The sequence below is a fragment of the Rosa chinensis genome, chromosome 2 (genome assembly GCF_002994745.2).
Source record: "Rosa chinensis cultivar Old Blush chromosome 2, RchiOBHm-V2, whole genome shotgun sequence".
NCBI lineage: Eukaryota > Viridiplantae > Streptophyta > Magnoliopsida > Rosales > Rosaceae > Rosa > Rosa chinensis.
In genome coordinates, this window is record NC_037089.1 from 13,285,208 (window position 1) to 13,422,766 (window position 137,559).

A 137,559-nucleotide genomic window follows, 5' to 3' on the forward strand; every position below is an offset into this window, starting at 1 on the left:
AACTATAATTAGTTAAAAAATTAGATCCTTTCTTAAAGTGATACCAATGGTTAAGATGATGCCATATAACATGAAGATACAATAAGTGCAGTATAAACCTTTCACTAAAATATAGTTTGATTTTACTTGTAACCTTATTTTAAAGGTTCTCGATAGAGCCTCTCCCTTTTACATATAACCTTAGAAAAATGAATAATTTTGGTCATAGAATTACATCGTTGCATAATTGCATAGAGGACATAAGCTCTCTCATACACAAGCACCATGATACACACATCTACAATAATAAGTACTCATTATCATTTGTGATAAAGGAATGACTACATTCTTAATTTTTATAGTGAATCTGAAATTTATGGATGATACAGTAACTCCACTTCAACCAATCCATACTATACCCAACCTTGACACTGCAAATTTTATCAGACTCCCAAAAGAAACTCAAACTGAAAAGAAAAGCAAAGAAAGCTTTGCGCAAAGAGGAATCTAGAAATGTACTGCTGGTGAAGAAGCACCATGTTCATCATGCATGTGCCACACGGGTGGAGGCCTTGAGCAACATATAATCAAGGCAGTACCTGCAAAGCAAGCGAAGCAAAGAAAGTCAAAAAAGGAAGGAGTATATAAACTAGTGGGGTGGGTTTTTTTTTTTGTGGGGGGGGGGAAGGGCTGGGTTTGTGTTCATGGTAGCTCTAATCAAGGATTTAAAAAAACCTCTAAACCATGATTACAAGAAACCAAAAGCTTCCAGTAAAGTAGCATACAAGGCCAACATTCCAGCACAAAAGAAAAGGTCGATCGAGCCCGGCCTTTCGACTAGTTGTGACTAGTGAGGAAAGAAACCGATCAGGGGGTACCCCAAGCTTTTGCTTTCCGCTATGAAGCAACCAACACATGGCCCCTCAATAATTTGATGATCAGGGTTCGTGCACCAACTGAATGAGTGCATCTTTAGGGCCGAGCCAACATTAACCTCATACTTTATCATGCATAATCATTGTTTAATAGAAGAAGTGAAAGGTTTTAGGTTTCCTATGATGCATTTTGGCCAGTATTAGTTAAATTACAGAAGAAGTACGTGACACTACTTAGTGGAAGAGAATCATCAATTGGCCGAGAATTTCGGCCTTTTGAGGAAAAGTTTTTGCCTTGCCTTGTCAGTTGACAAGAGGGGGAGACTAATAATCTTATGACAACCAGACCTAAGAGTGTTTAATTAGGGTATTGGACTAAAGAGAGGATCCAGGTTTAGTTTAGTGTTATCTTGTTTCTGGATAAGTCATCTATCTTATTCGAAAACCTAATGTGGAGATAAAGCCAAAGCATCAGAATGTTGCATGTTTCCTCTGAAACATACAAAATCCACATCCTCTTTTGTCCTGCATCAGATGACAGAAGTTTTGGTTTAAGTTGAGCTAACCCTGCAAGTTGAACTCTTGAGTTCGACTTCATGACTCTCGATCAACCTTAAGGAACTACGAACAGCTGTAACAGAAGGATCATCGGAAATGGCTAACAGAAATTCTTACAGTGGTCATAATTTATAGGCTTTGTTATGTTTGAATATACAACTCATGAACTATCCTTATCAACATAGTGCTTAAATGATATACCTATAAGAACATCATCTATTGTATTCTGTAGTGCCAGAACAGGTGTTTCACATGAATCTCATGGTCCATAAAGTTTCCTTCCACCTTTTTCCCACCTAGAAATCTAGAATACACATATAATAGAAATGGAACAGGCAAACTACGAAAACCTTCTCTTTTCTTGATTAGTGGCCAACCTCATGATCGTCTTCGGCTTTGGGTTTTCGGGGTTTAGGATAATTGCAGACTCCAACTGGCACCAGCTAATCATTCTACAGTAACTTGTGTAGTACCTTTAATGGCAGAATCCAACTGGCACCAAAATAAGCAGGCTATATATATGTATAATCCTTTCAAGAATTTCAAAGGAAACAGATGAAAACCATGTTCTTAGAATGCTATAGTTGCATTACTGGTATATATGATATGAACCTTGAACTACAAAGAAACAAAAACAGTATTGGTTAGCAATAATGTAAACCATTGTTCATACTCATCTTCTTCTGATGCAAAGAATCCGCTGGATAACTTTGACGTGTTGGAGGGCCATGTTCTCCGAGCAATCATGTCACTTGTACGCCACACACAGCACTCGGTTTCTTTATTCTATTTTTTGCCTTTCGTCTTCCCTTGTTCATCATAACCAGACCTCGAGCCATGCTTGAAGGAAAAAGACTATGGTCCTATATAAGGGGGACCATGAAAAAAATGAGTGCATGAAAAATGATATAACAAGCAGACAATGAGACAATGCAGTCACTTTATAGTAACTAAAGCCTACTACAAAATTTTCCCATGTTTGAATCCCGCCCCGTTCTTTCTCTCCATGCACCATATTTGTATATGAAAAACACAGATGAAATCAATAGAGCATAAACTCATCAGAAGTTAATTTCACTGGCACAATGACAGAGAACAGATTTGAAATATGACATGATGTGCAGCAGTGCGCCAGTGAAGTCCTCTTTTCCTTTTCTGGTTACATCAAAACCGATATGCGTCCTGAGAAGGAAACACCAATTCAAAAGGATCAAACCGTCTGGGACTTTTAACATATCAGAAGAGAAATATTTCAGCATCCGATTTTATATAATCTTTGCCTCCACAATTCCAAAAACTAAAGAAATCCAAACCTACAGAATATTTGAACTACCCTTATTCCGTGAAACTGAATTTGTTCTTTTCCAGAGTAGCAGGTAATTTGAAGCGATCTGAGATATCAAATTGTCTAAATATCAGGTTGCTAGAAAAACCACTAATCACTTTGATTCAAACTTATACTATCCGCTAAAGAAAATTTTTTAGTCTGACTACAACAGAAGATCGAGTAAACAAAAAATTCAATGAGTTAGAAGCCAATGAGGGGGAATTCAACAGGTGTTTTAAGCACCGAGAAAAACAGTATCTTCCGTATCAGAAAGAAGAATGCAATAGCTTGTGAACCAAGATCCTGACTTCAGGCTTCAGTAACACCAACTAAAGTTGAAATGGATCAAACTTTAGCAACGAGCCTTTAAGAATGAAGTTATGTGGATGTAAATTCATGTTAAAATGGACAATGTCAACAATATTCGCCCCTCCCTCGCCATGGCATAGTTTGCCTAAATCTCGTTAGGCATAAGAAAATAGGAACAGAAATTTAATGTATATAACTAAATAACAGCTCGAAAAGGTACTCGATGAGAAAGCAAGAACATGCACTTGTCCTATAGTATGAAACAACAAGCACAACACAAACAAAGGCCCAAAAAATAGCCCGGTAACATATCACGTACTGATGAAGAGAGAAAATATTGGAAATCCACACAACAACAAAGGTAAGGTTCTCATAAATATAAAAGTTAATGAATTGTAATATCCTATCACTACATAAAACTATTTCACTGCTCAAAGTAGAGTTGTCCATCTCAGTCAAAATTGTAAACCTGGAAACTCGCACAGAATTATGTCTTTCCCTTTTGAAAAAGGAAAACTCTCCCAATTCCATAATTTCCATGACCCAGATACACCAAATAAAGACAATGTAGGGCATTTGAAATGATCATATATCTGGACCCTCTATGGGCAACCTCAAAAGGCGCTTGTCTTGAAATGACATTGTCAACTATAACCCTTTTCAAACAGCAACAAATAACAATCACTCTATAGCATATATTGGGCTGTCATGAATATAAGAGAGCCAGCGTACTGACAAACCCCAATAAAGTGTCCTCAGATTGAAATTCATCATTGATCATATTCTTTTTTTTATCATATTCATCATTGATCATATTCTTTGAACAACTTAAATTGATTGAGGTGACTAAATGCTCAAACTTAGTGCTAGAAAGTAGTTCCGGATCATAATAAACAGTCATGTAAGTTCTAGCCGTAAAAAAAAAGATGCATAATTTATCTTCCTCTAGAGTGAAGAACAGTAAAAGATAAGTTACCAGGACTCCAGGAGGGTTGGTCTGGAAATTGGTCAATCATAAGACCAACCAATAACCAAGCTCAGAGACTGAACTGGATATATATTATATATAATCGATTCTGAGAACAACTATCCGTTGTCGTCCAGCGGTTAGGATATCTGGCTTTCACCCAGGAGACCCGGGTTCGATTCCCGGCAACGGAACTTTTTTGAATTCCGTTTTCTTTTTATTTTTATTTTTGTCATCTACAACAAAATAATACCATCTAGCAACTCCTATGATAATGGGCTAAAGGCATAGTGTGTATTTTTCGTTGGGGATTTCCGGGAAAAAACCAATACAGCTTGAACATTTTGTCTTGTGGAAGCGGAAAGTGATCCTCTTTACTAGGTAAATATTCAGAGTTATGAGGTTAGGGAATAGGGGGTTGTGGTCATAATCAGATAAAAAAAAACACCATGCACTTTCCTTCATTGATATCCAAATATTTTAGCGTTTGGGACACCAGAAAAGAACTAATCATAACTTAGAAATGCCTATTGCATTAGTTCTTCAGCATCAAAATATTCATCAAGGTTGTCTTGGCCTATCGCAACTTCTGCTCGGTTTCTATCATATACAAAACAACCGAGCCCATTTGGAGCATCATTTCTCAGCTCCCCATAACTTGTCCTCGACCCAGTAAAATCAGTTATAGAATCCATCTATGATCCCAAATATTCTAATTGATAGCCAACAAAAACTAACAAGTCCAACCTTTTCAAATAACAGTTAAACTAACTATTAAGGGTGGAGAGCATGCCCCCACCAGCGGTAGGAACCACCACTTCCCAGCCAGGCCCCTTTAGGGGAAGTGCAGCAGCAGCATCAGTAGGAGTCCCCACGAGATCACTGCGATCCAAGACCTTCTCCAGTTCTTCGTCACTGATTTCTGTCTGTATCATCTTGTCCTCAGCAGATTCTTCTTCTCGGAGAACTGCTATGAGATCCTCTTCCTGAAGAGTATAGCATGCAAACCACACTAAGACAAAGGCACATGATGGAACTGCAGCCCACCAAAGAGACCAGGCAATCTAAGACAGAAAATGATTGGAAAAACAGAAGTGAAAGGAGTATATACCTCCAAGAATTCTGCCTCAGGCTTGGCTCTTTCCTGATGGAACTTCCCTTTTCCAATGACTACATGTTCAAGCTTCAACTTACTAAAAGCTCTTTTCAACATCCGACCCTGTTAACACATTTTCTCTCAAAAGTAAGCAACACACCAGAATTTTTAAATTGAACATTATTATACATGACATAGATATTCACAAGCTAAAAGCTCCACAAACTCACCTCTACAGATTGTGCTGTTGCCAACCGGTAAACATGAACCGGCTTGGTTTGCCCAATCCTGTGACATCTATCCATGGCTTGCAAATCCATTTGAGGGTTCTGGTATGCACACACAATATACCAAATCAGTTTAACCCTTCATGAAGCTGTATGCAGTAAAAGGATTTAACAACAGAAAAAAAATTTACCCAATCACTGTCATACAGTATACAAGTATCAGCTGCAGTAAGGTTGATACCCAGTCCACCAGCTCTTGTGCTCAGAAGGAATATTCTACAAGTGCTGTCTAAATCATTGAAAGAAGCAATCTGCTTGCAGAAATAACTTTTATCAATTAACTATAGCTGTTCATGAGTATGTAATGAATACAGAAAGAAAGTGTTCATGAGTATGTAATGAACACAAAGAAAGTACAAACTCAAATGAACTAGACACAAAAAGCAGTCACGCAAGGGGGTGTAATAAACTCTCAATCAACCCACTGTGTCACTCATCCTAGGCTGTGACCAGAAGTGGAGAACTTGAGTGATTATCGGCCAAAGGTGTTCCACATCAAATATTGCAACTATTGCTATAGTCATATGTACATGGTCAAGAAATAGGACAATATCATTTAAAAAAAAACAAGGATCGCTACTATCTGAACTTTCTTGCAACTATTGCTATAGTCATATTGCAACTATTTATTTCTGTAATTACAATTTGCCGAATGATGGGATTGCATTAAGTAAAAAAAAATAAAAACAAGGATCACTACTATCTGAACTTTCATCTTTTGATACATACTAATCTCGACTTTCATGTTGCAAAAAGCATGAGAATGACAAGTATCTGAACTAAGAAGATTTCCAATGAAAGATTTAAGAGTCAATTCAAACCAATCACAAACCTGTCTTCTCCGCTCATCTAGTTTCACATGGCCATCGATTCTACAAACTTCAAATCCTTTTTCGCTAAAATAGTAATCCATTATATCCAAAATCTTAGTCCACTGTGAGAATATCAGAACCTGATAACAAATGCAAAGGAAGCTAATTAGTCAACACTCAACAGTAATACAAACAAAAATACATCTGATATAAATGTGTTACTTTATTGGTCATGAAACTTATGATTATGAAGATCAAAATCAGACAACACATGAAACAGTCGCATACCTTGTGTTTGCAGGCAAGCAGCCGCTTCAACAGTCGTTCAAGCAAGCTAAATTTCCCACATTGCTCAACTATCTGGTCAACAGGGGGGTAGAAATCTGGCAGGAAAACACAAATGCATAAGAGCTGCATACGCATCCATTTCATCTTTGAAAAAGATCATACAAAATCCTGAATTAAGTTAGAATGACATACATGATCCATCAAATGCCGACTCTAAAAGGTCAGGATGATTGCAGTTCTTCCGAAGTTGGATCATCAAATTGTTAAGCTTCCCTTTCAGGCCATTTACTGCAAGTGTAAGTATTGTTAAATAACATGGAGAACTATACAATATGAACAGTCAAAAAACAACAAACCAATTTGATTATCATAGATAATAGCATGCCAGATTGAATTAATATATACTCACCCATTATATTACACTACCATCAAATTCAAAGATGAGATCTAATAGAAATCATAAACTAATCAAACCCCACCCACCCTATAGGAAAAGAAGTAATCCAAATGCAATCCAACTCATTGCAAAGATGACCATAGATATATGAGCTTTAAGATCATTTATTGAACTACACAAGACAATATATAAAGAAGCAACCAGAACCTCATAAAGACTTTGTGTTCTTCTGAATTTTCTAATGAGTGTCAGATAAAAAACATGGTCATCTGATCAGCTATGCTGTCTCAGATAGTATTTGGTAATGGTCTCACTTGAGACAATGATTCACAGAAAACGGAAAGTGTTGTAGCATACATCAAATGATTCCAGAAAAAACAGAATGCAATGAAGACCTTATCTTTCTTACTAAAACACACATTGCAGTACAACGTTTCAAGTAAAGCCATGTCTCATACCATGGCTTCCATTTTCAAGTATTAGATGTTTCTCCAGTGTCTTATTGATCAGATGTTCCTGAAACTTCTTTTGATGCTCTGTCATGGTTGCATATAATATGATTTCCTTTTTCCTAGGAAGCATCAGCTCAACATCTATCTTCATTCTTCGGAGAAGAAAGGGACGCAGTATGGCATGGAGTTTCGGTAGCACCTGCAGACAAATGAAACAACCAATGCATCACAGTTACGTTACAAATGCTCTATAAAAGTGAAGCCACAATGCTAGCAAAGGTGCATACTTGAGCCCTTCTCTTCTCTTCCAATTCTTCCTTCATTGCTTCACTATTGCACTTTCCTCCTAGGTCAAACCTGACAACACAATTGATATATATTATTTAATCTGGTCAACATAACCTGCTACAACTCCTCATCTAATACACCCAATCTATCCAACCATACAAAATCCATAAAATATTCCAAAATTTTTCTGAGTGAACATATTTGGACTAAGGTGGTAGCAAAACATGACATTTTTCTAGACCACTACTACTCATCACAAAGAAAATTGTTTCTGTGACTTCACACTAATGAGTGAAACTGCCCTACACTAATTTTACAACCTGATAGATGTAGGATTCCCATATTTTTTCAATCTAAGACTTTAATCTATTAGTAAGCTAATAGCCGAGTCTTATACAAGTTTGTATGTTATAAACATATTTTAGTATATATATATGTGTGTGTGTGTGTGTGCGCGTGTGTGTGAAAGTTGCATATTGCAGTTTCCAGGGATCAGGAACTTCTGAACCAGACTACCGTTGATACATAAGGTCACCTGTCGCTACCAAAAATGATGGCACTGTATAGATCAATAAGTCTGCAAATCAATCAGAGGGAAAATGAAAAACTTTAACTTCATACTTACCATGACTCAAATTCTTCATGGGATGAGAATATATCCGGCAAAATAAAGTTCAACAATGACCAAAGCTCAGCCAAATTATTCTGCAGAGGTGTTCCAGTCAACAGAATCTTATTCTCTACAGGTATGTACTTCAACTGCTGCACTAATTTGCACTTGGAGTTTTTCAATCTGTGTCCCTTCAATAAACAAATGCAAGATAGGTTAATACATGATATAGTTAATGTTTATAAAAGGAAAACAAAAACTACTCACTTCATCAACCACAAGATATTTCCAGTTGTAGTGCCTTAAACATTTTCTTGCATCAGCCAACGCAACTTCATATGAGGTAACAATTATTGGGAAGTTAGGGCCAACTGATTTGGGCATGTGCTTCCTTCTTATGTCATCCCTTTCTTTCTTGTTACCATGATAGATTATAGCCTTCATTGAAGGCGTAAACCTAATGGGAAAAGAAGGCGCAAAAAAGAAACAGAGTTGGCAGATCAGATTATTAAGCTAATCTAAGAGCAATTAAACAAAAGGGATCTGTTTAAAACATTTACCTTGAAATTTCATTAATCCAGTTGGAAAGAGTAGAAAGAGGTGCAATCACCAAGTAGGGCCCATCCAGTCCCATAGATTTCAGATGAGAAAGAAAACCTATGGTTTGGATAGTCTTTCCAAGTCCCATTTGGTCTGCAAGGATCCCATTCAGCCCATTTTGCCATAAAGAGATCAACCACTTTACACCTTTGAGTTGATAAGATTTCAATTTTCCACCAGTCAGTAGAGGTACAAGTTCCTTTTGCTGTTTCTCAACTCTTTCTTCCTCGGTTAGGTTCACATCTTCAATTTTCTCACCCTCTTTAGATCTTGTAAGCATAGCTGCAACTGCCCTCTTGGCCTTTGTCTGGGAAAATGCCAAGATACAAACAAAAAAAAAAAAAAGTTAAAAAGTTAAAAAAAGAAACTCAAAGAGCACTTAAGAATATCAAACAAAGATAATCACATTTATTTACTGCTTCTCATGTGATGGAAAGGTGAAACTTAAATGAAACTGATTATTCACTAGATGTTGCAGTAACACATATAAATTCATTATGTCAACGGAATATAAGAGCAATCAGGCCACCAACATTCTTAATAAATAGATGTCCATCAAATTTCCAATTTTCTAGAAGTAGCAGAGGCAGCTTGAGAACACAATGTACAACAATAATCATACCTGTACAAGAATATTCATAATTGTGATCTAACAATCCAGATTCCATAGAGCAAGATATCTCATCCAATCAAAGTAAATCAAGGAATTCTTACATTATTGTAAGCAGCCTTTCTTTTGAAACCACGGCCTCTCTTTTTCTCAACAGGTTCACACGGCTGCTCGGGAACATCCTAGCAATGCATTCCATTTCAAAACTAAATCAACAGAAAAGAAGAATAAGAAGGAATGACTCATTTAAGAAGAAAAGTGTAAGAAATTTACAAGTGTGATGTCATCCATTTTCTCGAGCAAAAAATCCGAGTAAAGCTGAGTCTTTGTTAGAAGCTCATCCAACTTGCTAAACTGAGTGTCATTCAAGTGGGGCGGCTCCTTTTCTGTTTCTGCCTCCTCTTCCTTAACCCGAGCTTCGAGGAGCTTCTCCTCCTCCTTCTCTAATTTGACATCAATCTCCTCTAATTTGACATCAATCTCCCCACATACATCCTTATTCATGATCAAAACGAAACAATTTTAATCTTGAAACACAGAAATATGGGCAAAGATTTTAAATTTATTCACCAAAACCCCTCATAAACCCCACACTGAACCTCTTTGCTTAGACCATACTTGACTCAAACATCAAATTTCTCACAGAAAAACGAGAACCCAACATCTGACATACATAATCACACCCACCGTTAACAAACAACAAGCAGAAACTTTGATTCTTCAAAAATTAAATTCCCCTTGGATTTAAAAAAGAAGGGTAATTTCAAACCATGTTCATCCTTTTCACTTGTTACCTCCCAAACATTTCCGTTCAAATTCCTTCATTTGTCCAAGAACCAAACAGAACCGAGATAAAACCATATAAAAAAACAAACGCCATTAAAGAGAAGGCTCACCTCTTCCTTGAGAACCGAAGTCGGAGACTCCGCCGACGGCTCGGCCTTCGTCGCCATTTCAAAAACCTAAAACCCAAAAACAAACAATAAGCACAGACAAAACCAAGACAAAAGAGCAAAGAAAAACACCAATCAAATGAATTCAAAAGCCCTAGAATCCGGATTTCAAACAAAGCCGTACCGAAATCCAATTTCACAATCCAGAAACTAAAAAAAATATAAAAAAAAAAGGAAAAAATCGAAAGAAGCCGAACCGTAATAGGAGTCGTAAGAAACTCTTGAGGTTTTTACTGAGAGGAAAATCAGAGAGAGACGAATGGTTTCGGAGAAGCGCTTGAGATTTGAAGAGAGAGTGAAGAAGGCAGGGGCTAGTGGCGGAACAGTGAGCAGTGAGAGAATTAAAGTAGCAGCCACAGAAATTAATTAATTAATTAAAAAAAATGAGGGAGTGGGGGGGTGGTCTGGTCTGGGCGGGAAAATGGGGCTTTTTGAAAGTGCCCTCGGGAAGTGTGAATAATTACTAGGGCACCATTATGTTTCTGGTTGAGGTTCTGGGCCTATGGGGTTTGGTTCTGTGAGTCTATAAATCATAAATGGAATTTGCATTTGGATTCCCAATTTTAAGGGGAACCAGGCACGTTTTGTCTGGCATTATGGATTTTTTCTTTTATTTAATTTAATCCCAGTTACCACTTACCACCGATCGAGGGTCCATAGTCCACACTCCACATGATCCGATCATCCAGAACACTTCTTTTTTTGTCTTTTTCAGTTTTTCTTGATCGACGGAGGTTAGCGTTAGTTGTTAGCAACACACACACACATCTATGAAGGGTATCCCAACAGAGCTGCAATTCTCTCCAATGCGGGACCCACCAACAGGCACAAAGGCCCCCGGCCACCACTAGCCACTAGGCGTAGGAGAGGGAGTTCGAACCCAAATGTGGGGGTTCCGTTTTCAGATGAAGATATATTTTCGAATTTTGATTTTATGAATTAGGGTTAGACTGGATTTTTGTTTTTTTTTTTTTGTGAGAACCTTAAACCGAACCAACTATGTTAGTATTTGATTTCTTGAGCCGAGATCGGAGTAATTATTCTATAGTTCTAGAATAAAATCGAAAAATCATTCAATTGGAGAAGTCGATACATGCAAGTGTAAAAGTCCCGAGACTACACCTAACTAGATTGAGTGTAAAAGTAAAGGCTTAACTTGGAGTGAAAGAGGTTTGAACTTGAATCTACAATTCTGCATCATGACATGACATCTAAATCTCCTCTCTTAATTTATTTCAATGATCCAGTCCCCCTTAAAAAACTATTTTTCTATTTTATCCATGATTCTTCCCAAGTAAATGATGAAATGTAACAGAAATTGATATGACAATGTTGGCACAATAGGTTAAAACCAAAAAAATCCAGTACGTAGATATAGCACTTAATCTTTGCCAGAAATTTACTGGAAAAAATATACACCATTTGTAATGTAGAATATGATCCAGTGTGGATACAGTTATTTTGGGTTGAGAAATCTTCCACAGCAATAAATAGAATATCTTACAATCAAATTTCTCACTAACACTTTTAAGACTGGTGACAGAAATTTTCAAACCCCATGTACTCTTGATTCTCCATCTTCTTAACCATGTTTGCTATCCCGACCCCCCCTAAGCTGATTGCACTGACGAAAATCGTCATAGCTAGTATGAAGATGACAATGGAGGCTCTTCCGAGCACTGCAATGATCTTTCTCACGACATGTTGACCAGTGAAGGCAGCAATTGTAGCAACCAAAACAAAATAAGCAGCTGCAGCAGCATCAGTACACACGAAGCAATTAGTACAATGTACATCTTAATTTGTCGAAACACATATTTACGAAGTCAAATTGTGGCTACTAATTATTTACCATATGGAACTGGGAAACGGTTGAGAAGGTAATATTGTACAACTGACATGGAGGATGAGAATAGCATAGCAAAGGTTGATGTAGCACTTGCTACCTGCAACAAAAGAGTGGAGTTAAATTTATTGGTCTGGTTCCATTTTCATGTTCATTTTCAGGAGCAGCTGTGGTTTTATCACTAATGCTTATAAAAGATTCAGTTATATATACCTGAGGAGGAATTCCAAGTTCAAGAAATAGGGGTCCCAAGATGAAACCGCCTCCGAGGCCAAGTAGTCCACCAACCATACCAGCTACAATCCCACAGCAGCAGTAAAGAAATAGCTGATGCAACTTCCAGTTTGTGATTTCCTTTCCTTTTGATGCAATTACCCTGGTGCCTTTCCACAAGCATATCGCTTCAAAAACTGTTACTGAGGCAGCAATTGGTACCTATGCAATCACAAAAGTACTATTATCAGCTTAACAAGACCATAGAGAATATCACTCATCATTTTTTTTTTCATGCTTGCACTTTTTTGTGTATTTCTAGCTATGTTGTTTGTGAAAGAAATCATTCTAATCGGGTTGATTTTACTTTACCTGCAAGGAATTCAGGACCCAGAACATGGTGGAGCAAGTCTCGGTATATGTCTGCATAAAAATTCAGATAGACTCATTAGTAAGCAAAAGTGGGTGATATTCTAGAAATCATATTTTCTTGTCCAGACTAAAATAAGTTACCTTGACAATCTGAACAATAAGGAAAGCCACCCACACAAACACAAGCAATAACAACTCTTTCCAGTAAACGTTGCGCGAGATAGGTACCTGGATAGAGTTGGTCTTAAATTCAGTACAAAATAACTGAAATTACTACAAAATTAACATGTCATTTTCAAGAATTTCTGGACTCACTTCGTCCTCTTGCAATGAAACTGGACCGCTAGGTAATGGTTTGTAGTCTTCTCCAGAACCATCTGCGAGCAACAAAAAGAGGTTAGGGTCGAATATAATGAAAATATGGTGTTAGTTTAATGCTTATGTGTGTGTTATTATTATTTCCCTGTAGACCTTTCTTTTAGTATATAAGCTTCACTGGTTTTATCGGATTTTTTGTTTAATTGGAATGGAACAATGAGCACTCACCACCGGGTTTGGACTCCGATTCCAACTGCTTTTCGGCTTCCTGAAAGTCATGTAAAATCCCAAGTTCCTCATTAGTAAGTTCTTGATACAAAAAGAACTCGGTGATTCCTCAGGAAATAGTAACTTGAAAAACTTTACCTTCTTCATCATTGTTTCTTTCTTCCATGTTTGTATGCCTTTCATTAAAGCTTTTGCTGCTGTCCCTGCAATGATAGAAATGATTTTAAGTGTAATGAATTAAAAGCTTTGGTGCGCTTTTCTTTTGTTCATAATATTATGAGTTCGTACCTAGGAAAAGAATGATGAGTAGAACTGTGACCATCCAATCGGCAAACATGACGTTGAAGGCAACTCCAATGCTGATTCCTAGCATAAGCATTGGCTGAAAGAGCAAAGCCAGATCATAATCTATAAGGGGCATGTCCAGTGTTGGGTGCCTAAGTCTCAAATTGAAGTACACTGTTGAGCCTGCAGCTCCCATTATCATACCTGCATGAACTTTGATGATTAATAACCTACTTAAAGAAAGGCCAGCATGTAAAGTGATTAATTGAGTATCTAACACTTGGAAATGGCGGTGGAAGACTTGGGATCGAAACCAACGATCAACGCGAGCATCGGAACAAAAATTCCTCCACCACCAACACCTCCAACACTACCCAATGCAGCACCAAAGAACCCAACTATTGTTCCCACTACAATTTTCCAACCAAACTTCATCTCCTGCTCACCCAAAACATACAAAATGTCAAAACTCAAAAACACATGTACATCAACATTAATAGTACGTGTGGTACCGAAAAAGAAGAAGATAAAACTCACAGGCCAAACAGGTTGATAAGAAGACCCTCCAGTCTGCCAGAGAAGCTTCATCATTCTCACAAAGACTCCTTGCTTTACATCTTCTTCAACAAAATTTCTTGGCTTCTGCTCATCTTTTAGGGGCCTTTCTGCATTCACAACTTCACTTATCATAAGGAGGCTAATGAACACTGTCCATCCTATAAGTGCTACTGCTGATACTGTTTTTCGAGTGATCATCATTCGAGCCATTCGACTATTGTGTGAATCTGATAACAAGGGAAGTGGAAGAAGAAAAAATTTGTATGTGTATTTCTCTGATTGAATGTGTTGTGAACTTTCTATCCTCCCTACTAGAAATCAGAGTGAGGAGGTTTTGCACTCTTTCAGTACCTGCCTATTGTCTACATTTATAATCCTTCCCTCCTTGTCACCCTCAAAATCTTAATACACCAAATGGTATCTGAAACCTCACATGTACGTATTGTTAAAAAAACTTCCCAAGTATCAGTAAAAAGTAAAAAATTTGGTTGCCTTGATTCACTTTTGTATTTGGGTTGGCATTCAATGAAGTTGTGTTTAGGCTCATAACCATCTTAGGGAAACAACTAAAAGACCAAATCTGTACTATCTCTCAAACAGGGCTTTTACTTTGGCATTATGAGAAAATCTGGTACCAGTCAATTCTAGCTTTCAGTAAAACTTTGTGTATATTTACTGATTGGAGTTGATTAGAATCTGGGTTTAAGTCGGAATCTATATGTACGGATTCTTGTCCACATTCAACAAATGATGGGTTTCCAGGAAAACCACCCAGTAAAAGATTCTTAATCTTAAATTTCTGAGTAGGAAATAGTTCAATGCAAACATAAAATCTTTGTCTGCAATTCTGTTATGAAGCTTCGTAGAAGCTCATGCACTTGAAATTGGTAATGACTAGTGGGTTTAACTGTGGTTAGATGTGCCTAGTGTTTAGGCAAATCACAATTTTATATGCTGTTGATTGTGATGGGGTTATTTGACCTAAACATGAATGCTTAGTTTACTAGGGTAAGTTTGATGGGTACTTTTTTACCATTATGGAATTGACAACATGTTCAAATTTAAAATATTATCGTTATCCTGTCAATGACTATCATGTTATCTTGTTATCTATTTAAACATAAAACTGATATTGCATCGGGCATATTGTGCATTTTACGGTTTCTATCCTAAATAGTGTGAAAACAACATTTCACCTCTAAGCCTAATTACCTACTCTTCCATTCCATCACGTTGCCACTACATTTAGAGTAAACAGGTGTCTTTCCAAGCACAGAGCAATATAAGTTTGTTTCTAAGTTGTCATTCTTACTTGTTTCTTGTTATCAGTTTGTTTCTAACCACAAAACAAACCCAGGGTTTTCCAGGAAGTTTCCAAGCAGCAGCAGCAGCAGCTTGAAATTCTCATGATTAGAGAAGTACAGGCATTTTGTGGCAACATCCTTGAAGCTAAAGGTGCGTGTAATCAAGAAGCTCCATCTCTGTACAGAAATGATACGAGTTCTAGGCAGGCGGTGTACTTATCTGTGAAGCTTCATAGCTGCTTCACGGTTTTTGGCCACTTCTTCGCCAGTTACATACATAATCACTGCCACAATGACACTGCCACTTCCAAAAACAACAGCCACAGTTTAAAAGGCCTTTGGCTTGCCTTGTTTGCCAGCAACGTCTACGACCGCCATGTTGGTTTTCCCGAGTGACGTATAAACTTGGTTTAGGCATTTCGTAAAAGGGATTGTTAGGTAAACGAAAATGATTGTGCCATGTTTACCTACTGGGAATAGAGAAGATATGGATAAAAACAAGGAGGAGAAAACTCACCTTTGAAGTCTACTCTATGCAAGCAACTGATGTTCATTTTATTACTGTGGAGGGTCTGCAAATCAAGAAATAGTATGTACATAGGTCAAAAACAACGGAGGCAATAAGAGATTTAACTGGAATGAAATTACGTGAGTACTTCTGTCATCTCTAAATCTTTCATTCATGCAACAGGATACTGAATCGTGAACATGAGAGAGTATCATATCCCTTCTGGGCGTGTGCATGTATTTTGCTGTGGTAGTAAATATGGAATTTCATCAAAATACCAAGCAGTACAAACGAGTTATTGCGAAATATCTTCAATTAAGTATTGAAGGAACCACCGACCAATAATAAGACATATTGAAAAGGTTCATTACCATTAACTCACGATCTTTCTACATAGAAATCAAACACAAACAAATAACCCAAACACAACAATATCCACAAGAAGCCCATTCGAAACAACATTAAATGCAAATTGAGTGAAAATAACAAAAACCAAAAGACCATGCAGAAAGCAGCGGCTGCAAATTGGTCAACCAAGCAGGTGAATACCCGGGAAGCAGACCCAAATCAATATTCATACTCCCGAGAAATTGATCTCGCAGAACGCTGATAATCACGCTCCACATCTCCACTTCTATCTCTCTCACGTGATTCAACTGGTGCTTGTTCATAATGGTAGTCATCATCCTCCATTCGATCATCATAGCGATCAGGATACTGTTTGTAGCGGTCATGGTCATGCTCAGCATCCATATGATCATCATACTGGCTTCGACGACGCTCATAGTGCTCAGGATCATGGTCAGGGTCTGAGTGCCTATGGCCATGTTCAGGTTGGTCAAACCAAGCCTGGTCATCTTCTGGGGCAGCAGGATCATAATCCCGCTCCCTTTCTCCTTGCCTGTCCCTCCCATGTTTTGATTCAACACGGTCAAAATCAGACTCTTTATCACGTGAACGGCCACGATCATGATCCGGTAACCCAACTTCATAATCCCTCTCCCTCTCTCGAGGGCGATCTCGCTCCCGGTCACGGTCTCTATCGCGATCACGCTCATAGTCGCGACCACGATCCCTTCCTCGGTCCCTTCCGCGATCACGATCACGACGACTATCCCTTTCCCTTTCCCTGTCCCTATCCCTGGTTCTATCACGGTCCCTGTGATGCCTATCCTCCCTATGATCACGTTCTCTAGGCTTGTCATGGGAGCGTTCTCGGGAGCGCTCACGGGACTTCTCCCGTTCTTTCTCCTTCTCTTTCCCCCTTTCACGAGATTTTTCTCTGTCCCTAAAATCATTTCCCTCGATATCAATCACTTGAAAAGTAATAATGAAATTGTAATAACTAATTCAGTTTTACAATTTCAAATCAGTTTATAATTGAGCAGTAGAAAAACATGACAGTTCAGGGAATGTAGCATGCCATTTGCTCTGACCTTTTCAATTGTTAGCATCAATACCAAAACCTTTCTTAAATAATATGGATAATAATTTAGCAAAACTTACAGGTCTACATGTCGCTCCTCGCGTACCCTTGGCTCCTCAGACCGGGATGGTCCTCCTGATTGTGCTTGCTCCCTATGCAAGTAAATAAGATACAGTTAGCGAAGCAATTTAGAAAGAGGAGGGGGGCAAAGCTGAACTTATGAGAAAACCAAAGTTGCATCTGAACACTTCCAGTAATAATATGACGACTTTCAATAATTCTTTTGGTCAGAAGCACTTGACAGAACTACTAAGAGCAGTTGTCAAAAGCCAAGGGCTTCTATGGCTTGTACAATAAAAAAAAATAATGAAAAAGCTAATTTATATATACACACATTAGAAAGGTGCAAAGAACTACTCCTAAATAAAAAATAAAAAATAAAAAAAACAGTCATAAACAACCAGTTAAACAACACTATCTTTGTTCGGTTGTGCCCAAAAATAAGGTAAGTTTGTTTTAGCCATTAGTATAACTTCTTACTGAATGCATAGCCCTGGCTACATCTGGGATTAGGACTAACAACAATGAACAATGTTAAGGGATTCAATTCTTCACTTCAATTAGGAAAACAAAGCATAGGCAGTTTTGACCATCTCCCTCAACCATAAGTTAAGTATGCACCAGATAATGAAGCACATTGATTTTTCCAATGACTATAAGCTTGCAAAAGTTGGAAATAAACCACTTACCTCCCCGAATGTCTCTGATTAACTTCTTCACCACCAACTCTGGTGGTTCCAAGACCACCACCCAGTCGCCGAGGTCGCCAGTTTGGTACCGTTCTACCACGTTCCACATCTACAAGCACCCTTCTACCTTCAATTTTCTTCCCATCAGCTTGCTTGTATGCAGCTGTAACATGAATATAGCTAGTGTTAAGCAAACATGAAACAAACATGGTCAACTCATGATAATCTAGTGCATAAAATATTAGAGCGAACCTTTCATGTCCCGGGTATGCATGTATTCTATGAATGCATAGCCTCTAGGTTTATTTGACTCTTTGTCGGTGACCAATCGAACCTGAAATTACACAAAAGAATATAATCAATAAAATAGACAGAGATGATTCAGCTCTTAAGCAAAGAATGCTTAAGAGTAAGAAAATATGCATAGATGGTTTAGCATCAACTAAGCAACCTACAACTATAACTATAATATTGAATCCTATATGGCACGGCAGACAGGCACTATGCCTCTTTAGCCGTGCTCACCTTTAAATAATAGAGCTTCCCATCGCAAGATGCATCACCACCGGCTAGAGTTGCAGAAATTTTGACATTTGTGGCCAATTTACCAGTTGAACAGACTATTATCCCCTTACCAGGGAGATTTGTTTTGAATAAAAGAAATTTTCAATACTATTAGAGATACCAGGAATCCTTACTGCTGATGACTTTTTTTTATTTTTTTGACAACCTTTATAGCCAAAGTAAAACTTTTAGCAGCAGAAAATGCACGTACTAAAAATTCAGAGGAAGAGATACTAATACTCCCGACATGTTTACCCAGTGCAGGAAACAGAACAGAAGTTGTGGTCTCCTTTTGTTGCTTGACATAAGCATAACTGGTCTGCTCAACTTATAGCATTCAACTTTGCTATGCAGATTAAGCACCATCTTTTGAATTGGGATAAATTATGGGATCAAAGATACCAACTGTGGAATATATTCACCATCTTACCAGGGATATTCTTGAATGTTAGAACTTCGAACTTAAAGCAAAATATATCCTAGAAACATCCACTTCCAAGGTCTCTTAAATAAAGCTACATCAAAGAGGGATCTTCGGAAGGAAAAGTGGAACAAACCCATACGAATTACCAGTACACTGGCAGTGTAATATTAAGGCTTATAAGTTCGGCTTTGCTGTGCAGGACGAGCACCATCTTTGGAATCAGGTGGTCAAATATAATTGATGAATACTCACCCCTTACCAGGGTTTCTTCTTGAAAGTTAAAACTTAATACTAATTGCTAATGATTACCTAGAAACACCCATTATTTTCCAACATCTCTAAACTGAACCATAACAAAGAGAAAGCTATTGAAGGATGAATGAAACAAACCAGCAAGACATTACCAGCATATTTCCAGAAACACCTGTATTAATACCAACTTGCAGACTCCACAGAAAAATAAAACTAAATCAGGGAGAACAAACTCAAAATGCATCACTGGTTATAGTTAACTGCTGAAAAGAATAGGCTGAAAAGCAAATTTTGAAAACAAGTCATCGCCCAAAAAAGGCAGATTCTTGTGGAACTGAACAACATGACATGAGAAAATATGTAATGATATCTTTTCAAGAAAATAGTAAATGGAAATCAATACTTAAATGCTGCGACAACAGCATAGTTTTTCAAATTTTGAATTAGGGAATCTGAGATTTGTGAAAAGGAAAAAGCTCCAACACAAATGAACCTCTTACCGAACCCCCTTGGGGTTGCTCAGAAAAACACCTACCCTTTTGATTGGACCATAAGCGTCAAACTCTCTTTTAAGTCTGCTCTCAGTTGTCTCGTAATTCTGCAAGCAAACAGTTACAATTAAAAGTCCCGAATCATACAGCAAACAATACATGTCAGTTGTAAAGTAATATTTGTAGCAGTAGAAAATAACCAAATCTGTATGCAAAAGTACTTACGAGTCTAGCGACAAACAAAGTCTTGTATGGATCTCCAGAAATATTTGGATCACTATTTGGATCATCTGCACAAAAATAGAAAAGAATAGGTTAGAACAATTACCAAACTTCAAATCCTACAATTAAAAGAATAATGGGGTTATTACATTTCTCTAGCTCCTCCGCGGCCTTTGCTGCACCCTTCTCAAGTCTTAACTGGTGTATTCGAGCCCTTCTTTGTGCCTAAATTTAACAAAACAAAACCAATACATGTTCAGACATATGATTAATGAATTCATAATCAAAATTTCTCATGCAAGAGTTTCAAGTTAAAAAAACTTACAGGAGTTTCTCCCTTTTCGACAGGTGCAGTATACTGGGGATCCCCCGGCTCAGCAAAATTACTCACATACTGTGCTATCCCTGCATTAGCCACACAATATCAATCAACAACTGTACCATATAAATTAGCCAAATCAGAAACACCACACCCCTATAAGATTCTTAAGAAAACAAACCTGTCAGCGGCGGGCACTTTCGTTTCTCAGGAGGAGGCTTAAAATCCAACGGCGGACGAGGCTCGAAGAGCTTCAAAAGATTGGTTGTTAAACCAGTGGGGTGGCTCTGCCCAATCTGCATCGCAAACACGAAATTTACAGATCAATATTTCCTTTCAAAACAAAATCAGATCCTCCCCAATTGTACAAATCAAGTAAGAAACCAATACATAATGCCTAGTCCTAAGCTTAACATGCTCAAAATCTTATCGGTTATCACTATCCAAATCTATAAAACGAAATTCAACAAATTAGAAGAAAAACAACAGAGATCAGCTCCATATTCAGCTAGGGTTTAAAAAAAAAAATCGGAAATTTTGGGGGGGGGGGGGGAACCTAGCTCTCAAAAAATTGAACTCAAAACCCTGAACCTTGAAGAAGAAAGAGAAATTAAAGCAGAGGACTCACCAGTTTGAGCTGGAGGACATTAGCGCGGTTCTGGGCCTTGGTCTTTGCCTGAACGGCGGCGTTGTTGCGCATGAAGGCATCGCTGTAGTCGCCCATGGCGAAGAGATCGAAGCAGCTGCAGAGTTAGGGTTTCCGCGGCGGTAGTCCGAGTACTGGTACTCAGACGACGAAGGTTGCATGTACGGGTGTACGAATCGGATCTCGGATCCGGTGCAGGCAGTCGGGTCGGACTGAGAAGAAGAGCCAGATAGCGGCAGGGAAAAAATCAGAGAAGGGTTTTCGCGGGGCTATTTATAGACCCGCCTACTGTTTTGTCCTATGCGTATGCGTAGTTGGACTTGGAAGAAGAAGTAGAAGGTCCTAGCGAACCGTGGTTAAAATTTTCTTTACCCGGTTCGGTTTTTTATCCTCTTTGTTTGGACTCAAGATAAGCCCAATGGGTCTATTTCCAAGCCCAGTATGACGCTTTTAAATCAAGAGGCGAAATGAGGAATGATCTAGTTAAGATTGGACCCGATTACGATTCACGGGACTTGAGAGTTGTTGTTCCTTCGCTGAGTGTACTTTGACAATATATAATATTTGGACCCTTAAAATCACATATCCGTAAACTTGTTGACTTGGACTTGTTAAGGAGAAGTTCTCGAGTCATCCAACCCACCGATCATGTCTCTCTTGAAGGTGGTACCAATTATCTTTGTTTTGAACTCCTTGGTTCATTAATTTCAAATTTAATTATAGAGAAAATTAGAAAAAAACCCAAAAAATGAAGCTCCTTTTAAGGGAAACCCAATCATATGATTTCTTTTAATCTACACCCATTCACATAATTAAACCTACCGTATAGGTTTTAAGTCTATAATTAAGTTTTTTTCTCTTTTTTTAGTTTGACTATTTTACCCTTCTCGTCGAAGAATGAAAAATTTCCTCAAATATAGGTGTTTTTTTTTTATTTAAATATGGCATCAGTTATAAACACAAATTAGAATTTAATATCATCAATTTATTTTTCCTGATTTAAAAACGATTACTTGCCTTAATTATTGCATATCTCTCCCTTTTTTATTTGACCTATATATTTGCCATTTTTTAGTAGATATGTTTGTGTAGATAATCCTATTATTAAATATGTCAACGTGATCAATTGCCTTAATTATTGTATGTAACTGATGCCATATTTTAAGAGATATGTTTGTGTAGATATTCCTTATTTAAAAAGATTAATGGTCTTAATTATTGTATATCTCTTCCTTTCAGATTTGATCTTTATATTTGCTATTTTTAAGTAGATGTGGTTGTGTAGATATTGCTATTAGATTTCGTAGATTTCTCAATCTGATTAAACATCCTTTTGTGGAGGTATTCCTATCATGTAGTGATTAAACATCCTCTCATCAAGGTATGTCATTTTGCTTTTTTTTTTCCTTCCCTTTTTTTGAATGAAATTTGATTCCCCATTCCAATAGGCGTAGGTATAGAATCAATATTCCATGTTCATTAATTTTTCATAATGGGGTCCATGTTATTGTAGATGATGGAGGGTGCAATCAGATCAAGCGCACTTCAGTATTTTCAGCCCTTAACTTGTCAGTCATAACACATCCAAACTTGAGAAGGTCGCACCTAAATTCCAGGTGGGTGTACTCTTTAGCCATCAAAATTAACTTGTAGTATCTATTGAGAAACAAGAAGATGAAACAAAACCCTGCAATCAAGAACTTGTATAGTCTATCATACCTACTCAATATCAAAAACCTAGAACCATCACAAAACAAATACCTCTTCGTCAGGAGCACACACACCTTTTGAATAGATAGCAATCACAATACTCATCAACCGTACCAATCGGATATGCTGTCGAACACAGGCAACCCACCAACCTCTGATTGTGCAATCCATTTATATCACAAGCTTGTAGAGATATTGACACCAGCTTTGAATGTGCAGATTACACTTTTCAATGTGAAGTTACGTAACCTCCAACCCAGAGGAGAATTATCAATTGCTGAAATCAAGGGTTGAGTAATTCTGGGCGACGTCTATGGGCAGCCGTTTCATGATCGACTTCCATCAGCAACATTACTGAAACTATTATCAATCCTATTTAATAGGTGAATGAGAATTTGAAAGTGGCAGATTCAGTAATTCTTAACAACATTGGGTTTTATTATTTAGTCTATTTAATAGGTTTTTTATTTTGCATAAATCTAATTAATTGGTTTGGGTGTATATTAAAACACTCTTATGGATGGGTTTATTCTAAAAGAGGTGTGTCAATTTGGGTGTAGAATCAAATTCCCCTTAATTATAATTTTACGACTAAAGAAATATTTGAATTTAGTTTGAATCAAGTCTTTACGTGGTTAAAAACACAATTAAACGGGTCTAAAATTTTCTATCGTATAATGTTAAATGTGTTATAACAATAACACATTTGTATCCCAATTCCCAAATATGGATTGGGATACATATAACTTATTATAGAAATAATTTTATTGAGTAAGATAATATAATATATAAGACGGTTTATGATACAGAGAAACTCTCTATATGTCTCCAAACCAAATTGTATTTATACGGATTTAATTACAAATCCATATTTGTATCAAAGAAAACAAGTTTAATCAAACTAACCATCAAGATTTGGTCATTTCAAGCCATTTAGCCCCCATATACATAAATATTTTCATAGCACAAATGGATGGCACCGCCCCAAATCCCACTCCCAAATCTTCAAATATCTCACCCTTCCCTTAATCCTAAACCCCAAATTTGAATTGCAAAGTAGAACACAGTGACCTATATCATGAATTGCTTTCTTCTGTGTCCTCGTCGATCTTAATTAAGCTTTCCTCCTGCTCTTTGGTAGTGACATGGCGGATCAGAACTTTGGTGGCGGCTTTGGGTTCGCAGGGATGGTCATTTCTGTGGAGTCGGAACTGTTAGTTCCGAACTCACTGCTCGTCTGGCTCGAAAGGGCTAACTTCCTGAACTTCTTCATGTCGGCATTGTATGCCTCTGTGTTATAGCCCGAGCTTCCACCAGCAGCGGGATTCATCATAACGGTCTGCCCTGGTTTTACCCCCTCATTTAAGTCGTCTAACGACACATCTCCTTCCAATGCGCGTACAATCTGTCATACACATAACACGTTTTAGCACAAAAAATTAATTAACAATCTCGTGCCATGTAGCTTGAATACATGTTACGTTATTAGATTAGATTGTACGTGAACTGAGATAACATGTATATTTTGGTTCATTAGAGCACCTGGCTCATCTTTGGGCGTCGTTTAGCAGAGTGACGAATACTGGCAGCAGCACAGGCGACCATGCGTGCCATTTCTTGACTGTTGTAGGTGTTGTCCAAGCGGATATCCACCAACTCTGTATAGTTACCGTCCTCTAGTGCCCGTGTGAGAAGTGGTCGAGCCTGTGTGATCACATGGAAGAAATATTTTAGGATTAGCTAGCTCGAGTAGCAGGATTTAACTAAGATGAGTCAAATGCTTGGTTCCTTAAAGAAATTAGCTAGACGAGATAATTAATGTACATACCCAGTCCACTAAGCTGTCTTCCATGGCATTTGAAGGATCAACCGGTCTTTTTCCAGTTATGAGTTCCAAAAGCATGACTCCAAATGAGAAGACATCGGACTTCTCTGTCAACTTTCCACTTGATGCATATTCTGGAGCCAAATACCTGCATTCATTTACATACAACCAGAATTAGTTATACTAACTACTTCACCAATTTACCGCTAGTAATATAACACAGAGTGGCTTAATGACAAAAAGAAAAATTAGGATAACATTGAGCACAATATCACAACAAATTAAGCACAAGTTCGTAATAGCTTACCCGAAAGTACCCATAACCCTTGTAGAAACATGGGTGTAGTTGTCAGATGACAGCTTAGCCAACCCAAAATCAGCAACCTGGAAAATGAAGAACATGCAAGTTATAAGGATTCATGATCACACGTGATTAATCGATTATGTATTAATTAATCATCAGCTATGTTAATTTGGAAATGGTTAAGACAAACTTAATTACCATGGCCTCATAGTTGTTATCCAGGAGAATATTAGCAGATTTGATATCACGATGGATGATCTTGGGATGGCCTGCGATGCATTTCAAATTATCCAATATAAATGGGACATGTTAAGACAACAGTAATATATGATCAAACACTGAGCTAGTGAGAGGGGAGCTTGGAAATTTCTTACAGTCCTCATGAAGGTAGGCAAGCCCTTTAGCAGATCCAGTTGCGATCCGAAGCCTAGTTGCCCAATCCATTGGTGGAAGTCCATTGCCTGCAACGTCCCAAATTTGGAACCATTAATTGATGACATGCATTTTTACCCTAAAGTGAATGTAGCAAGGCATCGTATACATGTTTGGTTTAGCAATGTAGGTTATGATCTCACCATGCAAGTGATGTTCCATGGTTGAATTGGGAACAAACTCATAGACCAACAATCTATGGCCACCGGAAATGCAATATCCAACGAGCGACACTAGATGTCGGTGATGAACTCGGCTAATGATCTCGACCTCCGCAGCAAATTCCCGTTCACCTTGCCCACTACCGACCTTGAGACTCTTCACCGCAACCTCTTTTCCACTGGGGAGGACGCCCTTGTGCACAAACCCGAACCCACCTTGACCCAACAAATTGGCTTGTGAGAACCCGTTAGTAGCGGTTGCTAGGTCATCATAAGTGAAGGTGTTCTGGTTGAACCCGCCGAGTGACATGTTTGGTGAGGGAGGTGGCAAGGGGGGTCCGTGGGGTCCTGAGAAATTCCCTGTCATTTCACCGCTCATCGGCATAGGAGGAGGCGGTGAAGGCCAGGCACCACCACCACGATTACTACCAGCTGCTGCTTGGTTTAGCCTGACCACATGGTCTCCTTGTGGCGGTGTATTCATGTTCCAATTGTGTTGCTGTGTAGTGTTGTAGTAGTCATGACCACCACCTACATACATAGAAGCAACAAAGCAATCGGTCTTATTTTCAATAACGACATAAATTAATTTGGATTTTTGTTGTCCTTGTTTTTGGTTGCTTCAATCGAGTGACAAATTTGAGGGCTATGAATTCATAAATCTGACCTCACAAACATTGGGAAGATGTTATGTTTCATTCTTTCTTGCTCGATTGAAACCTTTATTTATATATCCCAATTCTTCTATGATATTCGATCGAATTTATATATGGACGCAAAACTTTGTATGAATATCTCTCTAAACTGAACGATATGGATTATAAAAATTAAAAATGCATGAATTCAAAGAACGGTGAACTAATGCAGTTTTCGAGTATATGCTAAAGGATGCATCCAATAAAGGTTTGATTAAATACGGTTAATATTCAAAATGCTACGAGTTTTGCATGTTTAATTTCCTATCACAATTTACAAAGCAGGGTTAGGATTTGGCATACGTACCTTTGAGTGGATCTCCATAATATTGCATGTGGTCATTCTTTCTCCTCTTCCTCCTGAAGCAAAGCACACAAATGACGAGCAACAGAAGTACAATTACTCCGGCGCCGATCCCCACTCCTACCACCACCCCTTTATCGGAGTCATTGCCACTGCTGTCATCTGAAGAGTCGTTGGAAGGTGGTGGTGGTGTCACTGCATTGGAGGGCGAAGTTTTAGCACGTGGGGGAGGCGGCGCATAGACAGTGGTAGCCGGAACACCCGGAGCTTTTGGTTTGGGTGGTGTATTGCTACCAGCTGGAGTGGCCGGAGTTGCCGGAGTGGCCGGAGCTGGCTGCGAGTTGTCCTTTGGTGGAGCAGGCGAGGAGTTTTGTTTCGGGGACTCGGGCGATTGATCGTCATCGTCCTTCGGGGGAGGCGTCGATGGAGGAGGAGACGAAGGTGGTGGTGAGGACGGTGGAGGGGAAGATGGCGGAGGTGAGGAGTTTTTTGGAGGAGATGGGGTTGGCGACTGTGTATCTTTCGAATTCTTTGGGGATTCCTTTGAAGGTGCGGGTGAGGATGACGACGAAGACGAGGAGTCTGATGATGTTGGTGGTGAAGGTGAAGAATCCGGTGATGGAGAATCAGAGTCATTGGCCATATTTAGTCAGAAACTCCGGCCGAAGCCTATTCCAGACTATTTATGTGGCGGCGGAAACTTCACCTCTCCCGTTACTACTCGTCTTGATGATTGATCAAGCCCCTGAACATGTTAAAGGAATCGATTAAACCTAGCTACATATGTAATGTCTAATATATATAAATCAACTAAACTAATTGCATTATGCATAGGCTACCAATCAAGAAGAGAGATAACCAAGCTAACCCCATGCATGCATGCATGGTGTTCTTGAACTCAGTTTATGAAATAAAAGCAAACTAGAATGAAATTTAATTGAGAGATGATAATCGAATATTGATGGAAGAAAATATTAGGTTAGTGTTCAAGTACCTGGGGATCAATGAAAGGAGGTAGGAGGCTAGAGGTGTTTTTTGCTCAATGGAAAGAGAGAGGAGAGAGCTGTGTCCTTGCCATTGCCTCCTACAAAGCAGGACCTTTCTTTCACCTCTCTTCTCTTTCTCTTTCTCTCTTTTTCTCTCTCTCTCTAAGGCTATCTTTTGTGTGTGCCTCCCCTAACTTAGATTGAGTTGGTTACTTGCTTTTACCATTTCCTGTCCCATAACCTCGCTGGAGCTCCGTGTAATTTTACCTGGGATATTACTTGGTTCATGAATTAGAACCAGAAGATATAAACTTCAAATATAGACATTCCTCCTCCTTGGACGCTCGTGTTTACACTTGTGCGTAAGAGCATCGCAGCCTACTATTAAGTAAAAACAGCATGTACATTCAGCAGTGAAGAATTTGATCAGACCAAAAAAGTTAGTGCCAAAAATAGTAAGTAGCTTGATATGTATGTTTCTGTAGAGTACATTTTCGTTATTTTGAAGCCCTCGAGTGCTTCTCATATGTCCCACCATTTATAACAAATTTCAGAAAGTAACGCGTTATCGTGTACTGATACGTTTGTCATATCATTTGGTACTATTTTTTCATCCATCGTTATACAAATAAGTACAAATAGTATTGAATTGGTTGTCCTATGACTCCTATATATCCTCGCACTATTTATGTTCGTGGAAAGGAAAGGAAGAAGTGAAAAGGTTAGATGTCATTTGTAATGCTCTGCAAAAGAAGTTTTATACATAGAATAAGTGTAAATTAGTTATTCGATCAGTTGTGGATTTCAATATTGAAGCTTGAAACCAAAAATGCCAGATAAGAAAAAAGAACAGAAAAAAGGGTTAACTAATTAAGGTTGTTGAACGATGTCAGAACTCTGAAGAGTTCTTATCACAAGATGGAAGATAATGTGTCTGTTAGTCTCCACGAGCATGACCTGGAAGAGTATATTTCGAAATTGAGAATGGTTTGATCAGTTGAGGAGAAAGGGCCAGACGACACTAACAAGTTCAAAATGTGCTCTAATAATGTTACCGATAACAGGTTGACTTGGGAAGCACTTTCATTCCTCATTCCATGGTTGCTATCGTAGAAGGTGTTTTCTCCATTGCAGCCTTGGCAGCAGAGGGAAATTGCAAGTGGTTCAGGCCAGAAACCGAGGTTATGTTATGGCCGGAAATGCCATAAGGGTCATCATTTAGTGAGAGTTTAGTAAATGAACAATGAAATTTGCATGTGAACAAGGAGTTGGCAGTAAGTGCTAGAGATGGCTCGAAAGTACCAAATTTGCATGTGAACAATGAAAGGCGAGCAAATCCAGTGACCTCACTGTTTCCTAGCTAACACTTCTGAACCTGCAAAGTACGTTGGCTCGAAGTAAAGGAAGAACGTGCTGCATCGTGACATTCTTAGCATCTATGATGGCCGCCGCAGGAGGCGGGGTTGGGAAGCATATGATTCTCCTAAAACGACTACTGTCAAAGCCACTAGGACTATCAAGCATTATCAACCCTGCACATTAAGCAAAAAAGCATATGAATTTTCTTCAGAATCGTTCTCATTATCCATGAATATGCTCCTCACAAGTCGCCGTTGTTACTGTACAATCACAAGTATTCACCATCAAGTACTAGAAACAATACAAAGACGTACTTTATGTATATACAGCATTAAACGTTCATCATTCGATAGGGGGAAAATGACTCCGTAGTTACTAATAAACCCAGTTATGTTTTCATGATCTAACATATAGACATCAATACACAGAAAGAAAATTATGACTTAAAACAAGTTCCAAAATACGAACTCCAAAGAAGTTCAAATATGAACTTGCAAACCAAGAATCCTAAAATCAAAAGATAGTCAAGATTGAAAGAGGGGTCGGTGGGAGATTTAGAGACTCTAAGCTAGCTTGATTGAAGGATCCAATGCCGCTCATGGGTGATTTATGTGCACCAGGCTGTTCACATATGGAAGATAACCTGCATATCCAGAAAAAATCCCAGGCTGTTCACATATGATATCAGCCTTCTCTGCTTTCACATGATAAGCAATCAAGTTCATTCCAAGAAGCATGATCACCACATCATCAGTTACACAAGCCAAAGCCCTCAACTCTTCATAAGCATCGGTGAAAATACCATCAGCAAGAGGAATTCTGCGCTTCAGTTTCATGTCCATATCACCATAGATCTCCAAGGTGTATACATAGTCTTCCAGAACAGGCAGAATATAACACAGCTCGCCGTACATCTCTGCCATAACACCTAGTGGTCCGCTGTGAGGAGGGAGAGGCAAAATACCATATTGCTCCTCCTTCAGATTAAAAGCCAAAATTGCGCCAGTATGAGTTTCCCAGAATACCATTCCCTTCAAAAAGATCCCATGACCTTTCAAATGCAGAGCATTAATCTCACAGCATTCTGTCTGAGAGAGTTTCCAAGACCTCGAACTTGAAGAGTATATATCAAAACAGATCACTAGCTCATCAGGTACAGAGAAGGCACACACAAGTTGAAAATGTTCTTCAAAGTCAAGCACAGAAGGCTCAAAAGCTAGTGCTAGAACTGATTCATGTCCATGATAAGGCTTTGCCTTGGGAAGCACTGTCCATTCCTTGTTCGCAGGATTGCAAATGTAGTAAGTATTTTCTCCATCGCAGCTTTCGCAGCAGAGCAGGCCATTACAAGCAGTCCTTACAGTAACTGGTTCAGGCAAGAAATTAAGGGAAGGATTGGGAATTCCATAAGCAGCTCTATTGAGCGAGACAAAAGAAGGCTTTTCCCCAGGAAGTTGACAGAAAAGACCAGAGATGTTCCGGAAGGAGTAAGCCTGCTTGTGAATGAAAAAAGGAGAGGTAATCCACTCATCCCACTGTTTGCCAACGCTTCTGAACCTGCAAAGTGTTTTGGCAGGGAGGAATGGAAGAACATACTCCATTGTAACATTATTGACGTCAATATTGTCCTCGGCCTTTTTCTCTCCAGACAATTCATAGCAATCTTCTCCACAAACATGACCAATTCTTTTACATGGATATCTGTGAAACTGCAATAATAAAAAAATAAAAAATCGAGATGAAAATCAAGAGAAAAGAATAAAAAGTATCAAATGAACATCTGGTCACATGAACAATCAGAAAGCCTCACATTTATCATTTATCAAAGAAAACACCAAAATTTGGGTCCACAATAGGACCCTAAAGGCTAACAGATTGCTCAAGTTTGTTGCACATACAAAAATGTAATGTCATATGCGATCAATTTACCAAATCAGGCAGACGGTAATATAATTGATATGAAAAAGCATCTCTCATATATAACACAGCCACAAAACATAGGGTTATTCACAATTATATACCTCATTGGTAGCCACACGTCTTTCATTCCACAGTGATCCACCACAATCCAATAGATCTTTATCAGAATCAGAACTGGAATAATCCACAAGCTTCTTCAACTGGTTTCTTCTCTCAACAGACAGATCTTCATTAGAATCAGTACTTGCATTACTGTCATCATCTCCATTCTTCTCCAACTGTTGTTGGCTATCACAAAATTGATCATTTTCAGAGTCAGAACTCACATGATTTTCATCAACCACAACCTTCTCCAACTCATTTTGGCTTCCACCAGTCAGATCTTCACCGGAATCAGCACTCATATAGTCATCTTTACCTACAATGACATAGTAGTTCTCAGAATCACTACCCACAGAATTGCCATCACTCAGAAGGACATAGCTACTGTCAGAATCCGAATCCCCATCGGCCATGATTAAGCTCCTCAGAAGTCTCCACTAATCTGAAATGAACAACTTGGTATCACATTTCACATTTCAACAAGTTAACTTAATTTCCCCAATTTCTATGTATGACAACATGATTCAACATATCTCAGAAATCAGCTTCCAAGCCCAACATATTCACCCTCCAAAAAAGGAAACACCCTAAATCATCACAAATCAAAAAAAGAAAAAGGAAAAAAAAAAACCCTAATCTTCAACCACGGTTACTTGGCACAAAAGAAACCCAACGAAATAAAGGAAAAACCAAATCAAAACGGAACTAAATCACCAAAACTTATTCAATTCCACCTACAAAATAGTGAAATCAAGAAAAGAAGGAACCTTTAACCTGAATTCACATAACTTAACAGGGGATTTGTTTTGCAAATCCCTAAATTGATTTCAGAATTCAATTCGCACCTCAAAACACAAATCCACCAATTCAATTTCCTACTTTCTTTAGCAGCCAAACGAATCCGAATAACAAAATAAATAAAAAAACAAAATTACAGAGCAAGAACAGAGAGCCGGCTCTTGAAAAGCCCAAAGCAAACAGAGACGACTAAATCTAAAGAGATGATCAAACAATTAACAGAGTCATGAAACGATCGGAAACTTAACGAAACCCTAAAAGACTCGAAACTGAAGAATCGAAAACCTAAAGATTCGAGGTGTTCGACGAAACCCCCAAATGAAAAGACCGTAAAGATTTGAGGTTACCGGCGAAAATCAACACTAGGAATGAAAACGAGAGGATCGCCGGAGAGTCGTACCTCGGTATCGGAGAGCGGCGGCCGGAGATTGAAGGCGAGAGAATCGGAAGTGAAGAAAGAGAGAGCAGTTGAGAGTGAAACACGATGATCTGAGAGACTTGTAAAGGGGATGATATTGAAGCGACGGACACGTGGAGGCGTGGGATTGGTGATGGGTCGTAGCCGGGTCGTCTTCTGGTCAATGGGGTTGTTTCCTTGGGTTTCAAGTTTATATTCTAGCCACAACTTGATTAGTACGAAGTCATTTCAAACGACTTTTTATTATTTAAGAAAACTATACACCAAAATTAATATTCACTTTTAAATAACTAAACACGGTTAATTTTCAGTAATTTGTTTCTTAAAATAAAAATAAAAAATTTCAGTAATTCACAGATTATTTTAAAGTATGAACATCACTGTGAATATATTCTTTTAAAATATGAACCACACAATAGATTTTAGCGATTCAACCGTTCATCTTTTAAGTTTCGACAGTCATGTTGGATTCAGTCATCTAAAATGATGAAACAATACAAATAAATACAAGGACATCAGATAGAACTTGAATAATAAACTTGTAATCAAACGATTAAATGAGTTCTAAATTGACCAAAATTTTGCATGAATCATATTTTAAGAATGACATATAATTGTCAAGCTTATATTCTAAGCGAGTGTCTGCACTTTTTAAAAAGTGGGTGCCCTTATTAGAGGAGACATGTACAAACATGAATGGTTTGTATTCATTTCTTAAGCCGATTTAAGGTTATAAAAAGAATCAAGGTGATAAGGTAGGCAACGGTGGAAATGAAAGTTAATGTTGGCTTTTACCCCTTTTTCCTTTTCTTTTTTTTCATGTTTTATTTTACTTTTTGTCTAGTCATCTCCCATTCTTCCACCTCTACACCACGTACATCTTCAACAACGTCAAACTAACCACTTTCAGCAATAATGTATATTGGGTGCCTCCGGTGACATCCTCTGACGGTCTGACGGTCTGACCACACTCCATCACCGACCGACGACTGCGTCTCTGACACTGTAAACTCTTTTGCTTGTACAGCAAACAAAGAAAGGAATCGAATAGAAACGGAGAGACACATAGAAAGAGAGTAGGATGTATGGAGAGATAGAGCAAAAAGGAGATTAAATTTATAAAAAGTAATGGAGGTTTACTTTCCAAATATAGAGGTCTCATGATAATGGAAAAAAAATGGATTTAATGAAAAATATTGATTAAACTCCAAAAGTCTTCATTCTGGCATAATTATTTATCTAAAGTTAAAATTAAGATATATTGGTCAAAATTGTTTTTTCACCATGGTCATCTTGTCCTTAGGCTTATCAGAGCGATCGTTTTCAATCCATGAACGGGAATAACAAAGCTAAAATCTTGTACGATTTAGCTATCGAGTAGAAAGACAAGGATGTCGTCCATGTCTGATGCCAAATGTCTCTTACCGGAGACCATATATCTCCGGCTAGCAACCTCCTCGATCATATTTCAGTTGCTGATACAGTCGAACTACTTTCAAAAACAAAACTATAGAACCGTACATAGGACCTCACTCCCTCACATCTTCCCAGTTATAAAGATTGTAGTGACGAAATAGAACACATTTCTTCAGAGTACGTATATTGCATTGAACAATTCAATTTCAATTTCACTAGTTGAACAAGCTGAAAGAGAAAAAAATCCCGCTAAATAATGGATTTCCTAATTCCACAATGATTTACATCGGGCATTTCCAAGGCTATATCTAAGTCACTCAGAGCCATGATCATGTGTTTGATAAATTCTCTCTATTCTCTTCTCCAATTTTGTGGATCCTTTCATTAAAGTTCATAGTAAAACCGATTCATCAGAGACCATCAATCTAAAATGGCCAAGTACCCTTCAGCTAGTATTTGACTTCTTGTGGCTCTAGTTTGTGTTTCAGGAGCTCCATCTACTATATATCAAAGAAAATTTGAGAGTAGGTGACAGATTACAATCTTTCTTTTATTTGTGTTGCTAAATGCTTGTGTTTCAGGAGTCGCACAAACCAATGGTCTTGATATTTATAATGGTATTTGCAAATCTCTAGTGGAGACACGAGGCTATATTTGCCAAGAACATCACGTAACAACCGAAGATGGTTACATTCTTGGGTTGCTAAGAATTCCATATGGACGGTCTGGTAGCAAATCGATCACGGATCAGAAGCCGCCTGTTTTGTTGCAACATGGGCTTCTAACGGATGCGGCATCATGGCTACTCAATCCACCGGATCAAACTTTGACGTTCATCTTGGCTGACAAAGGGTTTGATTTATGGCTTGCTAATGCTCGAGGAACGGACTCTAGCCGTCTCTAGCCGTGGACACAAATCACTTGGTACTAATGATCCTGCTTGTTGGGACTGGACATGGGAACAGTTGGCTGCTTATGATCCTACTGCTTTGTTCAATTATGTGAACAAATAAACAGGACATAAGTCACACTATGTTGGTCATTCCTTGGAATCGTTGACAGTGCTAGCTGCCTTGTCCCAACAACTCACTAAAATCAGCTGTTTTACGTACGTACTTAGCCCAGTTGCTTATCTGGGTCATATATCCACACCGCTTTTAAGAGTTTCTACTCAAACATTTTCTGCTGAGCAATTCTACATCTTTGGTCTCTGAGAATTTCCTCCGCTACGGCGATTAGATCAAACACCGCAGACCATTCTTTGCATACATCAGGGTGCACTGCTCCAACATTTTGGCTGCTATAACCGGTCCAAATTGCTGTCTAAGACCTTCAAGTTTAGATCTTTGATATGAACATACACCACAATCCACTGCCACAAAAGAATTTCGTACATTTGTCTCAGATGATCAGAAGTGGAACCATAAGAAAGTTCGATTACACTCTTCCACTCAAAAATTTGCAGCAATACAATCAGTTTACTCCATAGTACAACAAGGAAAACATTCCAAAAGACATTCCTCTCTTCCTCGCTGTGGAGGGAGAGATGCACTTTCAGACGTCAACGATGTGAAAAGTTTGCTATATATGACCTCAAAGATCATGACAAGGACAAGCGTGTGGAACAAAACGTAGATGAATATGCTCATATGAATTTCATTATGGGTTGGAATGCCAATCAGAAAGTTTATCATCCTCTGTTCACTTTCTTCAGGCAACATTGAGAGTGTTGACTCCCTAATTTGTAGTCTTTAGATCTTGTCTTCCATTTATCAATTTCAAAATGTTTTTTTTTTCCTTTAGTAGTTTTTTTTTTTTTTCGATAATGTTTTTCCTTTAGTAGTTGTAGTGGCTAGATATGCATCTTTTCATAATAGCTTTCCTAACTTTGATTTCTTAGTAATAAAGTTCTAATTAGCCCGTCTCAAAAAAAAAGGATCTAGGGTTTCACTATTGTTTTGATTTGTCAGATTACTGTATCGATTTTGTCTTACCGATCTGAAATTTTGCCATAAATCAATTCAAATTCTCATCATCATATCATCATGATGAGTGTGGCTACCGTCTCTCAAATTTTACAAGAAATCGATAACCTTGTTGGGTTTCTTAAGAGGACGAGGACAATATGGTTCTGATAGCTTCAAGAAATGATCAAAGAATTAAACGGTTTAAACCATAACACAGAGAAAATGAAACTGATTATCCATCGACCATCATACAAGAAGGTACGAATGACAATGTTTTCATGATCTGAAACACACAGAAAGTCAAATACCAAGAACAAACTTTATGACAATCAAGCAAGTTCCAAAGGAGAACTTCTTTCTCAAGCTTAGAAAGAAGTTGTAAATTGAACTTGCAAAAAATCAATCAATCCCAAGAACCTATGAGATTAAACAAGTTCCAAATAAGAACTTCTTCCCCAGCACGAAAAGAAGCTAGCTCTCTGGACTGAACTTGCAAAGAATCAATCCAAAAACCATGAATGATCCAATTGGAGAGAAAAAAGGTAATGTGGAGCATTAACTGCCACACTGACCGTAAAAGGCTGTTCAGGGAGACTTCAGATAGGAATAGGAGGTAGTAGGATCTTCAGAAAGGAGGCTCGTTATGTATGATGAGTGTACATGAACAAGGCTGTTCACATAAGGAAGATGCTTTGCAAATCCAGCATTGTATTCACCATTGTAATTACCATTCACTATATCCCTTAATGTTTCAACCGTCCTAGCTTTCATATTATAAGCAATCACTCTGTCTCCAAAAAGAATTACCACAGCATCATCATTCACACAAGCCAAAACCCTTATCGACTCTTGGTGAGTATGAGAAAGAAAACCAAGATTGAGAGGAATTATATGCTTGAGATTCATGTCCATATCACCATAGATTTCCAAGGTGTAACTATTACCTTCTCTAACAGGCAGAATATAGCACAGCTCACCCCGCATCTCTGTTAGAACACCTTGCGGTCCACTGTTGGGAGGGAGTGACAGAATGCCATAGTGCTCCTCCTTCAAGTCAAAAGCCAGAATGGCCCCAGCAAAAGTTTCCCAAAAGACTACACCCTTCAGGAAGATTCCATCCCCATTCAACTTCAAGCAATCTAGCTCAGAACATACAGTCTCAGCGAGTCTCCAGGACCTTGACCTTGAAGAGTATATCTCAAAGCAGATGACTGGTTGATCAGTTAAAGATAGAGAAAATGCACACACAAGTTCAAAATGTGCTGCAAAGTTTAGTGCCGAAGGCTCAAAGGCTAGTGCCAAGGCTGATTGATCAGGTCCATGATAAAAGTTTGGCTCCGGAAGCACTTTCCATTCCTCATTCACAGGGTTACAAATGTAGTAGCTATTTTGTTCAAAGCAGTTTTGGCAGCAAAGCAGACCATTGCAAGCGGTTCTGAGAGTAACAGGCTGAGGCAAGAAACTGAGGGATGGACTAGGAATTCCATAAGCATCTTGATCGAGTGATATGAAGGAAGGCTTATCACCAGGGAGTTGACAAAAAAGACCAGAGATGTCTCGGAAGGAGTGAGTTTGCTGGTGAGCGAAAAAGGGACTGTTAATGTACCGATCCCACTCTTTGTTAACAGTTTTGAATCTGCAAAGCGACTTGGCAGGGAGAAAATAAAGAGCATGCTCCATTACAACATCTTGGATCTCCATGTTTTGCTTAAACCTTTTGTGTGGAAATTCATCATAAGGAACATCTACAGGAGCGGTTCTTTTGCGAGGATCTCTGCCAAACTGCAAGAAAGAATCAAAACATCAAGATGCATATAAGGATAAAAACATAACTCAAACAGTAGTCTCATGAAAAATGAAAAAGCCTTCAACTCATCATCAAACCAAGCAAACAAGAAAAAAATTTGTGCAACTCATCCATGGACTCTCTTCTACGTGAATTATTTTTTCAAATCTATAAAAAACTAGAGGGACATCTAGGCCAAAAATTATGACCCTCTAGCAACCTGCTTAGTTTAGTTGAACCTGAAGGAGCAAAGAATGCTAGTAGTATAGAGGGCCCAAAAATCAAATTACTACACTAGAAACCAAGAAGAGATACAGAGGGAGCTAAATGGCTTCCAAGAGATAGATAACACTTCTAACTAAGAGTTTCAATTGTTCCAAAGCATGGACTTTGAAATCAAAACCATATAAACTTTAGCAGTAGTATGTACATAAATAACAGAAGAACATCTGCCAAGGTCTCCTACATTCCAAAACTCAACTACAGCCAAGCCTTGTATTTCATTCAGTAAAAATAACAGCAAAGTTCCAAGGGTGTACCACATCAGAGCGATCCACCACTTTGAGCTCATTTGAACATACCACATCAGAGAGATCCACCACTTTGAGCTCATTTGAAGACTCTATATGCTGTTCTGCAATGTCATCAAACAGATCTTCTTCAGAATCATTGTCCACAAGATTGTCATTATCAACGGGATGCTCCTCCTCAGAAGTCGCCATTACTGCAAAAATGACAAATCGTAATGAGTTCATAGAAAAGTTATCCCAAAAATACAATGGCCAAATGGCAACAAATTTAATTTTAACTGCTCAGAGTAGATAATTCTATTTCTCAAACCACAGTTTCAGATTAATGAACACTCAAAGAAACGAACTTGGTTCCGAAAACCTATGCATGACAAATGACATTCGAACCTCAGAACATTTTTCCATTCAATACAGGCTTGTGACATAACAATTTTGATTTCAGATGAGAGACATCAACAGTTTAAATAACAGATAAACTAAACCCTAACTTTGCTTGGCACAAAAGAAATCCCGCAAAATCGCTATTCTGGAAACAGAACATATAGAGAATCAGATTTTTGATGGTATCCTATCACCAAAGATTTAAAGAATGACCTAAGTGGGATCTTGATCTACATAATTTCAGATCTTGGAAAAACTAGTAAAAATTCCAACATGGGTTTCTTGATTTCTTACCAAAGATTCAGTCTTTTGTGTTCTGAGAATCAAATTCAAACCGAAAACACTTATATCTCAGACCCAAGTGTGAAGTTTTTTTTTTTCCTTGGCTTTCTCAGTAACAAAACATAATAATTTGGTTAAGAAAATCGAAAATGGAACAAAACAGAGGCGTATTAGAAAACCCAGAACAGATTATACACGAACAAACACAAGAACGAGCAAAATGATTAACGAAAAGTAGAGAAAACCCAAAACGAAAAAGGCCTTAAAGAGTCAAGCTTGTAACATTTTTCGACGAAATACCCAAATCAAAAACAGAGGAGCGCGTGTCGTTTAAACGGAATCTACGACGGAAAAAATCAAAGGAAAACGAGAAAGGCACCGTCGTAGGGCTGAGAGAGGCGGCCGGAGATCAAATGCGGTGGTGAATTTAGAGCGAGAGAATCTGAATTCACGGTTGAGAGAGCAGTTAAACAGAGGATCAGACTAACAGGATTTGGGTTCATATGGGATTACTATTTCGAGAGGACACGTGTAGGCCTTGTATTGGGTGGAGATGGGAATGGCGGTACGTTAGCGTGGGGGTCAAGTCTGAAGGTTCGGGTCAGGTTTTGATTTGCCGGATTTGGGTATCCATGATCCGAGGGATTAGTCACAAATGATCAGTATCATCTACTTCGAAAATTTTGAAAAATTGTAGTAACCAATAATCATTATCCTTTTGTTTTGTTTTTTTTATTTTATTTATTTATTAGGGTGATGACATAGCAAGCTAAACAAATCCTCTGCTGTAGACACACGAGCCTGAAGACTCCTCAAATCTGCTAGCCACAAATTAGTGGGAGTTGGGACTTGAACACTAGACATGTGAGTTCCATGCTAAACCGCTCGATTAACCTTATCACACTAGGTGGTTACGTTAGCGAGTAGTAACACATCCACTCAATCAGTATTCGGACCAAGGTCCACAAGAGTATCACAGTAAAGCTAGACAAATCCTCCGCAGTAGGTGCACGAACCTAAAAGCTCCTCAAACCTGTTGGCTACAAAACAGTGGAAGGTGGGACTCCAACGCTAGACATATGAGTTCCATGCTAAACTGCTCGATCAACCTTATTACACCAAATGGTTATTATCATTTTCTATTGGAAAATTTTGAAAAATCGCCAATAAGAACTTGTAATCTTCTTTTCTTTTCTTTCTTACAATCTCAGGAAATTTTGATCAACTCGAGATCCAATTCCTACGAAGGAGGCGTTCAAGACTAATGCATGGGATTCAAAATTTAAGCACTATTTCTCAAAATCAATTTAGAATTTTAGAGTGAATATTATAATCACTTGAAAGAATTATTTTCTCATGGAAATAAATTGCAAATTCCACCTGGGCACCTCCCCTCAAGAAAAACGAATGCTCAGTCCATTATTCTCAAAACTCATATTTTCCCTAATCTCAATAATTGGAGACAAATTTGCTGCCCACCTAGAGTTAGGGTGGACATATGCCCATTATCTGACAGATTGACACGTATCACATGAAATAACTGTCTGAAAGATTGACACATATCACAAACTTAGGGTTCTAATTACCATCAATCTAATTTTTAGAGTTACTAACTCATTCATTTTCGTAGTGTTAGTTAATGCAAAAGGATTTCACAAAGCTAAAGTCTCTAGCTCTATTTCAATAAGTAAACATGTCAGTAGTAAGTAATGAAGTGAAAACTGAATTGCTGAAACTCTTCATCCATGAATGACCAGCGTTTGCTTAATATGAGTTCATTTCACAGTTCAAGACTCAAAGGGAAAAAATGTGTATAAAGGTGACCAAGAGTATCAACTTTATATGGCCGAAGAGTTTCAGGAAAAAGGAAACCTTTAAAGCTCGATCAAGTTCATTCATTGAAGATGCCACTCCAATATATATGATAAACCATGTGTTTTCGACAACCAAAGAGGTAAGCACAATAGAAATGAACAACCTAGCTTGTCCTCAATCACTATAAGGATCATTCAAGAACACTTTAAAACGGGCCAAGAACACCTGCGATCAGCACAAATGAACAGCAGTGGGTGTGTTCAGTTAGATTTAAAGTAGAATATTAAAGATCCACAGCCATCGTAGCTACATTACTGGTTTAAAAACTCCTGTGAACTGAATCCCAATATACAATATATCAAGCACCAGGTCCTCAAAATGCCAAATAAGCAGTTGACTACTAACTCATGGGCATTTAGATAGCCAAACACAGGACAAATAAAAGCATAACTAGAAACTGAAGCAATTAGTTCAAATCATAACCACCACGGACACTAACAACTTCCAGATTGCACAATGGCAAAATTGGACAATAGAATCATCAAGAAGCAACTAAATCTCCACGAGGCTGTTCACATGAGGAACAAATGTCCCATGGTAAAGCTCATCACCTATGTACAGAGTCTCTTTAGTCCGCAGGTTGTACGAATGGAGTTTTGAGCCACACCGGTACAATACTAGATTCCCACTTGCAAACAATAAACTACCAGTAGAACTACCAGCCGTTGAAGGTACTGGTGCAGGGGTAAGATTGATTGTAAGTTTCCTTTCCCATGCCTTGACTGAGCTGTGCATCTGCATTGTGTTTGTGTAAGCATTAGACAACACACTTATGGTTACTCCAGTACCCTGAGCCTTGGCCGAACATAGCTTTCCATCAATCACACCCAAGATTGAATCATAATAACCATGGCCATAAAGGAGTTGTGCCCTCTCCATCTTCAGGTCAAAAACAAGAATCCTACCACTTGATGCATACCAATAGATTATGTCATTCACATAAACACCAGATCTTGGCACAACAGATCCACCGCCATAGAAAATCTCACCAGAAATTCTCCAAGACCCCTCCTTGGAGGAATAGATCTCAAATTCATGTCCATTCTCAAAATCCTGTGATGGGAAAGCACAGACCAGCTTGTACTCGGCCACAAAACTGAGCAAAGACGGCTCAAAGATGAGAACTAGAGCAGGGTCAGATCCATGGTCAGCATTTGGTTTAGGAAGTTTTTTCCACTGCTTAGTAACCGGATTGCAGATGTAGTAAGCCTTATAGCCTTCACGTCCCTGGCAGCAAAGTAGTCCATTGGAAGAAGCCCTTATGTCAACTGGCTCAGGTAAAAACTTCAGCGACGGGTCTGGAACACCATAGGCCATGGAATCAATAGAGATAAATGAAGGTACGGTTGATGCGGAAACAAGAAAGAAGCCCGAGACATCAGAAAAGCTAGTTGACTGCTTGTGGGCAAAGAAAGGAGATCTGATCTGGGTCTTCCAGTCCTTACAAACCCCATTGAACCTGAACAGTGATTTGGCGGGGAGGAATGGGAGAGCATGATCCTTGACTATATCCTTGAGGTCCATGTATATCATGCTGTTCTTGTTTGCTACCAACTCCTTTGCCCTCCTTGCTCGATCCATTGCGCTCTCAATTAAACTCCTCTACTGCTTAAACTGCAATGAAACCATCCCACCTTATTAGAGAGTCAAAATTACACTGTTCACCTAAAACACAATTAAGAAAAAGACTCATTTGAACATAGAAGCCATGTTAACTCTTGTCTAATACTCGAAGAAAAAATATATCAAATGTTCTCCATACTCGACAGAACACCGATAGCCTAGCCTAACTCATGGTCAATTTCTAAAACCAGATGAAAAGAAATTGGTAAAATTTCTTGTTAAAAACAACGATGATTGATCACTATTGGCTTGTTTATTCAACAAAAGACAATGCACATTCCGGAATCTCATAGATGCAAAAAATTGCACAAAGAATAACCACACAAAAACAAAAAAAAAAAAAAAAAAAAATTGAATCAGAAAACAAGCCACGGTCCTACCAAAAATTCCTAACCCTTGCAATGTGAATAATCAAGAACACAGAAAAACTCAAATTCACGTCAACCAAAAGAGCAATCAAAACATCCAAGGCCATGCTAATACAATCAATAAGCAAAAAAACAGCGACGATCAGACCTCAAAAACCCTAGAAAAATTCCGCGACGAACAAAATCGAAGCATAGGAGTTGAATCATGATCAAGAGCGTACATTGAAACCGATCGAATCGATGAGAAGAGGAAATCAAAGGGAGTGAGGTGAGAGATCGTACCGATTGGGACTGCGGCGGCGATCGGCGAACCTGAAGAGACGTGATGATCGAGAGAGAGAGAGAGACCCAGCTTGACTATAAGTCCAATGCGCTTTTTGGAATTTTGGAGGATTTTACATCTTCCGCAGAAGATAAGGATTTTAATTACGGAAAAGAATTCCTTTATTGAATTAAATTATTTTAAGAAAAACATAATCCGTATTGATGGAGTGTAAATTATTCTCTATTGGTGGACTTTTCTGTACTGTATTATTTTGCTAGCTTCCTTGTTTGGAAAATGTTTCAATAATTACGTCATAAAGTCCAGGTGCTTGTACATTTGGGGTTACAGAAGGTAATTATTCTAGACTAGATTACAAAGAATTAACCATTGGTTTATGTTAAGTCACACTCATCTTATATGACTACTAGCATTGGCCTACACAGGGTGTGTAGGAAGATTGTTTGTTTTTTCCATTGTTTTTGTTTTTATTTTTGTTTTAAAAGTGTGTGGGGAGGTAGTTAAAAATAATTATTCACTAAAAAAAAAAAAGTAGTTAAAAATAGTGGAGAGTCCCTTTGCACTTTCTACTACATTTAATTTAATTTAATTTAATTTTTATTTTTCATTTTGTTAATTGACTTTATATGACTATGAAGCCTCCAGTGTAGTAGTAGTACTAGCTCTCTTCCAATTTTCTCGTCTAAATCCCCAAGATGAACAGTGAAACCCCTAAGCTAACTAATAGTTTTACTGTTTTGGCCCTGACTCCCGTTATCCGTCTTCATGTTCATCCTGTTGCATGTTTGCCGTTACTTGTTACCTGCTACCCGTTCTCTGTTACTAGTTACCATTCTCCGTTACTCGTGACTCGTTCGCGGTTGTCCGTTACTTAAATTCTTTACCTTAAAATATGTTTATAAGTAAAATCGGAAACACAACTTTCATTTATAATACAAAGAGTTAAGGAAGAATACAATATATAGATAGTAGCACCAGACCAAAGATTGAAAAACAAAAAACCCATCTTTTGATAGTTTCATACAGTACAAATAAGGATACGGAGCTCAAACCCAAAATAAATGAAACATATTTGATTCTAAATTTATGCAAAATTACCAAAATTCTCAATTTTTTTTTTCCAAAAATAATAACAATGGCACTAAGAATCAGATGATTCCAATCACACACAAAGATCATCATCCCCAACCCCAAAAGGGATGCATGAAAAACTCCCAAGTCCGAAACTGGATTTCAATTTGTTCTCAAACCTCTTCACACCTCAATAATCATTGCCAATGGTCCTTCTACTTCGGTGATGCAAGTTTTGAATCCCCAATCCGATAAACCTAAATTCCGGATCTGCGTCTTTCATTTCCTCAATGGAACGACACCCTCCACCTCCACCCACAGCGAATCACTTGCGGCGTTGCTCCGCTTTGCCAAGTCGTAGGTGCTGAACAATACAAGGATATAATTCTCACTGCCCAAGCTAAAGGCTTTGGCCGCTTCGCAATCACCTCTATGGTCCTCTTTACCACATTACTACTAGAACAAGTAATGTTTTCTAATCTAACTTTATATTCTTTAACGCTTAGTTTTAATTCCCACAATAATTTGTTTACTACGTTACTACTTGAGCAAGTAATGTTTTCTATTCTAAATGTATACTCTTTAATACTTAGTTTTAATTCCCGCAATAATTTGAAAATTCTTGTTTTGGGTTTTTGGTAATTAACTGAAACGCATTGTTGCAACTTTTTCTATTATTTGGAATTAGTTTCTTATGCGAAGTTTGTTGAGATAAACTTGACGATTGAACTTGGAATATCGGGGAGCTTTACATCAAGACCATACATTTACACAGCAATGGCTTCCCAGACCCTTTGGTTGTTACCGTCCCATGTGATTCATGGCCTTTCTTGGAGATATCATTGCAGACAAGAGAATCTTTTTAACCAGCAAGGTTTGTTGGTTTTCTTACATCAAATCAATCCATATATTTGATTTTGCTTTCTAAATTGTTTGGTTAGGTTGTTAAAAAATTGGTACTGACCAGATTGGGATGACTGATATCACTATTGCAATATTAGCTAGGTAACATGAATGTTGAAAAAAGTGGGAGAATTGTTTTGATTTATATAAAGAAATAATTATTTATTGATTTTTCAAGAAATCAATTATTGATAATGATATAGCTATGGGCCATTGGCCTTCCCTTGACAACTATGGGGCCAAGTCCCTTCATCTAATTTTTTTTTTTTTGAGTAATAATCTCCAATTCAAACTCTGGATCATCTACGACATACATCATTAGATGATCTTTGTCGGATCAAATATGCTCTTAGTGTAGCTTTTAAAGTTCTATTATTTGATGCCGTAAACATTGGTTCCCACTTCCTTATCTAATTTATAGTCATTTCTTATTTAAAAAAAAAAAACCTCCGAATTATTGAATAACACTAAAGTTGCACCAAAAAAGAAATGAGACAAATCTTGGTCACAAGAACTGGTCCCCCAACTCATGTAATGTGTTAGTTAAGACTCGCAGAGCTGATGGAAATTCAACCACTGATGTATGACTTTTACAGTCATCTCGCGATTTTCCTAACAATCAAACTTCATTAACGCCAAGAAAGCTAAGTCTTATGGTGTCAATGAGAATTGAATTTACATGCCATAAATGTAGTCGAACCAAGTTACCAACTCGTATTTCTTTTCTCAAAGAGAGAGTGCAACTTTGAAGATGCTAACAATCTGATCGTCTTGAGAGTACCTACTACCTTTACCATTTTTCTTCAACTTTGCCGAAGATAAGGTCCAAACTTTAGGAATTAATTAATATCAAATTTCCTTTATTTATATAATTATTGAGGCAATTAGAACATGAACAGGTCAGTCAATTTAGGATTTGCATCAAATATTTACTAGCATATCGAAGCCATGTATATAGCTAGAAAACCAAATCAGGCAGGCAGACCACAATAAAACTCAAGGAACAACATTTGAATAGTAGGACTAGAGCTTCTTAACATTCTCATTGTATTACAAAACCTATACATGACTATAGTAGAATACTTTAAATCCAGGACAGACCAAGCTTGGCCACAAACAGAAGATAGAATAGTACTGGCCCAAAATCTCACATTATCATCATCTTCATCCTCATCCAAAGCACTGATCAGTTGGGAGGGGTCCTGGAATGGAGCCCTGCTGAACAAACTGGATCCCAAACACGACCAAAATGGCAAGCAAAGACAAGTAAGACAGACCCTCAACAGCACCAAGCAACCCAAATGGTCCATTGGGCAGACCCGAGCCTGTTTTGGTCTTGGTGTACAAAGACCAACCCACTATTCCCAGCACAGCTAGGTAGCTGACACCTTCAAGTGCACCGATGGATCCACCGGGTCCGGGAGGCAGGCCACACCCGGTGGTCTTGAGAGTGTAGAGGGACCAACCAATCACCGGGTTGGAGACTAAGCCGCCGGCTATGGCTATTTTCTCTATGGTGGTGCTGCTGGTTTCTTCGCTGGTTTGCTTGGCCATGGATAAGACCTTGAGTTGGGTTTGAAATCTGGTTGTGTTTGTTCTAAATGTGAGACCATTTGGGTGTGACAATAGAGGAGTGGATGCTGGTGTAAGAAGCAACATTTTTGAGGTTAGAGAGATGCAAAGAGTCTGAGAGGGAGCTGCTGGTTAGCCTAGTTTGCTGAACTCACTCTGCTCTTTAATACCTTATCCAACAAAGCCATTGGTCACATACTGGTTTGATATATTTACCAAACACCCAGGGATGCGACTCAATTTAAGACCAACAAGGATTTTATCTAATTGTAGTTGCATGATGTGAATTCAGAATGAAATTTATCCTCAACATGTCATCTCACGTGAGATTTGAGTTGAGAGATGTTGAGTGAACGTCAACTGCTTATGTTGAAGACCTTGTGCCCTACCATATACAAGTATGGATTGATCGTAACCGACTTACAAGGGGTAGAGATGTTTAGCCAGAGAAGATTATAAAAATCAACTCACAAATTGTAAATATCAGCTGTTTTTGTATGTTACTTTTTTTGAAGGAGTGCAATAGCATTCTGATTATGGAGAGGAAGTTCAACTTGATTCGCAAACAAATACTCTACTATTAAAATTATAAATTTTCAAGCCTTGTTGTTTAAGGAAAATACGGGCTCAATGATCCAATAGTCAACTCATCTCTTTATGAGTTTGTTGTTGTTATTTTGTTTAAGTTTGATTCATTTTAAAATCATGTAATGCTGGACTTGATACATGTTTTTTGTTGGAGTTCCCTCCTCATTTAAAACTCCTATTAGTTACATGTTTGGTCTGTCACAAAATCCAAGTTGGACTTAGCCCTATGTCTTGGAGAAAAGAAAAGAAGTCGTTTCAGTTTTCCTAAGAGTTGAGAAGAGTGCAGTTGGTATTGGAAACAATAATAGTCATTGTTTCTTGGTGATCCCTTCGTATTCTCTAGAAGGAGCTGGAGAGAGTGTGAGATCTGTATAAGGAGAGAAAAAGAGAAATAAATCCTTCTTGTACAGCCTATTGTGTATGTTAACCAAGAGTGATTCTTGAGATTTATTCCTCTAGTGATCTAGAGAGATTGGAGATTGTAATTCCTTTCTATAGTTGAAGTTTTCGGAAATCGTCCTGTAGTTTTTCCCTTCACATTGGAGGGTTTTCACGTTAAAATTGTTAGTGTCTTTGTTGCTATTTTAATTCTCTCATTTGTTGTGTGCTTGCTGGTTTAGAAGCTTTTGTGGTTTGTGTTTGCTGCATAATCATCTTATTATCTCAACATTTTTAATATATCAATTTGATTGATAAAAGAAAAAAGAGTAATTCAATGTACTCCGATTGTATTTGTTACGCTTTGACAAAAGATGAAAAAGATCTCAACTAAATCGAATGAAAATTTCTTTTTAACTTTGTTTTAGAGAGAAAAAGAAAATTTTTTGTCTGCCTCCTGGTCTCAGAGGCTAGAATCAGCTGGCAAGGGGCCGATAGTAGAGGGGGTTGCGGAAAGCTGCTTTGCTTTGAGGCGCTTTTGAGGCAAAGCCGTCGACTTAGTTCTGTTTCTGCTCTCTTTGAATGCATGTAACCGAAAAACCACATGTACAAAGCGTAGAAGTAAATAATTGTCCTACTTTCGTCGGTATCTTATGAGTTCAACTCCTAATTGAATTAAACCTCAGAATTTCCAGCTATGTTTACTCTTCTAGCTACTAATATCCTCTTTCGTCCTCTTCTATATAAATCAAGTTTTGCTAGGCTAAGGCAGCAAGGGCTTGACAACAATACATAGATGCAGTAAAAATGTTTATGGGGTTGATCCGCCGGGCAAAACTTGTGTTAGCTGTGATTTTGGTGCAGCTCGGGTATGCTGGGCTTTCGATAATCTCAATGTTTGCTCTAAAGAAGGGAATGAGTCCTTACACATTCATCGTGTACCGAATGGCCATTGCCACTATTGTTCTAACTCCATTTGCATTCATTTTGGAGAGGAATTCAAGACCTCAGATGACTTGGTCCATCACTGCAAAGATAATGTTGCTGAGCCTTTTCGAGTAAGAATCCAAATAGGATAATCTAATTCATTTGTTCAACTTATGATGTATTCTGATTTTATCTATTTATGCATTGCAGCCCTGTGCTTGACCAGAACCTGTACTACATGGGAATGAAGAATTCGAGTGCAACGTTCACTTCTGCAATGTGCAATATGCTGCCTGCTTTTGCATTTTGTCTAGCCTGGATTTTTAGGTATAACTCATAATAATACATACTCATGCCCTTGGTCACACACTGATTTACAGAGACATCACATTGATTTGTAGGTTTGAGAAGGTTAGCCTTAAGAAACTGCACAGCATAGCAAAGGTGATGGGGACGGTCATCACAGTCGGGGGAGCAACTATCTTGACTCTAGTTAGAGGTCCCTCTTTGTGTCTACCATGGGCCAATGAAGAAGAAATAAATCCTCAACAATCTGCGCAATACTATTCGGGTCAGAGAGACCTTGTGAAGGGAGCTCTATTTATCTCAGGAGCTTGCTTCTGCTGGTCTTGGTTTGTCATTTTGCAAGTATCGGTCTCTCAAATCACTTCATTGTACTTATACTGCTTATTTGGAAATGGTCCTAAACTTCTAACGATTTGAATTTGATTACAGCATGAAAAAAAAAGAGTAAAACATAATTATATGTAATGGTGAATTTGGATTTTGTCTACACAGGCAATTATCTTAAGATCCTACCCTTGTCAGCTCTCTCTCACAGCAATGATATGCTTTTGGGGTATGGTGGAAGGAGCAATACTGGCTTTTGTAGTTGAAAGGGGACATAGTGGAGTTTGGTCCATACAATTCAACATCAAACTTGTAGCAGCATTTTATGGGGTAGGTAATCCCAAAAGTTTCAATTGTATGTTTAAATAGGTAAATATTTGTACTATAATAACTGGATTTGAAACGACGCCCTTGCTAGAGGGCCCAAAACGAGTCTGGCGTCTTAGATCTCTTGGCTATCCCAAGTACTTGCATAATTGGAATTAACACTGCAATCCCAGTTTAATGAACTTTGTATTAATATTTTATACTGCAGGCAATGCAATCTGTTGTTGCTTATTATGTGATGGGAATGGTAGTGAAGGAAAAGGGACCTGTTTTTTACTCGGCTTTTAATCCCGTGGCCACAGTAATGGTTGCAATCCTGGGTTCCTTTGTTTTAGCAGAACAATTGTACCTTGGGAGGTAGGCTCACATGTATTGATTTCTCTTTGATTGATTCATCCATGCCTATATATGCATGACAGTTGATTGACTAGTCTCTTTCACTCTTGTTTGTAGTGTTATCGGAGTTGCTGTAATCATCATTGGTCTGTATCTCATTCTCTGGGGAAAAGCAAAGGACCAGTCTCCTCCATCACAGTGCCTGAATTATCGATGAAGTAGCACCATATAGATGATCATCAACAGTGTTAAGAGATTCCATGTCACTTGAAGCATATGGTTGATCCTTCAAAATTGTGGCAAACTAGTTTTTAGTCTTTTTCTTTTCTTTTTCCTTCTTATTTTGAAGTGAAAGGATCACCTTTGTTCTGATTAAATATTCATCTCAGCTAGCCTGAAGTATTAACTATGTTTAGCAAAATCAGGACTAGCTGGAGCTTCCGGCTTCTATTACCTACCGAGGGCTACACTATAGTCGTACAACTATTTGCGATCCAACCAATAGAATCCAACCACCTCAGCTTCTGGGCAACACTAGGGTACATATACAAACACAATAAGAACCAAGTGCATCTCATTTGGTGTGACCGCGTCCCCTTTTCCTTTGGCTTTGTTAAAGATGGGAACACTTGAATCATTAGGTCCCATGTCACATGTCTTTACCTCACAAATCACTTGCCACCTGGTAAATAAACATACAAAATTTACACGTCACCACCTGCCCAACATATAAAATAAAGTAGTGAAGCACATAAAGAAAGACCCAGAAGCCAACTTGATTGAATGGAACATCATTCATTCATAAAAACTATCTACAAGGCGTTTTACATAATCCCCTTTTTCTCCAACAAAAAAAAAAAAAGACCTGGTTGGACAAACATAACCAAAAACAAGAAGAATTTGAGTTCTGAATTTTCCCTCCATATACTGAAACTGACTCCTTCCGAACTAGGACCGCCAATAACTGCCATTTGAATCACCACACTGTAACGGCTATACGTAAGGGGGGATCAAAACACCAACGACTTTTTGAAAATTCAAAAGCTCCATTGCATCCAAGGACGCAACGACTCTTTCCTTAACACACCATAATCATATATTATGTTTGTCCAAGAAGATCCATGAAAATAACTAACCGGTCTCTCTCTCTAACCCACCAACCAATCTAATCTAAATCTGAGTTTCTTCTCTGTTTCCAAGCTAAGAAAAAAGGCATCAAGAACACATAAACATTTGGCAGGGATCCACTGAGCGTCAACGGTGCTTCTTCGAAGACTTGCTGTACTCAACCACATCATCATCTTCCTCGTCATCCTCACCATTGTCATCTGAATCTGCAGCTTCATCTCTTTTTCTCTTCATCTGTGAAGAAGACGAGGGAGGCAGAACCTGAACTTCATCGTCATCATCCTCTTCGACTTCCTCCTCATCTTCTTCACCATCCCCTTCTGCGTCCATGTCACTGACGCCAGCATCTTCTTCCTCAGCCTGTGCCACTGGTTGCACTAAGTAACCTCCACCATAGTCTTCCTCCTGCAATCCAATTCATATTTCTGTTAGCTCATAAATTTAGCAATGATAATAAGAAAAACATAAGGTGGACCAATTAATATGGACTGAAATTCAGTATAAATGCACATCCAGGAAAATAGGATCCAAAATTTTAAAACAAAGGGAAACATCAAATTGATATCAAAGGATTCATCAGAAGAACAGCACTACTGATCCTTGTGAAACTAACTAGCACGGTCCGACTTTAAAAAGTTTCCATATCAAAGATAAGCTTTTACTGAGCAGAACTTCCTCAAATTCAGGCACCGGCATTACAGCAATCAGAGCAGAATAACATGGATTATTACTAGTTTCTCTGTCAACTTATTACCATGACATATGCAATTATAACAGACACAAGTCATATCAGAAAACAAAAGAAATCAGAAAGAAAATATAAGAAATAAAAAAGGGGACTTGAGATATTTATCACTATCAACAAGAAAAAATCTATGGAATTTTCTATAGCATATGTATGCCTCGAACTAAAACCAAAAGAAATAAAAAAGGGAACTTTGGATTAATCCCTATCAAAAAGAAAAAGTCTATGGAATTTTCTATAGAATATGTGTGCTCTGAAGATTCAAAAAACATACATCAAAAGTCATATTCAGTACACTGACATTACATGAAATCAGCTGGGCCTAAAAAAAAAAAAAAATTTCTTTCTGACAAAAAAAAAGGAGAGCGGCATTAATACAAAATCAAAGAGGGGTTTAAAGGAAAAACATTTGCCCCACATTTTAAAAAGAGTCAGGCATTTATCACAAAAAAAATGTTTTCCAATATGCTTTAAACTCCCCTAGTGTTGGAGACTTGCGAAAACAAAAATTTCACATTCAAAAAGACTAGAAAATTAAAAAGCAAAACCAAATTCACCAGGAATTAAGCAGAGCAGCCTACGACTTTGGCTCAGAGCAGAAAATCTAAAGAAAATATACAAGCAAATATATCAAGCAACCAATTTCACCCAACGTGAAGCAGATATTGCATGACAATCTTATCATTAGTTCAGGAGAAATGTCTCTCATTCTCTGCAGGGCACTAAACGAACATTAGTTTAAAAATCAATAGGGAGTAAAAATATGCAAAAATAAAATCATAGCAATTTATAAATACAAATCAGGCACAATAATATAAAGATAAGGAGCTCTCACCTCTTCCTCGCCATCTTCATCTTCAACTTCAACTTCAAGCGGTCCCTCTTCTTCAACACCCAGCTCCTCCTCCCCGGTCTCTCCATTATCATCTTCATCTCCATCATCCTCTCCTTGCTCATGGCCATCAATCTCTCCCTCTGTGCTTGTTAACCTTCCTGTACTCTCTGGCTCTGCCAAATCCCCCTCATCATTGTCCACTTCCTCCTCCTCATCTTCTTCATCGTCGTCGTCATCGTCATCATCCTCCTCATCATACTCAACCCCATCTTCCTCATCATCACTATCCTCAATCTCATGCACCTCCACCACCTCATCATCCTCACTATCCTCCTCGTCTATCTCCTCCGCAGAGTAGTTCTCATCATCATCATCCTCCTCATCCTCTCCTCCATTCTCTCCGGCCACGGGAGCAACCCGGAACCCGTTGTCTGTCGGGTGATTCTGTCCATTCACCCTAGTGGCAGTCAAAGTCTCCTCCTCATCGGCGTCACTCTCATCATCCTCATCAACATCCACAACCCCTTCAGCCGCCTCAGTGTGCCCATTACTCATCCTAGAAGGCCGATCCTCACCATCGATTTCCCCGCTCCCAGGGTCATCCTCATCCTCCTCATCCTCCTCCTCCTCATCCTCGCTCTCCGGCGGTTCGTTCTCCTCCGCATCCATCTTATCCAAATACTTCAACGACCTAATCAACCCGAAAACCCTAGATCGGTAATCCTTGACACGCGTCACCGGACACTCATACAGATCAAGCGAGGTCAGCTTCAGCTGCGCCAGCGGGGCAAGATCTTCAATATACTGAATCCGGTTGTTGGACAGGTCCAGGTCTCTCAGCGAGTCCAGCCCGGCCTCTACCAGAAATTCAAGCCCTCCTGCGATTCGATTGTCGGAGAGAATCAGGGAGTGGAGGCTTCGGAGCCTCGGGAACTGCTCCAGGGACGAAACGCCGACGTTTGCAATCGAGAGATGCTGAAGGTTCTGGAACTTCTCTAGAAGACCCGGAGGGGGTAGCCGGCCCTGGACACACTTCACCGCACCATCTAGAGTCAGGGTTCGAGCCGACGCGTGGTCTGTCTCGCCGTCCAGCGCTGTCTCAATGGCTCGCTCCCAGATCTCATCCATCAAATACCCCACGGTTTCTTATCTCATACAAAATAATTTCACAATCTCACCTCTATTTTTTCAACAAATCAAATAGATTCACAACAAAACCAAACCTCACAGAAAGACTCTGAACCCTAGTTTTAGCCCCAAAATCCTAATTGAAAGATCAAAACGACACCGAATTGAAACCCCCCCCTCTCTTTCTGTAAAACCCTAATTTTTGAGATGTACGGACTCTCTTCTGCAAGCTGGAGATGGAGATGCTTCAGGAGCAAATAGCAAAAGGAAGAGAGGCAAAAAAGGGCCCTAAATTTTTTTTTGTTTTCCTCCTCCTTCCCCTCTTTCTAATTTTCTCTCTCCTCTTCGTATTGGGCGAGTGGGCGAGTCGGGATAAACCTCTAAGAGAAGGGGGCTCGCGTGGCTAGGGTTCGGGGAGCTGAACCTACCTAGACAATTAGCATTATTGCGCCATTATGAACCGTCGGATTAGGAAGGCGTGGATCGATGACGTGGATGTATTCGACGGTCCACATTGCAGCTTGTTGTGTTTGTTTGTAGAGGAAGAGAGAGAGAGAGCGGGGGGGAGGTTAGGAGAGAGAAGATTTCGGACGCGCATGAAAGACACGTCACTGTGGTGTAAATATCGGGAAGAATTAAATATATGCCCTTGTGATTTGAAATAATTACGAGATTGCCATGATGCTTACCTTATGCATTATGCATGACAGCATGACGGACGATCCATGACTACGACACTATTTTGGTGGTAGCATCTTTCAGACGACGCGCCGTTGTTTCTGACCAAAAACCAAGGAAGAAAAAAAGGTCAGCAATGCTCTTCACTGTTATACTGCGTGAGCACCATAATTAAGATGAGACTTAAGGATGAAATTACCAAGTAGTGCTTGGATTTGGCACCGAATTACGGAAAAATTTAATTGATCATGAAGCTAATAATGTGTCACGTCCTAGGCTTATATACAACATAAGAATCACTTGTACCACTCAGGCATCCCCACTCTGTTTGGAATTTTCACTTCCATTTTGACCCCTGCTACCTCTGAGCTCAGTATAACCTGGTCCAAGCTTTGGAGGAAGCGAATATTGAACATTTGGAGAGGAACCTGAGGAAGGTGGGTATCGAAACTGCCTGGCAAGTGAACTCGAACTTGAAGTTGGATTTCGATTACCAGTAGAACCCTTGGTGTCCTTGTCCAACTTGTGCTCGAGGTGTTGGTTACACTGTGGCGTATCCATGTCCATTGCTACGGCAATATTCTGTGACTTCAGTACTGCTGCACTTCCAGAAGTACCAAATGGAACCTGGGATTGCCACAAAAGTGTTGAAAGGTTCACCACTGTTGACTGTGCAACTCGAGAATTAACTCTACTGTCAAAATCCTCTTCTTCGGTTGGCTCAACGTTCATATCTAATCCCTCTGGTTTGTCAGGTTTTATCTCCGGCTGCCTCTCTCTGTTCAAAAAAACTGGTAGTTCAGGTAAATCAGCTTTCGGTGCTGAAGATCGTCCTGAAGCGATTACAGTAGTAGGAAATGCTCTTTCTGGAGGAACAGCCGGAGTATAATTAGATGGGAGTAAATCATCCCAATTTTCCAAGAGTTCCTTGTAGACTTTCCGGAGAGTGACTTCGGTAAGACCAGTCACCTTACAAATCTCTGCCTGAGTTTTTCGCTTGTCTTCAAGCTGGCAGGCTAAATATATAGCAGCCGCAGAGATGCTAATGGGGTTTCTGCGAGTGCAGAAGCATTTGTTGATAACAACCTCTCCAATATGAGTTGCCAGTTTCTACAAAAAGAATGTGAATTATAAGATAACAATTCACTCGGTCTAATATTAAGTCGAAGTTCAGCACTATTAACATACATCACAACTTAAGTCACCAAGCCAAGCTAATTTCTGTGAGGAATACAATCCTCTAAACCTTATTCCATATACTGAATTTGAGGATATTGCAAGATGACAGTAAAGCAATTAAGAAACTCATCAAACACATTCTGAAGGTGATTAAGAAACTAAAATGTCATTTCCAGGGTTTATTAAACTATGCTTTCATTCTCAACAAATAACTGTTTTACCGCTTTCATTAGAACTTAGCAAAAATTGTGCTTGACCAAATGTGAGATAATTATGGTCATAATTGATCAAGACGACAATTCGGTCATGTAAAGTTACATTGAAGCTCAGACTTAAGTCACTGAGTGAAACCAAAAACATGTGAGGATTACAAGCTCACTCCATACACTGAGAGATGTCATATGCCAGTAAAGCCAATAAGAGACTCATCAAACACATTGTGAAGGTGGTTAAGACTTAAGAAACTAGTATGTGAATTTCAGGGTTCATTAAAATTGTGCTTTCTTTCTTAACCAAAAGAAATTGCGCTTTCACTCACTTTCAATAAGATGAAACTAACAAACTGTAATTAGAATCTAGCATACATTGTGCTTCACCAGTTGTGAAATCATTTCACTTTGAGAACACAGTTCCCAAACTACTCATTCTAGTCTGGAACATATACAAAAAACTATAATCACTGCATTTTCCCAAATTTTCCCCATGTCATATCTCTTTGCTTCAACAACCATCTAACAAAATAAGATCAAGGCTTTTTCCGGCAGCAGACTCATATCAAATAATGTATATCAGGTTATCAGTGCTCAGTTCAAGTACCAAATTCTGGACCGAAATAAAAATACCTGAGCAGACGTATTTAGCTGGAGGAGAGTGCAAAACCTCGGCATATGGACCGATATGGAATTGCTGTTGATAGGCTGACTTAGTTGAAGCGCTTCTCCAAGTATCTTGATGTACTTACCAATTTCCTTCTGCGCTACATTAGCTGCAATTGAGATCTCCTGCATTATAGAATCAAACGCCAAATCATGACTAGAAACCACAAAACTCGAACTCATTATTAAGAACTTAATGAGTAACAGAAATGGCTGCAACTGAAACTCCATGATTCACATCAATAAATCTTCTACTAATAATACAAAAGTTGTCCTAGTAATTTACCAAAAACAGTACTACTAGTGCTACATTATAAAACAATTCACCAACTTTGAACATCAATTACAATTACAGACCCTATTAGCATTTCATATATGTCTGATTGCAAACTCAGTTAGCATACAATTACCAAAATAGAAAGGTGAGAATTGAGTACCTGAAGGGTTCTGGGTTCTTGGGCCTCCCTAATGGCCTGGACGAGAGCAGCAGTAGCTAGGGCTTCAACGCTCCGATTCCTCAAGCAAGTAGTGGAGCAACAATCCCTGAACAACTGAAACGCGTGGTCCGAAATGTCATAATCCAATCCCAAAATCGAAGCCACGTCGATGATCTGCATATACGCCCTGAGATTGTCGACCACGACGGTGGAGGAGGTGGCGGAGGCGGAGGACAGTTCGAGCACGCGCTCGAGCTCCGCGAGGTGGCCGGAGAAGGAGAGGGAGGAGCGGAGGTAGAGTGGGCTGGGCTCGAGGGACCAGGTGGAGAAGGCGGTGATGAATCCCGTGGGCTCGAACGGGTCTTCGACGTCGTCGCTTTGGGGTGGCGGAGGAGGGGTTGGGAGGTCGGAGGTGACGAGGCAGAGAGGGTTGTCTTGGGCGCGTAGGTGGAAGAGGTGGTGGAATTGGGTTTGGCGCTCTTCCACCACGCGCCCGCAGGAGGTGCACTCCGTGATTGAACGACGGGAGGTCGTTGTCGCACAACGGCCTTGTCCGGCCGAGCAGTACGGGCACTTCATTTTACTTCTCGTTTGCTCGCTACTGCGGCAATCTCTTCTTCAGAAATCAGAATCGTCCCTTATTTTGGGGTCAACTTATATAGCTCCACACTTAAGCATACAATTTCTTGCACCCAAGTGCCATAAATGCTCCGGTCACGGGGTCACTCACTATTCACTGTTTTTTAGTGTTATTTTCACCTTTTGGGTCACGAATACGGTGTATTTCCTTACTTAGGTCACCCGGATCACTTTCTGGGTTACCATAGTGACCTGCACAGTGTATTTTGTAGGGGAGGGCAAAAACCGAACCGGGAGGGCAAAACCGGCCGAACCGGGCCAAAAATATGGTGGCGGTTACCGAACCGGAAAAAGCAGTGCAAAAATATTCAGCTTTCGAACCGGACCGGATTGAACCGGGTCGGAACCGGGTTAATATTCTGAACCGACCGCAAAAAACCGAACCGGCCTATTTATTATATTTATATATATTTTTATTAGTTTTCTTATGTGTCAATTTATGACTGGTGGACATTTGGTTGCACGTAGAACACTTGCACCCGATCATGCCTAAACCTAAATAACCCTAACCAAGTACGATCTCATTCAGTCTCCACTCTTACACTCGGCCTCCCATCTCATTCTCTTTCTCTCTCGACTCCACACCGAGCCCGACTGCGCACCGCCACAACGACCGCCTCAATCTTGTTGCAGAACGCTGCTGGCTGCCCGCCGATCTTCACGCTGAGCCCGATCTTGCTGCAGAACACTGTTGGCTGGCCGTCGATCTTCACGTCGAGCCCGATCTAGCTACAGAACGTTGCTTGCTGCCCGCCGATCTTTACGCCGAGTCTGACCACGCTTATCTTCACATCGATTTGCAGTTTTGTCGCCTCTCTGACATGGACTCGGTAATTCACTTCTCTGTTTTCACTTCGATCTTCATGGACTCTCTATTGTGATAGTATTTCTGTAAAACTTGTGAGGATTCAGATTGAACTTGTGAAACTTTGGATTTTAGGGTTCGGGTTAAAATCTTCATTGTTCATGATTTGATTTAAACTTTCAGATACTTTCTCGTTAACTTGTTGTTAGCTTGGAGTCTGTTGTTAACTTGTTCATGGGAGTCTGTTTTTAACTTGGAGTTTATTGTTAACTTGTTTATTGGACTTTGTCTATCTGTGTGTTTTTATTTTGTAGATTGGTGATGGGATGTCACAGACTCCAACTCAGTCTAGCATCGGAACTACACCAGCTTCGGCTGAAGTCGGACAACTCCTCATGTCTCCTCCTGCCGCTGCAACACCAACTTCTGCAGCAACCGGTGAAGCTGAAGAACTTGGGAAGAGGAAGAACCAGTCAGAAGTCTGGGAGCATTTTGTGAAGCAGAAGAATCCAGATGGTTCGAAGATGGCGAAACCAAGAGCCAAGTGCAAATACTGCCCCCATACCTATGCCTGCGATTCCAAAGCCAACGGGACAACATCGATGAGGACTCACATGCAGTACCAATGCAAGAAGTGTCCGGCTTACATGCCAGCAAAAAGGCAGAAGTTCCTTTCTTTCGATTCTGCTTCCTCAGGTGGTAATTTAGTTGCTTTAGCTTATGATCCCATGAATTGTAGAAGAGCATGTGCTAGGATGATTGTTAGGGACAAATTGCCATTTAGTCATGTAGATGGGGAGGGATTTAAGGAATTCATGAAAATTGCTCAACCAAAATTCACAGTACCTAGCCGTAGGACAATCTGTAGAGATATCTGGGATCTCTATCAGTTTGAGAAGGAGAAGATAAGGGAGTTTGTAGCTAGGAATAATATGAGGGTATCACTTACCACTGATACTTGGACTTCGGTCCAGAATATCAATTATCTTGTCCTCACTGCCCATTTCATAGATGAAACTTGGGTGTTGCACAAAAGAATTATCAATTTCTGTGTTATTCCAAACCATAAGGGAAAGACAATAGGTAAATTGATAGAGTCTTGCTTGATTAATTGGGGTATCGAGAGGGTTTTTAGCATTGTAGTTGATAATGCTTCGAGTAATCAAGTTGCACTTGATTACATGAAGGAGAAGATTGGAAATTGGAAATGTTTAGTGTTAGGTGGGAGTTTTCTGCATGTTAGATGCTGCTACCATGTGTTGAATCTGATTGTGAGGGATGGGATGAAGGAGCTTGATTCCTCCATCGATGCAATTAGGAATGCTGTTAAGTTCATTAGAAGTTCACCTGCTAGACTTGACAAGTTTAGGAAGTGTGCTTCAAGAGAGAAGGTTGAACATAAGGGGGGTATAGTGCCTTTGGATGTCTGCACAAGGTGGAACTCCACCTATTTCATGTTGGACATTGCCGTTAAGTATCGGCAGGCCTTCTCTAGGCTTGAAGACGAGGATCAGCAGTATGAGAACTATTTTCTGGAGAGAGTTGGAGGAAGTAAAAGGGTTGGGCCGCCTAAGAATGAGGATTGGGAGAAAGCTACGAGATTAGTGAAGTTCCTTAAAATCTTTTATGATGCAACCTTGAATTTTAGTGGGACTAAGGTAGTAACTTCAAACCAGCCTATTCAATGGATTTGTACCATAGTCGATGAATTAGAAGAATGTGCAGCTAGTGATGATCCTTTGATGGTTAGCATAGGGTACTCCATGAAGAAGAAATTCGACAAGTATTAGTTGAGGTTAGAGGACATTAACACAGTTTTGTTGCTTGCTGTTGTATTGGATCCAAGATACAAATTATTGTATCTTGAATACTTTTTTCCAAAATTGCATCCGGACAGCAGCATGGTGCAATTTATGGTAGATGAAGTGAAGAGGTTCCTCATGCAGCTATACAACGAGTATCACCAATCAGATCCTGTGGCTGCACAAGCCTCAAATGATCTAGCACAGCCTCATGTTGATGATAGTGCTTTTGCACAAGGAGATGATGACTCACATGCTGCATCACTAAATAAGTTTATGAAGCTTAGGAAGGAGAAACATGTGGTGGAGATCAGGAATGAAGTTGACAAGTATTTGCTTGAAGCTGCGGAGGACCCTGCGAACAAAAACTTTCAGCTTTTAGATTGGTGGAAGGAGAGTGCTGTTAGGTATCCAATTCTGTCCAAGATTGCAAGGGATGTCTTTGCTGTTCCAGCTTCGACAGTGGCTTCAGAGTCTGCATTCAGCCTAGGGAAAAGGGTTGTGGATCCATTTCGAGCATCATTAACTCCAAACATGGTTGAGGGGCTGGTTTGCCTCAACGATTGGTTAAGGGGTGGAACTTTTAATGAATACAAGGAGCCTACTAAGTTGGAGCTGGAGCTTTATGGTGAACTTGAAAAGCTTGAATCAGGTAAATTTGTTATAAAATCCATTTGTTATTTTCTATGTTGTTGAATTTCAAGTGTCAAACTAATAGAAATTTGACAATTTGTTGCTGTTTTGATTGGTAGGGAGTGTCATAACTCAGGTGGACGTTTCTGCACAAGAATGAATGATGCTTTAAAGTAGAGAGATGCATGTTATGCTGCTGTTTTGGTGTTGGCTGCAGATTTGCATATAAGAAGTTTTTATGTTTTCATGAACTATTTTTAAGTTTGAAACTCCTTTGTGAGTTAAATTTGGGTCTGTAATAACTAATGGACTAGCTATCTGTTTCTGGACTTGTGGTTAACTGGTTGTTATGAACTAGGCTCTATGGTTTATGACTTTTAAGTTTGTAGGATTTTCCTAACTTTTTTCCTTTTCGGACTTTATGAAACTGTGTATTGAACTGCATTTTTTCCTCTTTATGCTTGTTGTATTGAGCATTTCATGGGCAGGTTGTGTTTTGCATGTTTATGCTTGCTGCAAATTATTTGGGCCAATTGGGCCCTAAATATTATGTTTGTTTTAACTTAATATTTGTGTATTAATAATGGATTTGTAATTGGGCCCTGAATACTGAATAAATAAATAAAAGCCCATTTAGAACCGAACCCGAACCGGGCCGCACCGAAAATTCGGGTCTCCGAATATGTCGGCCCAGCCCATTTAGAAACAGTTGTCGGTCCAAATTTAGGCCCAACCGAGGACTCCGGGTCGAAGTCGGGTTCGGCCCAAAACCGAGCCGAGCTGACCCGAGCCCAGCCCTAGTATTTTGTGCCCCGAGTCACGGGCACAGTGTATTTCGTGACTCAGAGAATAAAAATATACACTAAAAAGCAATAAATAGTAGGTGACCCAACGAGTGAACTTACTTTAAAAGTAGATCATCCAGAACACTATGATATAAAATAGACCAACTCGCTAGCTCACATTATAATGTACATTATAATGTCTAGCGAGTTGGTCGACACGCTAAAATGTAGCAATACAATGTACCATTGAGAAGCCTTGTTCTCACATTCCCTAGGTAATGGTGATTCAGAATTCTGAACCCTAGGTTTGTCAAATGAGGAACTCACGTTCAGAATAACAAAGTTACCTTCCCTTTTGACTTGGTCTGTAGAGTTGACCAAAAAATTTAAGAAATTAAGAATTACAAAGCTGCGATGTTCTGTAGGACAACACACAAGAAGGGATATCAACGTGTAAATGCTCCACAAGGCACTCAAAGGTGAGAAGGCTACATAAATCCTTTTCCCTCAAATTTTATAAGAATAAATATCAATATCAAAATTCCTGCACTTTTAACTCATCTACTTGATAGGATCTTTCAGTTTTACCACCATGGCAAGTTTGTGATTTGCAAAACTGGAACAATGATAACCTAATTCAACACATTGTTTAGTTTTTTTTTTCCTCCCTATGAAAGCATGAACTGAGTATGACTGCACATCACTACCACTCGCAAACTGTGGGCAACACATGAGCAGTTGTAATTTCAGGATGAATGAGGCAAGACTTGATCTGCGGTTCATAACATTCTTCATATCATCGACCACTCTTCGTTGAGGACAAGAGTTCCCTAGCTTTATCTGGATGCTTCAGTGCTTTTGTAAATTCCCGTGCACTCTGATATGAAAAGACAAAACTTGTTAAGTCTTACAATACATAAACATATGCTTGTAATAAGATAAAGGCATTCATAAGGTGTGCAAATACCCGAGAACCAAATAGCAAGGCTTATGTTTAAACTGTTAGAGTGCACAAGGTAATGATATAGGCATTCATAAGATCACGAATAAGATGTCCATGCCAAGAAACTAAATGAGTACATTTCATAAATGGACTGACTTTAAAATATATCTGTACCAACCACATAACTCCATTATGTTCAAAGCACAAACATATTAACAGATGCTAAGAACCATAAGCACCATGTTTGTTCAAGAGACATCTAGCAGGCATATGAAGACCTTCCCAGAATAAATTTCAAAACATCGTTCATAAGAGATATTACAACTGTCTCGTGCTAGGATGAATAACATGCACAGATAACGCCATAGAAATATGGAAAGATTATGTAATGCTAATTACTCTTTAGAAGATTTAGCATTTTTATAGTATAATGGCAAACTAGCATAATGCAAGTGATCTGAGTGGAAGCATTAACACCAGAGTGATCAAAGAAAGTCGATACACCATCAATTGCTCGATACTCATGCAGGTATTTGGTATAAATCCTGGTCCCATGCACAAAACCTCAACTTCTTGGGTTTTAATTTGGTCTTGCATGATGCAAAAACAGAACCAGGCAAAACAGGAGAACCAAAAGAAAGCCAGCCAGGACAAAAACTCCAATAAGAAAAGCCTATCTCAATCATCTCTTCTGAATGGAGTAAATGACTGTAAATCGCAGGAGATGTGTATGAGCATCCTGCATATCTCTACATGACCTGTCACATGGGTCCAATGAGCTAGAAGTGGCTGGATCTGAACTTGACTTCCTATAACTAAGGGAAACTAATGCACAGATACAGATCCTGCTACGTAACCTGCACATCTCTCATTCTGTCCTACTCTGAATGATTCACTTTGCACTGAGTTGCACTTGCAAAATGAATCCGTTACCTCATACATAGGGTGAAGCACAATTCTCAGCAAATAGTCCCTTTGTGAGCCTACAATCCGGGTGGCAACCAAGTATTGTTACTTGTCAGATGCCAAAAGCAAAATGGTTATAAAAACACAACTCCATGAAGCCAAATGTGAGTTGTCACTCGTCATGCCCGTGGCTGGATCTTACTCTATGTATAACTGAACAGTGATTGATTTGTGGATCTTAATCGAACCAGGTGACTAAGTTTCCAAGCGCTGTGATAGGTAGTAATTAGAACTTACGGAAAATAAGATCATCTTCTAGATGCTAAGTTGCTAGCGCTAACACTAGGTATAACTGGAGATACTCCATATATGCTTTCCACTCTTACAGCAGTCCCAGTGGAATTAAACAATCCAACAAGAATGAAAGTAATACAATAATAACAGTTGTAATATACAACAAGCCTTTCACCCCATACCCTAGTGGTATAAACAAACAGGAAGATTGATAATGCAGCAGAAACTCAATCATCCTTTACTCATTGTTGAATAGATGTTAATGCCAAGTATTAATGTTCATATCATGGAGAGAAGGCGATTGCAAACTTTCTACTTAGCCCCAAACTTTGAAATAATAAAAAAATAAAAAAAAACAAAGATCCTGTACAGTTATGCTACATTGCTTCATGGGTAGTCAAAGATAAGTTAACTAACAAACAATTCACCAACCCAATCCTTGAATGTACTTCCTAATTGGAATATCGAACTTCCTAAACAACAATGTAGTTTCAATATGCTTGAATAGCTAAGGAAAAAAAACACAAAGGGGCCGGTACTCACAGCAGATTGGACCGGAGGTGGATCGAGATCGACTGACCGCACCGACATCTTGGCGATCTCGGAAATGGCAGAGTCACGAACACCAGGGAGGTCACTGGTCAAGTCCTCATAAGCAGCCTCAAAGGCCTCCTGCCAGAATCTGGGTAATCTGATCCGACGGCTATTAGTGTACACATCCCACATGTGCTCCACCACCCTCTCCCTCTCCTCCATTTCCTGCAACACCCCCGAATCACAGAGATCCAACTCAACCAATCACAAAACCTAAACCCCAGAAGAAGAGAAACAACAATAAAAATAAAATTCTCCGGAACTCACGAGGACGTCGAGATCGTCGTGAATAGGGGAATCAAATTCGTCGGAGAAGCGATTAAGGTTCCCGGCCGACCACCGGAGCGTGACGGTGCCGGTGAACATTGACCAGAACGCCAGCAGCAAAATCGCCGCCAGTGCCCAGAACTTGTACCTGCCTTTCCCGAGTACTAGGCTCGAATCGGAGCTCTCCCTCTTCCCGCCGCCCGCCGCCGTCGTCGGAAGGCCATCGTCATCCTTCATCTCCGATCAATTTTAAAAATCCAATTAGGGTTTTTTCGAGTAGGGTGTTACTATATTTTTAGCTTTGCCCTGTAAAATCCAGTTGTGGCATTGTGGACTGTGGTGTGAGATTGAGAAAGGGGAAAGGGAAAGGGAAAGGGAAAGGGAAAGGAGTAGAGAGAGTGATTGAGAGAGAAAGGAGAGGTGGTGGAATTTGCTGTTTCAGGGAAAGGCGAAGGGGGTGGGGGGAGGTGTAGAGTATTACTGTGCGGGCCACCACATGTTGGTTGGAGTTGACATTTTAATTATCAGGATTAAGGCGGGGAATTTCTGGCCGTTGGATACCGCATGATCTTTCTTTTTGGTCGGGTCTTAATTTGGATTTGATGCTCTGCTTCAATTTATTATCACCGACTTAGCTTTTTTTTTTTTTTTTAACTTTTTTATTGTGCATTGAGGTGGACTTGGTATCGGTTCGGATTTTGACCGAACCGTAAACTTACACCGACGAAATTAGTTGTCTAAATTTTCAAACTGAAATTGACTAGAGTACTTTTTCAATATGTACGTAAGTCGTCAATTTAATCGACAGTGTTTAGGGAGCCCACTTTTGGTTTTAGTAAATTTTTTCATTGATCAATCAAAGGAATGGATATGAAGGTTCGAGGAGGAATCAATCAGGTAGATTGGAGGAACTGATTCAATGCAATAGCAGGTAATTTTAACGATGATACTAGTTGCATATGATTTGAGTTCCAACTTCTATGATTTTGCTTTAGTTTGATGATGATGTTGTGGATTTGAAATAGATTTTTTCACTCGATGTCATGATAGTAATTCCATCTTTAAGAATCATTATTTAACTCTATATCTAAATTTTCTTCAAACTTTAAAACTAAACTAATTAGTAAAGCCCAGCAGATAAACATATGCTATGACATATTACATCAACAAATCATGTCTTACAAAATAGATACATTAGTCAATATTTTTATTTAAAATATGTGCATAAATTTAAAATCTCGATTATCTTTATTTGGTAGAGACTTTTGATATTATTTTAGAACATTCTCTATATACTTATTGTAATCAGAAATTTAGGCTCAATGTCCCCCCTTTGTGTTTGACAGTTTCATTAATCAAGGTTTGAGGACAGCCAGCCGCACCAGCCCTTTATTAAAAAAAAAAAAAATCTTGATTATCTTTTTATAATTAACTTATTCAAGAGTTCACTGTCTTTTTAGCTCTTAATAATAATACAATTTATATGGCCCAAGTGGTAACATGGCAAATCCCATGCTATTTTTATTAAAAATAAATAAATAAATAAAATATCCATGCTAGTTTGAACTTTGAATGTTAGCACCAAACTTAAAGGGGAATGGCATATATTTAGTAACATTAAATCTATCTTTATATAACTTTTGAACAAAATCAATCATTTCATTCAACTCAAGCCAGAATGACACGGATACATACATTCATTTGCCATACCTAAGACAAGTTTAGGACGTGGTATGCTAGCACCACCCATTACACAATCAGTGCTCACTTATTCAAAAGCGAGTCTAATAACTATGAAAACTAAACATAGTAATTAGGCATAGTTTAGCAAAATACAAAACTTAAATTTTCTCCTTGCCCTTAACAGTAGGGCTAGGAGGCATTGAGAGATAAGCATAACAGCTCTCTTGTGCATTAGTTACCTTCTTCGACTTTGGGGGATGTTTGTTTTTTGCCCCCAACGGCCTTCCTCTCTTCTTTTTTGGTTCAGGGTTTGCAGAGACCACATCTCCTTTGGTAGTAGAATATTTCCAGGTGCTTCAACCATTCCCAGGGACCTAGCAGAGAACTTACTGGTGAACGTTGGCATCTTTTGTTTCTTTGCTTGAACCTCGAGGAGGAGCGGTTTGAAGAACTCCAGTAGCAGGAACTTGAGCTTTTGGGGAGATTTTGTAGGAGAGGGAGGTAGTTGACATTTGTCACCCTTATTCTCCTTAGCTATTTCCTCCACAACTGCAGGTATACCTGTGTCTTCAGGAGCTTTCAGACCTTGAGTGTTTTCAGTCGGTATAGATGGTGACACTCTCATAATCTCCAAGCATGCATCTAGAGCATTCGCTTTCAGGTTTGGAGCTTGAGTGGTCGAGGCTGGAGTTACTGCCAACATCAAAGGTTGATGGACTTCCTCTTCTATCTCAGAGAGAGCTAGGTCTCTTTCACGCAGTATAATAGGCTTATGTGGTTTGCTTGCTTCCTTGGATTGGAAGAGTGACCTGCAAATATTCGGTAGAATCGATGTTTGTACACCCTATATTTGGTGTAGCATGACGCCCAAGTAGAGGGCAATGATCACTCTCATGATAAATCAAATTGCAGTGATCACACTTTCCCACCAAGTTCTCAAAAAAATATGAAATTTCAGCTTCCACCCCGGATGCAAGTTTTAGGGTTTTCTTGAGGAAAAATGGTTTTGAGATATCATGAGCCACACGCACTCTAACCTTGCCCTGATTCGCAAACAATTTATCATCCAGTTCAAGGAACTTACCAGCCACCGAAGCAATATTCCTAATCATGTCAGGCTCTCCAAACAGCGGCAGGATGTTTAGGATGCGAACCCAGAAGAAGAGTAGAGTCAGAGCGACGTCCTTAATAGGCGCAACGCCATCATACTCCTGCAGTACAATCGGGGCTTGATTGAATCTCCATGGTCCTCCCTTCAAAACTTTATTTTGATCCTTTCTCAGGTCGAAAGCTAGGACGAAACGATTTGGTGCTCGTTCTTGAATCTTAAAATCCTTATCCAAGACCCACACTCACCTGAGAAAGCGCTTCAGATTGTTTAAGGATGCCAACTTCTTCACCAGAGGACATGCCAATAGAAAAGACTGCTTGGCCCGTCGTTAGATTCCACCAGAGGCATTGGAGACATCAATCACATCGCTGCTAGCAAGCGCCAGCGATGCAGCAAAGGAAGAGGTGACAGCGTCGATGTTGGACATGTTGGCAGTACTGAGATTGAAGGAGGAGCGACGTACGTCACTCAGTGTGCTAGGGTTGGGCGGCTGCACGCAGAGCGCTGCCTTATGGTTTTTTTTTCAAATGTAAACTTTTCGCAACTCTTTCTGATATCTATCTTTATATAATATACTAGCTTCATACCCATATAATGAAAAAATAAGTGATGGTGAAAATTTATTATCACCTTTCTTAATTTAATGCGCAGTCTTGGTATTGTTTAGTTTATCATAATAATAACAATTTAATAATTTCATTCTAAAATTTTTATTTTTATACAAGAAAAAAGGGTGTTTAGACATTTTAAGGGTTTTTTACTTCAACAGTGTCTGAACTCTTCAAGGATTTTTGAAATGATACCTGAACTTTCAAAGTTATCAATGTGATATCTGGACTCATTTTTTCGTATCAACGTCGTACTTACGGTCGATTTCCGTTACAGAACCGTTAACTATGACCACGTGCCCAGCACGTGAGGCACTTAATGAGGTTAAAAGACTAATTTATCCTCAAAAGTATATACTTCAATAGTGTCTAAACTCTTCGAGGACTTTTGAAATGATACCTGAACTTTCAAAGTTATCAATATGATACCTGAACTCATTCTTTCGTATCAACGTCGTACCTGTAGTAGATTTCCGTCACAGAACCGTTAACTATGACCACGTGCCCAGCACGTGAGGCACTTAATGAGGTTAAAAGACTAATTTATCCTCAAAAGTATATACTTCAATAGTGACCTTTCCCACTTCCTTTAGTTCTTCACGTGTCCCGTCGTACCTTCAGTTCTTCTTCTACATTTATATTTCCTTTTTCATCTGCAAAATGCAATCAGATGGGATGATGACATTTCCTAGCAAAATGCAAAACCCAAAGCAAAACTTGAATCCAATTCTCTGATGGACTGACACCATCGGGGACTTCATCTCTTCGGAGTTCTCCAAGCACAACTTGCTCGACGGCTTTGCTTCTCCAAATTTATTGCAGGCCGGAGTGGTGTAGACGGTTTAACGACTCTTGGCCTCCAGATCTGAGACTTGGAATTTACCTGAGATTTCAGACAGAGGGATCAGAGAGAGAGAGAGAATATGGTCGGCGGCAATCCATACCTTCTTGTGCAGCTTGCCGGAGATATGACGGAGGTGGGCGACGCCGTCGTGGCACTCGACTTCCTCACCGCAACTAACATCACAGCATAAGTTCATGAATTTCAAAAATAGTCTGTGTCTTTGTAATTAAATCAAAATCTGCAAAAGTGAAGGAGACTGAGAGTCTCTCTCTTTCTCTCTTTGCAACTCTCTTTCTCTCTCTCAACAGCGGCGAAAAGGCGAAGGATGGTGATGATGGGAGAAAACCCAAAACTGATTTTTTCGCCACTACGTGTCTGTGTATAACTATATATATATATATATATATATATATCTATATATGATTTATCGAACAATGGGGCAATGATCATTTCACTGATTCTATCTTCTAACCAATTTATCCAAAAAAGAACCGATCTTTGGTAATTTGCAGCTGTAATATCAGTACTTAGTGGGAGTATCGGACGAGGTACTCTGGCGAGGCAATCGACGGCGGTCGGGGCAGGTGAGGAACAATCTAAGGGTTTTACGGCGGCGGAGGTGGATGACGGGGCTGGCGGACGGGTTGCGCATGGGGCTTCAGGAGACGACTGGGCATTGAGTGGCGAGGAGCTTGAGTTTTTGCAAGGTAGCCATATCGGTCTAGCTGAGTTCAATGTGGTTGTAGTCAGGTAGTGCTTGGAAAGGGTTGGGTAGTTGAGAGAGAAGGTGAGATATGATTTGCGGCCATGGCTTCCAATCGGAGGGGACAGATCAGAGGGAAGAAGACGTCGAAAAAGAAAAAAAAAAAAAAAAAAAAGGAAGAAAGCAAAAAAAATTAAAAAAAACAATACTTTTAAGGGTAAATTAGTCTTTTAACCTCATTAAGTGCCTCACGTGCTAGGCACGTGGTCATAGTTAATGGTTCTGTGACAGAAATTGACCGCAGATACGACGTTGATACAAAAAAATGAGTCCAGGTATCACATTGATAATTTTGAAAATTCAGGTATCATTTCAAAAGTCCTTGAAAAGTTCAGACACAGTTGAAGTAAAAAAACCCCGTGAAGAACTAATGGAAGTGAGAAATGTCATTTTTACCCTTATTTTGTGCCTCCAGCACGTGGTCATAGTTAACGGTTCAGTGACGGAAATCGACCGCAGGTACGACGTTGATACGAAAAAATGAGTTCAGGTATCACATTAATAACTTTGAAAGTTCAGGTATCATTTCAAAAGTCCTCGAAGAGTTCAAACACTGTTGAAATATAAAACCCTTTTAAATTTAACCAAAGTCTTGGACATCAGACTTTAACCTCCATATGTAGTAATGCAAATTGGTATTTTAGATGTTTATTATAATCAAGTGTTTAGGCTCAATGTTTCCTTTTATATTCAAAAATTTAATTAATCAAAGTTTGAGAGCAGCAACACCAGCTCTTTACTCAAAACAAAAAAACTTTAAACAGTAATGAAAATATAAAGATATTAAATCTCTCATTTATGAGTAAAAGATCGTGGGTTCGAGTCACAAATAACAAATTAGTATGTATCCTCAAGATTAACATTAAACTCAATGGTTTGTATATTTTACCTCGAAATATTTACAAACCATCGCACATGCGTTGCCACAAAACTACGTGAAAGAGGAAGATCACATGGAGTACCAAAACTTTTAAGATCATAAAACTATGCATCAAAATTAAAGAATCTCTCTATATAAATGAAAGATTTTAAGTTTTTCAATAGTTGAACCCAGGATATTGTATATATTTACAACCTCAAAGATATTTACAACCAGATCACATGAGCTGCCACAGCTCTTTTTAGTCACAAAGCAGTGAAGGCCCATCATGAGACTCTGCCTAAGAAGGCCCATCATGAGACTTCCACTCCACTTTAAAAACTCTTCTGGTATCATGAAATCAAGTCCAATTTACAAAGATTCATGCAAGGAGAGATATTCAACATCCATTGAGAAGAACTTTTATGGTTCCGAAGTGATTAGCAAAGCTACCTAAAATGGCGCTGTGACTACATCCCTTAGTTCAGATAATCGGTATCGATCTTCTGAATACTCAAATTCGTCAACCGAATCCGTCATCTCCTCTCCAGTTGGTTTCATCACGCTCACTACTGGCTGTAATCCCTACAAAGTCAAAATTACTTTATGATCCACATCAAATTAAATTGATTCTCTCTATAAATTTCCAGCACTCTAAAAAGTTAAAATCTTAACCGTGAATCTCTCTCTCTCTCTCTCTCTCTCTCTCTCTCTCTCTCGTAGAAATCTCAACTATGTGAGCATATGAAACCCTATCACCATTAATTCTATATCAACGAGTACGTGGTTCTGTACAAAGATCTCTACACTTGTAAAAAAATCTCAGGTATGTGAGCATATGAAACCCTATCACCATTAATTCTCTATGAACGAGTTGTTCTGTACAAAGATCTCTACACTTGTAGGAAATCTCAAGTATGTGAGCATATGAAACCCTATCACCATTAATTCTCTATCAACGAGTTGTTCTGTACAGAGATTTACCTGAGTGAAAATGCGCTTTGCTTCTTCTAAATCCTTTGTATTCATCACGTACTCAGCTGCCTCCTGCAACCCATAACAACACCACAAAACCCAGGTAAAAAGTAAGAAAAATACAAAACTCATACGCAGAATTAGAAACCCAGAAAAGTACTTACATGAAACATACCCTTGCATATTGGATCTGATGAAACCTCAGCGTTCTCGGCTCACTTTCTATCGATGACTTCCTTCCAGTCCGTACCAGCTGCGACGCGCCTTCCATTACTCAGAAACAGAAAGATCGAGAAAGAGATTTATAGGTTCAAGGAATGAAAACGGTGCAGAGGACGACGTAAACTGAAAAGTCTATATATAAAGCAAAGTCGCGAGGCAAAGCGATGAGGCACGTAGTGTGTGAGGCTGTGAGCTACTACACCACGTAATGTAACGTGGCGGCTTCAGACCATAGAATCTGTATACGTGGCAAGCATGGGGTGGGTGTACGGGTGAAGACGACATGTGGCGACTGAATGTAATCTCATTCCTTTATAAGTTTTTTTTGGCAAATGTGGAAACTCCTCTTGGTTGGCCGACCTTTCCAAATCAAGAATATCTGAGCGGCTAAAAATGGACACTTGGGTGCATCATAGTGCTTGGTAAGGAGACCAACCAGGGAACACCACGAAGACGTAAGCGGGTCAAGTAACTTTGTGTATTTTACTACTTCAATCAGAGACCAAGTTCAATCATTCAAGCTACGTACTTGTAACTAAATCATCAAGCTAGTTCTCTTAATTAACTACTAGCTCATAAAAAATTTGGGAGTTTGAGTTTGATTCACACCCACCCCCATCTTCTTTCCTCACAGATTAGGTAGACTCTGATGAAAGAGCAACGTTTATAGCTAACTGCATGACTACTTTGTGGTAGCTAGCTAGTGAAATTGTCCATCACTATAGATTGATCTCCGAATCCCTTCAAATATTCTTAAGATTTAAAGAAAAAACTTTGTCCGCGATAAAATTATATAAACGACCTCAACCCATAAAGATTTTTGAAAACAACTATATTATGCAGTAACATAATTATCCTAGTCACATTCTTTTTATTCGGGATATCCTAAATATGAAGGTCTTTTTTTTAACTCTAACAAATATTTAAGCTAATAATTTGTCAACCATAAGATTTATGGGATTGTTTGTCCTAAGGTGTTAACAGGCTGGTCGGCGTAGTTTCTAAGGCCCCGTTTGGGATTGCTTCGCTTTTAAAAAAAAAATCAGCGTTTGTTCAAAATTTTATATTTTATTGTGTTTGGTAAATAAATAAAAAGCACCTTTAATTGAAAGTTATAGGTCATTGGCGCAAATTTTAGAAGCAGCCTAGAGGTTGCTTTTAGAAGCTGTTGTGGATCAAAACACACTCTGCAGTTGTTTTATGTATTGACAGCACTTTTAAAAATATTATTTACCAAACACGAAATTGTTTTAATTCACAGCTGATTATTCTCACAACACATCAGCAGTAGTTTTTTTTTAAAAGTCACAGCAATCCCAAACTAGCCCTGAGTTAATTTTGAGACGAGACGACCATTAATATTGGTTTAAGAGATGAGTAGGCGGCGCAGGGTGGGATTGGAACGTCTTCTTCAAGCGGTGATGATGGTGCCAACGAGTTTCGTTGGTGGTTGGGACGCAGGGACTCAGAGTCCATTTGGAATCGGGTCTGGCTGCCACGCTCTGGTTTAGGCAGCTTCTCGGTGGTGGCATCGTGGTGGTGTCAACGGTTCCTCGAGTCGTGGTGGCGGGGTGCGCTTGCGGCAAGTCGAGGAGGGGGTGTTTCGCCTGCAGTGGCGGTTCTGATGGAGGGTGTGGTGACGGTCTTGCAAAAGGAGGTGATGGGATCTGGGTTGGGCCGGCTAATTGGGTTTAAGGTTTTGACATTCCTCTGGGCCTTTAATTAGTTAGATAAAAATCATCTCCTATTTTTTTAGGGACTTATGCATTTTTGTGTTTTATATGCCTATTTAATTACTATGTATGTTCATAGTTCATAAGCTCACTTTTAATAAGTGAGCACTAGTCGTCTAATGAGTGGTGCTAGTATGCCACTTTCCATACTACTATATATCTTGATTAGAAAAAAGAAGGTACGTACCACTTATAATCATCTCACGATTACCAGAAATGACTCGCATTTAATGATTATTTATATATATATATATATATATATATATATCTCTCTCTCTCTCTCTCTCAATCTTTCTAACTTGTTTCTATGGAACTATAAGGGTGAAAGAGATCGAGAAAGATTACTCATTTATATTACTAAATGATCATTTATCATTATATTGTCACATTCTACTTTCTCTCCATATTTTAGCTTTTCTCATCGATCACATGCATTCTGTTCTCTCTGATAATTAAGCAAATTGGATACATATCTAGCTAGAAAAGCGAGGCTCTTCAAATTGTGATAGGGTAAGTCACAAACAGAAATGATTGCATTTGATGTTAGGAATTAGGACAACTAGCAGAGACAAAAAGAAATTTAGGGGGGTGTATTCATTTAAGAATCTACAAGATTTTTTTGTATTTTGAAAGTCTATGGGTATTCAATTGAGATTTTAAATAATCCTTTAAAATCTTGATGTATTCCATTAAGATTTTGTTCAAGTAAATCCAGAATATGTGTCTGGCCCAAACTCGAGGCTACTTGCTCTAGTTGAAATAGGGTTTATATTAGAGATATTCTCAGAGAATCTTAGGAGATATCCAATCAATGTACGATTATGTTTCCATGTACAACTCTATCTCTATGCTTGTAATCCTCTATATAAAGAGGCCCCTATTATCAATGAAAGTACGACTCAATTCTCTCCCAATTCAGTTTTCCTTAAACACGTTATCAACACGAAGCCCTAACCCTGAAATAAATAGCCAAACCCTGATTCAAGAAGCTAAAAACCTTGAATCTGAATACAAAACCTTAAAGCCTTTTCTGCCTACACCTCACACCTTGAAGCACTAAATCCCAGGAGTTTAGAACCGGCAGCGCTACCCCAAGAACCGGTCTGAAACCTACCGAACAGGCCACCGGAAGCTCCATACAACCCGCAGCAAATATTCCACCGGTTCACCAACTTCCGCACCTCCAATTTCCACCAAATTTTGTCGCAAGAAGCTCCTCCACCTGAAGATTTAGAAACCGGAAGAAATATTAGAAAAACCGGCTAAAACATTGCTGAACCAGCCGACTGAAAGTCCGGCAGAAGGAAAAGAAAAAAAAAAAAAAAAAGAGGAAGGAGAAGCTGCAGCCCAGAGGCCCAAGCCGAGCCCGCGCCGTAGCCCAGGAGCCCAAGCCCAAGCCCAGAAGCCTAAGCCGCAGCCCAGGAGTCCAAGCCGCAGCCGCGGACGTCATCTCAGCCGCGTTAGCAACTCGGTCAACTCCAGTCAACCCTCCGGTCAACGACTTCCGGCGACTTTTTCAGGCCAAATTTTCTGGCGACCTATTTCGAGGTATTTTTTACTAAACGTTCCTGTTTTTTTAGAGTTTTTAAATTCAATTTCTCTTTTTTTTTTCGGAGACTTGCAACCTCCCTTCTTCTACCCCCTTTTCTTCATCATAGGGGATACCTAATTAAGCCGAACTGTGGGGGTTCGTGCTCACTCTAAGCTTGAAACTTGTTGAGATCTCCAAACTTAGAGTTTGTAGAGAATTTATGATCGACCACTTACGTCATTGTTTCGATCTAATCCAATACCTCTTGGAATTGAATTTCTTGGAAGCAATTAAGCTAAGAAATTCCTAATTTCTTAGGAGCAACTACACTTAGAAATTTTATATGTTTTCGTGGTAGCCTTTTACGCTCCGAAACTAACCCTAATTTCTTGTTCTCTTTCAGGATGAGTAACCAGAACAAATTGGACTTTGCTCCGTTGGGAACAACTGGCTCTGGATATCACAGGTGGGTTCGTGATGTTCGCCAGCATCTCAAGGCCTATGGAATCCTAGATACGATTCTCGAGCCTAGCCAGGACGTGCTAACTGTTGAGCAAGCTCAAGCTTTGGAAGCCAATAGAGCAGCCTTAGAGGCAAATAAGGCGAAAACTATCATCCTAATGACTCGTCATATGGATGATTCACTCCAGTATGAGTGTATGAATGAAGAAGACCCCAGAAGGCTGTGGGTCTCACTCGATGAAAGATTTGGCAACGTCCGTGACTCCCTGCTTCCTGACCTAGAAGTGAGATGGCATAGCCTCCGCTTCTGTGATTTCAAGTCAGTTCTTGACTACAACTCGGAAGCACTTCGCATTAAATCCTTAATGGAATTCTGTGGTAAAGAGATTACAAATGCGATGTTGATTGAGAAGACTCTCTCTACCTTCCCCGTCTCTGCATTGATGGTTGCTAAGAACTATCGAATCGATGTAACTGCAAGACGAATCACAAGGTTTCATGAGCTCATTGGAGCTATGAATGTCACTGAAAAGCATGACAACATCCTTGTGGAGAACTATAATTCGAGATCCATAGAAATAGAGCATATTTAGGAATCCAATTATAGTCGCGCCCTAAAGAGAGGGCGCCAAGAGCGAAACCCTAATCTTAGGGATACTTCTGGACGTTCTGGTCCATATAATCGCTCTACTTGGGAAGGTAATAGCCAAAATAGGCGAACACGGAACCGAAGAGGTCAACGTGAAAAGAGAGAGGGAGGCAACGCCTCTGGCCATGTTGGTGGCGCCACCAACACTAAGAGACATCTAAATGACGCTTTCAAAGCGCCTCAATCAATGGAGTTTGAGCAAAGAGATGTATGTTCTTGATGTGGAGTGTCTGATCATTGGGCACACATTTGTAGAGCTCGTGAAGAAATTGTCACCGCTTACAAAGCATATTGTGAAGCAATAGAAGCTCACTATATGGAACAAGATGATCAAGAATATGATCTAGAGTGAAGGGTTGAAGACTACAAATCTGGCTGGGATCAATAGATCGCCAATTCTGTTTAGGTCTTTATTTTTCTAAGAGATGTAATAGGCAATTGCCATATATTTTTGTAGTAAATGCCAATGGTTTAGTTTTTCTTCAAAGTAGGCTCACTCAAAGTAAGTGTGATGTCTAGGAAGGTTCTGAGATTAGTGGTACTTAAGCGAGCTTTGCTCCACCGACATCTCTCTACTCACCTGGTCACATTTATTTTGGAATTACCGAAAGAAGTTAGATGACTACCATTGTTTTGCATTAGCTATCATTTTGGATTAGATTTTGTTTAGTCAAAGAGACAATGATGTAACTCCATTGGCTTATGAATAAAATTTCGAGTTCTTTATGACTCCATTTTGATTCTGAGCATATGACTTTTGTGACTACGATGGCTGGGCCATCAGTATTAATTCAAGGACATGGAATAGCCCAAGTTCCACTTGCCAAATGGCACCTTAATTACTGTCACAAAAATTCTTTACGCTCCTAGGGCCGATCGCACCTATGAATAGCCAACGGATTCTATGCGAAATCGCATGTAGAGAACGGAAATGAGTTCCTTTGCAATACCTCTAATGATTGCGAACGAATGCGCATCTTAGAGAAGTTTATATGTCTCTCTAGTGGATTCTATGTCACTATTTGAGCTATTAATCCAATAAAGTTATGAGAGAAGATCTCTTGGATTTAGACACATATTGGCTTTGTCACGACAAGATAGATCATTCTAGTCATGATATGATGATCCGTCTACTAAAGACTTCACATGGACATCATTTCTTTCGAGCGAAACGAAGCATGAATCAAAAGTTGATTTTTGGACTAAGTGTGACCGACGCAGCTGCCTAGGGCACCGCCTCAGTCCACCACCAGCCTAGGGCTGGCACAGTCCCTATCCATGACACCATGGATAGCGTCCATCATGGTGATGGCGCCCCAGGTGATGTTGCAATCACCAACTTGCTTCAAATAGCGTTTCAGATGCTCATGCCTAACCAAAATTCTCATTAGTTGCTTCTAAAGCCTCTCTCTCGTTTTACAAAAGCTGTTCCTTAGAAAAATTAGGACTGAGACCGTCCTATATAAAGGATATGAAAATACTCATTTTGTTCTTACATAGAATCCGTGGGGATTCTGTGGACTGATTCACCCAACTTGCGGACGTTTAAATATCTCATGATGTTGGTTGACACGCAAACACGCTGGTCAAGTGTTGTGCCATTGTCCACTTGTAATGCTGCTTTTGCTACACTCCTAGCAAATATCATATGACAATGGGCTCACTCTCCGGATCATCCTATTCCGTCAATTGGACTTGACGATGCTAGAGAGTTTACATCGAAGATTTTTGATGGATATTGCAATGAGATTGATGTTGGACATTATATTCTCATGGACACACCCAAACAGTCTCGCGAAAATGACTACGATGGTAGTCAGGACATTGGTAATGAGCACCAATCTCCTTATATCCGCTTAGGGTAATGCAATATCGCATGCAGCTATGCTAATTCGTCTACGACCCACACTCAATCTACCTCTGCGTTACAGCTAGTGACTGGGTACAAGTATCGTACTTACGCATCTTTGAGTGTGCCACTTATGTGCCAATTGCGCCACCACAGTGCTCTATGATGGGTCCTTACAAACGAATGGCCAACTACGTTGGATTTGAGATTCCAACAATCGTCCGCCACTTAATGCCCTTGCTAGGCGATCTCCTTACCGCTAGATTTGCGGATGTTAGTTTGATGAGATAGTCTTCCAGTTGTTAGGGGGAGATAAGAACATGAATGTTCAACAGGAACGACATGAATTGTCGTATTCTGTCCCCACTATGTTGGGTATCTCTCTGACCCATAGAAAGGTCATTCCCAAACTGGTTAAGTGTTCACCATGGGTAAAGACTATGATATCTTGGAGGTATACAGAACAGACCCTAGTCGCTATATCTTCGAACAATGCAGAGATCATTGCTCTTCATGAAGTGGTTTATGAATGTATATGGATTGGATTACGCATGATGGAACAATTGTAGTTTGAAGTTTACCACAGATGAGCCTACGAGCATATAGGATAATGCTGCTTGTTTTGAAGCAAGGCTACATCAAAAGCGACCACACCAAGTATAATCAGCAACAACAAACTCTCCTCAAGATCAAAGTGAACTAGGTTCAATCTGAGGACAGTGCGGCAAACTTGCTCACTAAGTCATTGCCTAAATTTCACTTTCGAGAAACATGTTGGTAGCATCGTCTGCGGAAGTTATCCGAACTCCAATGATCGTAGTCGTCCGGGGGAGATGCAGACATCAGGGGGAGATGTCTACATGTATGGTCTCGAAACGTGAAGGGTGTGTTGTGCTCTTTTTCCCCTTCGATCGAGGTTATTTTGTCCCACTAGGTTTTTGTTACTCGGCAAGGTTTTTAATGAGGCAACGAGAGGAGCACCACGTTTGGGCGACACAAGGGGGAGTGTTCAAGTAAATCCAGAATATGTGTCTGGCCCAAACTAGAGGTTACTTGCTCTAGTTGAAATAGGGTTTATATTAGAGATATTATTGGAGAATCTTAGGAGATATCCAATTAATGTACGATTATGTTTCCATGTACAACTCTATCTTTATGCTTGTAATCCTCTATATAAAGAGGTCCCTATTATCGATGAAAATACGACTCAATTCTCTCCCAATTCAGTTTTCCTTAAACAGATTTAGAATTATCCATTCAAATCTGTAGATATTCAAAAATATAAGGATTTTTAAGGATTTCATTAAAAGCTGGATTTTGAAGGATTTTATAGTGCTTTTTATACATATCAAAACTCAAAAACAATCCAACCACTTTCCAAGAGATTTTGATGGATTATTTCTCACTCAAAAAATGAAGAAGTTATTCACCAAAAAAAAAAAAAATAGCTCTCAATAGATGACACTCATCCATTTTGTCTTAGACCTATCTTCCCACTATCCTCCTCTACCTCTGCCTCTATTTTCATCTAATAATTTTATTTTTATTTTTAATCCTTCTAGCTAATGAAGCTCACTTTCAATGGTATTGTGTAGATGATACATACACACATGTTTCTTTTGTAAATTAAATATGACATAATGGTATTGTTTAGATGATACATACACACATGTTTCTTTTGTAAATTAAATATGAAATAAATTATGTCATTAGTTTATTATTTTATTTTTTGTGTAACATTTTGGCTGATTAGTTTTCTCTTATTATTCATATATCATTACGCACTAACACACGACATAAAGAATGGTACATTACCATACACACACACACACACACACACACACTTTTTTTGTCATTGATATAGAATTATAGTTGGATCCATACATCCATTGCTTTTAAAGAAGAAGAAAAAAAATTAATCTACCAAAAATATCATAAGGACTTGTATAATCAAAACAAATACCAGTAAATCAATCCATTAGAATCAATTAGAGTCCATATAGAATTTAAACAATCCGTGGATTAAGTAAAGGGAGCTTCTATTCATACCTCCAAAATTGGTATTTAGACCTCTCACTTTTCCAAGTAATAGTTGACTTTGTCAACTCATGTCAAATTACCAATAAAGACCCAAATAAGAAAAAGAAAAAAAAAATCTCTTCTTATCTCTACAAACGGTAATAGTCTTCAACTTGGGAAAAATTTTCTCCTCCAATGTAAACCCTAAAATATATATCGCCAAATGTTATTTAACGTTGAAGTCAAAATTTTATGAATTACTTTGTCTCCGTAAAGTGATAGACTTCCTTGCTCACATTGCTGACAATTTACAAGATCTATCACTGTGCTATAAAAAATAAAATAAAAAAAAGGAGAGAAAATGGGAAATACAAAGACACCTCATTTGATGAAGCCCTACTCATTTTAAATGCAATCAAACATGTGAACGAGCGGTGACAAAAAGCAGTACTCCAACACGTTAATATGACAAACACAACAATGGGTAGGTGTACACAAGATCTTCCTGCACATGGTCAGTGCAGAGCAATTTTATGTGGAACTATTCTATAGATATGATGAAAAATTCGACCATTTGATATAAATCTATGGAGAATGCACTAGACTCACGGTTGATTATTGTAATTTCCTCCACTATCCACTACTACAAAAAGTTAATCACACAACACCAATCACACAACGGAACAGAAATCATCTGTTGTGTGTTTAAGTAAAGTCTATTGTACAACGGTATTAGTGATGTTCTGTTGTGTGAATGTCAACAAAATGATAACTTTTTTATCATAACTACATTGCACAACGGAATTAAGTATTTTCCGTTGTCTGAGTCTTAGAAAATTTAGCAGCAGATTTCCCTCCACTCTGGAGTCTTGGTTGCCTCTTAAAATCTGAAATTTGGGCTACTAGGCACAATGGTGTTTAAGATTTCTGTTGTGTGATTGAAAACTAGGCGCCAAATTTTGAGGAAGCTTACTTGAATGTCGCAAGCTGTAGAAATTAGACAACAGATTTAAGCTATTCTGTTGTGTGAAGAAGGAATTTAGGCGGTAACATTTTGAGCCAAAATGTTGTAGGCGGCATGTTTCCCTCCATGTTTCCAAATTTTGATTTTATGTAGTGCACTCATACAACGGATGGTGAGCTTTCTGTTGTGGGAGTGACTTTGAGAATTTTTTTTTTATGTTTAATTGTCATGCCACATCGTGTCCAAAAGAAAGAAGAAAACAAAACAAAAGCTCTCAGACCCTCTCGACCCTCTCTCTCGACATACAGACTCTCAACCCTCAGAATAGCCTCTCGACCCTCTCTCTCGTCACTGTTCCTCATATTCACCAACTCCACCCCCAATTCTCTTTAGCTCTCCTTCGATCTACTCTTATCTTGCGTCTCTTCCCCCATGGACACCGTCACCGAGTCCCACATGGCCGTCTCCATGGCCGCCCTCGGCGGCATCGGCATCCTCCACTCCAACGCCGCCTCCTCCGACCAGGCCGCCATGGTCAGATCCGTCAAAGGCCGCCGCGTCCCCCTCCTTTCTGCCCCCGTCTTCATGTCCCGAGGAGACCGCATCCACAACGACGACGTTTTCAACCACGGCGCCAATCCCTACGTCCTCGTCACCGAGTCCGGCGCCCCCAACTCCAAGCTTTTGGGCTACATGGCGAGCCGCGATTGGGTGAAGCTGGCGGACAAGGAGGTCAAGATTTACGATTACATGGTCAGCTGTAAGGACATGGTTTTGCCTTGGAGCTCCGATTTGGGGAAGATTGAGGAGTTCATGGCGGAGAAAGGCCGTGACGTGGCGGCGATGGTGAGGGACGACGAGGTTGTCGACGTTGTGGGGAAGGAGGACGTGGAGCGGAACAAGGGGTACCCAAAGTTGGGGGTCGGGTCGTGGAAGGTCGGGGCGGCGATAGGGACGAGGGAGTCGGATAAGGAGAGATTGGAGGAGTTGGTGAAGGCTGGGATTGATGTGGTGGTTTTGGATAGCTCACAGGGAACTCCATTTATCAGATTGAGATGATCAAGTACATCAAGAAAATGTACTCAGATTTGGATGTGGTTGGTGGGAATGTGGTGACTGTGAGTCAGGCACAGAATTTGATTCAGGCTGGTGTTGATGGGTTGAGGGTTGGGATGGGGTCTGGCTCCATTTGTACTACTCAAGAGGTTTGCGCCGTCGGCAGGGGACAGGTATAAAGATGCATTCTTTTTGTTCCAGTATTGGTTTTGAGATGTGTAGAGTTTGATTAGACTGTTTAGATTATTAGTGGATGAACATTGGACCGAGGACTTGTCGAATTAATGGCATTTTCGCTCATTGGTGCTTGCTTTACTCTCTTGTTATGATATTTATGCCAGCATAGAACTTAACCAAAGGTTTGAAACCCTGCAGTGTGTAATATTTAGCACTATAATTCCATTCTTAACTTGTGAAGAAGTGTGGATTTTCTGATAGCTCTATGTGTGTGTGTACATACAGATGTATATATACGCATGATTTGAATTGTGTGATGCATATGAGATCAATAGGCTCACTGACGATGATTTGGAAGCGCTGCAAAATCTGGGATTCTGAAATGGTTTTGCTGTTATTGTTTTACTTTTTTAGCTTTTAATTAGAGGTAGAGGTCGGTGGTTTTGATAATATATCTTATAAGAGAGTGTTGTAGAGGTCGGTGGCTATGCCCAAGGAGTTGTTCAGTGGCTTCTTTCTTCAGTACTCGGTCAGTCATTGCTTGAATTTTGGTTATCTACATTTTGTTTAATGCATACATGATCCATTTGTTACTTATAAGTTTGTTTTTCACTCTTGAAAAATTGAAATCTTTGCTAGAACTTGGCAATGTTAACTAGTGGAGTAGAGAATGTCGGTTTTGTTTTCGTCTGTTCGGACCCTTTTTAGTTACCCATTAATTTGGCAATCCATTAATTTTTTTTTGTTGACTTCCTGTAGGAACAACAAGTAACATTATCACTTATATTGCATGGTATATATACTCTCTTCTTATTTAGTTATTTGTGTCAAAATGTCTGGTTCTATTTTCTGTTGCTGAAAGTTCCAGTTTTCTGTCAATACTTTTGACACAGTCATTGTCAATTTGTGTCCATCTGATCCCACCTTCCTCAGCTTTGTCTATTCCAAATTGCTTTCTTTCTTGTTTTTCTTACTGTTTTGCTTTGCTGATATGTGTAGTTTCTTTTTGTTTAGGCTCGCTTCTTTTTCCAGCTCCTTGCTTAAAAATATGTGATTTTGGGTACTCAAAGGTATGATTCTCTGTTTTCTATTTGTTACTTATCCTTTTCTTTTGGATAATGTCTTTGTTACTTATCTAATGTATACTTTGTGTCCACACTTTTAATAGAAAGAAAGGGAGCTCAAAGCTAGTCAAGATGAACTTCTAATAGAGCACTTGTTTATATATCAGTTACCTTTATGGATTACCATAGCTAAGCCAATCCCCTGGACTATTGTCTTTCTTGTTAGAAACTTAAGGCCTACCTGATACCTGTCTCATAATTTTTTTTTATAACTCTGTGCACTTTGATGGGATCGATCCTATTAAGCTAATCATTTTTCTTTTCACGAAACATATGGATCGGATCTGCTATAGCACCTGTATAGATGAGCATGATTGATTTAGGCAATTATGTTCATTTGTATGCATTTCTTGGATCATTATCTTTTATGTATCTAATAATTGGTAGCTTTGGGATTAGAGCACTCAGTGGTTTGTTTGCTTTTGTGTGTGTTTTCCAAATGTTCAGAAGTTTTAATTACCAACAGAGTTATACATGTGGTGGAAGAACTCATATAGGCACCTTGGCCTTGGAAAGAGTAAGAATGCTGCTTTGTATTGATTTTATTTCTAAGTTGTCAACTCTGATATTAATTTCCTTATACTTTTGCTCATTTTTCCTACTCTTGTCGGTTTAGTGTGCTTTGAGGTGAGTTCTTTTTGTTATGTCCTTAAACTGTTCTCTGTAAATGAGCAGGTAGGCTGGTGGGTGGACGACTACCTAAAAGATTCAGATGATCCCTTTGGAAGACTCGTATGAATAACTCTTGGTGTTGGCAGATTTGTTGGTAGGACTTACGTACATATTTAGATTATTGCTTTTATGAAACTGATTGCATTTATTAAATTATCTCCCATAGTGAGAACTATCAAGTCCAGGATACCTTGTCACCACAATTTGCTTAAGGTATTGCCTTAATCACTGTTTGCTTCAGTTTGTAGACAATATTTACCAAAATAATTGAAAACCGCATTGAAAAGTTTAGTTCCAAACTTCTAATTAATTGAAATGCTTCTGAAAATCAATCTAGACCCTCTAGCTTCTCTCCCCTCAAAACCAGAAATACCCAATTCGAGAGTAGTTTGGTTTTCTGCTTTTGATCAAGATTTGTAGAAAGACAAAAGGAGAGAGTTTCTGAAGTGGAGGGCTATTATGTTTTCTGTGCTGTAGGAAGCACCTGCTATAGTCAAGTCCTACTATGACAAAAGAATAGTTGGATGCCCTGGTGTTGAAGTAGGTAAACTCCTCTAGCTGCATCTTTTTCTTCCCTCCTGAACTTACATCATTCCTCTTTTTTTTTAACAGTGCACAAGGGGTTCTGTTGTTCTCTTGGACAATGATGGTGCAGCTGCATTAGTGCTAGCTAGTGGGGAGAAGGAACTTGAATGCAATAGTGTTAGCATGTGGATGTTTTTGGAACAATGATATTGTATCAGCTTTTGCTATCTTTCAATGTAATTAGCTAGAATGCAGCAACCATCAAGCTAGGAAGAATGCCTTCTTTGGTTTTATGAAATGGATGGATATATGAATGCTATCTCTTTTGGTACATTAGATTGTTGAATTAGAGTATTTCAATGCCTAAATCTTATATATTGTGCATTATTTTTGTGGAAATATTTCAGGTAAAGAATTGAAAATAATCAAACAACAGTCAATTACATTACGTTGTAAGAATATGTATATATCGTTAATCACACAACAAATCAATTTTAATCACACAACGGTACCAACTAAATTTTGTTGTCTCATTAAAACTCACACAACAGAACGAATACATATTAGTTGTCCAATGTTAAATCACATAACGGTATAGAAATAAGATGTTGTATGACTTATGAAGAAGCCTCACACATACAACAGTTACTTATGATACCTGTTGTGTGAAGGAACAACCAACAACAGTCGCCATATTTTTCTGTTGTATGATAAGTTAACCAACAACAGCGTGTACTTACTTCTGTTGTCTGAGTGTTATTTTTCTGTTGTGTGAGAAGTTAACCAACAACAGCGTGTGCTTACTTATGTTGTCTGATCACCATCGAAAATGCGCCGCATCCAATTTCTGGCATTGGCATGCGCAGAATTGGTGCAACGGTTATAAGCAATGCGTTGTGTCTATGATATTCAGATAACGGTGTTTCACCGTTGTGTGAGTGTGCTCATCACACAACATCGAGATAGACGACAGACATGGTCCACATCACACAACAGATTTCCACCGTTGTGTGATGCAGTTTTTGTAGTAGTGATCCCATACATATCTAAAACAAAAAGACCATGCATGTTCATTTCAAGATGCTATGGAAACAAGTAGGAGAGAATCAGTTTAGGGACAATGACACCTAAATGCAATGAAAATAATACTTGGAAAACATATTTATACAAGATGATGAGCAAACATGGTATTGTTGCCTACGCTAACCAAGAGTCGACAATTCATTGAAAAAATGCTAGCACCTCTATTACTCGTATATGGAGGATGAACTTCCATAAAAAATAAAAAAATAAAAAATTGCTGCAATTCCAAATCTTCAAAAACTGAAGGAGATCTAACTATTGATTTTTGAAAGGGAGCTTCTATTCATACCTCCAAAATTGTTATTTGGACCTCCATCTTTTTTCAAATAATAGAATCTACAAAAAGAAAAAAAGTCTTTTATTGATTTTATTGGACGATGGGCATGATAGGAAAATTAGTGAGGGGTAGATAGCAAATTGGTTATTTGTAAAAGTAAGTTGGAGGTCTATTAAGTGTGGAGGTCCAAATAGCAATTTTGGAGGTACGTATGAATAGAAGCTCCCTTAAGTAAATCCATGGATTATAATAACTCAAACAAAATCTTTTAAAATTTGAATTGAATACACCTCCCTTTACTATATACTAAATGTCAGTGCACTGTTCATGACTGTTTATAAGGGACAGAAAGGACGGTTCTGTCCTCAATTTATCTTTTTTTATGCCTCTGCCATTCACTCTCTCTTCCTCCCTTTTGCCTCTATCTCTCTTTCACCTAAAACGAATTGTTTCTCCTTTCTCTCGCTCTCTTACTCCCCTGGCTTTGAAACGTATGGATCTTTCAAATTTCAATTGGTTTTTGAAGAAAGCCCAGAAGCTTCAACTTCAAGGCACCAATCAAAGAACACAAGTTTGCAATTGGGAGAGAGAGTTCTGCTTAGAAGACGAGGGATTGGGAGAGAGAGTTCCGAGTTTCTGCCATTGGTTGTTGACCGAAGCTAGAATCACAGACTGATCGGTGTTCGTTGTTTGCTTGCTTTTATCCAGGCAAGGTACTGAAGGTAGTGTTTCTTCCTCTTCCTCTGAGCTTTCTCTAATCCGATTATTGCTTGGGTTCTGTCTATTTTTGTGTTTGCACGATTTCTGGTTCTCTAGTAAATTATGTTGCTGATTCTCGGATGAAATAGGTTTTGTTTATGCAATTTCATGAATTTGAGAGATTTGAGGGAATGAGCATACTATGATTTTTCTTTTCAATTCATTTATGTTGTTGCTTTTATGTGATTTTTTTTTTTGAATTGTAAATTTTGTTGCATATTTCACTTATTACTGCTACTTCTCATTCAACTGATTTAGCCCTTCCACCAGCTGTGTTGAACTTCTGTGGTTTCATTTTCTATAGTTCTCAATTTTTGCATTGTTCTTTTTTTTTTTTTTTGAAGGACAATTTTTGCATTGTTAATTGGTATAAGAAATTGAAAACATGAATTGAACTCTTTGATTACTCTTTTACAAACATCTTGAGATCATGATAATGGTTTGTGTAGAGTCAGTCTGTTATTTGTCAATTACAGAGACAGTCATAGCAAAAGATACTGAATTTTGAAATTTGTGGTTGCAAACAAGCTATTATAAGTTGCAGTACAATCTTGAGTCTTTTGGTAATGAAGATAGCCTAAATATGTAGGAGAGACACTGACATTTTTAATTATAGGATAAACCCATCGAGGTAGACTTGCTTACATGGGCAGAGTCAGAGTTTTGGGCTACTAGGATGTCTGGCAGAGAGATTGGCGTAGGGCTAATAGCTTAGCTATTGGTTATGCCCTCTCTGGGTTTTGCATATGCTGTACATATGGATCTGCAGTAATTACTATTTTAAAAGTTGAATGAGTAACAGCATGGCATTTTTATTAGCGAATTAAATCATTTAGCTTTTATCCTAATTTGACATTCTTATTTATGCTTTTGAGTTTTGTTGGTTAAATTTATGAATTGGTTGGTTCTGCAATCGGCGTTCTATGTTTGAGTCAATTCCGAATGGATGCACTTCTTTTCCGTCCTTAGCCTAGCCACTATGGTTCTAAGTGGTAATATATATGCATGATTTGTTAACAAAGAGTTGACAGATGAAATTTTGGACTCCTCACTTTGTTTGCTGGAACAATGTTATCCTTTTTGCTCCTTGCTCATTGATTATATTTCATTAGCTTTTCTCACTGATTATAACTGGTCCTATAACTGATATGTCAATGCTTTTCTCACTGCTTATAATTGACACCAAGTCTCTTCAACTTAATTTAAAATCATGTTGAATTGGAATCTTTTTTAGCAAAGTCTCACACTTGCTTAATTTGTTGGTATCTTCTATTATGTGTAGGAGGAATGTGTTAAATGTTTACAACATGGAGAAGGCTGTAAAAGTACTTGGGCTCCCTCCCTCTATGAACTAGAGAACTTCATTTGATTACTATTAGTTGTTAGTTCAGTTAGAAAGCAATTGATAATTGTTATATAACTTGAACGAAGTGATATACCCGCATCAAAGCGCGGGATCTCTAACTAGTATAATTGAATCTTACTCGTCAACTAATTACATAGATAAACAGTTTAAATTATGATATAAGCGACACTTGGTGGTGGACCTATATATATATAGTTGAGAAAAATTTAGTCACCGTCCCCAAACTATGCTGCCAAGGCCAATTTGATACCCGAACTCTCAAAAGTATCAATGTGATACCCAAAGACCTATTTTGACATCAACGTGATACTTCCGTCAAAAATCTCGAACGACTCCGTTAATCTGCTGACGTGGCAAACACGTGGGTCCTATGTGATATTTTTATCAGGGGCAGAATAGTCTTTCACTACTAAGTAATTAAAAAATATAAAAAAACAAAAAAAAAACACAAAGCTCTCTCTCGCTCTCTCTTCCCCCCCCCCCCCCCTCCCCTCTGATCGGTGACTCCTAAACCCCAAAAACACCAAAGCACATAGCTCCTTCATCTTTCTCTCTCTCTCGCTCTCCCTCCTCTAATCGGCGACTCTCGTCTGGTTTGATTGGGGAGGGTTCTAATTTGGCAATCACCGAGAGGGCGACGACGAATTTGAGGGCCTCGGTGATATTTTCTGGCGGGAGGGATTGGGAATTTGAGGAAGACTTGGAGGAGTGAGAGGAGAGGTAGGAATTGATGGAAAGTGGGTAAAAAGGTGAGAGAGAGAGAGAGAATTCGGGAGAACCGACTCCAGCCCCCCCCCTTCTTTCTCTTTCTCTTCTCTTCAGACCCGGAACCCATTTCCGGTGGAATCACCGCCGCCGGCCTCATCACCGGATATTGGAGGATCCTCTCTTCCTCCTCTTGCATCTAAGGTAAGATTTCTGAATTGGGTAGCCTTGATTTGAGAAGAAATCGAAGAGAGATTTCCAGAAAAGGGGGAAATCGGAGATTCCTTCGATCTCCGATTTCCGGCGGGTTCCGACCGGATTTCTTTGGGATTTTTGTTACTGGGTCGAAGCTAACCTTCATCCCTAACCTCTTGCAGCTTTTCATGATTGGTGGAGGAAGATTTGAAGGTGTTTGAGAGTGTGAACAGTAACTGATGAGTTCTTGGTTTTTTTTTTTGTTGATTTTTCCGGCCAAATCGTTGAGAATTGTTGATTGTTGCAGGTATAGAAATTGTTGGGTGTATTGTGGAGATGATTTTGAGATAAATAGGTTGACCAGAGGTCGAAGTTGGTAGGGGCGGTCTTTGTAGAGGTCGAAGTTGGAGATGGAGCCTCCGGGGCCGCCGTTGATTCCGTTGGAGGAGCGGCTGCTGGCAAAGCTGGCATCGGAGTTGTGGTGGCTGAAGTGGTCGAACGGCCTTGATGGTAGCGGTGGCCGTGGGTTCATCAAATGCTTGGGTCTCCGGCTGCCTCTGATATTGACCGTGAAAGTTTTCAGGTGGGATTCCAATTTTGGGAGTGGAGATGGGAGATTGAAATTTTGGATTAGAAGTTGAATTGTTTGTTCTTGTTTTCTCAATTTGAATTGGATTAGAAGTTGTCAAATTGCTGCATTTGCATGTAATGTGATATTCTTGATGTTGGGGGCAGTAATTGTGGTCGGGGCCGAGCTCGCGTTCGAGGCCGAAATCGGAATTCATTTTGGGGTGAGTGGTTGGTGGCTGGTGGCTGGTGGCGGAGCTTGCTTCGGAGGTGCGGCGGTTTAGTTAGAACAGAAGAAGAAGACGAAGAAATGAAAAGAAAAATAAAAATAAAAATGAATTAACAAAAACAAAAGGGTAAGTTGGTCATTTAACTTCTTTTTTTGTCTCCACGTGCTTGCCACGTCATCAAATAACGGAGCCGTTAGGAATTTTTGAAAGTATCACGTTGATGTTAAAATACGTGTTTGGGTATCACATTGATACTTTTGAGAGTTTGGATATCAAATTGGCCTTGGCAGCATAATTTGGGGACAGTGACTGAATTTTTCTCTATATGGTTGGGCGGTTGGGGGTGTTGTTTGTAATTAATCCTTTATAGAATACACAGACAGATAAAGACGGCTCAAAGGAATGATTTTCCATAGTGACTACACGAGAATAAGTTTCCATCCCTTCCTATATAATATATGAGACACGATCGATATGACACGGTATATTCTTCCCTTGTATCTACAACCGCCCCTTCTCCAGCCGCGCGCGAGCTTCTACCCTTGCTTCTTAAACAATAAAAAATTTGTACAAAGAACTAAAATGAACTCCGTGCATTATTTTCATTTGAATTCCTTCCTTCTACCATGTTATAATCCGAGCGACACACGGGTCTTGATTGGTTTTAGCTTCAGACCCATGCTTTCCGGGGAGATGCAAGTTGGGATGAGTGGGCTCCTAGGGCTCTCCCTGAAATGACACGGTCTGTAAAAACCATACCCCATGAAGAAGTACTCCATGGGTATCAACATTGCATGTGGCTGCTCCTCTGTCACCATCGATCCACAAGCCTGGACCTCTACTAAGGCACTATTTCTTCCATCCAACTTTGAGATCATGTGGAGAGCCTCACGGTGGAAAGGAGAGCTATCCCCAGAAAAAATGAGAGTGCGACACCTTAGTGACTTCAAGCCTTCAGTTATGTCAGGTCTCCGATTAATTGCTTTAAGAAATCTCCAAACATTTGAGCTCTGCCTCTCTTCCAACAACTTTCTGCATGCTTGAACTATATCCGACTCCGGAACTTCAGCACTACCACGAACCTCCTTACTAAAGTAACGCTGAAGCAAACGCTCCTTTAGCAAACCACACATCCCATAGAAATATAGCATATTCGATATCACCTTATTATAAAACCATTCGGTCCAAGATGGTGCTCTGCATAATGGAGATACAAGTATCAAACCAAGAACGCGTTTCCTATATTTCGTAGCAAATAAGGAAAGGATATAAGCACCCGCTGTCACTCCCATGCACATAACTGCACCAAGCCCGAAAAAGTTTAGAACTTCAAGGATCTGATCTGCCAAGTCGTCAGCAGAAGGCACAGGATCATCAGGACTAATCGAAGCAGCTCCTAACTCATGACCAGGAGGACTAATATGGTATATGCAGAAGTTGTGGAGCAGGAAAGAAGCTGCTTCAGGACAAGAGAATAACCCATGGAAACAAGACATATGATTTAGAGCTAAATCAGGATACGTGATAAGTGCAGGCTTATCTTGGTCCCCACAGACTATAACGGACACAGAACCACAGCCAGTTCGAATAAAATGTTCCTTTCCGCCGAGATAGATCTTCTCCATGTCAACGGAGACGGCGTCTATTGATTCAGCCATAGCTAATTAAGCTCTCTCTGCGCGTCACCCAAACAAAATCCTCTTCTCTCTCTCTCTCTCTCTCTCTCTCTCTCTCTAAAACAATCTCTTTCTCTCTTCTCTTGCAATGTAGGCCTCTGGCTTCTGGTATGGTTTATATACAAAGCAATTGTTTCTCTCTCGAAACCCAATAAATAACCTTCCGTTAACCACCACCGAACCGTACTAACTAACGGAAACATGTAGTCGTCGAGATCTCTTACCCGTTGTATGAACCCAACTACCATTTCAAAAAAAAAAAAAATAACCCAACTACTAACCCCGGGCGGCGACGTTTGGTGATGGCCGTTAATGATTCACCGGACTGATTTACCGTAATTAGCTGAAATCGTTTTTACGGCACCAGAATTACGGTTTCGGTGGTTTTTATGACTTTAAAGGGAATGATTAACCATAATGGGAATACCATGTTATCAAAATTAATCTAATTTTAATTTTAATTTTTCTAATTAACTTGTTAGTATAAAAATAATTAATTACCTTCATTAATTGTGACATTCAGGGCCGGCCTGCCCCCTTAGATGAACTTGCTAATACTCACAATTTTTGGATAAAATGTATTCTTCACACTATATTTTCTAATTTGACAAGTTGATTCTTACGTTATCCCTAAATTAAGACAGAAAATTAAATAGAAAAAAAACTTAAAGAAATCATAAAAAAAAAAAATCTACAATATATAGGAATCCAGCAAACTTTGAATTCATATATATACATACAGATCATATCTAGAGCCAGGCCTCACTCTGAAATTAACGTGTGAGGTTGGAGTTTATGGTCATTTTTCGGTTTCATATCGAAATCTCGACCGTTCAATTTTTAGGTACTAAAGTATAGATCATCTATGCAGATTTTCAGCAAATTTGATGATCTTTAAGGTATCTAACTCACTTAAACCAATGAACGAACTAAATATGTCCACCCTGAATCGTACTAGCTTTAAGGCATTGATTACCATCAATTTGGCTGAAATTTAACAAAGGTGATCTATACATTAGTACCTAAAAACTGAACGGTCAAGATATGGATATGTGACTGAAAAGTGATCCTAAACCCTAACCACGCTCTGAAATTTCAAAGCGAGGCCTATCTCTGGATAGGATCTGTATATATATATAATTTCACTTTGCCTCCTTCAACTTTGGGTCGAAAATCATGTTAGTCCCTGATCTTTTTTTTAAATCAAGTATACCCCTGTACTTCCGAAATTCATCTTCCGTGTCCAATCCGTCTAAATGAGCCGTCAAATGGTGATGTGGCACCGACAGGCAGACCCACTTTTCAGTCTTTCAATCCACAAGAAGGGCAAAATGGGCATTGTCCCCCTTCCTGATGGAATCAATCCATTTTTTCTTCTGGGTTTCTATATGAGAGCTCGAGCCGCTCCTCCACCACACTTCTCTAAGCACCACCGCGACTCACCTCCACCACCATCACGCTCCCTGGTCTCCAACGAGTCAAAACCAGAATTGATTTGGACACCCACATCTAACTTCTCTCAAATATTTCTCAACCAATTCGTTATTGTGTTCTAATCCCTTCTGATCTTCTTTTTGTTTTTGAGATGGGTACCAGAAAGAAGAAAATTGACATAAAGTAAAGAACTACCAGTCATCCCAAAATGAAGTCTCTGCCATTTCACTTGTTTCATCCTTTTCCAACTTCTCCTTAACATCCTTCAACATTCTAACACAGAAATACCAGAAGCATATCGAAATCTGTAAACTTTACTGAGAACTCAAACAAAAAAGAATTTCAGATAAACCCATGTACGAATAATAAGGAAAGATGAAAACTTTGACAAGAAATGTGAGATTAAACGAACCATAATACCATACCTCTCGCATTCCTCCTTACGAGCAACCAATCTGGTAGCTACTTCTGTTTCTTGTTTCATCACTTCTTTGGTAAGATGTTGGAAATAGCTACTTCCACCACCACAACTGAATCTGACTTCTCCACCACCACCGCCATCCTTCTTCCGAATCTCATCCATACGCTCCATCTCTTTAAGCCCAGATATTGCTAGTTAATGGATTTTCACAATCCAGATAAAGCAAATATCCCAATTAAAACAAAAAATTGGAGCTTTACCGATTCATCTTGCGAGGCAGCGACGACTACAATTAGCCGGCACCACAACCTCCGCCGGTGCAGAGATAGCAAGCCACAACAACCGAGCCCTTTCAAAACCGCAATCGGAGCTCCTCCATAACAACAAGCACCGCCGAATTGATTGAATCGCCGAGAACACAGCGAGCGGGGTCGCCGCCGCCTCCACTGCCTTCTTGAAGCGAGAGTTTTGGGAGTATGCTCTGGGGTGCGAGGCTTGGGTTTTTGCTTCAGTTTCACGGGGAAGGTCTTGGAGATTCGTTCTGGGTATTTAGTGATTGAAGAACTTGGTTGAAGCACTCGAGGCTGCGAAGGAGGAGGCAAAGGTGAAGGCTGAGGAAGAAGCAAAATTGAAAGCAGAGAAGGAAGCAAAGGAGAAATATGAGACTGCTAATGAGCAAGTCAAATGTAATGGAACATCAGCTGAAGGAAGATTATTTGAAGAAGTTAGAAAGAATGTATTAAGATGGAGATGGGTTTAGGTGATCGGGTTAGAAAGAAGATGAAGATTGTGAATTTTTTTTTTTGGTGAATTAAGCCCAAAGGTTATTTAGGGAATTTAACCATTTATGTGGGTCCGGACGCAAAAAATGTGTCAGCCAGTCTGTGCCACATCCCATTTGACGGCACATTTAGACGGATTGGGCACGGAAGATGAATTTCGGAAGTGCAGGGGTATACTTAATTAAAAAAAAGATCAGGAACTAACATGATTTTCGACCCAAAGTTGGAGGAGGCAAAAAGTGAAATTAGTCATATATATATATATATATATATATATATATATATATATATATATATATACCCTAAACCCTATATATACAGATCCTATCCACAGCGAGGCCTCGTTCTGAAATTAAAATGCGCTTTTAGAGTTTAGGGTGATTTTTCGATTGCATATCCACATCTCGACCGTTCAGTTTTTAGGTACTAATGTATATATCATCTCTGCAAAATTTCAGCCAAATTGATGGTCGTTAAGGTATTGATAACTACCTTAAAGCTAGTATGGTTCAGGTTGGACAAATTCAGTTCATTCATTGGTTTAAGTGAGTTAGATACCTTAAAGATCATCTATTTGGCTGAAATTTTGCAGAGATGATCTATACATTAGTACCTAAAAACTAAACGGTCGATATGTGGATATGCGACCGAAAAGTCACCCTAAACTCTAAAAGCGCACTTTAATTTCAGAACGAGGCCTCGCTCTGGATAAATATTATATATATATATATATATATATATATATATGTGCACTAGATTTGATATATGTACATACCCTCAGATGTATGTGCAGATCTATTGATTGAATCCTACTAATCGAATTACTTGTTTATCACTTTGGTTTTTTACTTCTTTTTTTTTTTTTGAAAGAGGACCCGTGCAGCTGTCCTCAAGTCTTAATTAATGAAACTATATAATACAAGGGGGAACATAGGGCCTGAACCCCATATTACAAAATGTAATATATTCTAACATGCACCAGTTAGCAAATAGTGCATGTCTAACAACACTATTTGCTTTGACAAAGCGGTTGTTAGAGCCCAAAAGTAATTTTGGCAAGATCCTTTAGTGGATTTAGCACAGCGGGCCGATACCTGCAGCCCAAAAATAAGCCTACTTGGGTTTGGGTTACAGCTTCGCCCATTCCATAATCCATGAGGAAAACGAAACCTTATTGGAATCAAGTAGCAGAGATTGAATAGGAAACTTCAATCAATAATCATTCTATAGCAAGGAACGGTCAAAACCCTAGGTATAAATACTAGGTTTCAAGGACGAAAGAATGACCTCTCTCAAATCAATCAATCCTAGCTATTACAAAGCCTCCCTGGAGCAAACCTTCAACCTCGTTGAATTCCGGTGACCGCGAGCCAGTCCTAGTCTCTCCAAGAGCCGACTGTCAGCATCACCAGATCAACCCGGCGACTGTACTTCCAGTCCTAGTCTCTCCGCGAGCCGACTGCCAGTACCACTGCCACCGATACAACCAGCGAAGCAAGGTAACACCCTCGCAACCCAGCGAAGCTAAAGTCACGCTTTAGCAAAACCCGTGCTTTCTCCAAACTTCCTAGTGATTGCTCTGCTCAGCCTACAACGTTGAGTATCGATTCGATGACGCGAAGAGATCACATCCAAAGTCCTTATCCGTAAGGCAAGAAGTCATTTCTCGGAAGGCTAGAGAAGAACCTTGTGGCGAGGTTGGTGCTCTCCTCGTCCACAACGCTTGAAGAAGAAGTTAGGTCAAGGGACTCCCCCAACGACTGCACCCCACGGTGCTGGCACGCCTGCGCACACGCTCAAAAGAGACAGTTTGCCCGCCAACTGGTTTTGGAGCCAAACAGCGGTGACATAACGGAAAGATAACTCTACAAAGGAGAAGCATCATAACAAATAGCGTAGCTTTCCTACTATGTTGCTGCACGAAATCTAATCCTGCGACACTCTGTTTCATCCTGCCACTAGGATGTTGCAACCATTTGACAAAGCAATGAATTGAACTCGCCGCCTAACTAGGGCAATCAAGGCACGCAAGGTGCCCATACTGGGACAACGCCCACCTCTCCTTATTGAAAACAGTAAATAAGTAACAACTAACAAAATAAAGTAAATGAAAGCTAAAAACATAGCTGCCCAAATTAGGCCCAATTTCTTAACTCATGCCCAAGAGCCGTTCAAGTTTTGGAGAAGACCATGCCAGGCCCATGAACGTGGCTGTCTCACCCCTAACGTCGCACCACCATCCATACAAAACCACAGCCGCTATCGAGCCCTCCCCACCTTCGCTGCAACACCGTCAAGCCCAAACCACCTGCCCGAACTGAGCTGATGTCGATTTGCCACATGTCAGACCAGAACGATCTCCGGTCCCAACCTGCAAAGTGCAAACCACCTATCCACACAGAGCAGATGATCTTCGGCACTGTCTGCAATCAATCCCAGCCAAGACGATCTTTGACCCTGCCAGCAAACAACCAAGCTCAGATCGATCTCTGATCTCCGCCTCAACCCTATGAGCTCAACACCCAGACTCCGAGCCCTAGCGCTGCTAACCGGTGTGATCCAACTCGTCACACAGTGGCGGAGCCAGAGTTTTATATCAACTGGGCACTCAGAAATTTTAGAAAAAAAAATAAATTAGAATTTAAAATATATCCTAAAATTTTAATAAAAAATAAAAAATTAGATAAAATTATAGTAAGATTAATATTTTTTAAATTACATATTTTATTAGTAAAATTTATTGCTTTTAGATAATATTAGACAATTTTTTATATTATGGAGACATAATTTATTTTTAACTTTAAAATTATAAGCAAAAATTATGCTAATGTCCTTAAAGGAAAAAAAAAATTGATATAACTAATCTTTCTAGATTACAAGCGTGATTCGAACCTGGGACCTTGCACAATTCATGCAAGCCTTACCACTGCACCAAGTTGGTTTGTGGTGGGACTTACAGACTCTTAGTTATTTATATTGATTTTCATATACAGAACTTTAAAAAAAATATATAAAAGTCAGTGGGGCACGGGACCTACTGGGTCCCCACGTGGCTCTGCCCCTGCTGTCACATCTTTCTTCCACCAAAGATTCTGAAAACGCACACACTCCGCCGGACAAACTTTGTCCCCCATTCTTAAAACAACTTTTAGGCCAAAATTCCCACTAGAGACCAATATAGCAGCCAAGAGGGTTCTAACAAACGCGTCCCGTTCGATGACGACATCGCCAGGACGTGCCGCCGTATGGAGGGGGGAATAAGACTGAGGCTATAGGAGGCGCAGACCTAAGGTTTCTTTAAATTTTTTTTTTGGTTGCATGTTGAGCAATTTTTGATAACTGGAATTCAATATGATCTGGTATCAGGCAACAATCAACTTTATGAATGTAAAAAACATTGAAGAAAAAAATTTGTTCTTTTAATCTAAGCATGAATGTAAACATAACAAATAAAAATAAAAACAACAACAAAATAGTAAAATAATTTAGAGCCAACAGATTTTAAATAGATGAAAATGTCTTTTTTAAATAATGACATGACATGATGTGGCTAATAGGTAATTCGCGTGTCTAACATTACATGCCACATCGGATTGAAGCCAAAATCATTTTTCTTATACATATTAGAGTGTAATGTATTAGTCTGGAAATGTTGAAGAAAATGTAACTCGATCCAGCCCTCAATATAGAAAGTTAACAAATCAAATTATTCATCTATAAATCGTGCCCACATGAGACCTACAAGCAAGGACAACCTTTGGCAAATTCACAACCACCTTACCCTCTCATCAACCCCAAGTAGTTTCCCCACATAGCCCCCTCTTTTCCCTCATCAGCTAGATTAATTAGGAGGAAGGAGATGAACAAGATGTGTGTTTGATCAAGCCCTAAGCTCTTCGCCTATTTTTCTCTCTCTTCTCTTTCCCGGCTTTGATCTTTTCCATGAGACGTTATTATACACATGAGGAAGCTTTGTCCGAATATTGATAGAGACGATGGCCTCGAGACTGTTCTCGAGGTCCCCATACCGGAAGAGATGTTCACTAGTATGGGAAGCAATGTCACATTACGGTGGCAAAACATGTTGACGTGGATGAAGGCTCAAACCTCTGACAAATGGTCTGCGCCGGTCATTGCCGGACGCTTTAATGAGCTGCGTTTCTTGCTTTACCTTGTAGGCTCTCCTCTTATCCCTCTTCAAGTTCAGTTGGGTCATTCCGTCCACCGTCCAGTTCGAGATTCTTCAATTGTAAGGATATCCATGAATCCATATCATTTTGTGGTTTGTCATCAATCCATATCTCATTTTTGTTATATTACATTATTCGTTTCTTTAATTACATCACAACGATATGATAATGTAGTATGTCCCATATTTTCTCAGTGTGTGAATGAATCACTTGCCATAGAGATCGAGAACTCAATAAGATTTACGTTACATCAAATACTCGAGAAAATAAGAATAAGAGCTTCAATTGTGAATCATATACGATAGAAATTTAGAATTCCATAAAATTTGTCTTGGATCAAAAGGTTGAAAAAATAAGAATAAGAGCTTCAATTGGAATCAGGATACATATTGTGCAACTATAAAAGGACAATTCCTAACAATATTTGACATTTTCAGTTAGCAACATGTAATATGTTCCATTACTTTCGGAACAAATTTATATATCTGTATTTATGTATATATGCTATAGAGATAGGTATATTGAGGCATTAAACTACATAGACTGTATTTAGTAAGGTATCGCATGAATCTCATTTAGAGATGTACATGTCAAATAAATATGGAATAAATTAGAAAAAGCGAGCCTCAAACAAAATTGAGAAAATAAAACTTGTTTCACTTATATATATTTTCAAAAAGATTGCTTTCTTGTCCCTAGAATCCTGGCGTCCACTGTCCCATTGTTGAAATGAGAATATTAGAATTGAATTAAGTTTTGGTGAGGAATACCATTGATTATTTCCTGTTCATGTTTACAGCAAGCTTCAACGGCCAAATATATTGTGCAACAATACACAGCGGCTACGGGAGGGCAAGCGGCATTGAACTCAGTAACCAGCATGTGTGTTACTGGGCAGGTTAAGATTAGTGCATCGGATTTTCACCAAGGGGACCTGAGCCTTGAGGTGAAAAAGAGCGCGGCCGAGAGTGGCGGGTTCTTACTTTGGCAAAAGAATCCAGACTTGTGGTGCTTAGAGCTTATTGTGTCTGGCTGCAAGGTCATCTGCGGAAGCAACGGCAAGCTTTCATGGCGGCATTCCTCTAACCAACAAACACCCATCTCACAAGGTCCTCCTAGACCCTTGCGCCGTTTTCTCCAGGTATACTTTCATTCTTCAACATGTTGCTAGTCTTACAGAAAAATATATATGACAAGTTTTTTGTTCGGAATGAGACTATTTGTTATTATAGAAATGCTGGCAACTTTCTTTCTTTTGTATCTCGTGATGCAATTATTTTCATGATCACAACCGTTACTTTTGCACTTAATGTCAACAAAAACCTTTTGCTTGTACTAATAATAGGACAAATTTTTTAGGGTTTGGACCCAAGGGCTACGGCCCTTCTATTCGCAGATGCAATGTGCATCGGCGAGAAGATCATCAACAACGACGATTGCTTCATACTCAAGCTCGAAACAAGTCCAGCCATTCGCGAGCAGCAAAGCGGTCCAAATTACGAGATAATCCACCACACAATCTGGGGATACTTCAGCCAACGTTCTGGTCTCCTTATACAATTCGAGGACTCAAGGCTGCTTAGGATGACCAACAAAGGAGACGATACAGATGTGTTCTGGGAGACCAGCACTGAGTCTGTTATACATGACTATAAGTACGTCGATGGACTGAACATTGCGCACAGCGGAAGAACACGAGTCAAGGTTTTCAGATACGGTGAGCAATCTGCAAACCACAAAAGGGAGATGGAAGAAACGTGGAAAATTCATGAGGTGGATTTTAACATTTGGGGTTTGACAATGGAGTGCTTTCTGCCTCCTGCTGATATAGATAATAAGAAGCAGGAATAGTTGATTCATAATCTGAGATCGTGCATAATGGAATGGTAGAAATGTATGTTTTTCTTTTCTTTTCTTTTTTTCCTTTTTGGTAAGAAGAGAGAGCTATAAAGAGAGTGTGTAAATACTAGCGAATGGAAGCGATATATGTATGGAAAAATTAGAAAAAGGTTTTGGAACAATTTATTTATTGTAAAAGTAAAAATGGATTGGAATTGGTCTACTCATTTCATTCATAACCCCTTTATATAGGGACATGATTACAACGGAAATATCAATTACATTGATGATACTAAATGCTGATTGAGCTGGGATTTGTAATTGCTTGATTCCTTCTTCGTCTGTTTCTTTGACGAAGGCACATAATGTGCTTTTCCTTTAACACTCCCCCTTGTGCCAAGACGAAATGGTGCATGAGTTGTTGCCTCACTAAAAACCTTGCCAAGTAACAATAAAACCCTGTGGGACAAAAATAAAACTTGGTCGAAGGAAAAGAGCACAACGCACCTTCTACATTTGAGAATGACATGTGTGTGTTAGACTCCCCCTGACGTCTACACCTCCCCCTGATCATTACATTAATCAAGTGAGCTTGGAAAGTCTTCGTATTCCTATGCTTTTCACATGTTTCTCAAATGTGGCCTTAGGCAGTGATTTGGTGAACAAATCTGCCACATTCTCCTCAGACCTTACTTGATTCACTTGAATCTTGAGGAGGGTCTGTTGTTGCTGATTGTAGAACAACTTTGGCGATATGTGTTTTGTGTTATCACCCTTAATATAACCTAGCTTCATCTGTTCGATGCAAGCTGCATTGTGTTCATAAATGCAAGTAGGCTCTTCAGTGGTAGAACTCAAACCACTAACCCCTCGAATATGTGCAATGATAGTTCTTAACCATACACACTCACGAACCGCCTCATGTACAACAATGATCTCTGAGTGGTTCGAGGAGGTAGCTACAAGGGTTTGCTTGGTTGATCTCCAAGATATCGCCGTGTTCCCATTGGTAAATACATAACCATTTTGGGAACGATCTTTATGTGGGTCAGAGACTTACCCAGTATCAGCAAAACCGACCAAAACGTCATTTGGCGTTTTAGTGTAGGGAGTGGCGCTTTCGCCATCAACATTTCCTTTAGGGATTGTGGTCCCTCTTGTCTCTCTGTAGGGAAAGAACAGTCCTAAGTCAATGGTTCCTTTTAGGTATCGAAAATGTTCTTGATACCATTCCAATGACGCTGCGTTGGCGCTGAGCTAAATCTAGCTAACAAGTTCACTGAGAATGCAATGTCTAGTCGAGTAAATTGGGCTAAGTACAATAATGCGCCTATTGCACTTAGATAGGGAATTTCAGCTCCCAACACCTTTTCGTCATCTTCCTTTGGACGAAATGGATCTTTCCTTGCATCCAAACTTCGACCGATCATGGGAGTGCTAGCAGGATGTGCTTTGTCCATGTTATATCGCCTGACTTTTGGACATATGTAGACTGGTGGATTAGTATTCCACAAACTCGGTGTTCTAGTTCAAGGCCTAGATAGAATCGAGTTTTCCCAAGACCCTTCATCTCAAATTTGGATTTCAAGTAGCTCGCGGTTTCTCTTATTTCATCAAGAGTACCTATTATGTTCATATCATCGACATATACTGCTACAATTGCAAATCCGGAACTTGTTTTCTTTATGAATACGCAGGGGCATAATTCATCGTTCTTATATCCCTTCCCAATCAAGTAGTCACTTAGACGGATATGCCACATCCGCCTGGATTGTTTTGATCCGTAAAGTGAGCGTTTCAACCTAGTTGCAAACGCACTCCGTGGTTTAGAGTCTCTTGACTTGGGTAATGTAAGGCCATCAGGCACTTTCATATATATCTCTGAATCTAGATCCCCATAGAGATATGCAGTAACCACATCTATGAGCTGCATTTCCAGTCCTTTGGAAACTACTAAGCTAACTAAGTAGCGGAACGTTATAACGTCCATTACGGGGGAGTATGTCTCCTCGTAGTCAATTCCAGGGCGTTGTGAGAAACCTTGCGCTACAAGGCGAGCCTTGTACCTTAGGACTTCATTCTCATTACGCTTTCTGACAAAGACTCATTTATGTCCTACAGGCTTTACACTTGGTGAGGTTAGCACTACCAGACCAAATACCTGTCTCTTTGTCAGAGAATTTAATTCTGCTTGGATTGTTTCATTCCATTTAGGCCAATCTGCTCTTTGTTGACATTTTGCAACAGAGCGTGGTTCGATATCATCGTGCTCTATGATTCCTTGAGCAAACAGTATATATCATCAATGTGTATGGAAGATCTTTTTATCAACTCATACGCACTCTCATAATCCTCTGAGATTTCTTTGTTCTCTGGAATCATTTTTAACATCGGAGCGTCCTCCAGTATTGATTCATGGACATAACTATAATCAGAGACAATCTCATGAGAGGGATTCTATACATTGATGATTGGTTTGTGCCTTACTCACCCTTTTCTTCCTTGGGTGAGTGTCAATCGAACCAAGTGACCTCCCCCTCTTCCTTGGGGAGCCACGGCCTCAACCACACCTCCACTAAGTGTGGTTGCAGTGCCTCTATCTGCGGCACCGTGCCCCTTGTTGGGGACTTCTAACCTTGCAGGCACATTTGCAGCTGGTATATGTGATCTCATCACTTTTACGATATCAGTAAACGTATCAGGCATCGAATCTGCTACGTTCTGAAGATCGATTATTCTTTTCACTTCACTTTCACTTTGTGAAGTGCGGGGATCAAAATGAGACGGAGTGGGGACAAACCACGACAATTCCTGTCGTTCCCTTGGAAAATCCTTTTTCCTATCTCCCCCTAACGACGGGAAGACTGTCTCATCAAAGTGACAATCCGCAAATCTAGCGGTAGAGAGATCGCCTGTCAAGGGTTCCAAATAGCGGATAATTGTTGGGAATTCATATCCAACATAAATACTTAATCGTCTCTGAGGACTAATTGTAGTGCGCTGTGGGGGCGCAATAGGCACATATACTGCTCAACCAAATATGCGTAAGTGTGAAACGTCAGGCTCATATCTAGTTACCAACTGGTACACAGAACATGGTTGGCTAGTTGTGGGTCTGAAACAAATAAGTAAAGCTGCGTGCAATATTGCATAACCCCATGCAGATATAGGCAGGTTGGTGCGCATAACCAATGCCCTAGCCACCATCTGTAGCCTTTTGATGGTGGCTTCTGCGAGACCATTTTGTGTATGCACATGGGGTACAGGATGCTCTACATCGATCCAAATAGATATGCAATAATCATCAAATGCTTTTGATGTAAACTCTCCAGCATTATCAAGCCTTATAGACTTGATAGGGTGATCGGGGTGGTAAACCCTTAAACACATAATCTGTGCTAGGAGTATTGCAGCATTTCTTGTGGACAATAAAACGACATGTGACCAGATTGTCGAAGTATCCACCAGAACCATAAAGTACTTGAATGGTTCGCATTCTGGATGGATAGGTCCACATATATTTCTTTGTATCCTTTGTAAGAATGGAATGTTTTGTTTTGTTTTGTATCTTTAGCAGAGGAAGGTCTCGATCCTGTTTTTGCTAAAGAGCAGGCTTTGCAAAACGAGTGATGTGCCTTTGAAATAGTCAATGAGGCATAATGGGAGGGAGGTAGTGCTTCTGGTACTTCAGAAGGCAATGACTGCATTTGAGCAATACTAGAACCGACGCCTTGCAGTGTGGCGGATTTTTCTCCCATTTTTCACTCGAAAGGAGGGATGTTCGTGTGAGTTCTTTAAAAATACGGATCATCATGTCACGACCTCGGTGCCATAGGCGGTCATGCAAAAGCCTGTATGAGTCAGTGTCCCACATTTCATTGTTGGTGACAGTATAGGATTCAATGATCCGAATCGTAGTGAGGTACAGTCCACTAGATTGACTCATAAGTTTCTCTAAGATGCGTTTCCTTCTACAGTCATTGGATGTAATATCAAGGTATTCAGTTGCATTCTCACGGTGTGTTTTTACATGATAACCGTTGGCACAAATTGCTTTGAAACATTAACAAGGTTCGATTAGCTCTTGGTGCATACAGAGCGTCTTTGACTTTAAATATATCTCAGATCCTTTAGAGTAATTCTATTTTAGTAGAATGATAATATTTTCATTCTAATAATAATTTTTTCTCTAGATGTATTGCTTGACATCTTTATATTGCAATTTCGAACCATGTAAATATGTGTAGTAAATAAATTTGAATAAATTCAGTGCTTGAGAATAAAATTCAAAATTTATTAATGAGCCAACGATAATCAATCAAGGTCTTGTTCTAATTCATCAAACCATTATTGAAATAAACTTTAAGACCAAGTAATAGTCTAATTAAGAATGAGGCATTATGCCTTCACAACTGTTGTTGGAAAATAAAGTAAATAAAGCAGATCAGTCAAAATCTGGGGCATCGGTTGACTGAGCAAGTTCCTTGTTGCCATTAAAGTCTGCAATTGTGAGGTTGAAGTCTGGGTCAAGGCCTCTTTCTTCCATATAGTGAGCCTCTTGTTCTTTAGACTCCCTATACCTCTTGTAATTGGCTGCTACTCTGTTGCTTGCTTGGCAGTTCTTGTACCAATGCCCAATGACTCCACACCTATAGCATGGTTCATTGCCAACTCTATTCTGTTTGACTGAAGGGTTCTTCGGTGCCCTTTGCACCTTGTTTCCATGACCACTAGGGCCAGCGCCACCATCTTTGCGCCATACATTGGGAGGGCCTCCACGGCCCATATCATGACCCCCATGTCCCTTGCCACGTGGTACATTGTTGCCATGTGGGTAGGGATCAGCACGTCTAACCCCCTTTGCATTGAGGTTCTGTCCACCTTGCACTTTGCCATAATTAGCCTCAGGAATTTTCTTTGTCCCAAAAGGCCTGGCATTGTTGTTCAAAAGAACCTCATTATGCCTCTTAGCCACTTGCAGTAGGTTGATCAGCTTGTTGAAGGTTGTGATTCTTTTGTTATCATACTCCAGCCTATACTGGTTCGCTAGTATAATTGCTGAAGTAGGAAAAGTGGAAAGAGTCTTCTAGATCATATCATCTTCTGTGAGTTCCTTTCCACAGAAATTTAGACGTGCTTTTAGGCGCAACATATCCTTGTTGAAGTCATTGACCCTTTTATAGTCAAGCAAGCGGATTTCATTCCACTGAACGGTCAGTTCTGGGAGCAATGTGTCATGAATGTTCCCAAAACGTCCCTTAAGGGCATCCCACAGTTCTTTGGGTGTCTTCAAATGAAGGTATTCCCAGCGGAGGCTAGGATCAATATGTCGCCTCAGAAACATTAAGGCATTTGCTTTCACCTTATCAGACGGTCCATTGTCTTTGAGGTCAGTAATGGTGGCAGTGTAATCTCTTGCCACAAAGGCAGTTTCTACATCGGAAACCCAACGGTGGTACTCAAGTTCGTCTGAGTCCAAGATGTCAAACTCAGGTCGAGTTGAATCAGCCATCTACATAAAATAAGAGAGAAGAAATAAATTACGCAGTCATAAAGACATCCACGTGAATTATTTTCCAAACGTATGAATTAGATTTCAAGACCAAGATTCGTAATGGTCACATTTTTTCGATGCTATGTGAAAATACTTTATCACAGTAAGTGTGTGTGTATAATGCGCATGAATTTTCATTATCATGGCAAAACGCAATTTTTGTATATTGCATTCTAAAAATAGCCATAGCATATTTAATAAGAAATCATAGCAAATAAAGGCATGCATAGGAAAATTATATAAGCGTAAATAAAATAAAACATGCTAAAAATTGCATAAATCACAAAAAATATATATGGCATGCTAAAAAAAATATAAGCAATAACATAATGAAAATGCATGAGTACGCATAATTATAAAGCGTAAATGAAATTCACAGAACATGTTTTTTACTAAACAGTAAAAATATATAAATTATGCTTAAAGATAATCATATAAAACATAAATGACAAAGCATGTTTAAAATGATTAATATAATCTAACTAAACATGCTCGAAAAATTTATAATAAAAGCATAAACAATAAAATATATAGCATGCTCAAGAAAATAAATAATGAGAATCTATCATAGTATGAAATTAAATAAATTAAAGAGAACATACTCGGTTTCGAAAAAAATAAAACAATCCTAGTGCACGCGCGTGTTGATGCAAGCGTGTGTAGCGATGTTTTTGGGGGTGAGAAAACTGGGCTGCTTCCTTTTTTTCAGCAGTGGGCCTTGTTTTTTTTCTTTTTTTTTTCTCTGGGCTGCAGGCCTACTTTTTTTTATTTTTCTGGGCCGCAAGGCCTGTTTTTTTTTTCTGGCTGGACTGCAGAGCCCTTTTTTTTTTGTTTGAATTGTTGGGCCTGGTCCGTTTCTGTGGGCCGGGTCACACCTTTTTTCTCTCTATTTTTTTTCTTCTTCCTTTTCGCGTCTTCTTTCTTCTTCTTTTTTTCGTCTTTTTTTCTTTTCTCTTTCTCTCTCCTTCTTCTTCTTCGTGTCAACTGGTTTCCTTTTTTTTTTTTTTTTTTTTTTTTTTTTTTTTTTTTTCAGATGGTGGCTGCGAGGCTAGGCAGAGGCTAGAAGCGAGTGCAGGGTGGACTGCTAGGATCGGCGAAGCTAGCAGCGACGCTGGGGATTGATCGACGCAAGGTCGGCTAGGTGAAGCTGCGCAGGCGCTGGGTGGAGGCGAGATCTGCAGGTTTAGAAAAATTTCTAGGGTTTTTCTTGGCTATTTGCTCTGAGCGTGCTGATAACGTGTAAAAGTAAAAATGGATTGGAATTGGTCTACTCATTTTATTCATAACCCCTTTATATAGGGACAGGATTACAACAGAAATATCAATTACATTAATGATACTAAATGCTGATTGAGCTGGGATTTGTAATTGCTTGATTCTCTCTTCGTCTGTTTCTTTGACGAAGGTACATAATGTGCTTTTCCTTTAACATTTATTTATTTTTTATCTTGTTTTATAGAGCTACTACACAATGAGAAAACTTTGATATATACTCGTAGAGGGCAGATATTGTTAGGAAGTAAATATATCGTGTATATTAGGAATGTAGTTATCCTTTGTTATCTTTTGTTATTTGCTGCCATATGTATTCCTTAATTGTAGAGATAGTTTCCTTGTACAATTGATACTCTCTTGTAGCCTTTGTATATATCTACGGTTAATGAATGAAAGAATCCATTCCAGCCAAACTATCTTCTTTTCATGGTATCAGAGCAGGACTGAAATCCTGTCTCTCTCTTTCTCGTTGTTGTGCTCTACTCAATATTCTCGTGCAATGTAGCGCCCTTCTTCAATCCCTCACCATGGCAGACGAAAAAAAACTCTCTAATCCCTACTTCCTCCACCATTCAGATCATCCAGGTTTGGTTTTGGTTTCCAAACCACTGAATGGAGATAACTACTCACCTTAGCTCTTAATGCCAAGAACAAGTTGGGCTTTGTCAATGGCACTATCAAGCCTCCTTCAGCAGAAACACATCCGGATGATTATGTTGCATGGTCTCGGTGTAATGACATGGTCCGTTCATGGATTGTCAACTCCATTGCTCCGGAAATCTCAGACAGCGTGATCTACTACACCACAGCTCGTGAAGTTTGGGAAGATCTTTGTGAGCATTTCTCCCAAAGCAATGCACCTCGCATCTTTGAAATTTAGCAAGAGATTGCTTATCATCGACAAGAACAACTTTCAGTTTCTGCTTATTACACCAAGTTGAAGAGTTTATGGGATGAATTATCTTTCTACACAGATGCGTCTTCTTGCACCTGTGGAGCACAACATGACCGACAAAAGCTGATACAATTTCTAATAGGTTTGAATGAGTCCTACAGTGCTACTCGTGAATAGATACACTTGATGAATCCTCTTCCTTCTGTTCGTCAAGCCTATTCTTCTGTTTGTCAAGAAGAAAAACAGAGGCTCCTCAGTACTACACATACAACCACAGATTCCAACACTAGTGTAGCAATGGCCGTTAGAAATAGCAGGCTTAATCAATCTGCTCGACAAGGGAAAAGTGAGCGATCTGACCAAGCTTTCCAGGGTTCTCAAGATAGGAGATGTTCTGGCTCCTCTAAAGGCCGACCTCATTGCACCTACTATAAAGAAATGGGGCACTACGTGGACACTTGTTACTAATTGATTGGGTATCCACCAGGTCATCCAAAAGGCAGATCTAATCGCTCCAAAAATGATGGGGGTCGTGGAAATTCTTCTTCAGCTAATCAAGTTTCTGATAGATTAATTAAAGATGATGGGAAGATAGCTGTATCAAGAATTTCAGAAGCACAACTCCAACAACTTATAGTCCTTCTGAGTGTCAAAGAGAATGAAGTGCTAATCCCCAAGCACATGCGGAAACCACCAAACCAGGTTTGTCTAACAAAATTTCCCGTCGTTGGATCATTGACAGCGGCGCAATAGATCACATTGTTTCCTCTCCAAATTTGTTTCTTTGCAGTAACAAAAATCACTCATTACCACCCGTGTTGCTGCCTAGTGGAGAAAATCACATATAATCTCAACAGGATCATTGCCTTTGAATTCTATTTATTAATTACATGATGTGCTATGTGTACCTAAATTCAAAGTTGATTTGATGTCCGTTAGCAGACGAACGAGGGGCTTAAATTGTTCGGTGACATACTTCCCTTATTGGTGTGTTTTGCAGGATCTGGTTACGAAGAGGATGATTGGTTTGGGTAAGCAATGTAATGGCCTATACTATTTGGTGGCATTGGAAACGAAGAAGACTTTGACCAATCCTCACCATATCTCTACCAACCAACCTTCCTGCAACCTCACCACTTCTTCAACCGATCTTTGGCACCGACGTTTAGGCCACGTCTCTCCTTCTCGACTAAGTTTCATTGCTAAACATTTTTTAAATATTTCTGTCAGTCCTAATAATGCTTGCCATATATGTCCATTGGCAAAGCAAAGTCATTTACCTTTTGGTACTAGCTCAATTTCATCTGTAAAACCGTTTGATCTTATTCATTGTGATATCTGGGGACGTTATAAACATCCCTCTCTTACTAGTGCTCACTATTTTCTTACAATTGTGGATGATTATACCCGTTTACATGGGTTTTCTTAATGCGACATAAGGATGAAACACAATCCCTTTTAAAACATTTTTTTGCCTATGTCTCTACTCACTTCACATCTCGTATTAAAAATTTTCGTAGTGACAATGGTGGAGAATTTGTTTCCCTTCAAAAAATTTTCAAAGATCATGGGGTTGTTTTCCAACATTCTTGTGTTTACACGCCCCAACAAAATGGGGTAGTGGAACGCAAACATTGTCATATTTTGGAAGTAGCGCGGGCTTTGAAATTCCGTGCTCACCTTCCCCCACAATTTTGGGGTGAATGCATCCTCACCACAGTCCATATCATCAATCGCCTTCCCACGCCCATACTCTCTTTCAAAACTCCTTTTGAACGTCTTTACAATAAACTTCCTTCTTTCTCTCATCTCCGGATTTTTGGTTGTTTAGCCTATGCCTCTAACACCCGAATCACTCACAAATTCCCTCCCCGCGCTACCAAATGCATTTTCATTGGCTACCCTCTTGGTTAGAAGGCTTACAAACTCTATGACCTTTCCACCCGCAAAATTTTCACTAGTTGCGATGTGGTGTTTCATGAATCCAGCTTCCCTTACGACCCTCTTTCATCTGAGCCCAATTCCGTTCCTTTCTCTCCTTTGGCCCAATTCCCTCTCCCATCCACCCAACCCTACCTTCCGTAAATTCTCTTCTTGATGAGCCACCTACGCAATCCCCGACCATATCTTCTTCCAATCCTCCCCTCACCCACTCGCTTGAGAACACCGACGTCGACTCGCCTGAGCCCACCCACCTGCCTTTTGAGAATACCGACGCCGTCCCTTTGTCTCCCTCTGGCGCATCCGTTGACATCCATTCTGCTCCGCGCCTCTGTCACCCCCCCAACCCACTCCTACTCCGGCTCTTTGTCACTCCAGCCGCATCACCAGCCTTCGACAGTGTACATGAGGAAGATAATATCTGGACAGTGTACGGGGGGAAGATAATTTTTCATTGGACTCTAGTGACAAAATCAAGCTTTTACGCTAGGCGCGCCACAACAAAATGAGAAAACTAGATATTAAGGAAAACTCATAGAGGGAAACTATGTAAATGTGTATGGCCGGCCACAACATCAAACTTTTCGAAAGATATATGGCCAACATGAGAAAGATAATCTTTCGTTAGACTCCAGTAACAAAACTAAGCTTTAAGCCAGGCCTGCCACTACAAAATGAGAAAATTAGATATTAAGGGAAAGTCATAAATGGCCTCTATGTAAACGGGTCTGGCCGGCTACAACATAAAACTAGGTTGCTCGCTCTAAAGTTTCATTTCGATTATTTCAGTTTAGCAGGCTGAAGGTGGATGGTCAATCTGTTCGGCCGGGTTGGTGGCTTAGATAGTTATTGGATGGAAACTATTAAGAACTAAAACACCAAGAACAAGTGCTCAATGATCTTCTGGGAATGACTTCCCCCTTATTGAACAAAACTAGGCTTATAAATAGCCTTTTACAATCTTAACTGAAAGAGAAAACCTAGCTCACGTTTACAACTAAACAACGTGATAGATGCAACTAAAACAAAGTCAAAGCATTAACCACATGCCCTAAAGACTAGGGCTTATTCAAACTGAATACAAAACTCTAATAGAAAGACCTAACAAAAACCAAGACTTTCTCTTCATTCCCTCCTTTAAACTAGCTCCCAGTACAGCTAGTTTAATTCAGGAACTTGACAAACTCCCAACTGACTCCGAAACTTGTGAAACGCATCCAATGTGAGGGGCTTTGTCATCACATCTGCCAGCTGATCTTGTGTTCCACAGGAAACTAATTCAACTACTCCTTTTTGCGTGAGATCACGAAGAAAGTGGAAGCGCACATCAATGTGCTTGCTTCGACCGTGCAACACCGGGTTTTTTGATAGTTTGATTGTGGAACTATTATCACAAAGGATGGTAGTGCACTTACTTTGCTCTAGACTTAGCCTTTCAAATATTCTTTTCATCCAAACAGCTTGACTAGCACAAGCATCCTCAGCCACGAACTCTGCTTCTGTGGTCGAAAGTGTGACTATGGGTTGTTTCCTTGAAGACCAGGCAACAGCTCCAGATCCCATCATGAAGACGTAGCCTGATGTGCTCTTGCGGTCATCTATCTCTCCAGCATAATTGCTATCTGTATAACCTATCATACCTGTATAACCCATCAGACCTTCACACCCTCCTTTTCTTGTAAAAGATCCCAAGCTCAGTGATTCCTTTCAAGTACCTCAATATCCTCTTGGATGCCAGCAAGTGCAACTTAGTTGGTTTAGCCATGTATCTACTAATCAAACTAACTGCATGCATTAGGTCCGACTTTGTAGCCGTTAAGTACATGAGATATCCCACTATCTGTTTGAATAATGTCTCATCAACTCGAACACCATTGTCATCCTTAAAAAGTTTACAACCTGGAACAATGGGATTATGAACCGAGTTGCTTTTCTCCATTCTAAACCTTCTCAACACCTCTAAAGCATACTTCCTTTGACACATATAAATCCCATCTGATCCCTGCAACACTTCTATGCCAAGAAAGAATCTCATTCTCCCTAAATCAGTCATGTCAAACTCCCTCAACATGGAATTTTTAAACTCAGCAAACAACAATTCATCATTGCCAGTAAATATTAAATCATCTACATATAAACTGACAATGAGAATTTTACCTTCCTTATTTGTTTTAATGAACAAAGTATGTTCACTATAACACTTCTCGAACCCTTGACTCATGAAATGTGCTTCAATGAGACTAAACCAAGCTCGTGGAGCTTGTTTCAGTCCATAGAGGGCTTTCTTCAACCTGTATACTTTCTGAGCACAGTTCTTCACTTCATAACCTCTAGGCTGCTCCACGTACACTTCTTCAGTGAGTTCCCCATGCAAGAAGGCAGATTTTACGTCTAATTGATAGAGAATCCATCCTTTTTGAGCTACTAGAGCCACAATCATTCTCACTGTATCCATCCTTGCAACTGGTGCAAATACTTATGTGTAGTCTATACCTTGTTGTTGCACATATCCCTTAGCCACCAATCGAGCTTTGAACTTGTCAACTTCCCCATTCTCCTTGAGGTTAGTCTTATAGACCTACTTCACTCCGAACTTATTCTTCGCTCCTATAGGCAAATCAGTGAGTTCCTAAGTGTTGTTTCTCTCTATAGCTTTTATCTCCATATCTATAGCCATTCTCCATTTGTCGTGCTTCACTGCTTCCTCAAAATGTATCGGATATGCTGGAGAGATTAAAGCCAAGTTCACATTTATATCTTCTTCCTCAGAAAGCCCCTCCCCACTTACATAATCTCCCATCCACACTGGAGGTCCTCTGGTTCTTCCTTCTTCTGAACTTGATGATTCTCCTCCATTCTCATCATTTTGAGAACTATCAGATGGTTCTCAATAGCTTCTTCTTCCTCCCCACTCACTGCTCCATCATTCTCTTCGTTCACTGCCTCATTGTCTTCCTCATCATTCCATTCCAAATCAGCCATCACATATTCTTCATAACTCCCATCCCAGCTCCAAGACTTGTCTTCCTCGAACACTACATCCCTACTAATTACCACCTTCTTTCTAATTGGATCGTAGAGCCTGTACGCCTTGGACTCTTCACTTACTCCCAATAACACACAAGTGAAACTCTTTGCATCTATTTTTGTTCTTCTCACATCCGGAACATGCACATATGCCACGCAACCGAAAACCCTAAAGTGGTCCACTGAAGGTTTGCTTCCATTTCAAGCTTCCTCGGGTGTTTGATTTTTTACAGCCAACATGGGACTCCGATTTAGGACATATGTTGTCCAATTTACTGCTTTTGGCCAAAAGGTCTTTGGGATCTTTTTTTCAGCTAACATATATCGAACCATGTTCATAACTGTTTGATTTTTCCGTTCAGCCACTCCGTTTTGCTGTGGTGTGTACGCTGCAGTCAATTGCAGTTTGATGCCATGCTCGGTGCAGAACTCATTAAATTCAAAGGATGTGAACTCTCCCCCTCGATCTGTTCTCAAACATTTAATATACCCTCCTACTTCTTTCTCCACACAATTTTTAAAACGTTTGAACATGCTCAATGCTTCTGATTTCTCTACTAAAAAATAAGTCCATGCTTTTCTAGTAAAGTCATCAATAAAACATATAAGGTACCTCTTTTTACTATTGGAGATGGGAGATATTGGTCCGCAGAGGTCTGCATGAACAAGCTGAAGCTTCTCTGTGGCCCTCCAATTACTCTTCTTTGGGATTGAATCCTTATGTTGCTTCCCAATCAAACAATTTCCACACACTGTTGATGGAGGCTTGAACTGAGGCATTCCATACACCATTTTCTTGAGTTGCAGGGTTCTCAACCCTTTGTAGCTTAAGTGTCCATAACGACAGTGCCATAAGTGAGCTAAATCTTGTGTAGAAGTGTAGAGACAAGCTGGCTTTTGTGGCAATGATTGTGCTAGCAAAACGAACATACGATTTGCGGTCATCTCAGTCTGTATGATGAGTCCTTTCTCTAGATGGTATATCTTGAGCTTTCCACACTGAATGAGGTTTGCCAACCCTCTTTCTTGTAACTGACCAATTCTTAAGAGATTGTTCTTTAATTCAGGCACATAAAATACTTCACTGACAACATGTGTAAAGCCACTTACTTTCAATCTCACATTGCCTTTCCCTACCACAGCCATCCTTGTGTTATTTCCTAGCTTTACCATTTGCTTAAACTCCTCATTTAGGTCACAGAATAAGGCTTTGTCACCACACATGTGGTTGCTACAACCGGAATCCAGGAACCACACATCTTCCCTTCGTGCCTCGTTCATCTCCACATATAACATGAGCAACATCTCTTCCTCTTCTCCCAATTTAGCATAGTTAGTCTCTTTATCCCAGCTTGGACACTCAAACTGAAAGTGTCCGAGCTTATGACACTTATAACACTCCACGGTTGCTTTTTTGTAGGGCTGACGACCTCTTCCCCTTCCTCTGCCTCTATATGCACTTCGACCTCGACCTCTTGCACCAAACCTGTCTTGAGTGCTTACTTTGAGTGCTTGTTCTTCTCCGGTATGCCTCAGGAGTTTTTTCTCATGAACGATCAATGAGCTCTGCAACTCATCGATGGAAAGCTGATCAATATCTTTGGACTCCTCAATCGAGCAAACCACGTAATTAAACTTCTCACTCAATGATAAGAGGATTTTCTCCACCACTGTGACATCTTGCATCTGTTCTCCATGTGTTCTCGAAAATTACTCAGAGACTCCTTCTCCAGCCTTCATCTCTAGGGTTTGAAACTCTCTGCGGAGAGCTTGAAGATGAAACCTCTTGACCCTAGCATTTCCTTCAAACTTATTCTTCATAGACTCCCAAATTTGTTTGGAAGTATCCTTCTGGAGTATGGTCTCCAATATAGTCCGGTCTATGGCCAGAAAGAGATAATTTTTTACCTTCAGGTCTTTCAACTTCAATTCCTCCAGTTTCTTTCGTTGTGCCTCTGTCTGCTCTACTCCATTTTCTGGCTCAACGTAGCCAGTCTCCACCAAGCTCCAGTATTCCTTAGATCTAAGGAAGTTCTCCATTAACATACTCCAATGGTCATAGTGACCATCAAAGCAAGGTATGGCTGGCTGTATGAATTTCCCCTCGGTTGTCATCTTTTTTTTTGTTGTAAACTACAAAAACTGCTGCTTTGTTTTGTCAGGCCCAGTAGGGGCTCTGATACCACAATGTTAAGAACTAAAACACCAAGAACAAGTGCTCAATGATCTCCTGGGAATGACTTCCCCCTTATTGAACAACACTAGGCTTATAAATAGCCTTTTACAATCTTAACAGAAAGAGAAAACCTAGCTCACGTTTACAACTAAACAACGTGATAGATGCAACTAAAACAAAGTCAAAGCATTAACCACATGCCCTAAAAACTAGGGCTTATTCAAACTGAATACAAAACTCTAACAGAAAGACCTTCTCTTCAGAAACTGTATGAGAGCAGGTGAGTACTTTGAGAGTCTAATTTTGAAAGGGGCAATGCAAGCAAATTCACTGGCTCAATACCGGATGGCCGTCAACTCGCCCGCAATACGATGAGTATCTCCAGAACAAAACCTGGGCCAATTACCTTCAAGAAATATTGCATACAAAGTTTGTGTTTGTCTGATTTGATCAGACCTGTTTTTGGAGCATTTGTATATTTATAAGCTCGTCACAGGTTTTGATTAGGCTCCTTCACCATTTATTTATCTTTTATCAGTCTTCTTAATTATCTTAATGAAATTAGATCTTTCATCATCTTATAGTGCTTCTTATGCTTTCTGAAAATAGTTTCGAACGCTAGCTACCTGCAAATAATAATTAATTTGTAATTTATGCCAGGCTAGGTCATATGGGATCCCTCGACCTCCCTAAAATACAAAACCTTGTCATTCTGCTCTTGTTACATACTTACATTCTATTGTGTATATATTTATGTCTTGGTTAATAATCATGGTTTTGAACCCTATATGACACTTGTGGAGTGTCATATAGCCTCGACTTCAGAACAATTATGTTGGATAATATTCCTAACATTGTTCTTTAGTTTCGAAATAGTTTCTAATACTATCACACAAGACACCAATTATTTGAAAGATATATATATATATATATATATATATATATATATATATAGCCCTTCTTGGGTGCGGACGTCCGCACCTTTTGCTTCGGTACGGATTTCCAGTTTTTCTCCACTTTTCGATCATATTGTCACATCTTAGCAGTTCATTTTTTAGGTCCTAATGTATAGATCATCTCTGCAAAATTTCAGCCAATTTGGTGATCGTTAAGGCATCCAAAACTGCAATTTACCATTATAAATACGAACGGTTCCGGTTCGACAGATTCGGTCCGTTCGTGTAAATTGCAGTTTTGGATACCTTAACGATCATCAAATTGGCTGAAATTTTGTAGAGATGATCTATAAATTATGAAATAAAAATTGAACGGTTAAAATGTGAAAATATGATCGGAAAGTGGGAAAAAATGGCAAATCCGTACCTTTTTGCTTCGGTGCGAATATCCGCACCTGAGCAAAGTTCTATATATATATATATATATATATATATATATATATATATATATTGGACTGGACAGCTCTAGAATTATATATCTTAATCCTAGAGAATCTGAATGAATTCTTAGACTAGGAGCTCTAGTTGTTTGAAGAATGAGTCTTGATCTACAATGATATATTTCCCACAGAAAAGGGTTTGTTAACCAGCATAATTGAAAATTAATTTACATTAATTATTCTGCTTATAAGCCTTACAAAAGTGAAAAAGAGTGGACTACGTACTGTATGTGTAAGTGGAAGATAGATGGTTTTGCAAAATAGCTAGTGAGCATCGACTCCTCTAGTGTCTATGGGGAAGTAAGATCAGTATCGTGGTCCTCTCCTTTATCAACATTCGGAAAAAATTCCTCAGATTCTGCAAGTATATCATACATAAGAACAAACCTTGGCTTCTCAGACCAAAAAAGGAACCTTACCCTTATTCTTATCAAATTTTGTAGACAATATTTATGCATGTGTTCATATATAACTTCATATACTATATGAGATAACAAGACACAACAAATTTAATCTCACCGTTTGACAACAAATTGAGAAAAGGTCTTGGAAGAATCAAGAAGGCACAAACATGAGACAACAAGATATATACATAAATTCAGATAAAAAAGAAGAAGAAGATATATACATAATGTGCATACAAACCTTCGGAAACCCAGTTCCAAGCAGGACTCTAAGAATCCCCAAAAGGCCAAGTGGTGGAAAAACACTTTGCTCTTCTTTAAATGGAAATGGAACCTCGACCAAAACTTACTATGTCACGGTGGTGACTTTGAAGATGTACACCAGGCCAGGGTTAAAGCTTTCAGTGCCGCAAATATTTCAGGCGCAAGTAGGCGTTGGACTGACGTACCTTATATGAGCCTCAGGGACTTGTAAGATGGAGCAGAAACAGTGGGAAGAAGAAGAGAGGAGCAGGAATATAGAGAGAAAGTGAAGGTTTTCCCAAAGCTTTAAAATAATAATAATTTATTTTAGGCGATTTACCATATTTTAACGCTTATGAATGAAATTGGATGACCTTAACGTGTACACCAAATTGTTAGAGCCAGTATTAATTGTTAAATTTCTTTACTAAGTGGCATGGCAATTCAGTTATCTAGCATTAGAGCTGTACGCATATTTTAGATTTACTTTTGCAAAAATTAGTGAAATCAAGACTTATTTAGCGATTTGATTGTTACTACTATCATTTTAGTTTCATCCCAGTGTGATGGTTTTCGATGTTGACACTTTGTTTGTATAAATAAACATTAAAAGAGGTATGTAAAGGATGAACAACTTAAAACTCTTAAAGCATATTGTTATTGTAAGGTTCCCATAGTGATCGATGACGCTACGTACACTTTCTTTCCTTTTGTTATTTTTTTCTTTCTTTCTTGGAGAAGTTATATATAGGACAGCATCGAAAACAAGTAACTTGACAACTTGAGCATTATTTCATCCAACTTTTTATAAGTTTTAACTTGATATAATTACAAGCATCATAATTTATTTAAGAAGACACACAAATTTGTGAGAACCCTAGATTGCTTTTAAGGTATAATTTTCTCACAAATTATTTTCTAGCTAGGCATCACTTCTAGATTGCACTCCAACACTGTTTCTAGATTGATCAGCACCAGTAGTACTCCTATAATTGCTGAAGAGCATTTCCATCTCTTCCAAAGACCTTCCTTTAGTCTCTGGTAAGAACAAAAAGAAGAAAATCCAAGCCGACACAGATATCCCTGCAAACATAAAGAAGGCCCCTCCTATTGTAATTGCCTTATAAATTGGAATGAAACTCATTGAAACAGCAGCATTTATAACTCTGTTTACAGCTACCACAACACTAGTCCCTTGTGCTCTCAACTTCAAAGGGAAAATCTCAGTGCTGTAAACCCATGTAATTGGCCCAAGTCCAATAGAGAAGAAAGCCACAAATACATACACTGCCACAATGCTGAAACTTAGAGCCCAAGCAAGCTCCTTTTTGGAGTTCTCTGCCATGGTCAATCCAAACCCTAATCCTGCGAGAGAGATAATCATCCCCGCAGTGCTCATCAACAATAACTTCCTCCTACCAACCTTGTCAATCAGAAATGTTGCCAGCAGTATAAACACAATCTTTGTAACCCCAATCCCGATTGTGGCAAGCAAGAGCGTGTCTTTGCTAGTAACCCCAGCTTTCTTGAAAATTCTCGGACTAAACAAAATCACGGATTCTATTCCTGTTGCATGTTCGAAGAAATGTATTCCGATTGCCGCTAGCAAAATCCTCCGGACAGCAGGACTCGGCCTCAGGAATAATTCTTTCCACACCCCTTCTCCTCGATTGTTAGTTCTATGCTTCACGACATCATCATCGGTATTTTCGTCAATACCAATCGCAATTTTGATGTCACGAAAACGAACTTGAGCTTCTTGTTTGGTATTAGAAACCAGTTCCAACACTTTCTTAGCCTCCCCTAAACGACCTTGCATCACTAACCACCTTGGGGACTCTGGCATTTTGCGAATCCCAATAGTCAAAGCAATTGCTGGGACTCCAGCAACCCCAAGCATCAATCTCCAGCCAAGTTTCAAAGCCAGTTTCCCAAAAAGGTAATTTGATACGTATCCGAATAAGAGCCCGAGACTGATGCAAAGCTCCGGTAGAGAGGTTAGTATACCCCGCGATGTAGGGGATGAGATCTCTGCTGCATAAACCGGGGCGATCATGAGTGCAAAGCCCACACCTATGCCAGAGGTGCACCTACCGATCATTAGGACCGCGTAGTTTGGGCCGTAGCCCATTAGAATTGCCCCCACCAAGAAAATTATAGAGGATAGGAATATGGTGTAACGACGACCAATGTAATCGGAGGTTCTTCCGGCCGCTAAGGACCCGACTAGGGCGCATAGGTTTAATATCCCGGCGAGGACTCCGACTTGTACATCACTGATTTTGAGATCTTCTTTCATGAAGATCATTGCTCCACTCATTACAGCGGTGTCTGATCACAAAACGACCACACAAATTTAAACACATACATACCGTGTACACTTATAAACTGAGCTTAAATATATAGCGTAACTCATTTGCGTGTTTGAGATTGTGAATGTATGTGAAGTAACTCTAATTTTTTTTTTTATAGTCTCAAGATTTTAAGTGTGATGTGATATTGTGATTATGTAAAACAATAATTATACCGAGAGGATTGTGATCACATGTTAGGTTGATGAAAATTAGAGAGAGAGAGAGAGAGAGAGATATTACCGTATCCAAATATGATGGATATTACAGAGGCAAGCACAGCGCAAGCAAAAGCACTCTTGTTGAACTTATGTGTTGTAGTATTTTCTGCACTACCCTTCATCTCCATCTCCAGTGAAGACCCAGCAATAGTGCTTATTCTATTCTGGGCATTCATGTCTATGTGTGTTTCAGACTGCATGTTAACTTTTGTTTCAGTCTATGATGAAGAACTGTATGTAGCTTCTCCTCTCCACCAATATTTGAGAATCTGCTACAATATCAATTCTCCATCACCAAGGGTCATTTATATACCATAAATTATGAAGGAGGTGCCATATAATATGAGAAGTAGTAAACGCAAAATCTTCTATATATCTAATTGTATGTATCTCTGGTGGAACCCCCTGAATATAGCTTAGAGTGTGCCATCTAGATTTTGTCTCGTATGAAAAAATGCAAAGCACTGTTCTAGTTTAGGTGTCTGTTTATGTGTTTGGAAAGATATGAGGAAAAGAAAAGATATCGTCACTGTCGAAAAAAGGGCCTAATTAGGACTTTAGGAGGGAGCCTCATGAACTCCGTCACTGTCGAAATTTGAAAACTGTCATTATGCTAATTGCCAGTTGCCATAGTAGGTTTACTTTTTCAGAAATTAGGTTTGCACTTAATTATTTCTTTTGACTAAGAAAGTTGCATCTGCAATGTAACCTACATATTTTGATCAATGATTTTGAGAATCTACAAGCAAAAGGTTTTTCATACTGATTTTCGCTAGCTTCGTATGATGCACAAATGTATTATGGAAGTTATATTTATGCTTGCTCCCTTCTCACACAACTTTGAATTATAATTATAAAGCAACAACGAATTGTAAAAACCCAATATATGTTTCTAATACAACTGTCTTGATCAGTAGATCGAATACAACCGTTCGGAAAAGTTCCATACCAAAATTTCTGACTGTAAGTTATGAATACAAAATAGATGGATGATAGCACAACCTTATGTTCAAATGGCCTTCTACACCTCATTCTTAACTGCAAAGTTAGCTCATGGTCGAAAAATGTTTATTTTTAATGTCACCTTATAAAGTTCATCTCTAGAAAAATTTATCCAATAAGAAGCTAACTAAAAACTCACGTAACTAATACCAACAGATACTTTCATTCAAAGAAAATCATTTGAGAGATGGTATAAAAAGTGAATGATTGTGGCCACCAAATTAAAGGATGGTACGTATTGCACTACCTGAGAAGTATGATTGCGGCAGGTATAGTGCAGTAGTGAACAAGGGAAAAATGCCTGGAAGATTGCATTGGTCAGAGATTCATGGCTCATGCGTAAAATTCTTTTCCCACTTCCTTGTGATAGTGATATGGCAAATTAGGATCGACTTCATTTAATGAATTGAATCATGCACATTGCACTACAGAAATATCAGAGGACGATGATAAGTACCTACTATAGGGTTGGCAATGAAATAGACAACTGAAGCCCTGGCTTACGCATATAGTGGTAATAATTGTTCGTGTTCTTGATCATTTCTTCTTATTCTTTCCAATTTTATGTTGTTAGATAAAGCATGCGGTAATATCTGACTGTACATGATTTTGATGCCTCCTACTTTACTTATCATAGAAACAATTCATCGTGGTGTTATTTGTGTAGTGGAAAATATGTTATATAAGGTAGGATCTTATCTGTCGAATCATCAAATCGGAAAAGGTTCTGCAAAGTTCTGGCCGGTTAAGTTTATGTCATTGTCGATCATTGAATCTTTTCTGGTCAAATATGGAGCTGCAACTTTCGGTAATCCAAAAACCACTTGGCCATCCATATATATATATATATACATATATATATATATATATATATATATATATATAAGTGGATGTTACTACGATTGGATTCTAACTTTCTAAGCATTAAATTTCCAATATCAATGCAGCAATGCTTCACCACCTTTGGCATACCTTCTAATAAGATCTAACAAGGATCACTGAACACTGATGGTATTAGCATCTTGCATTGCTTAATAGCGGAGGTTTAAATTCTCTGCAGGATTCCCGCCCACAAGGTAGGCCCAAAGGCCCCAAACTACAATCCAATGAGTCCCACTAGTGTCTTGACTTGCCAATGGTTTAACAAAACATTAACTTCTTAGAACAAATGGTGTTGAGAAAAGAATAGCCCAAAAGTTGAAAAAATGACCCAAAATCCAAAGCATCCCCCAAACCCATTTACAACATGGCTCTAGGATCAGCATTCAAATTTTCAAATTCAAGAAAAACTAAGAAGCAGAGATGTGGTGGGGGTTTGAGTTGGTACTAGCTCAGTAGTAGATCCACCAATCTACTGGCATACTCAGAGCGCACCATGCTGTTCTGAGTATAGGACACTGGAGTGTTGTGTAAAAAAGGGGCATTAAGCTTTGCCAAATAAACATGTCCCAGAGGACAAAGAGAAAAGGAAAAAAGGAAAAAGGAAGAGACACTTGCATGCAAAGATGATTCTGTTTCCTTGGATGCCCACCACCAGTTGGATAAACTCTTCCAATCTGGTTGACTTTTCTTCCAATTTAACAATCTGCCTAGCACAAATAGGGCCAGGCTCCTTTACTTGGCACGCTTTAGAAAATCTGATACGCAATGCAAAGCAATAATACAAGCATGAAGAAAGAGTAGACAACAAGACTTGCTATTCACTCTCTCCTTCATGACCACTACCCACCACTCCCTTTCTTACAAATTATGAACTAGCAAAGAGACTACGAGTCATCAGAGTTCTCAGACAATTTGACCCAAAAGAAAAAGGAGGTCTCAGACAGGTGCTGTGGTCAAGCTAGGTCAAATTTTTATTTATTTATTTATTTATTTTTACTGGGGTTACAAATTTATGATGGCTCAATTGCTCCAATGCCTATGAGCTTGCTTATTAAAAGGGGTAGGGGCCTATAGCCACCAAGTGTAATCCAACTTTAGGATATGAAATTTGGCAGTACTCTTTTGACTTTGCCTACCAAAGAGAATTAAAACACAAAATCCAAGTTGATATATCTGTATTTTGTGATCTCTGTTCATCTGTCCAAGAATCGATATCAGCGTACGGACGAATAGTGGATGCTGTCCAGGGGCTACCTTACACACACCCAGATCTCAATGAGATCGATCGTCACCATGTTATACATCAGACAAAAGACAAATAATGATCGTATTTCACTCTCCTATTTTCGGGTGTGTCTTGCTCTCTTGGAAGACGGCTTCTTCTGCATTTTATCGCTTTCGGCCAAACTATTTCAAGAAGATAGAAATGGTAGAAGCAGAGCAGTTCCAGAGAGAAAAAAGAGGGGCACCCACCTGTGTATTATGAATACGAGGTGACAACGACAATACTTGGCATCATAGCCTACTCAGGCGTTATATATATCCTACGGTGTATTTATTATGAGAATTAAAATTGACGCTCCTTATTTTACAATATACACTCTATATTTTCTTTTTTGATAACTTTAATTTTGTTTTTAGTGACTTGACTTTGTATTTTTATAAGAACTACAACCAAAGATAAGACAATGAATCAGCAATATTTTATACTCGACCAGAACTCCGTCAAACTTGGAGTCTCGAAAAATTCTAAAACCCTAGAGAAGTGTTGTTGTCCTTTGTTCTTGTCCGACTGCGTCTCGATGTTGATGCAGGCTTAAGGCCTCGCTGGCGTACTATGTGAGTGGTCGAACGGGAGACTTGTGTGGTGGGCGTGTCTCAGGCCCAGAGGAGTTGTCACTTTTCACCAAAAAGGAGGTGGTTGCGGCAAGGCTATGGGTTGGGACCGAAGTCGACTTGGGCTTTAGCCAGATCGAAGTGGCGTCAGTGGACTGCGGTCATGGGACAGTGAGCTAGGTTCTATGGATGGCTGGGATGGATCTGGGGGACGAAGGTGCATGGACGCCTTAATCTGGTTCGAAGGCAGGATCCTTTTTGCCGGTTGGTGTGGGGTGATGGTTGTGATAGTTGGTGTCGCCTATTGGTGGTCTGACGGGGCCGCGGAGTGTTGGTGGTGGTGGCACTACGGCGGCGAAGGGATGACGGGTTTAGAGGTGGGGAGGTAGAGGTGCAGCTTCTATTGTGGGCCGAGAAGAATGGGCACTGGTTCCTGGCCGGCTTGGCCTTTTGGGCCTTACCGGGGCTGGTAAATGGGTTTGGGTTCAAACCTTAGGCCCTGCCCTAGTTGTTGTTGTTGTTGTTTTTATTTTTATTTTTTAACCTTTACCCCACCTCACCTAACCCTTACATATGTTAGTGAGAATCGAACCCATGACCTTTACAATGTTAGAATGATAATTGACTTGTTGGTCATAGCTCACCGGCCAAATAAGTACTTTGTTGCTATGACTCGAACATGAGACCTGCCCTAGTTGTTTTATTATTTAGAGTTGTTATTTTTTTAATGTTGTTTAGTTAAGCGAGCAATAAGTCCCTACACTTATCATATAGGGCTAGTCGAGGTTTTTGTCTGTATGTGCACTCAAAGTGCCTTGTCTGTTCTAGGTAGGCAGCGAGTTCATTGCTTAGTCAAATGGTCGCTACCACCTAGTGGCAGAGTGAGATTAAGTGTTGTCGGATCTATCTTCTAGCGGCAACATAGTAGGAAACATTTGTTTATGATAATTATGTTACGTTGTAATCGAGTTATCTTTCCGTTATGTTACTGCTATGTCAAAGCAAATTGAATAGGCAGTGGCCCAGTATGACACTCTTTGCTAGTTGGTGCTTGTTGGAATACATGTCTTCTGTAGAGATTCCTGATATTATTTCAGGAAAGATTATTCTAATTAGAGGTTTAGGCCAAATGTCCCCCTCCCCTCTTTGTATTCGACAGTTTCATTAATTATGGTTTGAGGGCAGCCGCATCAGCCATTCATTCACCCCAAAAAAAAAACTACAACCAAAGATAAATGATTTTATTATATAAAAAAATTCGTAACTTGAATATAAGTTTGATGTACATTATTAGTTTTTTTTTTTTGGAAGCAAATAGGGGGCCTTCCCCTTACTTGAATTTATTAAAAAAGTAAAAAGAAAAGAAGGAACTTAGGAGGGGGACCAAACCAAACCTCCCTACAAAAGCAACAAAAAAGAAACAAGCTATCATAACAAAAATTGGGGAATACCCAATTGGTTACTCTGACAATGCGATCAAATAAAAGATGGTGGAGCATCTCACACCACCATATAATTACGAGAAGTTGTACCATAATTCGCCAAAACATCAGCTACCTTATTACCTTCACAAAAAATATGTGATACAGGAAAAGTCATTTGAGAAATCTTGTAAAAGCAATTGAGCCAGCTAATACGAAATTGCCAGGGGACCAACAAAGGAGACTTAATAAAATCTAGAATAAGAGAAGAATCAACTTCTAACCATATGTGCTTCCAATCATGAACCCAGGCCAGCTCAATTGCCTTAATCACAACCATCACCTCTGCCGCAATGAAACTAGGAATCTAAAGATTAGAAGCAAAAGCTCCAAGAAAACGTCCCATATGATCCCTAAACATAGCTCCATAACCTCCAACCCCCACATCATGTTTCCAAACTCCATCAAAATTAATCTTAATCCAACCAATCATTATTAGCTCATTCTTACTCTTTGAATCGAACTAAAAAATTCGTTATGACAATGTTAAAAAGAGGTAGAGCTAGAGTTGAAATTTTGGGTGAACTTAACTTTTTTGTTTGAGTGAGATGGGTTGCATACAGATATTTAGATAGCTTTAGCTTAAGTTTGGCTAATAGTATTGAGAAGGTAAGCTTACCTTTTGCTCCGTCCCGAATATTAGAATTGTGTTTGTACAAAGTCATGGTTTGGATGTTCTTTAAACTACCATGCCGATATACTTCTTCCCCTTTGTTCTGGGTTACATTCTGACCTACAATAGTCTAACATGTACTTCATGTCTTCATTTAACGGTGCAGTCACTATGACCTAATAATTTTAAACAATTCTATGATAAACATATGAATTATTAAGTTTTTGAGTCTCAATTGATATTTAAGTCGTATTATAAGTCTTCATGTAATTTATTTTCAATGAAGAAAATGGTTCCTAACCCTGTCTTAGACAATTTCACCAGGAACCCTAAGCCAAAGACCACGTTTGATTCGCGAGAGGTAAGCATCAGGAAAGGAAATTTGTTTATTTTTTGCGTTTGGGATACAAAAGGAAAGGAAAGTGAAGAATGGAAAATAAGGGGAAAGTAGTTTATTCCAAACACAAAGAAATCACTTTCCTTTTTCTTTCCTTGCATTTATTACTCATAACACATTATTTTATTATATTAATTACAAACTTTTTAATAATTTTGTTGATAACTTTCTTAATGTTATCAAATATCGGAATGGAAAGTTATTGAAAAAATTCATTCCCTTTCTTATGGGAAAGTCTATGCCATCAAGAATCACTTTCCTTTCTGTAAACTAAACGAGGCCTAAGACTGTGGTCATCATCCCTCCAGGATGAAAATGAAAACAACACTACGCCATCGATCCTGGATTTTGTTTTCTTGTTACCAAGTAAACTATACACTAATACTGGATTGCTATAATAGTATCAAACACTGGCAATATTAATTACTTTGCCTTCCATTTTGGGTAGACATGGAAATGTATAATTCCAGACACACAACTTCCTATATAAAGCCCCACCATTGCCTACCCAAACAGTTTTGCTCTGCTTTCAAACCCACACTGCTCCATCACCCTCCAAGCTAGCTAGTCATGGCGAAACGTTTCAGGCTCCGGATATGCAGGGTTATTCCCTCCTTCCAATCCTGCCGTTCAAAAGACCCCGCTTCTCTCCCTGCCAATCCCGTCCCTTCATTTCTCCGACCATCCCCATCACTCAACCACCACCTCACCACCCCACCATCCAAATCCCATCACTCCTCCTCCATCAAACGCCACGTGTCCTCCGCATTCGGCTGCGGCTTCGGAACAAAACCAACCCTTTCCGACGACGACGACCACAGCGGATCATTGCCGCCGGAGCTGTTCGAGTGGGAAAGAGAGGACAAGTGGCACGTGGTCGCCATGGTCAATGAAGACAAAACCCCCCGTCGCAAAATCTACACTTCCTCGGCCTCCGCTGACTCCGACCGCGACGACGCCGTTTCGCTTTCTTTCTCTCCTCCTCCACCTCCGCCTCCTTCCTCGGCGGAGAAGAAGAAAAAACAAAGACTGAGGAAAAAGAAAACAACGACGAGTCGTATGATCCGCTTCAGCACCTCCTCCGCCGAGAGCGGACTCTTCAGCGACGAAGATGAAGAAAACGAAACCCTAGTCTCCTTTTCCACCGACTCCTCCGCCGATATATTCACGCGCCACCTGGCAACGATCCGCGAGACGACCCCTAGGCGGAGGAAGAAGACGAAGAGTAAAGCTAAACGCAGCGTTTCAAGGAAGAGTGTTGAGTTTGAGTCCCCTAGGCTGTCGGTGTTTCAGAGGCTTATACCGTGCAGTGTCGACGGGAAGGTTAGGGAGAGTTTCGCGGTGGTGAAGAAGTCGGAGGATCCGTACGAGGACTTCAAGAGGTCGATGATGGAGATGATATTGGAGAAGCAGATGTTTCATGAGAAAGAACTGGAGCAGTTGCTGCACTGCTTCTTGTCTTTGAATGCGAGGGAGCACCATAGGGTCATTGTGCAGGCTTTCTCTGAGATTTGGGAGGGTTTGTTCTGTGGTAGTGCAAGGTCGTCAGGAGCTAGAGTTTCTAGAGCTCTTTAGTTGAGCTCTATGTGTTTGCAGTGGAGATTAGTCCGTGTAATAATTAATTACATGTATGGCAGGGTTAATGTGAAGATTATTAACGTGTTAATTTATCTAGAGACTTGATCTTGGTCATGCATCTCTTCTTATTCTACGTGAACGTTAGGGTTTGTTGCGAGGATATGTACAAAGCGGTTCTTATTGAAGCGTACCTTTTAAATTATTACAAATGCGTCTATAATTAAGAAAGCACCTTTAGCTAGGTCTGTTCGATCCACTGTATTTGCAAGTTGTTCTAATTTTCTGATTTTCCAAAAGCACTTCAAATACATCTAACAACAAGTTATGCACATTAAAATTGTTAGACGTTGATGTGTTGATGTAAATTTAAACATCATATACATGGATACACTTTTTGTTTTTGGTCGTGATACTTCAATAGATACGTAATACTAGTTATAGACTTATATTTTTGAGAAATTAACAGTACAATAAGGAATAATGCCAATTGTACGTACGGTGATGCACTCAATCATCTACGTACATAATCTCACGTAATGCTTCTGAATTCTGATACTGTGAAGAGCAAAATCTCTAGCCTGGTAACTCATTGTGCTTAGTACGTACACATCACAATCTATACTGTCTTGTTTAATTCTTGTTTTACTTTGTTTAATTGATGAGTATTCTCATTCCTCTAATAGTACAATTATCATGAGCTTTACCTTAGCTTATATACAAACTTACATGCATTCATGAATATTCTCCTTATAATTGTAAAGCGGGATGGAATTGGGAGCTAGGGGACTGATAAAAGCCGTGTCGAACGGAGCCATGGAAGGGATCTAATTACTAAAGTTAAAAGTGAATGCAACACCTAATCAACGAGTTTGCACTTTTTTTGTTTTTGGTGGACATGGCATGATGGTCCTTTTGACAGGACCAACACAGTAAAATGCGAAATGAGATGTTAATTAGGATGCTGGACTTGTATTTGACTTAATGATTAAAAGCCAGCCTCCGCTCCTAATGACTAAAATGATGTTTAGGATGAGTAAAGCTAATCCTAGCTATCTCTCCTACGTGCTTCTCATGGAAAGTATCCATAGGTTAACATGAGAATTGAAAAACAATATGTGAAACAAGTGTCTGTGTATATGCAAGGGCTGAGGCTCATTTGTTTGGGTTTTGATGTTTTCTAAACTTTTAACATGTTACAGCTTATTCTCCTAAACTTATAGAAATATTGTTCATTTGTCAGTTTGATCGTTCCGTAAATAATGAAATAACGTTTAATTCTACAAATTCAATCTTACTAAAATCATAATTGAGTTAGGTAAATCGATACGCTCATACGATTGAAGAAATTGTCTTAACATATTTTGAAACTTACAGAATCGTGAGAGTGTATTTTACTTAAGTAAAAAAATAGTGATTATAATTTAAATGAATGTGAGTTGAAGTTTGAAGAAATCATATAAAAAAAATATGTAAACATGTTTTTGTGAACATAAATATATATTTTATCACACAAACATATTTCAACGTTGTCGGTGCATATCAACAAAAGAACTGTCCAACAGTGACATTGGAAGAAAATCTTCTTCTAGGTTCACCAAGAAATCCGGCAGCCAATTGCTGGCTTTGGTCCTAGTAAGGTTCATGATTATAAAAGAGACCAAACCGAGTTCTTCTTTGTTTGTCAACAAAATAGTTTCATCTAAAAGTTGCTCCATAACAGTGTCTAAGACCAAACAAAGAAAATAGTACCTAGAATGTATTACAGTTAATTTGTAAGTGTTTATCTAGAAGAGACAATATTCTTAACTATAATGAGCTAGCGACATCACCAAAATATGACCCATAATAGACCAGTGCAACGTGACACTTCTTTCTTTCTCTACAGACTCTGTCACTCTATCTTTTTACGCACAAACGGAATCAAAGAAAATTTCCCTTCAATCAATTCTCGCACACGTAACGTAAAGGGTAGCCTTGCCAGAATGCCAGCCCTAGCCTTATGGGAATCACCAGCAGAGAGAGAGTGTGTGTGTGATATGTCCGCAGATGATGTGACGAAATAAATATACGACTCTCATGACCAGTCCTCATCAGGTCAGGTGTTGCTCTCTACCAGCTAGCTACCCCTCATTGTTCATTTTCATTATCTCTGAGCTTCCACTATTGCTCTGAATAACTATGACGATTTGAACCACTGCAGTCAAAAGTAAGACTTCACTCATACTGTTAATGGCTACCGGGTCTGGGTAGGTATACCCCGTCGTTTTCAATCTTGGCCGAAGAGAATGAATCTTACTGGAAACGGTGCGTTTCGATCTCACACACGGCGTCAGAGATTCTTTCCCACCTGAGAAAGAGAAATGTGGAGCTCTTCTTCCGATGAACCTTGGCTTTTGGCGCATGAGCTGATATATTTCAGAGCTCAGTAATCTCTCTCTGTGTTGAGTCAGTGAGTCACCAGTTACGTATTTCCACCGTTGGATTCTTATCTCTTGTGTTAGCTTGGGATTGAGGCTAAGAATCAAAGATTCAAAGACTGGCTTGTTCCTATTTCCCATAACACCTCTGGCTTGATTAGTTATATCTTGTCCCAGAAATTACATGAAAGATTTAAAGGCTAGGCCGCTAGGGTTTAGCTGGGGGTTTATTGAGACTTCAAAAGAAATATGGGATTTGATGGCATTTATTGCTTAAGAGGAAATCAAGGAGAGCGCCTATATCCTGTGTCACATGTCACTATTTATAGAGCATGATTATTTTTAGAATGTAGTTTGACACTTGTAGAACAACAAAACATTGAACAATTTTTAATAAATTATCTTACTTTTCAATTTTTAAATATTGTAAAGAAAAAAAGCATTAGAGATTATCAATATTTCCTCAATTAGAATACATTTTCAAAATTATGTTCTAATGGTAACATTAATAAACATGAGAGTTTAATTAGAAATGTGGCATGATATGATTTGACGTGTTGGGAGGTAGCGAAATATGTTAAACCTTGTTAACACTATATTTTCTTCAAATTCTCTTATACCATAAGCTAATAGTTGAGCATGATTTTTAGAAGTCTTCTAACATAACACTAAAACCTCAAATAATTTTTTTTTTTTACATTTTATTATTTTCTCAGTTTGAAAAATCGTAAACGAAAGTGTTGTGATTTTAGAGTTCCGTCAGTTTGACAAGTGCTTAAAAGTTATTAATTGAGAGAGGAAATATTTCAATGAGAAAATAAAACTATTGTTTAAGGAAAACTGAATTGGAAGAGAATTGAGTTGTGCTTTCATTGATAATAGAAGCCTCTTTATATAGAGGATTACAAGACATAGATACCGAATTGTACAAGAAAAGATAATCGTACAATTAATCGGATATCTATGAATATCTCCGACAATATTTCTAATTCAAAACCCTATTACAACTAGGTCAAGTAACCTAGAGTTTGGGCCAAACACATATTTGGATTTACTTAAACACTCCCCCTTGTGTTGCCCAAATGTGGTGGTCCTCTCGTTGCCTCATTAAAAACTTTGTCGAGTAACAAAAACCCAGTGGGACAAAAATAATCTCGGTCGAAAGGGGAAAAGAGCACAACACAGCTTTCACGTTTCGAGACTATACATGTCTGCATCTCCCCCTGATGTCTGCATCTCCCCCTGATGACTACGGTCATGGGAGTTCGGATAACTCCAGCAAACGATGCTACCAACATGTTTCTCGAAAGTGGAATTTAGGCAATGACTTAGTGAGCAAGCCTGCCACACTGTCTTTAGATTGAACCTAGTTCACTTTGATCTTGAGGAGAGTCTGTTGTTGCTGATTATGCTTGGTGTTGTCGCTTTTAATGTAGCCTTGCTTCATTTATTCAAAACAAGCACCATTATCCTATACGCTCATAGGCTGATCTGTGGTAGACTTCGAACCACAATTGTTCGAACATGCGTAATTATGGATCCAATCCATATACATTCACAAACCACTTCGTGAAGAGCAATAATCTGTGCATTGTTCGAAGATATAGAGACTAGGGTCTATTTTGTAGACCTCCAAGATATCACGGTCTTTACCTATAGTGAACACTTAACCAGTCTGGGAATGACCTTTGTGTGGGTCAGAGAGATACCCAATATCAGCAAAACCTTCCAAAACACATGTCGTTTTGGGATGGGGATAGTGGACGCAGGCCAGCGCTGGTAGCGTCCCTGGTGTGTGATGGGTCCAAATCCATCATCTCTCTGTAGGGGTAAAACAAACTCATATCAATCGTACATCTCAAGTACCGAAAGATATCTTTCACACCAATCTAATGACGTCGCGTTGGCGCAGAGCTATATCTAGCTAACAAGTTCATTGCAAATGAGATGTCCGGTCTCTAGATTGAGTGGCGGTGGGTCGTAGACGAATTAGCATAGCTTCATGCGATATTACATCACCCCAAGCAGATATGCGCACCAATATCCAGCCTACCATCATAGTTGTTTCCGCGAGACCATTTGGGTGTGTACATGAGGATATGATGTCCAACATCAGTCCCTAATGCAATAACCATTGAAAGTCTTCGATGTAAACTCTCTAGCATTGTCAAGTCCAATTGACGGAATAGGATGATCTGGGGAGTGAGCCCATTGTCATATGATATGTGCTAGGAGTGTAGTATACGTAGAATTTATAGGTGGACAATGGCACAACATGCGACCAATGTGTTTGCATGTCAACCAACATCATGAGATATTTAAACGTCCACAAGTTGGTTGAATCAGTCCACAAAATCCCCACGGACTCTATGTAAAAACAAAATGAGTATTTTCAAATCGTTTTCATAGGACGGTCTCAGTCCTAATTTCCCTAAGGAACGAGCTTTGTAAAACGAGCGAGAGGCTTTAGAAGCAACCAATAAAGATTTTGGTTGGGCCTGAGCGTCTGAAACGCTATTTGAAGCAAAGTTGGTGATTTTAGCATCACCTAGGGCGCCATCACCATGATGGATGTCATCCATGGCGTCATGGATAGGGACTGTGTCAGCCTTAGGCTGGTGGTGGACAGCGGCGGCGGCTGCAGTCACACTTAGTCCAGGACTCAACTTTTGATTCATGCTTCGTTTCGCTCGAGAGAACTGATGTCCGTGTGAAGTCTTTAGTAGACGAACCATCATTTTATGACTAGAATGACCTATCATGTCGTGACAAAGCCAATATGTGTCTAAATCCAAGAGATCTTCTCTCATAACTTTATTGGATTTAATAGCTCGAATAGTGACATAGAGTCCACTAGAAAGACACATAAACTTCTCTAAGATGCGCCTTTGTTCGCAATCGTTAGAGGTATTGCAAAGGAACTCATTTATGTTCTCTACATGCGTTTTCGCATGAAATTCGTTGGCTATTCATAGGTGCGATTTGCCCTAGGAGCGTAGAGAGTTTCTGTGACAATAATCAAGGTGTAATTCGACAAGGGGAACTTGGGCTATTCCATGTCCTTGAATTAATACTGATGGCCCAGCCATCGTAGTTACAAAGTAATATGCTCAGAATCAAAATAGAGTCAAAATGGAGTCATAATGAAAAGAACTCGAAATTTTATTCATAAGCCAACAGAGTACATCATTGTCTCTTAACCATTAGGAGAATCTAATCCAAATGTTAGCTAATGCAAAACAAAGGTAGTCATTTGATTTCTTTCAGTAACTCCAAAATAAGTATGACCAGGTGAGTAAAGAGATGTCGGTGGAGCAAAGCTCACTTAAGTACCACTTATCTCAAAACCTTCCTAGACATCATACTCATTTTGGATGAGCCTATATGAAGAAAAACTAAACCAATGACATTTACTACAAAGTATATGGCAATTGCCTATTACATCTCTTGGAAAAATAAAGACTTAAACATAATTGACGATCTATTGATCCCAGCCAAATTTGTAGTCTTCAACCCTTCACTGTAGATCATCTTCTTAATCTTCTTGTTCCACATAGTGAGCTTCTCTTGCTTCACAATATGTTTTGTAGGCGGTGACAACTTCTTCACGAGCTCTTCAAATGTGTGCCCAATGACCGGATACTCCACATCGAGAACATACATCTCTTTGCTCAGACTCCATTGATTGAGGCGCTTTGAAAGCGTCATTTTGATGGCTCTTAATGTTGGTGGCACCACCAACATGGCCAAAGGCGTTGCCTCCCTCTCTCTTTCCGCGTTGACCTCTTCGGTTCCGTGTTCTCCTATTTTGGCGGTTACCTTCCTAAGTAGAGCGATTATATGGACCAGAACGCCCAAAAGTATCCCTAAGATTAGGGTTTTTCTCTTGGTGTCCTCTCTTAGGGGCGCGACTATAATTCGATTGTGGAATATGCTCTGTTTCCACGGATCTCGAATTATAGTTCTTCACAAGGATGTTGTCATGCTTTTCAGCGACATTCATAGCGCTAATGAGCTCATGAAACCTTGTAATCCATCCTGCAATAACATCAATTCAATAGTTCTTAGCAACCATCAATGCAGAGACGGAGAAGGTAGAGAGAGTTTTCTCAATCAACATCGCATCTGTGATTTCTTTACCACAGAATTCCATTAAGGATTTAATGCGAAGTGCTTCCGAGTTGTATTCAAGAACTGACTTGAAATCACAAAAGCTGAGGCTATGCCATCTCACTTCTAGGTCAGGAAGCAGGGAGTCACGGACGTTGCCAAATCTTTCTTCGAGTGAGGCCCACAACCTTTTGGGGTCTTCTTCATTCATACACTCGTACTGGAGCGAATCATCCATATGACGAGTCATTTGGATGATGGCTTTCGCCTTATTTGCCTCTAAGGCTACTCTATTTGCTTCCAAAGTTTAAGCTTGCTCAACAGTTAGCACATCTTGGCTAGGCTTGAGAATCATATCCAGGATTCCATCGGCCTTGAGATGCTAGCGAACATCACGAACTCACCTGTGATATCCAGAGCCAGTTGTTCCCAATGGAGTGAAGTCCAGTTTGTTCAGGTTACTCATCCCGAAAGAGAACAAGAAAAAGGGTTAGTTTCGGAGCAAAAAAGGTTACCACGAAAACAATAAAAATTTCTGAGCGTAGTCGCTTCCAAGAAATTAGGAATTTTTTAGCGAGCGTAGTCGCTTCTAAGAAATTCGATTCCAAGAGGTATTGGATTAGATCGAAACAATGATGTAAGTGATCGATCATAAATTCTCTACAAACAAGTTTGGAGATCTCAACAAGCTCCAAGGTTGGAGTGAGCACAGACCCCCACAGTTCGGCTTAATTAGATCTCCCCTATGATGAAGAAAGGGGATAGAAGAAGGGAGTTTTCAAGTCCCCGAAAAAAAAGAAGAGAAAATGAATAAAAACTTCAAAAATGGGAACTTTTAGTAAAAAATACCTTGAAATAGGTCGTTGGAAAATTTGGCTAAAAAAAAGTCACTAGAAACTGGCCGGAAAAGTCGCCGGTAGCCGTTGACAGAAGGGTTGACCGAGTTGCTGACGTGGCAGATCTGATGTCAGTGGGCTTTGACTCCTTCTGGGTCGTTGACCTTTGGGCTTTGACTTCTTCTGGGCTTCTCCTTCCTTTTTTCTTCTTCTTCTGTCGGTTCAAGGGTGTAGATGCTCAGGTAGTCGGTGCACATCTTTTTAGGTCGGTTCTTGGGAAATTTTTTCATGTTCCCGAATTCTTGGATTGAGGCGCTACTACTGGAAAAATTTCGTAGCAATTGGAGGTCCGAAAGGTGGTGAACCAGTGGAGTATTTGCTGCGGGTGGTTTAGAACTTCTGGTGGCCGGTTCTGTAGGTTTCCAGCCGGTTCTTGAGGTGGAGTTGCCGGTTCTGGACTCCGGGGATGGTGGGCTTCAAGATGTGCGGCAAGGGCAGGAAGGGTTTCAAGGTTTTGTATTCGGATTTAGGGTTTTGGCTATTAGGTTTTAGGGTTAAGGCGTCGTGCTGATAATGTGTTTAAGAAAAACTGAATTGGGAGAGAATTGAGTTTGCTTTCATTGATAATAGGGGCCTCTTTATATAGAGGATTACAAGACATAGATACAGAGTTGTACAAGGAAAGAGATCGTACAATTAATCGGATATCTATGAATATCTCTAAAAATGTCTCTAATTCAAAACTTTATTACAATTAGGTCAAGTAACCTCAAGTTTGGGCTAAATACATATTTTGGCCAAAAATTATGTGCTATAGTCCACAATAAGAAATTATCGTCTTGGATAATGTATTTTATTTATTTTTTTCACTTGGTTGGGCCATGAGTTGTAATTAGTTTATAGTATTTTACTTTCTTTTTTTTTTTACCTTAGCAAAAAATGAACGGTTTTGAATAGAATTTTATGAATTACTAATTAAAGACAAGATAATATATTAAAAAATTAGAGCCTTAAGATCATGGCTAAAAGCCTAAAATAATAAACATAGAACATAATTACATTAGGTGGATTGGAGAATTTTTGCTAACATGGACCAAACATGCGAGTCTTACTTCAAACTCATAATTCAAGCCCATCTCTACTAACTATTGCTACAAGTCTATCACTTATTTCTAGCCCAATTTTAGAGTATGAATGTTTGATGCCACAATCGTTTTCAAGCTATGTAATTCCTGAAGTAGTGAGATGGCCGGTGATTTAGAAGTTCACTTCATATTTTGTCAAAAAGTTAGACACAAGTTTTTAACCACTTAAAATCTAAGCTCAGACTAATCATAGGAATATAAGAAAAAATTCTGTAAGAGAATCTAATCTGCGAACTGAATGGACCTCAAGAAATTTGGATGGAAAAATACCCTTGTAACTTACCTGAACTCACAAGATCCTATGTAAAGGGGGTAAGGAGAAGAATGGGACAAAAAGCAAGAGTGCATACGCTTAATTCTTCTTCTTTTTTTGAAATGGGTTGGTGCGACTGCCCTCAAATCTTGATTAATGAAACTGCAGAATACAAGGGGGGGACATAGAGCCTGAACTCCATATTACAATAAGCATCAAAAGAACATCCTGAAATAATATCAGGAGTCTCCACTACATCTATGTATTCTACTAAGCACCAATTAGCAAAGAGTGCACAGCTGGCTACTCTATTTGCTTTGACAAAGCGGTGACATAACGGAAAGATTACTCTATCACGAAGAAGCATCATTACAAATAAACCAGCTTTCCTATTACGTTGCCACACGGAAATAAATCCGGCGACACTCCATTTCATCCTGCCACTAGGAGGTTGCTACCATTTGACGAAGCAAGGAACTCGCCACTTCATTAGGGCAAACAAGGCACACAAAGTGTGCAGTCCGGGACAAAGCTCACGTCGCCCTAACACATATTGGTAGGGACTTATTTTTGGCTTAAAGCCAATTCTAATTAAAAGAAACAAATAACATATATATAAACTAAAATAGATTGGGCTCGAAGCAAAAGCCCAGGCCCATATAGTTCTTAGCCCAAGCACATGTCGAGATCTGCAGCCACCGCACTAGTTGCTCCCATGGAATCCCATCGCCAGCCTTCTGCCATGCACACCCCTACCTCCGCCATCCACGACCTGTGCCGACCAACCCAGCTTCGAAACCGGGTAGAAGAAACCCGGTGCTTCACCAGGATCTGCACCCAAGCCAAACCAGCGGCGAGTCGCACCGAAAACCGCCTCCCACCCAATCCTACCACTCTAATCGATCCCCACCGACAAGACTCTAAGAAGAAGAACTCCCAGATCTCGCCATGAAGACCGCGACTGCCGCTGCCAACCACTGAACCACCACACGCCTTCCCATCCATCGCATCTGGATCCCAGCGAAACAATATCTGATCCCAGCAGTATCTGATCTCCACATTGACTGCTAGGCATACTAGAGGACCAACGAACGGTCCTTACACTTCGAACAACCCGTTTGTCTACACAGCCACGAAGGCGTGCCGTCGGAAAAGTCATGACGGCACAATGGAGGAGGCCATGTTGTATAAACCTAGTACACACAATACGCAATATCTAGGAGAATTCCTTGTTTATTCAAATACTGAATGTTGGCTTATATAGCCTTACAAAGAAATAGATAGAAACAAATAGCACCCCACGTTGTACACTAACCAAACAACGTAGATCATGGAGAGGAAAAGTTCAAACCTAATGTAATGCCCTTATAAGTAGGGTTTAACGTACTGCCCTCATAAATAGGGTTTATTAACTGCAATAACTAAAACAAACCCTAACAGAATAACAGCTAAGCCCTAGCTGTTCCAATATATCCTCCCTTAAACTGTTTGCACTTGTGCAATCAGTTTATACCTGGTACGTACCGTGCACATCCCAAGCAGCTCACGAAGCTTCTCAAACACTTCAAGCTTCAGTGGCTTCGTCATGATGTCTGCTATCTGATTCTGTGAGTTGCAATGGACCAGCTCCACTGTTCCATCTTTGGTAAGGTCACGAAGGAAATGGAAACGTACGTCAATATGTTTGCTTCTTCCATGCAGCACCAGGTTCTTCGAAAATTTTATAGTGGAGCTGTTATCACAATTTACGGTTGTGCTTCCATTCTGAGCATGGCCAAGCTTTTCAAGAACTCTGCGCATCCAAATTCCTTGACAAGCACAGGAGGCTGCAGCTATAAACTCAGCTTCAGTGGTAGATAAGGTAACTACAGGTTGTTTTTTAGAAGACCATGAAACTGCACCGGTGCTAAGCAGAAACACGTATCCGGATGTGCTCCTCCGGTCATCTAGATCACCTGCATAGTCACTATCCGTGTATGCCTCAAGCTTCTCATTCTCATTTCGTTTGTACAGAATCCCCAAATCAACAGTGCCTTTGAGATACTTGAGGACTCTTTTAACTGCTTGCATGTGTAGCTCAGTTGGACTTCCCATAAACCTGCTGATAAGACTT

At 39.4% G+C, this 137,559-nt stretch overlaps 17 protein-coding genes, 1 non-coding gene and 1 pseudogene across 22 annotated transcripts; 5 read left to right on the plus strand and 14 right to left on the minus strand.

Moving 5' to 3' along the window:
• Window positions 1-4,137: 4,137 nt before the first annotated feature.
• TRNAE-UUC lies at window positions 4,138-4,209 on the plus strand. The gene has a single exon. It is a non-coding gene; the product is annotated as a tRNA-Glu (tRNA).
• A 241-nt stretch (window positions 4,210-4,450) lies between these two features.
• Window positions 4,451-10,762, minus strand: LOC112188349 (ATP-dependent DNA helicase DDM1). Its single transcript, XM_024327445.2, has 16 exons — window positions 10,606-10,762; window positions 10,352-10,417; window positions 9,729-9,950; window positions 9,560-9,637; window positions 8,806-9,152; window positions 8,513-8,702; window positions 8,261-8,436; window positions 7,635-7,704; window positions 7,354-7,546; window positions 6,691-6,786; window positions 6,499-6,593; window positions 6,231-6,350; window positions 5,530-5,649; window positions 5,342-5,440; window positions 5,127-5,234; window positions 4,451-5,001 (listed from the first exon to the last, which is right to left on the minus strand). The coding sequence occupies exons 2-16, from the start codon at window positions 10,406-10,408 to the stop codon at window positions 4,783-4,785; spliced, it is 2,190 nt and encodes a 729-aa protein (XP_024183213.1). The 5' UTR covers window positions 10,409-10,417; window positions 10,606-10,762; the 3' UTR covers window positions 4,451-4,782.
• Window positions 10,763-11,730: 968 nt separating this feature from the next.
• LOC112190540 (sulfite exporter TauE/SafE family protein 3) lies at window positions 11,731-14,628 on the minus strand. Its single transcript, XM_024329973.2, has 11 exons — window positions 14,208-14,628; window positions 13,949-14,108; window positions 13,674-13,874; window positions 13,524-13,588; window positions 13,386-13,425; window positions 13,155-13,216; window positions 12,981-13,067; window positions 12,840-12,890; window positions 12,468-12,689; window positions 12,261-12,354; window positions 11,731-12,159 (listed from the first exon to the last, which is right to left on the minus strand). The coding sequence occupies exons 1-11, from the start codon at window positions 14,436-14,438 to the stop codon at window positions 11,936-11,938; spliced, it is 1,437 nt and encodes a 478-aa protein (XP_024185741.1). The 5' UTR covers window positions 14,439-14,628; the 3' UTR covers window positions 11,731-11,935.
• A 1,764-nt stretch (window positions 14,629-16,392) lies between these two features.
• Window positions 16,393-21,398, minus strand: LOC112190541 (U1 small nuclear ribonucleoprotein 70 kDa). The gene is made up of 10 exons (XM_024329974.2): window positions 21,116-21,398; window positions 20,669-20,783; window positions 20,494-20,573; window positions 20,318-20,393; window positions 20,172-20,236; window positions 19,991-20,053; window positions 18,468-18,549; window positions 18,216-18,378; window positions 17,547-17,618; window positions 16,393-17,328 (listed from the first exon to the last, which is right to left on the minus strand). Exons 1-10 carry the CDS (start codon window positions 21,209-21,211, stop codon window positions 16,608-16,610), a joined length of 1,533 nt encoding a protein of 510 aa, XP_024185742.1. The 5' UTR covers window positions 21,212-21,398; the 3' UTR covers window positions 16,393-16,607.
• Window positions 21,399-23,644: 2,246 nt separating this feature from the next.
• LOC112188464 (proline-rich receptor-like protein kinase PERK4) lies at window positions 23,645-27,801 on the minus strand. The gene is made up of 9 exons (XM_024327581.2): window positions 27,559-27,801; window positions 26,568-27,309; window positions 25,548-26,096; window positions 25,347-25,433; window positions 25,171-25,241; window positions 24,976-25,052; window positions 24,672-24,816; window positions 24,386-24,547; window positions 23,645-24,248 (listed from the first exon to the last, which is right to left on the minus strand). Exons 2-9 carry the CDS (start codon window positions 27,205-27,207, stop codon window positions 23,997-23,999), a joined length of 1,983 nt encoding a protein of 660 aa, XP_024183349.1. The 5' UTR covers window positions 27,208-27,309; window positions 27,559-27,801; the 3' UTR covers window positions 23,645-23,996.
• Window positions 27,802-29,207: 1,406 nt separating this feature from the next.
• Window positions 29,208-32,285, minus strand: LOC112188465. 2 transcript variants are annotated; one of them, XM_024327582.2, is made up of 3 exons: window positions 32,130-32,285; window positions 30,931-31,373; window positions 29,208-30,618 (listed from the first exon to the last, which is right to left on the minus strand). In XM_024327582.2, the coding sequence occupies exons 2-3, from the start codon at window positions 31,342-31,344 to the stop codon at window positions 29,506-29,508; spliced, it is 1,527 nt and encodes a 508-aa protein (XP_024183350.1). In that variant the 5' UTR covers window positions 31,345-31,373; window positions 32,130-32,285; the 3' UTR covers window positions 29,208-29,505. The 2 variants fall into 2 exon arrangements, with proteins under 2 accessions (XP_024183350.1, XP_040370856.1); XM_040514922.1 differs by having other exon boundaries at window positions 32,077-32,204.
• Window positions 32,286-35,744: 3,459 nt separating this feature from the next.
• LOC112190137 lies at window positions 35,745-38,987 on the minus strand. The gene is made up of 3 exons (XM_024329559.2): window positions 38,889-38,987; window positions 37,856-38,040; window positions 35,745-37,312 (listed from the first exon to the last, which is right to left on the minus strand). The coding sequence occupies exons 2-3, from the start codon at window positions 38,036-38,038 to the stop codon at window positions 36,116-36,118; spliced, it is 1,380 nt and encodes a 459-aa protein (XP_024185327.1). The 5' UTR covers window positions 38,039-38,040; window positions 38,889-38,987; the 3' UTR covers window positions 35,745-36,115.
• Window positions 38,988-40,579: 1,592 nt separating this feature from the next.
• Window positions 40,580-42,812, minus strand: LOC112189009 (F-box protein At5g07610). Of its 2 annotated transcripts, none has more exons than XM_024328264.2 (2): window positions 42,658-42,812; window positions 40,580-41,998 (listed from the first exon to the last, which is right to left on the minus strand). In XM_024328264.2, exon 2 carries the CDS (start codon window positions 41,963-41,965, stop codon window positions 40,877-40,879), a length of 1,089 nt encoding a protein of 362 aa, XP_024184032.1. In that variant the 5' UTR covers window positions 41,966-41,998; window positions 42,658-42,812; the 3' UTR covers window positions 40,580-40,876. The 2 variants fall into 2 exon arrangements, with proteins under 2 accessions (XP_024184032.1, XP_024184033.1); XM_024328265.2 differs by having other exon boundaries at window positions 42,597-42,731.
• Window positions 42,813-45,549: 2,737 nt separating this feature from the next.
• On the minus strand, window positions 45,550-46,542 carry LOC112188808. The gene has a single exon (XM_024328014.2). It carries the CDS (start codon window positions 46,289-46,291, stop codon window positions 45,803-45,805), a length of 489 nt encoding a protein of 162 aa, XP_024183782.1. The 5' UTR covers window positions 46,292-46,542; the 3' UTR covers window positions 45,550-45,802.
• A 1,421-nt stretch (window positions 46,543-47,963) lies between these two features.
• On the plus strand, window positions 47,964-49,478 carry LOC112189325 (WAT1-related protein At2g39510). The gene is made up of 5 exons (XM_024328628.2): window positions 47,964-48,228; window positions 48,308-48,424; window positions 48,499-48,745; window positions 48,896-49,057; window positions 49,263-49,478. The coding sequence occupies exons 1-5, from the start codon at window positions 47,978-47,980 to the stop codon at window positions 49,413-49,415; spliced, it is 930 nt and encodes a 309-aa protein (XP_024184396.1). The 5' UTR covers window positions 47,964-47,977; the 3' UTR covers window positions 49,416-49,478.
• A 687-nt stretch (window positions 49,479-50,165) lies between these two features.
• On the minus strand, window positions 50,166-53,560 carry LOC112189324 (acidic leucine-rich nuclear phosphoprotein 32-related protein). Its single transcript, XM_024328627.2, has 2 exons — window positions 52,099-53,560; window positions 50,166-50,923 (listed from the first exon to the last, which is right to left on the minus strand). The coding sequence occupies exons 1-2, from the start codon at window positions 53,224-53,226 to the stop codon at window positions 50,645-50,647; spliced, it is 1,407 nt and encodes a 468-aa protein (XP_024184395.1). The 5' UTR covers window positions 53,227-53,560; the 3' UTR covers window positions 50,166-50,644.
• LOC112189323 (plant-specific TFIIB-related protein 1) lies at window positions 53,298-57,078 on the minus strand. 2 transcript variants are annotated; one of them, XM_024328626.2, is made up of 5 exons: window positions 56,396-57,078; window positions 55,926-56,084; window positions 54,104-55,014; window positions 53,916-54,005; window positions 53,298-53,837 (listed from the first exon to the last, which is right to left on the minus strand). In XM_024328626.2, the coding sequence occupies exons 1-3, from the start codon at window positions 56,972-56,974 to the stop codon at window positions 54,214-54,216; spliced, it is 1,539 nt and encodes a 512-aa protein (XP_024184394.1). In that variant the 5' UTR covers window positions 56,975-57,078; the 3' UTR covers window positions 53,298-53,837; window positions 53,916-54,005; window positions 54,104-54,213. The 2 variants fall into 2 exon arrangements, with proteins under 2 accessions (XP_024184394.1, XP_024184393.1); XM_024328625.2 differs by having other exon boundaries at window positions 53,298-54,005.
• Window positions 57,079-61,432: 4,354 nt separating this feature from the next.
• Window positions 61,433-64,502, minus strand: LOC112186543. Its single transcript, XM_024324992.2, has 3 exons — window positions 64,064-64,502; window positions 63,746-63,961; window positions 61,433-61,936 (listed from the first exon to the last, which is right to left on the minus strand). The coding sequence occupies exons 1-3, from the start codon at window positions 64,298-64,300 to the stop codon at window positions 61,856-61,858; spliced, it is 534 nt and encodes a 177-aa protein (XP_024180760.1). The 5' UTR covers window positions 64,301-64,502; the 3' UTR covers window positions 61,433-61,855.
• Window positions 64,503-70,312: 5,810 nt separating this feature from the next.
• On the minus strand, window positions 70,313-71,248 carry LOC112186544. The gene is made up of 3 exons (XM_024324993.2): window positions 71,082-71,248; window positions 70,916-70,978; window positions 70,313-70,516 (listed from the first exon to the last, which is right to left on the minus strand). Exons 1-3 carry the CDS (start codon window positions 71,175-71,177, stop codon window positions 70,385-70,387), a joined length of 291 nt encoding a protein of 96 aa, XP_024180761.1. The 5' UTR covers window positions 71,178-71,248; the 3' UTR covers window positions 70,313-70,384.
• An 8,710-nt stretch (window positions 71,249-79,958) lies between these two features.
• LOC112183725 lies at window positions 79,959-81,682 on the plus strand (annotated as a pseudogene).
• Window positions 81,683-89,455: 7,773 nt separating this feature from the next.
• Window positions 89,456-90,729, minus strand: LOC112186542 (protein NDL1). The gene has a single exon (XM_024324991.2). The coding sequence runs from the start codon at window positions 90,727-90,729 to the stop codon at window positions 89,701-89,703; it is 1,029 nt and encodes a 342-aa protein (XP_024180759.1). The 3' UTR covers window positions 89,456-89,700.
• Window positions 90,730-97,160: 6,431 nt separating this feature from the next.
• Window positions 97,161-99,654, plus strand: LOC112183726. Of its 2 annotated transcripts, none has more exons than XM_040514690.1 (3): window positions 97,161-97,666; window positions 98,374-98,715; window positions 98,934-99,654. In XM_040514690.1, the coding sequence occupies exons 1-3, from the start codon at window positions 97,346-97,348 to the stop codon at window positions 99,423-99,425; spliced, it is 1,155 nt and encodes a 384-aa protein (XP_040370624.1). In that variant the 5' UTR covers window positions 97,161-97,345; the 3' UTR covers window positions 99,426-99,654. The 2 variants fall into 2 exon arrangements, with proteins under 2 accessions (XP_040370624.1, XP_024177836.1); XM_024322068.2 differs by having other exon boundaries at window positions 97,164-97,633; window positions 98,934-99,652.
• Window positions 99,655-117,105: 17,451 nt separating this feature from the next.
• Window positions 117,106-119,326, minus strand: LOC112186541 (probable polyol transporter 6). Its single transcript, XM_024324990.2, has 2 exons — window positions 118,919-119,326; window positions 117,106-118,655 (listed from the first exon to the last, which is right to left on the minus strand). Exons 1-2 carry the CDS (start codon window positions 119,094-119,096, stop codon window positions 117,247-117,249), a joined length of 1,587 nt encoding a protein of 528 aa, XP_024180758.1. The 5' UTR covers window positions 119,097-119,326; the 3' UTR covers window positions 117,106-117,246.
• Window positions 119,327-125,491: 6,165 nt separating this feature from the next.
• On the plus strand, window positions 125,492-126,801 carry LOC112189643 (transcription repressor OFP7). The gene has a single exon (XM_024328989.2). It carries the CDS (start codon window positions 125,678-125,680, stop codon window positions 126,680-126,682), a length of 1,005 nt encoding a protein of 334 aa, XP_024184757.1. The 5' UTR covers window positions 125,492-125,677; the 3' UTR covers window positions 126,683-126,801.
• The last annotated feature ends 10,758 nt before the right edge of the window (window positions 126,802-137,559 follow it).

Excerpts from the sequence above, each read along its gene's own strand:
- LOC112188349 (XM_024327445.2), bottom strand. The coding sequence starts at position 10,408 with ATGGCGACGAAGGCCGAGCCGTCGGCGGAGTCTCCGACTTCGGTTCTC. Across the intron at positions 8,437-8,512 it reads AATATCTTGTGGTTGATGAA|GGACACAGATTGAAAAACTC; the intron begins GTGAGTAGTTTT and ends TGTTTATTGAAG. Across the intron at positions 7,705-8,260 it reads CATGAAGAATTTGAGTCATG|GTTTGACCTAGGAGGAAAGT; the intron begins GTAAGTATGAAG and ends TTGTGTTGTCAG.
- LOC112190540 (XM_024329973.2), bottom strand. The coding sequence starts at position 14,438 with ATGGCTCGAATGATGATCACTCGAAAAACAGTATCAGCAGTAGCACTT. Across the intron at positions 14,109-14,207 it reads CTTATCAACCTGTTTGGCCT|GAGATGAAGTTTGGTTGGAA; the intron begins GTGAGTTTTATC and ends TTGGGTGAGCAG. Across the intron at positions 13,426-13,523 it reads AAGAAACAATGATGAAGAAG|GAAGCCGAAAAGCAGTTGGA; the intron begins GTAAAGTTTTTC and ends CATGACTTTCAG.
- LOC112190541 (XM_024329974.2), bottom strand. The coding sequence starts at position 21,211 with ATGGGCGACTACAGCGATGCCTTCATGCGCAACAACGCCGCCGTTCAG. Across the intron at positions 20,574-20,668 it reads AAAGTGCCCGCCGCTGACAG|GGATAGCACAGTATGTGAGT; the intron begins GTTTGTTTTCTT and ends TGGCTAATGCAG. Across the intron at positions 17,619-18,215 it reads AATCAGAGACATTCGGGGAG|GGAGCAAGCACAATCAGGAG; the intron begins GTAAGTGGTTTA and ends TTACTTGCATAG.
- LOC112188464 (XM_024327581.2), bottom strand. The coding sequence starts at position 27,207 with ATGGCCAATGACTCTGATTCTCCATCACCGGATTCTTCACCTTCACCA. Across the intron at positions 25,434-25,547 it reads CATGGAACATCACTTGCATG|GCAATGGACTTCCACCAATG; the intron begins GTGAGATCATAA and ends GGGACGTTGCAG. Across the intron at positions 25,053-25,170 it reads ATAACAACTATGAGGCCATG|GTTGCTGATTTTGGGTTGGC; the intron begins GTAATTAAGTTT and ends TTCATTTTCCAG.
- LOC112188465 (XM_024327582.2), bottom strand. The coding sequence starts at position 31,344 with ATGGCCGATGGGGATTCGGATTCTGACAGTAGCTATGTCCTTCTGAGT. Across the intron at positions 30,619-30,930 it reads GACGTGTGGCTACCAATGAG|TTTCACAGATATCCATGTAA; the intron begins GTATATAATTGT and ends TTATTATTGCAG.
- LOC112190137 (XM_024329559.2), bottom strand. The coding sequence starts at position 38,038 with ATGGCGACTTCTGAGGAGGAGCATCCCGTTGATAATGACAATCTTGTG. Across the intron at positions 37,313-37,855 it reads TGGTGGATCGCTCTGATGTG|TTTGGCAGAGATCCTCGCAA; the intron begins GTACACCCTTGG and ends TCTTTCTTGCAG.
- LOC112189009 (XM_024328264.2), bottom strand. The coding sequence starts at position 41,965 with ATGGATCGAGCAAGGAGGGCAAAGGAGTTGGTAGCAAACAAGAACAGC.
- LOC112188808 (XM_024328014.2), bottom strand. The coding sequence starts at position 46,291 with ATGTTGCTTCTTACACCAGCATCCACTCCTCTATTGTCACACCCAAAT.
- LOC112189325 (XM_024328628.2), top strand. The coding sequence starts at position 47,978 with ATGTTTATGGGGTTGATCCGCCGGGCAAAACTTGTGTTAGCTGTGATT. Across the intron at positions 48,229-48,307 it reads ATGTTGCTGAGCCTTTTCGA|CCCTGTGCTTGACCAGAACC; the intron begins GTAAGAATCCAA and ends TATGCATTGCAG. Across the intron at positions 48,425-48,498 it reads TGTCTAGCCTGGATTTTTAG|GTTTGAGAAGGTTAGCCTTA; the intron begins GTATAACTCATA and ends ATTGATTTGTAG.
- LOC112189324 (XM_024328627.2), bottom strand. The coding sequence starts at position 53,226 with ATGGATGAGATCTGGGAGCGAGCCATTGAGACAGCGCTGGACGGCGAG. Across the intron at positions 50,924-52,098 it reads ATGAAGATGGCGAGGAAGAG|GAGGAAGACTATGGTGGAGG; the intron begins GTGAGAGCTCCT and ends ATTGGATTGCAG.
- LOC112189323 (XM_024328626.2), bottom strand. The coding sequence starts at position 56,974 with ATGAAGTGCCCGTACTGCTCGGCCGGACAAGGCCGTTGTGCGACAACG. Across the intron at positions 56,085-56,395 it reads AAGAACCCAGAACCCTTCAG|GAGATCTCAATTGCAGCTAA; the intron begins GTACTCAATTCT and ends TCTATAATGCAG. Across the intron at positions 55,015-55,925 it reads AGCTAAATACGTCTGCTCAG|AAACTGGCAACTCATATTGG; the intron begins GTATTTTTATTT and ends TTCTTTTTGTAG.
- LOC112186543 (XM_024324992.2), bottom strand. The coding sequence starts at position 64,300 with ATGAAGGATGACGATGGCCTTCCGACGACGGCGGCGGGCGGCGGGAAG. Across the intron at positions 63,962-64,063 it reads ACGACGATCTCGACGTCCTC|GAAATGGAGGAGAGGGAGAG; the intron begins GTGAGTTCCGGA and ends GGGGTGTTGCAG. Across the intron at positions 61,937-63,745 it reads CACCTCCGGTCCAATCTGCT|AGTGCACGGGAATTTACAAA; the intron begins GTGAGTACCGGC and ends TTTTCATATCAG.
- LOC112186544 (XM_024324993.2), bottom strand. The coding sequence starts at position 71,177 with ATGGAAGGCGCGTCGCAGCTGGTACGGACTGGAAGGAAGTCATCGATA. Across the intron at positions 70,979-71,081 it reads ATCAGATCCAATATGCAAGG|GAGGCAGCTGAGTACGTGAT; the intron begins GTATGTTTCATG and ends TATGGGTTGCAG. Across the intron at positions 70,517-70,915 it reads CAAAGCGCATTTTCACTCAG|GGATTACAGCCAGTAGTGAG; the intron begins GTAAATCTCTGT and ends TTGACTTTGTAG.
- LOC112186542 (XM_024324991.2), bottom strand. The coding sequence starts at position 90,729 with ATGGCTGAATCAATAGACGCCGTCTCCGTTGACATGGAGAAGATCTAT.
- LOC112183726 (XM_040514690.1), top strand. The coding sequence starts at position 97,346 with ATGAGGAAGCTTTGTCCGAATATTGATAGAGACGATGGCCTCGAGACT. Across the intron at positions 97,667-98,373 it reads TGAATCCATATCATTTTGTG|CAAGCTTCAACGGCCAAATA; the intron begins GTTTGTCATCAA and ends TCATGTTTACAG. Across the intron at positions 98,716-98,933 it reads CCTTGCGCCGTTTTCTCCAG|GGTTTGGACCCAAGGGCTAC; the intron begins GTATACTTTCAT and ends CAAATTTTTTAG.
- LOC112186541 (XM_024324990.2), bottom strand. The coding sequence starts at position 119,096 with ATGCAGTCTGAAACACACATAGACATGAATGCCCAGAATAGAATAAGC. Across the intron at positions 118,656-118,918 it reads ATCCATCATATTTGGATACG|ACACCGCTGTAATGAGTGGA; the intron begins GTAATATCTCTC and ends TTTTGTGATCAG.
- LOC112189643 (XM_024328989.2), top strand. The coding sequence starts at position 125,678 with ATGGCGAAACGTTTCAGGCTCCGGATATGCAGGGTTATTCCCTCCTTC.